This window comes from Numida meleagris, chromosome 2, assembly GCF_002078875.1.
Source record: "Numida meleagris isolate 19003 breed g44 Domestic line chromosome 2, NumMel1.0, whole genome shotgun sequence".
Lineage (NCBI taxonomy): Eukaryota > Metazoa > Chordata > Aves > Galliformes > Numididae > Numida > Numida meleagris.
In genome coordinates, this window is record NC_034410.1 from 19,127,001 (window position 1) to 19,234,651 (window position 107,651).

At 38.3% G+C, this 107,651-nt stretch overlaps 2 protein-coding genes and 1 non-coding gene across 5 annotated transcripts; 1 reads left to right on the plus strand and 2 right to left on the minus strand.

Annotated features, from left to right (window-relative positions):
• LOC110395140 (macrophage mannose receptor 1-like) lies at positions 2,226–35,542 on the minus strand. Its single transcript, XM_021389295.1, has 30 exons — positions 35,347–35,542; positions 33,285–33,683; positions 31,427–31,600; positions 29,714–29,878; positions 29,288–29,404; positions 28,243–28,392; positions 26,995–27,177; positions 26,650–26,804; positions 25,680–25,793; positions 24,710–24,825; positions 23,774–23,922; positions 23,184–23,383; positions 22,675–22,796; positions 21,851–21,938; positions 21,086–21,230; positions 20,572–20,607; positions 20,311–20,480; positions 19,402–19,469; positions 17,193–17,293; positions 16,722–16,864; positions 15,927–16,041; positions 15,675–15,823; positions 12,133–12,235; positions 11,403–11,635; positions 9,665–9,830; positions 9,382–9,534; positions 9,061–9,177; positions 8,649–8,816; positions 7,319–7,360; positions 2,226–6,915 (listed from the first exon to the last, which is right to left on the minus strand). Exons 1-30 carry the CDS (start codon positions 35,405–35,407, stop codon positions 6,671–6,673), a joined length of 4,347 nt encoding a protein of 1,448 aa, XP_021244970.1. The 5' UTR covers positions 35,408–35,542; the 3' UTR covers positions 2,226–6,670.
• TRNAM-CAU lies at positions 13,721–13,792 on the plus strand. The gene has a single exon. It is a non-coding gene; the product is annotated as a tRNA-Met (tRNA).
• On the minus strand, positions 39,266–92,950 carry LOC110395139 (macrophage mannose receptor 1-like). 3 transcript variants are annotated; one of them, XM_021389292.1, is made up of 30 exons: positions 92,711–92,950; positions 87,909–88,310; positions 87,106–87,279; positions 82,256–82,420; positions 80,100–80,213; positions 78,012–78,158; positions 73,503–73,685; positions 69,419–69,576; positions 67,128–67,241; positions 65,971–66,086; positions 64,455–64,603; positions 63,150–63,349; positions 62,501–62,625; positions 61,314–61,401; positions 60,256–60,400; positions 58,090–58,131; positions 57,806–57,969; positions 56,597–56,664; positions 55,891–55,991; positions 55,267–55,409; positions 54,431–54,545; positions 52,358–52,527; positions 50,490–50,592; positions 49,310–49,539; positions 48,173–48,338; positions 47,128–47,280; positions 45,018–45,134; positions 44,607–44,774; positions 40,780–40,833; positions 39,266–40,500 (listed from the first exon to the last, which is right to left on the minus strand). In XM_021389292.1, exons 1-30 carry the CDS (start codon positions 92,769–92,771, stop codon positions 40,259–40,261), a joined length of 4,377 nt encoding a protein of 1,458 aa, XP_021244967.1. In that variant the 5' UTR covers positions 92,772–92,950; the 3' UTR covers positions 39,266–40,258. The 3 variants fall into 3 exon arrangements, with proteins under 3 accessions (XP_021244967.1, XP_021244969.1, XP_021244968.1); XM_021389294.1 differs by having other exon boundaries at positions 88,196–88,310; positions 92,711–92,845; XM_021389293.1 differs by lacking the exon at positions 92,711–92,950 and having other exon boundaries at positions 87,909–88,092; positions 88,196–88,285.

Consider the following 107,651-nt stretch of genomic DNA (forward strand, 5'->3'; position numbering starts at 1 on the left):
TACTTACAAAAAGAGAAACAGATTTTCTTGAAAGATGTTTTAAGAGTTCTGAATTGAAAAAACTATGAGTCAAGCTGTGTTGGCACAAGCCCAGGAATTTTACAATATTATGGAATGTCTTTAACTGTGAGGGAAAAAAGTACTTTGCCTCTCCAGAGGTGCTAGACCTCTGCCCTCTTACACAGACCATTAGAAAATCCTTTTCTATGTTGACACTGGAGGCTATGCCACACTGCCCTAAGCTGTTCATCCTATGGGGTGTTCAACAGGTAGGTGTTACTAGAGAGGAAATTACCATTTTGAAATTGTCAGGAAAACACAGTGAAGAGGAATGCTGTCAGAAGCTGTCTTGGTATATGTTATGCTTCGGAACATTTACAAAGATTCTAAAGGGAGAAAAAATAAGTAAACCTGCTGAAGAAATATTAAATGGTTCACTCTTTTTTGCTGAAGTACTATATATTTTTCTCTGTTGGCTTTCTGAAGGCTTATTTATATAGCAAAATTGTATATCAGCACATTCTGAGTGTATTATCTAGTCTCTTGTTAAGTCTCTATGTGGAATTTTTTTCCTGTTCCATGCAAATCAGAGTAAATTGCCTCACATCTATTGCAAATTAAAAATCATGTATTTGAGGATTTTCTGTGGAGGAACTGGAGCACTGTAAAATTCACACCCAGCTTAGCTGTAGGCTCATTTCGCTAAGAAGATGGATCCAAAACACTGCTTCTGGCTCACGAAATCCCCGAGCTACAAATGTGGAGGTCAAGAGAGGCAAATAAGGAACAATCACTGAATATTTGCCAACACTTGGGCTCTTCATTAAGCACTTCATTTTGGAAACTATCGAGATGTTGGGCTAAGCAGACCCTTCAACCGGCCCTGCAAAGCATTTCTTATATTGTGATAAAGCCAAATTTACTGGCTTAATTTAAGTAGGCAACCTTATGTCGGTATCATATGTAGTCCTGATAATGCTGCCAGGGTTGGAGAAAACAGCTCACAGAAGACAGGTCATACCCACACTTTCAATCAATCCTTTCTGCCATTCTTTGCCACTTCAGGGCACTTTACAGATGCTGATTTGCAGCCATTTCAAGAAGCCCTTCAACAGAAGGCTGTTCATGAAACTTATGCAGTAAATCCAGCGTAAGTTCCAGGGTGATTCCCTGTCCCAGACTCCAGGTGCATGGAGCTCTGTGCTGCTCACACACATGCAGAACAGGCTCCTATTTGTATGGTCCTGTATACCACTAATGACTGCAGAACTGCACAGCAGGGGACAACTGGAAGTCATTTGGTTGAACACCTTGCTCAAAGCTATGTCCCCTCTCAGCGCTTCCTCATGACCTTTTCCAGCTGAGCTTCGAGTATACCCAGAGATGGAGATTCCAAAGCCAAGAATGGCATTCCTGTAGCCATTTTATCTACAATGACACACTAAGTGTGAGAGCACACACAAACTATTTTCAAAATTGACTTTGTATGGCACTTTCATTGCTTGTGGTAGCGACTGAAAGCAGCATATGAATAATTAGTGGGTCTGGGATTAAACATTAAGCTTTTGGAACAGAAATAATTCAAGTATTCAGTGTAATTTCAGTCAATTTATGAAAGTGTACGAGAAGCAATGGAAAATAAAGGAAGACAGTTCACAGAATATGCTTGTCTTTTGTGACTCTTTAGCTGAATACAAATAGCTTTCATACAAAAAAAGTCCTTTCTTTTTATCTTATTTCTGGCTTCCTCATTTATTTAAAATCCCTTCCCTATTTTGTCCACTACGCTACATTTTTTTATAATTAAATTTCACAACTTCAGTAATTATAATGCAGACAGCTTTTAGTGGCACAATCAATTCTGTTTTAGTATTAATCCCACTAAGAATGAACAACTTTAATGTTGTGTGATTTAAATGTAGCTGCTTTGGGAAATAATCAGCCAGAAGTAAGTCAGTCTTTTCTTTCCCAGACATTTGTTATTTTTGCAGTGTTTTTTTGCATATTTCTGTTTTCCCATTTCCTATTAAAAATTTGTTGTAAACAGATTTCACTCTGAATAGATCCTAAATGTTGCTTGTTTTTAAGTGCAACATTAAGTCACAGTACACATAAAAATGTGCCATTATCAGACACTTGTTTTCAGACAGGAAGCTAACAACCATCAACATCACATGTGGTAGCTCCAATCACCAGAAAAAAAGGCTGCTGTTCCCACTGCTAGGTAATAAAAAGCAATTTTATTGCAAGATGGGGTGCAGGAGATATCTTTGGAGGGATGGGAGATGTGCAGTCAATCCTCATTATTATTCCACGTGCCTGTTTGTGGCTGATTCTTCTCCCTTGTTCTCCCCACTGATCACCCGCTGGAATCATACACCCAGTATACCTTCTTTCCCCTTTGTCTTGCTTTCTGCACACCCAACAGGTAGATCCAAACTGGCTAGATCCAGCAGATGGATTTACTGACACCTTTTCCTCAAATCAAGCATGTAACAGAACACCAAAGGGTTATTTTCATTCTCTACTAGGTTGTCTACAAACAATTCTCTCTACTTTCCACAGTATCTGCAGAGAAATTGATTGCTTTTAAGCTTTATCTCAGTGTGTTCTTGGGTTGCAAACAGTTTTCTCTATACCTGTCTGTGGGAAATCTGTTCCTTTCCACCACCCCAGAGGCTTCTCCACAAGAGAAAGCTGGATATGTCAGATAAGGACACAACAGAGACAATAGAAACCTTAGCTTTTCCTGTGTCCCAATACAGTGACATCAGGACAACTTCATGTTTATGGAGCAGTTCAAACCTTTCCTACTGACCACAGAAAGTCTGGCTCTTGCCCACTGGAATCTGACCTGAAGGCATCAGTTCATTTCACAATTCCTTACTTATTCTAATTGAATTTATAGACCAAAGTTTCTTGTAGAGTCCATTTTCACTGATACAGGATCAATTTGGGGGGAAATGCAGATCATAACCAGTATTTCTCAGAATATGTTTGATTTATTTTTCAGCAAGCTGAAAACAGTTACTAATAGCAGATATCTAGTGACACAACATATTCACTCCTTCATTTAAAGAGTTCATTCACGAATGGTCCCTCACAGCTAAATTGTTGTAGCAATATTTGGCAGCCAATCCCAACCATATCCTCAGTTGCAGAGGCCATACTGGGGCTTCTCAGTATGTGTCTGGAACATCCTTTAGAGGATCACAGTCTTCCCTATCAGGTCCCACTCACTGCTGTCTTCGTTGTGGTCCAGGTTTTACAATCCACTGCTGGTTCTTCTACATTCACAGCATACTCTTGGTGTCATGAATTTACCAGTTCTTACAAATGCAACAGGACTATTAGTTTATAAAGCTTATCAACCCCTGTAAGTTTTCTCAGACTAATTTCTTATTAGATATATTTCCTGTTTTTGGATTATTGATTTCTGATAACCATTTATTGATCCAAACCTAGAGATTCTATAGAATGAATTTAGATAAACTCAGACAGAATAGCATTTTTTTTTTTACACGTGTTACAAGAATGAACTAATCTTTTTTTTATCTGTTTAGCATTGTCAGGATCTCACCTGAAATAACTTATCACTAGTGCAGTGTACTGCAGAAGTAACTACATACCATTCAAGAAGGTCTAAAAAGGAACATCAAAAGGACTGAAGATGGAGAAGACATTTCCAGTGAAGTTAGAAGGGAAAAATGAGTGTAAATATCAGAAAATATGGAGAGGAGGCATGAAAAGAGCTAACAAATATGTAAGAAGCTTATTCAGAAACTGCTAGGGCAGTACACTAAATGCATAGTCTTAAATTACAAGAAAATCATTAAACATTTATTAGGGTAAACTTTCAGGAATAAAGAAGAATGAGACGCACTGTTTCATGAGATGGTAGAGACAAATCACTAGTGGAGTTTAGGAGCATGTTAGACTGGGAAAATTAGATGCTTATTTCAGTAGAACTACAAGAATCTTGTCCCTGTTTTCTGTTACTTTAACTTTTATGACAAATTGTTCTGTTTAAGAAGACACATAAACTTGTACTTATAACCAGTCTTTTAATGATTATTTACTGAATCAAAGTAGAACAAAAACTTATTTACATATATTTCATGTACAATATTTTAATTTAAATGGGATTAAAGTCTGTCAGAAGATTAAAATATCAAAAAATAAGACAAATTAAATAAAGACCTTCTTGAGACTAAGCTTTGAGTCATTTGTTTACATTTGGCATAAGATGCATTGGAAAAGTTAAAAAAAAAACTATATGGGAATATTGTGAATATTTTTAGACTTTCTGAAAGCAGACAATACACTTGCATGAAATGCAGGCTTGGTCATGATGGAAGTCTGGAACAAAGCTCACAGAATTGAAGCAGACTTTGAGAGGGAGAATTTGAAATTACGAAAGCTTTCCTAATAACAAGCTTAAGACTTTGAAGAAATGGCCTAAAAATATACGAAATCTTCACTGGTATTGGTAATTTCAATGAGAAATTTTAAATAATTTTGTCATCTATGAATTCAGTATAATGCATCCCGCCTGTTCTCCTTTCACAGAAGCCTTTGAAATCCCTATTATGTTATTTAAATGAGAAAATATTTCTATTCACAATATATTCATACATCTTAACTGATCGTTCGATCCTTATATTAGTCATATGAAGAGGAAAATGTGTTAATTCAGGTAAGACTGAAATTTTACAAATGACCAGTAAAATAAGATTAAACAATACTTTTGTGAGGAAATACCCTGAAGTATTGTATCATTCCTGTATTACAAATATGTGCTGTAGAAATCCCAGTATGAGAATATGTAATAGCTGCATTCTGGAGGTTTCTGATCTGAATTTATACAGAGGTGACCCAAAGGAAAATCAAGTTCAGATGTGGTTATTGAAATGTCAAGGATCCCAGAATAGCTTTTGCATCTTCAAGAACAACCTCCTTAAAGCTCAAGAACGGCCTGTCCCAATGTGCAAGACACAAAGTAGGTAGGGCAGCAAGCAAGCCTGTCTTTATAGGGAATTTCTGACTGAGATGAAACTCAAGGCGTAGTGTATGGAAAGTGAAAAAGGCACAAGATACTCATCACATAAACTGGCACATGTTCTGGGTGCACCAAGACAGGATGAGGAAAGTGAAAGCTCAGCTGGGGTTGAGACTAACCAGGAAGATGAAGGGCAACACAACCGGTTTCTGTTGGTATTTCAGCAGCAAAAGGAAGACATGGCTCCACAGATGAAGGAGAAGGAGGCCTACAAAATATAGGACTGAGGTATTCAATGCCATCAATCACCCCTCACACTTGACAGGTCTTTATATAGCTAGCAGCAGATGTTAGGGGAGAAAAGTGCTCTGCATGGCACAGAAGGATTCAGTTAGGGACTAAGGATAGCCACATATACAGAAGTCCATGAGACCTGAGAGGATGTATCTGAGGATACTGAAGGAACTGGCTGTGGTCACTGGGAGTCTGCACTCTATCACCTCTGACAAGTTGCAGTGACTGGAAGAGGTCACCTTAGTCCTTAGGAGGGTTATGGAACAATTCTCTTGGAAGCAATTTCTAGAAACAAAATAGGCTAAGAAAAAGATGAATGGAAGCAGTCAGAACACATTTATGAAGGGTGAATTGTGCCTGGCCAAACCAATTACTTCATATGAAAAAGTAATTTGTTCACAGTCCCCAAAGAAGAGGAGAGAAATGAATATCATTTAGCTTGATTTTAGCTTGATTTTCAAAATCCTCTCCAATTTTATAGTGTATGTATTGCAAGGTTGGTGAAAAATTGCTTGGAGTAGGGGGCTGAAAGGGTAACAGTCAATGATTCAAAGTCCAGGTGGTTTGACTCCATGAATCAGTACATGCTGGAGCTGGATAGAGAAAAATTGAAGTCCAGACAAGGGCCACTGAGAAGAATAGGAGACTTGATGTATGGATATATGATAACAAGAAGAGTCTCAGAGCAAAGAGAATAGGTTAACAAGAGAACTGACTGTTGCATTCAACTAGCTAAATGGGTCTTTATAGAAAAGATGCAGCCAAACTCTTGTCAGAGGTGTGCAGCCTTTTGCCATACAAAAGTGGGAAGGCAAGAGACATGCAAATGTGATATAAAGAAAACAATATTTACCAAGAGTGTGGATAAGCACTGGAGCAGGCTGCCTGTCTGGGGCAGGGTGCTGGTCCTGCTTCCAGCATGAGTGCGTACCAAGTGATCTTGGAAGTGCCATCCAATCTATACAATTCTGCCAGGCTGTGCTGGAGATCAGAGGTGGCATACCCAGGATTCCCACAGATCTAGATGTACTTTTTTGAAAATGCTAAGGCACTTACTCTCATAGTTTCCTGTGATGAGTAGGGTTATCCCAGTATCTAAGGGTGATGCAGGACCCCGGCAGAGACTGGAACAGCCTGAGTGTTCCTTTACACAGCGTAGCTCCAGGGTTTTATGTACGTTCAATGGTCCTCCCAAGTACTACTGTTTCAGAACAGATTTAGAGTGTTGCAAGGCTGCTTGTTCCTGGTAGTACAAGCAAGAAGTATCTTGTGCAAACTGAACAAGAATTTCCCCAGGAGAAAATCAGTTTAACTTCAGACTTCTGTTATTCCAGTACTTCAGTTCCTTTCCAATGAGGCCCAAGTTTACCCTACTTACTAAACTGTTGCCTGTTCATTTTCTTCAATATTGGTCACAAGACATTTTGATTCATGAGTTCCAGGGTCAGGACCACCACAGTATATGGCATTGCCAAAACTGGCTGTAACAGTTGTCTGTTCCTGTCTCTTCTTGTAGAAAAAATAGACTATAAGGCCAGTTCCTGCTAGCAGAAGGAAGATTAATGTAACAATCATCACACCTAGACTATGTGAGGATGAAACAGCAGCTTCTCTTTTTGATGCTATGAAAAACAAAACAGAAGAATTACTACAGATGACCAGAGATTACTATTGCATACAACAATCATTTCCCTAAGTAAACCAGCTGGGTAAACTAGAAAAGTACTGAACAATCATACTCATATTTAAAACTGACACCAATTCTGGATGGATAGAGCAAAACTGGGCTCAATCTCTCAAACATTTATTTCAAAAGTAGCATCATATTGCACCACAGCTTATTCAGAAAACAACAAAAATATCAATAAGCCATCCAGTCTGAGATAAAAGTTCTCCTTTTAAACAGGTTTAAAATAAAATTAACAGTGATAGTTAAATGAGTACTTCAGTGAAACTCATTTACTTGTAAATAATGAATGTCTGTAATTTATTGAAATTTCTTTTTAATGTGATTATAAAACCTACCTTGATTGACAGATGAATCATGAGTTGGTTCAACTTCAATACCTTTAAATTTAAAAAAAATATATATAATACATGGTTTGTAAGTACTCATTCAAATACAAAATACATACTATATACATAATTGTTATTATGTGTTCCTATTAAATTTTGCTTAATGGAAATGAAAAACATATGAAAACACTGTCTCCAAAAATTCTTGATGAATTTATCAACTATTCTTGTTAAACATGTTTGTTATAAAAACTCCAAACTGTTGTCTCACTGTAAATTGCTTTGAACACTTTTATTGTTTGAGGAGGCAGATGTTAAAAGTTTTCACACTTCCACAGTACCCATCCTTCACTCTGAAGAATTCTGTTTTTTACACTTAAATAACTGAAAAGCACATTTTCGCTTAATAGTATTTAAGCTGCATTTTTAGGTAATTTATTTTTCCTCTCTCTCTTGCTTGGGATGCAGTAAATTCTCTGCAGGACTGGCTAGCTGGCCCTTCAGAACTCCTGTATGAGTCTATTGCCAATATGTGGAGATCCAAAAACAGAAGATCCTATTAGTTTCAAGTTGCATGAATTATATGTGTGAAGTGGATCTGTTTGCCAATGACAAACCTGGTCTTTTTCAAACCATCTCCCAGCTGATGTGAGAAAATTTGGCACACTCCATGTGTACACGTGCAGATTTACAACCTTCACACTTTATGAAGCATTGCTGTGCATGCCAGGGGGCCTCACCTCAGCCTGTGACATATTCAACCAAAAACCACAAGGCCACAAATAATCATTAAAAATAAAATGTATTGTTTTCTTTGGCAGTCTTGATAGGTCTCCTTATGCCTGGGTCAGCACAGAAATTATTTGGCCCCCACTGCCCTCCCTCAACTGGTACTTTCTGCTTGGCCATCCAGTTAAACTGAACACACTTCATTTCTACCAGTCCAACTGGCAGCTCTTGTTTTCCTTCTCCAGAAGTTCAGTGACTTTGCACAGCTGCCTCTCAGCTTAGCCATTTGTCTGTCTTCTCATCACTAACCTAGTCATCTATTCTTCATTTAATGCCTCTTGCACTCTAATATAACTTTCTCCACGCTCTCACCAACTGATATGCTCTTGGCACAGCAAACAGCAAAAAATCAATGCTCTTAAACTGAGAAGATAAAAAAGTGACTGAGATTCTTCTCCCACATTATTTTTCTTAACAAAGGTTACTACTGGCTTTGATGCACATGCATCGATATCTGTACACAAAGAGTATCCAGTGCATGTGCAATTAGGCCTGATGCAAGTTAACCACTACTTACAAAATAATTCAATAGATAAAATTCAGAACTCACTCTTTGGGATTTTACAAATGAAATTCTGGTCAACAGAGCAGTAATAGTTCCTCCAGGTTCCACTTGAGACATCCATGTCCACACAGTGTTCATCATACATCACTGTAGGCTCTCCTTTTTCCCAGTTGACAAATTCTACCACACTCCTGTCCGTCCAAATCCATTCCCCTAAAATTAAAAGTATTAAATAGTAAGTGGATTAAGTGGAGGAATATTTCTAGTCTACCAGGCCCAAGGACATTGCATATGGAATTTATTATTTGATTAAATAAATTATCATTACAGAAGATTCTGTTTTCACGCTTGACAGCCAGGAATGTTTAGATGGGAACATGTTTAATTTAAATGCTCACAAGCTGTACACAGACAAAGTTAATTCCATTACCCTTCAGGGCCATTATGAAATAATTACCCTCGATATTTTTGAACAATCCTATCCAAAATTTTCTGAAGTCACTTGCAAGTGGAGACAAGTAAAGTAAAAGGAAGTTCATTTCAGCTGGATCTTCTATGGAAACCAGAGAAGCACCTAAAATATCAAATAAATAATGCATACAATTTCAGCAATGTTTCTCACTATACATTTTTTCATTTCAGTAAACAATCATTATAAAAATGAGGGGAGGAGAGGGAAGGGAGAAGAGAGAAGGAGAGGAGACCTCCAACATCATGGGCTGACATAGTAAAATAGAAGGCATTACTTTCAGAGCAGCCCTTGTAAAAAGGCACTTACCCATTTGAATACACATCATGGAAGCATCAGGCCAGCTTACTTCAGAAGTGGTGTGAACATAGTAGCAATGCCCACGAAAGGGAATCCAAGATCTACCACGCTTTGGTTCAGGACACTTTCCAGGAAGCTGTGGTGGTTCAGTAGGAATTAACTCTGTTAAGGAGATGTACAGCTTTCAGTGTGTTTTTGAAAGCCAAGGAAAACATGTACTGCTGCTGGTGAAATAAAGACAGGATTTGAAATTCCAGCCTTTCTAAATGCATTTCTCCTATTCATAACCTACCATCAGATTGTTTACAGAGAGAGAAAAATGTTTCATTGCAAGATGTTGTCTTCCAAAAACCATCCAAATCTAAATAGGCACAGGCTGCATTCTTATTTGGTTCTCCACTTGCCCAGTTATGATATCTGCTCCTCCTTCTATCTGACCACATGTAAAGGCCACGAGTCTAAAAGCAAATGACAGTAAAGATCATGTCACATGCATGAATTAGATTAAATGAAAATTAAGACTGCACTTGAAGGTACATAAAAGTTAGGACAGGTCAGAATCACAATTTCTTTGCACATAATTACTTTTTCCTCTGTCATGGCTAAACTTCAGCCCTCAGCAGCAGATAGGACAGTAGTCCTACAAACATCCATTCACCACGCAACTTGCATTATTCAATTCACACTATATGATTTGTGCAGTAAATGGACAAAAGGTCTTGTGGTAGCAAACATGAGTATGTAACTGAAGATTTTATCGAAGGAGTCCAAATATACATAGAAATCAAACAAAATTGCAGAGAAATTATTGTTAGCATTCCTCTAACACAAGCTTTTCTATATTTTTAGAAAGCAAAAAAAAAAAAAAAAAAAAGAAAAGCAGAAGTTCCACTGGAACAAGAAATACTGTCTACATTTTTCATGGGACACATACACAGACCTCTGCCACCCATCACAAGGACCAGCTACTAAACATAACTATTTTTATCTCTACGACATTTACTTTTGTCAGTGGATTTCACCACTATTTGCAGACCATGACCAGCAGCAGCTGCAGTTATGGCTCTGTTAAGCCCATCCTGTGAAGCCTGATCCCTTCTTCCCGCTGTCTTTGGAGGCAGGCTCTCGTTCAGTTCTTTGTACCATTTTCTTTCCTGACCATTTTCCTTTGAACTCCTTGGCCAAGTTCCATCCCAGTCTTGTATCTAACCCTGGTTCCCCCATGCCTGCTCTCACCAAAATTCAGCTCCTGTTCCTCTCATGTCAGGAACTGTGCCCTATGTCCCACCAAGCTCCAGCTCTAACTCTCTGTTCTTGACTTCCTTACAACTCTGTTCCCACAAATATCCAGCTGCATCATCTTTTTTCATGTGCTTTCTATATGCCCTTAGCAAATGCTTCCCCTTTCAGCCCTTTGCACTCTTTACTGACTGAAGCTGTTGGCAGCTTTTGCCAGGGCACTGGCATCAGCTCTGAAAACCACCCTATAGTATCCACTGTCAGAGGCCTAATCCTCTCTTTACGCTGCACCTCATCATTTCCCCTGCTACTTGGACAAGAGTTAATGTTAGGCTTTAACTTGAAACAATAATGCTTAAAATAACCACGCATATAAAAAAACTACTTTTAAACCAACCTATTTCTGTGGAATGCTTCACAGAGTGTTCTCAGAAAGAGCTGTGCCCTCCCACACGCATGTCATAGCTCAGGAAGCAGAAGTTGCTAACCTCTTTTACCTCTGAAGCCACTAGCTACTGTGGCTACAGCCTTGGTGGCCTCTGAAATGTAGACTCTGGCAGTTCTTATTTACGCTGTGGCCAAAAATGTAGATGTTTAAAACTTCTCAAGTGGAGGGAAGTCAAGTGTCTTAGCAAGACTTTGATGCCTGCCAAGTATTCATGGATCTGATTGACAGCACTCTTGCGGGAGGCCACAGTAGTAGATTCTGCCAACCTCTGAGCAAGAAATACGGTTGATCTATGCTAATCTGGAGTACAGGTATGTTTGTCACAAGCATTTTATTGACTTACCACGTTGCTGTTAAGACCAATCCACACAGGCTCCCCATGCTTTAGTATTTGTAACCACAGGTAAGATTCAACATAAGGATCCAAAATGCTGGCAAGATCTGCATATTGGTCTCTGCAATTCTTCTGTGCTTCCTCCCAGTTCATTTTATAGTTAATGACTGCATAGCGGTCATCACCATAGTTGTTAAAGCCAAACATTGGAAACATGGCTTGGGAACTTTGCAATTTAGGGTCTGTAACAAACAAACAAGTAAATGAAAAGGTAAGTTGGAAGATTTATCTTGGCTAGACATATCACATTGAAAGAGGATCTAGCATATCAAAGCAGTCAATTTATTGAGAGAGACTGTAGTAACAAATCAAGATTCCCAGTTAGCGCTGCAGTGATGAAGCCATGTTCTCTGACAAACTTTTATTGTTAGAAATGACCTTTACGGTTCCCTGTCTCTCCATCCTGACTGCTAAAAATAGTAAAATACATGATGATCCATAGTTTATTATTATTATTATCAGCATTATTTTTAATTTACTGGTCCGGTCCTTAAAACAGGAAGGAATTTTTCTTCCAGGAAACAGTATGTGTGCTTGTTGAAATGGATCCTCAGGCAAGCGATACTGGCAAATTAATTTCAGTTAAAATGACACTGAATATGGGAAAATCACTTTTACCATGAGTTTGACATAACCATAATACATAAGCTATTCTAGAAGGTGCTTAAAGAAAACTCACCGGTATTTTTCTGGCATATGTAGCTTTTGCTTGTTTTACAGTCTTCATCTTTCCATTTCCCTGCTTGTTCAATAGGGTTCTTCTTCATATAGACACAATCATCCTATGAAGGAAATGAGATTAGTAAGAAAAAGATGTGGATAAATAGGAAGCATTCCTTTCTCTACTGGATATACATTTCCCTATCCAGGTACACATGTCTGAATAAAATTATGGCCATCTATATGAACTCATATAAGAAATGGTAAGAAGCAGTAATGTGGCAAAAAACATCTACAAATCAGCCGTATAAAAGTTTGTGAGTGATGGAGAAAGTTGCAAAGCATAGTGCAGAGGCAGGAAGAAGCATCTGGGACAGTCTACATGTACATAATCTCTGTGCTTACTTATGCATGTCTGTGTATGAAGTAGATGCCCACACACTAGGTCTGGCCCACAGGACATTTGAGCTCTGTTGTTTTCCTGTAGGTTACGTGGAAGTTCAGCAAAGTGAAGCTTGCCTAGAGAGCAAAAACGCTCTTCCTGCACAAAACAATCAAAGCTGTCACTACCACTCAGAAGCACAGTGGCAGTAACCAGAAACCACTGTAGGGTACCCTTCTTCAACCCTTTCCACCCTAGTTTCAGGTTCCATCTTTATGCAGTGGGAAGCAGCAGCTCTCCCTCCCTTGTGTCAGCATAATCTCACACTGTTGCTGACCCCTCAGAAGCAGTAGCCCAAGTCATGGCTACAAATGAAGGAGAGAACTTTGGGAACAACTTGTGCAGGGAGATGGACACAGCCTTCTACAGAAAGCACAGAAATCATATTCATGTGTGAGATGGGAAAGTCCTGAAGAACCTAAAACTCAGCTCTGGCCTGGCTGGCAGGAGCATTTGGACATTCCAGAAACATTTCCTGGTTTAGCCAGACTCAAAGTAATTCTGTCATGAAAAAAAGAGAGAAACTTGGTACAGCCTGCACAGGAGTACAAAAGCAGTGCTATCAACCAACATTTTTCATTGGCAATTTTAAAATTATTGAAAAACACTCCATTTTGTCTTGCAATTTAACACAAAATGCTATAGCAGAACTGAAAGTTTCAAATGTGTGCAGAACAGATCTTACAAAAGGAAGGTTTATTAGAAGGCATAGGTGGAAAAGAAAAATATGAGCAAGGAAGATCCATGTTCTTCTTTGGAGGACTACAGTCAATGCATTTATCTTACTAGGCACAGCACCAAGAAACGGAAGCATATACAATTTTCCAAATATTTTCATCATGTCTAAATAACACTCACTGTATCACTACATTACACAATTGCTGCTCTGCTTTGGTTTATTTGAACCTCCTGATCAGTTATGGGGAAAGGAGGGAAATTGCTCACTTATCTGAGCTTTGCACAATGCTTCCAAACATCTGTCTGTATTCATATGAAATCATGAAGAAACAAAGAAATTGAGAAAAAATGTCTGAAGGTAGACCTTCCCCATGACTACTTTGCTTTCAAAAGCAACAAGATAATTACAAAAGTTGTAGAAAAGAAACTTTACAGCAAAATACAGCTGAAGTACATTTTATTCATTCACCACAGCTAAAATAAGCGTAGCAGAGTGGCGCAGCGGAAGCGTGCTGGGCCCATAACCCAGAGGTCGATGGATCGAAACCATCCTCTGCTAGCAGCACTTTTGACATTTAAAAGCAGTGTAACTTCTTTTAAATTCAGACTCCAAGATGCATTCAGGGAGCAGAAGGGCACCAGGCAGCTCTCTCTCTCTGTCTCTGTCTTCTGGGAGCAGCATAATTGAAATATACATGGCAACCACTGGCCACAACAACTGGGCTGAGATGGAAACCCAGACTAGGGGGCCAGCGACTTTGGCAGACAGACCTCCTGAGGAGTGAACAAAGCTGCCCATATCCTCAGTTGAGGGGAACTCCAGAATATGGAAGTTCTCCTAGGATTTGAGGGCAGAGGAGGTGCAAGTGTAAAGTCAGGACCATGAGTTTCATTAAAAGTGATCTTTCATCTAGTCAAGGAATTATTGGATGAGATCCCCTGGGAAGTTGTCTTGAGGGGCAAAGGAATGGAACAGAGCTGGCACCTCTTTAAGGACACTTTTCTGAGAGCACAACAGTTCCTCAGTCTCTCAGCAAAAGAAATCAAGGAGAGGAGGCAGGAAACTGGCATGGCTGAACAAGGACCTGTTGATCAAATGGACAGCTAAGAAGGAAATGTACAGGCAGTGGAAGCAAGGACACATGGCCTGGGAAGAATGGATGCTGTGTGAACATGCAGAGATGGGATCAGGAAAAGCCAAGGCACAGAAGGAACTGAACTTGGCAAGGGATGTGAAAAAAAAAAAAACAAGAGAATATTTAGATACGTTGGCCAGAAGAGACAGGCAAAGGAGAGTGTGTCCTCTCTGATAAATGAGAAAGAAAAACTGGCAACAACAGAATGGAGAAGGCTGAGGTATTCAATGAGTTCTTTGCCTCAGGCTTCACTGACAGTTAGATTTCACATGTCTCTCATGTCCCTAAACCTCCAGGTGGGGGTTAGGGAAGGAAAATCCTTCACACTGTAAGGGCAGAGCAAGTTGGAGATCACCTCATGAAACTCAGTGTATGCAGGTCTAGGGCCCAGATGACATGCATCCCAGAGTCCTGAAGGAACTGACTGATATAGTTGACAAGCCATTCTCCATCCTATTTGAAAAGTCATGGCTGTCAGGTGAAGTCACATGTGACTGGAAAAATGGGGAACATCACTCCCATTTTTAAGATAGGTAGAAAGAAAGACCAGGGAAACTACACGTTGGTGAGCTTCACATCTGCACCTGGGAAGATCATGAAACAGATCCTCCTGGAAGATACATTAAGGCACATGCAAGATGAGGAGGTGGTCCAAGACAGCCAGACTGGCTTCATCAAGGGCAGATCATGCCTGATCAATCTGGCAGTCTTCTGTGATGGAGTGACAGTACCAGTGTACAAAGGAAGAGCAGCTGATGTTGTCTACCTGAACTTGCACAAGGCCTTCAACATGGTCCCACTCTACATCCATATTTCTAAATTGGAGAGACAGATTTGAAAGGTCAGTTATTCAGTGGATAAGGAATTGGTTGGATGGTCATAGCCAGACTGCTGTGGTCAAAAGCTCTATGTCCAGGTAGAGGCCAGTGATGATGAGTGGTGTCCCTCAGGGGTCTGTCTTCAACATTTTTATCAACTACCTGGACAGTGGGATTGAGTGCACTCTCAGCAAGTTTGCTGATTACATCACATTTAGATTAGATTTTAGGAGGAACTTCTTTACTCCGAGGGTGGTGAGGCACTGGATTGCCCAGAGAAATTGTGTATTCCCTATCCTTGGAGGCTTCCAAGGCCAGGATGGATGGGTCCCGGGCAGCTTGATCCAGAGGATGGCAGCCCTGCCCACAGCAGGGGTTGGAAATACATGATCTATAAGGTCCCTTTCAACCCAAGCTATTCTATTCTATGATTCTACAATTCTTTGATTCTGTGATAATGAATAGGTGATAACAATAAATTTTTTACCTTACTATAGTAACTTCGGGAACCTTTTGCCCAATTTGTGTAGTAAACTGGACTTCCATCTGTCCATAAGTATGTATGCTCATGATTTATGTCATTCAGTCCAATCCAGGCATCGGTTGCGGTATTTTTTAAGAGAGACATGAGGAAAGCTGAAGAAAAGATAAACATTGTACAAGGAAGGAAAATGTTATAATCTGTTTCTCCAGGATCAGTTGATCTCTCATCTAGTATCAAAAGATTTGTACTTCATACCTTGATTTTCCTTCTTTGAGATAGTAGCCAGGTTTCCTCCAAAATTAATACAATTGTTTCGTGCAGCATGCCATGTCAGTGTATAATTTTCATTAAGGCCAAATGCTTTGAAACACTGAAAAAAAAGAAATGTGCCAAAGCTGTAGTTGGATGGTGTTTTAGAGGTTCTACTGAAAGCATTTCTGTTTGTAAGAAGTGAAATAAGCTAGATATTTTAAACCAAAAGGAGATTTAACTGTCCTTTCTAGCTAGCCTTTAGGTCTTTCTGAAAGAGAAGATACATACTGGAAAACCTCCATATTTTAGCATCCATTTAGAAGAAGGAATATGTCAGTCTAAAAATTACAGTGGAAACTAAGTTCAAGCAACAGTTCCACAGCATTTCCGAGGCTTGACTTTGAGTAAGGAATGCCTAAGACCTCAGAAAACAATGCACACGAGTCAAAAAAGTGACCAGGCAGTAAGTGACAGCCAAATAAGCTCAGCAAAGTAAACGAGAATGTACAACTGTTCTGAAGTTGTTTCTCCCACAGAAACAAAGTTGCTCAACTATCATTGGCTATGCTAAATAATAGCAAAAACATAAAGTGAAGCTTTCTCCTTGTATGGCACATAATTTCCTTCATAACAGTTGTGGTCCCAATTCCTTTTTCAGGAATTTTATTTTTAGGTTCATTAAATATACATGGTCAGAATATATTTTGTGATAAACAAAAACAATGCTTCAACTTAAAAACTGAACAAAGGAAGTTTTCCATTCTTTTTGAAATGCAGTATACTGACTTCATACTGCACCTTATTATCAAAGAGGAGCCACTCTTCTGGACACCCACCCTTGGGTGGTGGTACAGTGGGAGCAATACTTGGACGAACAGTACTGTTAAGCCTTTCACAGATGAAAAACTCAACACTGCCACAGTTGAGATCATTCCATGTACCTTAAAGCAAATCAGAATAAAAGACAAAACTGAGACTGAAATAAAGAGTGACCTTTCCTTAAGCAAATCCATCGTAGGAAGTAGAACTGATTACCATATTACTCTCCTCACAGAAATAATGAGTAATTTTTATGTATGTTCTCCTTAGAAATATTCAGGTTTACATCAAAATTCAAATTCATCAAAATTGCCAAAGGGCCATTACAATTTAAATGTTTAATTAACCTCTCTAAAATCTAATGCAGATCTCTAAGACCAAAACTTGCACATTCAGCCCTGTCAAGCCTGTACCACACCATGAAGGACTGAATATTGTTACAGCACTCACCTGTTTGGGTGTACATGACCACACAGTTTTCATCATTATTTGCAAAGTTGGGTTCATTTGGAGCCCAGGCAACATAGTTTACAGTAGTTCCATCCACCCATCTGAAATAAGCGATTTGGGAGAATAATAATTCTTAGGGTAGTATTTCTTTGTAGGGGGCATACTAGAGCTTGGTATTTTGTTTTCTATATCCTAGTTTAGAAACATGTGCTGTTCTCTGGTAGAAGGAAAACTTTTCATTTCGAATCATTAAAAAATATCTTCTTGTCTAATGTGTATACTGTTGATCCAAACCAGGTCTCAGCTAGTCTTCTCAAAGTCACAGCTTTTCTCTGTCGCTGAGCATTAATAACTTAAAGAAAATGCACTGGTGTAACACTGGGCCTGGCCTTACCTGGAACACAGATGCAGAAACACGAGCCTAACTTAGTAATTTCCTGGGGCCAAAGCACTAACATAACATCTTGTAGGGTAAGAGAGATCCTTGAATCACATACTAGGAACCATTTTGTTAAACAAAAGAAATCTTTAATATATATTGCTATTGCTTTCAATTATGCAAGAAATACTTCCTAGTTTGGTGATTCACAAATTTATTCTCAAAAATACTCTAGAAAAGAATCCATAAATAATCCTCAGTGTGCTGGAGGGAGCACAGTCAAGTGACGACTGCCTTCAGACCACATCAGCTCCAGGGCAACTCAGTGTTTTTCCAGTTTGGGAGACTAAGCCACGGTATGCATGTTCCTGCCAGTAGACTACAAATAAGGAATGCAACAGGATGCCTATCTGCTTTCACTTGCAAATCTTCCTGAGTCAAACAGGAAAAAATAGCGCACAATAAACTGGGAGGAATGTCATAAAGACTTGAGCCAAAACGAGTCAGCAATGTACATGTACAGCCCAGAAAGCCAACTGTATCCTAGGCTGTACCAAAAGGAGCAGGTCAAAGGAGGTGATTGTCTTCAACTACTCTTCTCTTGTGAGGCCCCATCTTGAGCACTGCATCCAGACCTGGGGTCCCCAGAACAAGAAGGACAGAGATCTGTTGGAATGGGTCCAGGAAAGGGCCACGAGGATGCTCAGAGGGCTGGAGCAGCTCTCTTAGGAAGACAGGCAGAGGGAGCTGGTGTTGTTCAGCCTGGAGAAGAGAAGGCTCCAGGGAGACCTCATTGCAGCCTTTCAGTATTTAAAAGAGGCCTACAGAAAAGCTGGAGAGGGACTATCAGAGACTATAGTGAAAGGAAAAGGGTAGATTGCTTTAAACTAAAAGAGTTCAGATTTAGATTAGATATTAAGAAGAAATTCCTTACTGTGGAAGTGGTGGAACAGGAACAGTTTGGTCAGAGTAGCTGTTGATACTCCAACCCTGGAAACGTTCATGGTCAAGTCGGATAGGGCTTTCGGCAAACTGATCTATTGGAATTTGTCCCTTCCCATGGCAAGGGGTTGGAACTAGACAGTCTTTAAAATCCCTTCCAACTCAAACCATTCTATGTTTCTATTATTTTCTGAGTCATTCTATGATTCTATGATTTTACGATTCTATGATTCCTGATAAAGCGGCACCATCATCCAGAAAAAAAGAAGGATGAAATTAGAGGGGCAGCAAAGACAAACAATAAAGCTTTTTTCTAAGTTTTGGGTGGGAGGGGAAACAGAAGCTCGCGGAGATTAGATTGTCTCAGCTCCACAGAGATGAGCGTCTGTGGCTTGTGGACAAGAAAGACATCCTGAGAACAGATAAGAAAGGTTGAAATGAGACAGAGACTCATCTGACCAAGCTTGAAATCCCTGGAGAAGGCACTAGAAAAAGGCAGAAGGTGAAAGCAGAGGAAGATTTTGATCATTTGAATATTTAAAAATGTCTTCAAGTACCATCTGGAACATCTCTAGAGACCTCAATGTTATCTTCTCTCAAATTTAAGAAGGAGAGCAAGCACGTGTTAACTCAGACTACACTGACTGTGAGCAAATGTGGCCTCACAAAACAAAAACAGGGCCTAAGCTAGAAGATGGAGAAGTAGATGATGAAAATACCATAGGAGAATTGCTACCCTGAGAACGAGAATCATATTTTAAAATTTTATGTCAAAATATGGCTTTAGACAAATTCTGTCAGTCATTAAGCCTCAGTAACATCTTAGACACAGCCTTGCTAAATATTCACACTTCACATGAGTCTTAAAGACTTAATGTTTTCACTTACCTGAACGTCTTGTCTAGGCTCACAGTTAAGCCAATAAAAAAGTTATTTCCACGATCTTTATAAAAAGTCTAAAACACACACACACACAAAAAAAAGTTTCAATGAGATGTAAGAAAGTAGATTTTAAATAAAACAAACAAGAACTCAAAAACACTTAAGTTACATTTGTACAGTTAGACAGCAAGCAATGTGCAGGGAGTTGATGGGATTATATGTCTGAACTGCAAAATGCAAAATTATCATCCAATTTCCAGCCTTTAAATAAAAATAAAAGCATAATGAAAAAAAAAAAAGAAGCAAAATGCTGTGTTAAGAAGATTAAAAACAAAATATTGAAATATGTCTTAAGAGGGCTATGAAATAAAACCATATTTTTAGAGTTTTAGGAAAGCACAGTGCAAATTTGCCAAAAGGCTACAAGGAAATGATGGAGTTTAGTGTTTAATCATGTGGAAGAAAGGGAGGAATCATACTTGTTTTTAATAGTATAGAAACTATTTACAGAAGGCTATAATCACCAAGTTATTCACTTCCTCAAACTTTTTCTTCAAGATTTGAAATCTATTTTGACAAAAAGAGGATTTTTTTTTCTTTTTTTTTAAATTCCATGAAGAGAATGAGGTGGAAAACAAAGTTCCTGCTCAGTAACTAAATTTCAACTAAACAGAGCAGAGTTTTTGAAAGTTGCACTCTGGCAATGGTCTTGAAAAGAAACTAAAGACTTTTCTAAGCATAGCAATTATTTATCAAAATAATTATTATTTTAAAGTTTCTATATAGTTAAACTCATGAAAGTTGGCACTGATTTTTTATGATGCAGATCACGTTCTAATATTTCAGAAGCCAGCTGAAGAAGAGGCCTCAGTGGAGGACAAAACTTCATTTTTTGAAGTAAAGTGAGTTTCTTACATATTTCCAAAGAAATGTTCTTTCACTTTCATTCTCAATGATGGCAAGATCACCACCTTTCTTCTTGCAGTAGTCCCTCGCTTTTTCCATAGGCATTGCTTCCTTGCTGAAGTAATATTCTTTATGATTATATATTATCCAGTCATCTTCACTAAGAATATATCCATCATCTGCAATATGAAACATTAAGTAGAGTGTTCATAATAGACATTAACACCCTTGTATAAAAATTTCTTCCTGTACTGAAAGTACAAGACTTACCAAAAGTGGATTTGGGCTCTGGTTTCAGCAGTGCTCCTGCAAAGTAAATCAATATCTGAGTGTATTAAATATATCAGAAATTTCTCAATTAAATATATTTATTGCATTGTTTTTAATTGTTTACCATTGCATTTTAATTTCCAGCAATAGAATGAAACCTAGAGGTTACTCATATGTTTATTTTTGTCACAGAATTTCTAAGAGTATCTGAAAAAAGGTGTTAACGCTCAGCAAAACTACTACATTAGAATCAAGCTCACATAAACTATGGATGATTTAGGCTACTTGATTTCATTTCCTCAGAATGCTGCATGTACATGCTAAACTCACACATGTATCTCATGAATGAATTCATAGTTTTCAACTGTTTTTTTTTAAATTGAAATTCACTTAGTGTTTCATTGTGCTTGGTGGAACAGCTGGCTCTAATACATGCAATGTGATCTGACCTAGAGAGGATGTCCTAAACTGTTTCTAAACAGTTTTTAAGAAAAAAAAAGTCTTCAACTTTTACCTTTTTTTATTTGGCAAATGTAGTCTTGCATATGTTCACAAAACATATCATTCCATTTCATATCATTATAGCCATAAAAAACTCCACATTTCTCATTTCCATCATAATTGTTTGGTTCTCCATTTGCCCACTTTTGAAAATTTACCTACAGAGAAAACACAGCTTTTTTAGGGTTTTCTGTTGAAGCCAAGCATCTTTTTAACTTGTTAAAGAAGAAAAATCTTCATTTGATTTCATGGTCCACATTATGTTTTTGTGCCAAACTCTGCAAGAAGGACATGACCACAAGACCACTGTATAGCACAATGATTCCTCTGTGTATATATAGGCCAACCCTAGTAAACCAAAAAACTGTTGTCCTCCTCTATATATGAAGAGATGAAGCTGTACTGTCAAGCTCTAGAAAGTAGAATCTGAGAGCTTTCCTCAGATTCCTTCCTCCTGCCTGGATGTTTCAAAAAAGCTTAGCTTGACCAAACACACACAATTATTTCTCACAGTAAGTGACAAATTGGAATATAGAGATTGGTACAACCAGAATGGCTTAAACCAAGATAGAAAATAAGAGTACTCCATTGTCTTTGGTATTATTTCATTGCTATAAATTCATACTATTATGTATGATTGTGAACTATCAGAAGATAAAAACTAATTCCTAGATCAGAAAGGGGAAATTGACTTAAAGTCACTTGTGGTTTGTACATGCTTGACAAGACACATATGTAGTATTAGAAAAGGAGTTGGAACAAGAAATTGTTTACTCACTGGTGAACCATCACACCATGTAAATCCTCCATCAGAGTCCAAGGCATTTAAACCCATCCAGTAAGATAAGTGACGATAGTCTGTATTTCTGAATGATTACGTGCAAATATAGACAATAAGAGTGTGAAATAGAGATGGAGAATATGTGTCATATCAAAGTTTTGGCACTTGAATTATCACTTGAGGAATTCATGTAAAGTAATCATTCCATTTTCATGTGGGGAAAAACACCCTCACACTGCATGTGACAGGAATCAGGGAAACAGATGCACAGGAAGGATCACAGATATCACATTACCAAAATTACTGAGTTAAATGAAAATTTTAAGGTCTTGGTCCCACAAAGAAACTTAGGCATTCAAACCCAGACCATCCAGTACTCATTTGCTTGAGTTAAACATTTATATAAACACATTAATAGGTCAGTCTTTCTTAGTCTCCAATTTTCCCCCTTAACTAAAGAAGGAAAATTACATTTCACAGCACAAAATATTCCTTCAATCAAGATTATTTCATTACATCAGGTTTCTCTTTTTAAACTAAACTCAGTTGAAACCAATTTTGATGACCCTTCTTTCGTTTTTATATGTGTTCAGGCTACTCTCAACATAGATGAGTCTACTCAAACACCTGCCAACAAGCACTTTTGCTCATTTCTTTCTACCTGTTTACCCCTGTTTCTACCTGTTTACACTTTGCAGAGATACACGTTGTCTTTCCAAAGTAGAATCCAATGACTGGAAATTCCTCATGTCCTGCAAAATGATCATTTTTAAAAATGCTTTCTTTCCTAAATTTAAACAATGAATTTTGCAAATACTTACAAACTAGATATTAGTTTTTGCTCTTCTTCACTGTGGACACATGCCAGATCTCCTCCAATAGCTCTGCAAAAATCTCTTGCACCAAACCATGTTTGCATTTTCTCCCTTCCTCTCTGAAAAATCTGTGAAAAGTGGGCAGTTAAATACAGGCTCAGATATTACAGTAATTTAGAAACAGCATTCTGAGCCTCCGTTTTCCTTCTGTTCTCTGGCCTCTAGTTTAATCACTTGCCATTTTATTGTGCCACCTTGCTTGTGTTGTCGCCTAGCAAACTTGATTATTGCAGCTTTGCTTTTGCCATTGTCTCAGAATTCTGGTAGCTCCAAACTTCAATTCCACCACCACGCAGCACTTCCCAGCACCTCAGGATGCTCCACCCAGGGTATGGCTGGAGATGTGTAACCGCAAATTACCCGTCAGGTAAGCACGATAAAATCCACCCTCCGTGTATAGATGAAGCACATTCTTACTTGAAATGAGAAGTGTTTGTTTTCAGTTAAACACCTACTTTGAAGCAGAAGCTGCTCTGAGGAACCGACTGCCATCCCTCTGGGCAGGATGGGAGTGGAGGAGTTGTCAGAGGGGGTGGTGGGGTTGCTCCCTCCACAATCTGCTTGCAGAGAAACAGGTTTTTTTCTTCACAGTTGAGAATATCCCATAATCCAGCTGAAGTTCCTGTTCTCATGGCCACGCAGCCTGGCTCTCTTCCTTCATGAAAGAGAAAATTTTAAAATCTTACTGATATGTACCTGCATCTTCTCAAAACATATGCCCTCTACTAAAAGCTACCTGGCCCTACTGTGTTTGGACACTGAAAGCTCACACATAATTAAAATAAATCATAAAACATTCCCTTTATATTATACTATGGATCACCAAAATATCAAAACCAGCAAGGAACAAAAAATGAATGACGGCAGCGGCCACGTGCAATCCTAGGTGGCCTTTTAGAAGGAGCTACTACAACTTCAGGACAAACAGAATTTGCATGGTTGTTTCTGCACATTTATGGCAAAATTGTTTAAAAAACATCCTGTAGTTTCTAAACCCTGACTTCTTGGCTCCCCAGAGCAGAAACTCTGCACCCCTGGTGCCTACCTGGCATTCCCATGTTCCAGTGCGTGAAGATGACCGGGTCCCCACCAGCCCACCTGAATGTCCCCTGCTCCTCTGTGTCCGAGAGGCCAATCCAGAAGTATTTTACAGGCTTGAATCCAATTACAGAAGTCAAAAAAGCCTGTTCATATCTGTGAAGAATAAGTACTGAAGTGATATATCAAGCTTTGTTGTAATTTGCCCATTTCTTCAAATAGTTCATTGCAGCAAGTCTGGTAAAGTTAAGATGATTTGTTAATATGTGGAAAAAAAAAAATAAGCATAGATTGGAACAAGGATCATGGTTTTAGTTTTATAGATCTTATTATAATACAAATGGTTTACTTTACAATTTGGTAATATAAATCATGCTTATAATTTAAAGTGATTCTATTCTCCCTTTGTGCTACACAATGAGCAACATAAGCCAATACTTGGGTTAATGTATTCATATTATTCATTCTGTATAAATCAGTGATACAGTGCTTTACTGTGCTTTAATATAAGGCTTAGATATTTAAATCCTTTTAGTCTAGGAAAAAAATAATTGTTCTAAAAAAAGAACATTTCCAGATCTTCCTGTTACGAAGAAAAGGCCAAAAACTCAAATCCAGAAGAAATAAATAGTTCCATATTTATCTGCTTAGTTCATTTCAATAAGTTTAAAAACAGTCTGGTAATTTGGAGTTGTTGGGGGGCTGACTCAAATCTTTATTCCCAGGCTCAATGAGAGTGTGGGTGGGTAGCAGCCATGGTTTGAATGTTAATATTAATGACATAGCACTGCCTGTTATATTTTGTTAGACTTACTTAGTTCTAACATGTACCTTCCACCAAAGGAGTGGCATCATGTTAGACATTATTAATAATTGCAGAGTGGGAAGAGATGAACTTTTGGCTTGGTTGCACAACTGAAAGGAAGAGATTACATTTCCATACCTGTCTCTCACAGTAGCCAGGTGAGCTTTATTTTCTTCACAGATAAGTTTTGCTTCTGAAAATGTTGCTGGTAGCTGCCCAATGGAGTAGCAGTAAAAGCCGTACTTCATCCAGCCCTGCCAGCACAAACAACAGATACACAAGGGGAACTGTCAGATTGCCCAGCACAGAGCTCTTCTAAAAGCCACATTAACACCACATTCCACACCAAAATCAACCTCAGAAGCCATGAAATGAAATGTAGAGGATAATCAAACATAGTTTTGCAGCCACAACCCTGCCTCTTGCCCCTTGATAGGTGCCTTGGTCAGTAACGGGCCATGTCTGTGACTTGGAGCTAGAAAGCAAGCTCACGGTCACAGCTCAACAAATCCTGTAACGCCAGCTCTGCTTTTGTTATGTATGTATGATATTACGCTCATACACTGAGATGACACTAGCAATGAAGTGCTGGAGAAATTAAAAATAAAATATGGAAAACATATTATTTTTCTTTCCCCATAGTATAAAGCTATATCATTTTAAATAGAGCGTAAAACATATAATTTTTTAAGTGCAGCTGTTCCAAGATGCTGTGCTGCAATCAAGACGCAAAACAGCAGGCTCAAATATTCCTGTATGCCTGCCTCCTGTGATGGGTGGATTGAACCCAGATGGCTCCGTGCAACCTGTGGGATCCAGCCCAAAAGCAACGAGGTGCTCTGCAGGGGGAGGCTGCTGGGGGCAAAGGGAGCAGCTCTGCACCAGGAGGGAGCAGACTGAAGTGCGTAAGTGAGAAAAAGAGAAGTCATTTTGAGTTTTATATAAATACAGAAGAAACATCCCTATTAGGCTTAGAAGTATCAGCACAGACAAAATAGGAGGCTTTCTAGGAGTCCACAAATTGCAATAATTGACTTCTATGCCACTTACCATCACAGAAGTGAAAGTGAGATGCAGTGACCTTTCACTGCTTTTGTTTCACACTTACTTTCTGGCAGCCTGGGTAAGTAACTTCAGCTTCCCCTGATTCTTCTGCCAAGGGTTTTCTTTTACAGATGTAACCGAGTTTTGTTTCGCAAGAACTGTCAGCCCAGAATCCATCCTGATCAAGGCAAGAAGAAACCACAAAGAAAACTGAAATCTAGAGAAAATCCAGTTTCTATAGGAATATTTACTATTCTCAGGGAGAGCACTTCTCTCTTGATATGGTGTAAGTTGTTTCAGCGTTTCCATGCCTGCATGCTTTCTCCAAACCTCCCAGATAGGGAACACAGGGTCACAGTTCCTCAGAGGTGTGAGTATTAGGGATGCATATATTAAAGTTCCAGTGGCTGATGAGAAAAGTAAGGAAACATTCTCTTCCACTCTATTCTCACCACTGTAGTATTATTCATACTCATACATACAATAGCATGTTCATACACTCAGATGACATTAGCAAGGAAGTGTTAGAGAAAATAAAAATAAGGTATGAAAAACATACTGTCTCCTTAGTACAATGATATGTCATTTTAAACGTGGCATAAAACAGAACAGATTTTTTTTGTACCTAATTCTTTGTGCTTCCAGTAATAATGAATAATAAATGTATATATTGATGTTTTATAGGAAATATAAGAAATTCCCTATTCCAATAACTACATTTTGCAGCTATGATTGGCCATGTTGAAGGCAGGTGATGGGTCACTTCAGATAATTTCAAATGGGAGATTTGTTGCAACTGTTATAAAGCAGATTTACTCTCAGCAGAGTGTATCGCTTTTGATGCTCCACCGTATGTCTTTCTAAATCTGGTCTCTAGCCTCTCTCCACGCTAAGACATTCTGAATCAAACCAAGTTCCTAAAACCCTTTAAAACCCTTTTCCTCTTTTTTTTTTTTTTTAACCCAGTATTTTCACAGAAATTTTTCCCTTTGGGAGGTACAAAGGGCAAAAGAAAGTGAGGGAGGTATTTTTACCTCTCCATTCATAACAATGCAGTCTGCCTTATTAGGTGTGTGGGTTGGCTGTCTTTGATGCCACTTGGTGTATGTCACAGGCGTCCCATCACTCCACTCAAAATACATCTGAAACCTGAAGTCATTTAGACCAATCCACAGCTCATCATCTGGCTCTGGAAACACAAAGTTAATCACAGGCATTGTCTTAAAATTGAGCTATTGTGTCTCACATCCACATTTACTGAACAAGAACTTTCAAAAAGTCAACAAATCAACAGGTAAGATCATGGTTACTATGATTACATGAGTAAGAGCAAGAGTATAATTCCAGACAAAAAAAAAATATCTTGTGGGAATACTCACTGTAACCAAGTTGAGACACTATAAAACTGTACTCCTCAACATTATGAATACTTGTCAGGTCTCCATCTTCTTTTCTACAAGATGATTGGGCTTGTTTCCATATTTTGGGTGTTCTGTAAATTCTATAGCAATGTCCTGCATAGGCTACCCATTCCGTGGGGCACTTAACAGGCTTCATGTCACCTAAAAAAAGTATTTCAAACAATTAGCAAGCAGTTCTGCTGAGTGCTTTCTGCTAATCAAAAAGACAATGGACCTGTACTGGGATCTCCTTGAGATACTGGAGTACACACTGGTAGAGAAGACAAACAAGGCTGGGAGGATCATAAAGAATGCAAAACAGATATTTCCATCCAAAGAATATTGTGCTGGAAGCTATCCAAAAGCTCTTTTAGAGGATGAAATAAATACTCATTAATTTGGCGTGCAAACTTAAAAGGGCAATACTCTATGTCAATCCCCATCCATGAGGCTCTGGGTACAGCCACTTTTCCTCTTTTCCTACACAGGAACTCTGTCTTCGTGAATTTTGAACATTTTCTGTGTTTTTTTCTGGGAACATCAGGTGCTTGGCAGTCACTTGGAGCTCCTGCACAGCCCATATTACACAGAGGAAGGCTCAGACACATTCATGTTATACCAGAAATGCCAGCTGCACAAAAATGCAGTGCAGTTCCTTCAGAGCCTATTTCTTGGTGTGAATTTAGTGTCGTCAACCACTTTCCACTTCTTTAAAGGTTCACATGGTCTGCACATATCCAGCACACTGCAGATGTGTGCAAGAGGTGTGCCCACCAATCGCCTGGGGTCAGCCACATTGCACAGTCTTTATCACAATCCCCAGACGCAGCTTTGACGTGGACAAGCTTGCGTTCCCCTCATCAACATCCAAGCATGGGTCTGGAGGTAAGCATGGGTCAGAAACAATTCCCAGTAGGCTATCTGGATGCAGCCATAGCATTTCGGAGGTGCCATTCAATCCCCAACCTAGTGAACAATGTTATATACTACCATATATGTTGCTGGGGGACTTACAGCAGTGCTAGTGGCACGCTGGGAATTCCCAAGTGCTAACCATTTTCTTCCCATAGAAAAGACTACTTTGCCTCCAGTGAAAAGGGAACTCAAGTGGGAAAAGGTAACAGCCCCAAGTTCTAGTATTTTCCTTTCAGAACAGAGCAGAAAAGGCCAGAGAGAGTGGAGGGAACATGAGCTCTGGCTCTCACCTTTTTGCAGGACACACCATACCTGAGGGAACAGCGGAAGAGTCATTCACAATGGAGGAGTTTCTCTTTTGGCAGATATATCCCAGCTTTTGATCACAGGCCACGTTTTCCCATTTGCCATTCCTGCCTTGGAAGGTTCCACACATTTTTATAAGTTCCACAGAGGGATTTCCTTTAGAAAAGAGGCACAATACACAAAGAATCACTCTGTTAATACCAAACATTTTCATCTCACAGCAGGAGGGAATGCACAGCCACAATGGCCTTGGCATGTGATTCTTCAGAGCAAGAATTCCCAGGAGAAGTGATGAGGGAACACCAGTGAGCCCGTTGGGAGGGCCCATGTTCCAAATACGAGAATTTCCCCTCTCCCGTGTACAATTCAAGGAGAAAATTAGGGTGTTTGAAATACTGCAGCATACAGAAAAACAATTCATAAAAATAGAGCTACAGCAAAATTCCCTGTAGGTTGGTACTATTGCAAAACACTCAACATCCTTTGCTGTTAAAAAATGGATGTGAAATTTATACTGAATTCTGCGCAAGTGCTCACCCTTTGGATTTCCCTGTCATCAGAATTGTTATTATGAAATTACGTACCATGGCAACATGCACTGTGGTGAATTATATCTTAAGAAATATAGTGGAAACTTATTAAAAGTCCATACGCTATACATATAAGAAGCACAGTTGAAACCATATATTTATACAGTGTTTCTCTTTAGTTTTTTTCTCTTTCAAAATTCTCTATATACAATTTTGATGAGGTTTTTATTTGGTTTGAGAAATATGTGCGATAAGAAAACTGTAGATGGAAATTTAATGAGGTGCAAATGCTTGTTTTTAATGATTTTCTCAGATGAGCTATCTGCTTTTTCTGGAAAATTCAGAATTAATGATGAGCCATCTCTGGTGTGATCTCTATTATTGTAATACCCTACCTTTACCATAATCACTTGTAACCTGTGAAAATTCTGTGAAACAAAAGAAATCAGGTAACAGGAATCTGGGGAAGAGGAGAGCATTTTGCCCAAATACTGATCATCATGTCTGAAAAATGCACTCACCTGGAGCCCAGTTCAGATATCTGAGAGGACTGCCCTCAGTCCATTCCCAGCTGCTGTCAAGTCGTCTGACAAGACCAGTCCAGAGCTTGGCATTGAAACCCAGATCATTAGTCAGACCTACATGTGGAGAAAAAAAAAAAAAAAAAAAAAGAGATAATTAAATGCATCTGGTAAGTTGTTAAAGAAAACTTGAAATACATTTTTAAAACCTAGAAAATTAAAAAAATTAGTCGTAACAGAAATCTTTTCTATATAGGTTAGTTTTTTTCACAATATTTTAATAAGTTTTGTTTGTCAGAAAGTGACAGGATTTTTTAAGAACGCCACTAGGACTTATTTTCAAACTGTGAATATAAGTATCCATGTTAAAGCTTGTTTTAACTGCATTCATTTACTTGTTTGTATGTAATTTTTTTATTGCCTTACCTAATAAAAACATTTCTTCACGAAGGTTTGTGACACTTAATAATTCTGCATTCTGCTGCTGGCAGCTTCTTCTTGCTTGATGCCAAGTCAAATGCGAGTTTGAGTTTATCTGATAGTGTGTTTCTGTCAAAGGATTTGTTTTCCAAAGGTCTTTGTGGAGGATGCCTATAAAATATGAAAAACACAACTTGACAAGATAATCATACTTGCTAATGTAAAAAGTAAAGTACTCAGTGAAGACTAAAACAGTGTAGCTGTATGGTTTGGTAGGTTTTGCTCCACGTATACACTTTGTGCTTTCAATATTAATAACATATAACATAAAGAGTTCTTACAAATGTCACTTTTCTACATTCACTTTCTTCTTTTCCACTAATACCTCATCTATTGGATGCTGGAAGCCTTTGTGTGGCAGGCAAACTATGACTTAGTTGCCATAACGGAAACATGGTGGGATCGCTCCCATGACTGAGTGCTGCGATGGATGGCTACAAGCTTAAAAAAAAACCATAAAACCATGACAAAGCTCTTCAGAAAGGATAGCAACAAGTGCCGGGTCCTGCACTTCAGCCGCAACAACCCCAGGCAACACTACAGGCTTGGGGCAGAGTGGCTGGAAGACTGTGTAGAGGAAACGGACCTGGGGGTGTTGGTTGATGCTCAGCTGAGCATTAGCCAGCAGTGTGCCCAGGTGGCCAAGAAGGCCAATGGCATCCTGGCTTGTATCAGAAATAGTGTTGCCAGTAGGAGTAGGGAAGTCATCCTCCCTCTGTATTCAGCCCTGGTGAGGCCCCACCTCAAGTACTGTGTCCAGTTCTAGGCCCCTCACTGCAAAAAAGACATTGAGGCCCTGGAGCGTGTTCAGAGAAGGGCAACAAAGCTGGTGAGGGGTCTGGAGCACAGGCCTTATAAGGAACAGCTGAGGGAGCTGGGATTGTTCAGTCTGGAGAAGAGGAGGCTCAGTGGGGGACCTTATCGCTCTCCGTAACTACCTGAAGGGAGGTTGTAGTGAGCTGGGGGTCAGCCTCTTCTCTCTTGTAACTAGTGACAGGACAAGGGGGAATGGCTTCAAGTTGCACCAGGGGAGATTTAGGCTGGACATTAGGAAGTACTACTTTTGTGAAAGAGTGGTCAGGCGCTGGAATGGACTGCCCAGGGAGGTGGTTGAGTTACCATCCCTGGAGGTGTTCAAGAAACGTTTAGATGTTGTGTTGAGAGAAATGGTTTAGTGGGGTTATTGGTGGTAGGTGGATGGTTGGACTAGGTGATCTTGTAGGTCTTTTCCAACCTAGCTAATTCTATGATTCTATTTCTCTCACAGTTCAGTTCACATTAACCTCCTTTTCCTCCATGCAGAAAATCTTGAACTCTCAATCCTTTTTTTTTTTTTTTTTTTACTTTGAAACCCCTCTTAATCTATACATTACATGCCTCAAAATGCCTCAAAAGCCCTTCTTTCTGCCTTTTTCCATCAGTCCCGCACTCCACTCTCACAATATATTCCATATATACCAGTCTCCTCATCTCAGCTGGAGAAACTGAGTGAAGAGCAGGCACCCCATTTTTAGTTGCACAGCTTACCAATGAATTAGGTTACCCAGAATCCAGTTTGCTCTCCACCAGCACGACTTCCACATCCTGAGGAGATTTTGACTGTGAGAGGGGGTGAAATTTTTCTTAATACCTTTCCTGAAATATTTATAAATAAATTACCTTTTGATGGACAAATTCCAAAAAGTTGGTCTTTATCAAAATCTGAAGTAGTTGCACACCAGCGAGTGCTTGCATCATCAGTCTGAGGGATGCACTCAGCAAACCATTTACCATTGAACTTAAAAGGGAACACACAAGGTGCACCGAAAGTATTTCCTCCCAGCGTATACATATCTATGGAGAGAAATATAGATCAACAGCAGTCACTTGGTATCTGATGCTGACCACAGGGTTTGTTCACAGGCATCTCTCAATGGATGCAGTTGAGCTGCGCAAGAGTTGATGTGGAGAAAGCAGATACTGCTTCATTGCTACAAAGTCTTCCAAGGCTGTTGTGCCTACTGATAGATAATGGCTAAGGCAAGACATCCCAAATTAGCACTCTTAAACAGTCATAATTTGGACCTCAGAAAAAAAATCTGTCAAATTTATTTCTTTCCATGTCTGGACTATTGTTTCATGATCCAGCTTCTCCCATTGCACACATTTCTGTCCTCAGATGATGTTTAGGATCTTTTTTTCTTTTCTCTTTATGGTTGAAAAAGCTTAGAAAGGAACTGTCAGAACATTTTTCTTAGTCCACGAGAGGATGATATATCTTAAATTTGTAAGTGACTCTGCTAGAAAGTAACCCTCCCATCTCTACACAGTCTAGTTTGTCTGTATGTGAACAAAATTATGATAAAATTCATTCCAAATAGAACTGTTATAGAGCAGGGAAAAATTTTCTTCTCTTGCTATTTGACCTCTCACCCTACCAGTGTTACAGTAGAAAGGACACTGAACACTTGAGCCTGAATGCTAGGTCGATGTAACCCAAGCAGGATAATAAAGCAGGAAAAGGAGATCCAGCTCTCCAGTGTTGAACTCTCCAGCACTACTTCCTGAGTGCTAGGTGTTACTGCATTCTAAAACATTAAAGTTCTGCCTTTATTTTTGCCTTCTTATGCTTTTTCTTCTTTCTGGGCCTGGGAAACACCAGGTAAACACTTTTAGGAGTGGATCAAAACAATGTTAACTAGAAATTAACTTATAAAAACAGCACCTCTTCAATCCAAGTCACAACAACTTTTAAATATAACAGAATTCACCATTTCTCCCACAAATGGATCAGGTTGATTTTGAAACAGCCACAGATTCCACCCACACCATCACTCCCCACTGTTGCTGTACAAAGAGAATTCCCATTCTTCTTTTTTATTTCATCACAGACCATTTCTTCTTTCATTTGACAGAGTCACACTTTTTGAGATGTGCAGAAAAGTACACAGTCATGACAGAGTAGGTCCAGAGGAGGGCCACAAATATGCTCAGAGGGCTGGAGCACCTCCCCCGAGAGGGAAGGTTGAGGGAGCTGTTCAGTCTGGAGAAGAGAAGGCTCTGGGGGGACTCTCCAGTACTTAAATGGGGCTTATAAAAAAGATGGAGAGAGAGACTTTTTACATGGTCTGATAGTGATAAGATGTAGGAAAAAAATTTAAACTAAAAGAGGGGAGATACAGATTAGATATTAGGAGGAAATTCTTTACTCAGAGGGTGGTAAGACAGTGGATCAGGTTGCCCAGAGAAGTTGTGGATTCCTGGAGGTGCTGGGTGGGGCTTTGGGAAACCTGGTATAATGGGTTGCAACCCTGCCCATGGCAGGGAGTTGGAACTGAATGGTCTTTAATAGCCCTTCCAACCTAAGCTCTTCCATGATTCTATGATATTTGCATTGTGTTGCTAAGCTGTTTGTAGTGAGCTGTATTACTGATGTCACTATAACAAGAACTGCTGTGTGACAAGCAGGCAGTTGAATCCTTTCAAATAAGGGCAGCTAATGTACCTAGAAATATGGAAATTAATTTTCAATACTCACCCTCATAGGGCCTGGAGCATATGCTGCCTGCAGTTCCATGGATTCTCCACCGGCTCCCTTTGCCCGATCCTTTGGACAACCTGATTTTCTTCCCCTTCCCTTTGCCATAGTTGAGAAACAAATCCTTGCCTTGGATTGAAAATGCCTCATCCTTACATGCCCACCTCTGAAGCTCGCTTGTCCTGTTGCAGGTTTCCAGTGTGATGGCAGCCTCGTCGTCCTTGGTGAGCACTCCCAGGCACAGCTTCATCCCCATGCTCAGCAGCTGCGTGGCCGAGATCCACCTGAACTTCTGCATCTCGTTGTTCTCATTGCACATGGCAGTTATGACTGAGCTGCTGTTCTGAGCTTGGGCACAGAGCTTGCTATCTTCATTATAAATTAAAAATATTCCACTATCTATAAAGCAAAATCAGAATGCGATTTTTTGAATAGAGTTGCCATAGGAGATAAGTCAGTTTCTTGCTATACGAAACTGTTACAACAAAAGCTGGATATTCAGAATCGATAGAGAAAGAAATCCAGCAAGTTTCATCATCAGTATGAAGGACGTTCCTCACAATGTTCTTAAGATACATGCAATACCGAACAGAATTCTCTTCTTCTTCACATTCCTCTTTAAAGGACACTATTCTCAAAATGCCATTCAAAAGTGACCTCTATTAGATTTCATGAGTTCTTCAAATTTTCTCCACCACACAGCATATTAAACAGGTTTTAATTTTGCAAGTAACAGGCTTTTTGCGTTAGAGGCATGAAAAAAGGTTTTCATACTCAGTGTTAAACATTCTTACCTTTGGCCCAGAATGACATTTTGTTTTGCAGCTCAACAAACAAGTGCAGCACTTAACATTTTTAGTTAATAATATTTGGAAATTTTGGCAACCGTACAAAAAGTCATTTCTTCACAGAGTCAGAGTTCAGCTTGTGCTTTTGTCAGGAGGGAAACCACAAATTGCAACATCCTCACTTCAGTTCTGAGCACAGGATAACTGTCCTCAGTACCATTAATAGCTACACTTGTAAACAGAAATGTGAAGCATTGCACGACAGGGCTTGGTTTCTGAAGACCAACTGCAAAAAAAGGGGCAGAATTTCAGCCTGCTCCAAACCTGGAATATTTTTGCTGCTGGCCTTGTATCCCTCAGCTCCCCTCAAGTGACAGCAACATGACCCACCTCGCTCTGCTGTGCCATTGAGCTTTAATGCCACCCCAGCTTTCTTACCAGGAGAGAAACAGATGAGGCTCATAACCCCACATCCCAGGACAACAGGGAGCAGTCAAACAGCTGTGGTGACATTCGTGTAAAAAGCTGAAGATCTGAAGAAGCAAATGTCATTCTCCCTGGCACAGTTCTGCTGCTGCAGTGGTGCTTCATGCTAGCCAGCTAAGCCTTGCCCAAAAACTTTCAGAGAAGAAATTTACACATGGTGGATTAGACCAGGATCACCGTCTCATCCCTGCTGCTCTTCTTGCTATAGTACTACACTCCCACCAGTTCTCCACCTGGGAGCTTCCCGGGGAAAGCACTGCACATACAGGATTGGGATATTCCTCTCAGCATGAGAAGTATCTGAAATCTATCAGGCAGCAGCTCTTAAGGTCCTTCCTAATGCTACCAGCTAGGAAATAAGATTCCAGTAAACAACAGTCTATGTGCAATAGCTGCATGAGCTGCCTAAGAAACTCAGCACAGACATCAGCCCATGGTTCCATGCGTGCTGAGAGGACACTGCCTTGTGCACCTGAGCTGATTTGCCTTCCAGTGGAGTACTTTCAGGTCAGCTATGCCCACACTCAGCTGGCTGCTTTTCAGGAATCAGCGCTGCCTCACCCACACCTGTTGGCACATTTCTTTTACTCATATGCCTCCTTGAAAACTGAGTTAAGGAAACAATGCCTATATAAACATCAACGGAAGTAAGAGTTGAAAGAAACTATTCCAAATTACATTCTGTGCTGCAAATAGATCTAAACTCATTCTCCATGAGGAAGGATGTCAGTAAAGCAGGAGAAAGATCACTTGCAAACCTCTGTACTCAGCAGAGGACAAAGACTTACCAGACACTTGAAGAGATGTGCTAAAGGAAAAGAGAAAAATCACAAGAAGGTAAACAGCCATTGCCAGATGTTTCACTTCTTTCTCCCCTCTAACTCCTACTGAAGAACAAATTGTGTCTTGCAAGAAAACCCTTCTGCATTGACCCAGATTAACAAATCCTTTTTGGTTTTCAGACTCAACAGATACAGGGAAGTACGTATGTTCTGGTCTGCAAATAAGGAACCAAATCACGTCACATGCGTAATTTTGAAATAATACCTCAATGAATAAGCTTTACTTTCTAAGCTATTTTTGGTAATGAATACAAGAGTTTTCTCTTCCGTGGATATGTTATTTCTAGGAGGTCACGTTTTAGTGAAGATTTTTGGAAATATGCCTTACAACTCAGGATCATTATTTTTAGGATGAAGTTGACAGAATTAGAGAAAAAAAAAAAACAAAATTTTCCATTTCAGCTTTTCCATAGAGGAGAGAAAAGCTGCGGAAGAAGAATCTGTGTTCTTCAGGAGGCACCTATCCCTTCTTTTGCTCTGTTCTTGACATGTACAGGAGCAATGTACCCAACCTGCCAACAACAAGTGATGAAATTCTGAAAAGAAACAACACAATTAAGGGAAAAATATAATCTGCCACTGGAAAATGATGAATTTTCAATTATCGCTGAAGAGGAAAACTAAACTGATAAGGAATACTGTCACATTTTTCATCCATCTGGTCTATGAAAGTTCCCACATCCTAAAGTACACTCTGTTCAGACATTCCGACAAAAATCTGCTAGCTACTTTGAGAAAAACCCTCTCCTCTATGGTATGTAAAATAATTAGAAATACATAGAGGCTGAGGAAGAGAAAAGGCACTCATTCCTGTGGTAGGCTTATAACACTTCTAAAATTCTTAAATTCTTGAATATGGCCTTTGAAAAATCTCCATCCCTGTATCTTCAGGAGAGGCAGGTTTGGAATAAGTTCCCTGATATTCTATTTACAGAAAGTACCCTTCAAGGTCCTTCAGTGCTATGGAAGCTAGAATAAGGCTTTTCCTGAAAAATTGCTGCTACTGTAGGCAGTGGAAGCCCTGGATACCTACATGAAGATCTGAGACCGTTTCTGTTGTTCTGACTCAAATGCAAATAAATAACACACTGGGCCTAAAAAAAGTCCACAAGGAATTAGAGCAGATCAAGAATTACAATGATAAGAGAAAATAATGGGACCAGGGGGCAAGAAAAAGGGACCAAGAAATAGGAAAGAACAGGAGAATGAAGGATTGTTATCAATTATCTGCTGAGGGAAACTGAAAAAAAACATAGTAAGGTCAGTTTCACCACAATGGTTGTATGAGAAGACCCTGTCACAGCCCAAAAAGACAGAAAGATCAGAAGACAGCAGAGAGGTACTCCACTCAGAAAAGCAGCGCTGAGTTTTGTGTTGAGTCAGCATTGTTCCTTTGGCAATCTCTGCTCCCAGGCAGGAAGTTACACTGTGCAGATTCACCATCTTCTCTCTGAAGTCAGAACTCTTCTGCAGAAAAGAGGAAACAGAAACAAAGCACAAGAAATGTAGCAGGATGCAAAGAGGCAAGGCAAACTTTTACACGCTATCAACAATTACCATCAAGTCATTCTTCAGTTGCTGCAGCAGAAATGAATGGGTGATTCCATGCAGGTTCTACAAGATGGTTCCCTAAAGAAGTTAAACAATTCATTTTTGAAAAGCTCCACTATAAATATCTGAAAAAGAAATGGTGATCATTTATCCTGTTTGATGTAAGATCCCAGAATCCCCATAAAGAAAGCGTAATCACAAAACTTCTAATTGAGAAAAAGGGTTTTTTTAATGCCAGAACCAAAACTCTCAGTATAAACGTTCCATACTAACAAACAAACATACAGAGGGAACAACCTTTCCATTTCTGTAGATAGGTTCAGAATGTATTGAAAGAGCAATAAAAAGCACCTGGCATTTTCATGCTATATTTTCAAGATAAATCATCATCTTTATTTTTCATTCATCTACCTAAGCCATCAAGATGAAATGTAAGAAAGCTTGGCAGAATCAGAGGGTTATGGATATGAATTGTTAAGGATCAGCTAAAAAGTCTCTTAAGCTTTTCTATCCAGCCTTTCTCTTTCATCTTTTTGATCAAGATTTTTGTTTGTTTCTTTCTTTAGCAAGACTATTTCAGAAACCAAGACTTAAGTAGGAGCATCTACTCAGGACACAAAATAAGAGATCACAAAAGCAGCAAGGGTCCTTCTTAGAAAATACTAATTCCGTAAGGAATAACAGCCTGTAGCAGAGAATGACTGAAAGAAATGGTGGTATGACAATCAACAAGAAGATACACTGATTTTACTCATACAAATGGAGCAACACAAATAGTTTCCCCAGCCCGATCTTGGAAACTTTTCTAAGTATTCAGTCACTTGTCAGGAACGTGAAAGCTTAGCAGCAGGAAAGGAGGATGTGTTGCCAGATCACCAAACGATGATCGGTTAAACCACTGCAGTCCAGCTCAGTCCTGGGAAGATGGAAATAACAAGAGAGAGTGGAAACAGAAATGCAGTTTGAGAACCACTTTCCTCAATCTTTCTTGAAGCTTTATATGACCAAAGGAATGATGATTTTAAAAACCTTGAGCTATGTATTCAGTCTAATGGGAACTATGTGGAAACAACAACGAAAAAAAATCAGGAAATTGAAATTAAATTATTACAAGTCCATAGCTTTCCATTTAACCTTATGTTACATTTAATCTTTTATTAATTAGGTATTGTTTAAAGTGATCAAGTGTGTTATTTTCTCTGCTTTCCATACAAAAATTGTCATTATTCTATACATCGTGTATAGTGTATCAGTGCTCACCTTAAGCTAACTAAATGGAACTTTAATGATATTCTGTGCTATAAATGTCACTGCTTTCATGTTTGCCCTTTCTCATAGGAGATTTGCTTCAATCCCATTTTATTGCAATTAGAGGGACAGTAAAGCATGCAGCTTAAATTTCACATTCCTCTGAAAATCTCACGTCTTTGAGTAGAATAAAAACAGCATTTCACAGTAGCACCTACACCTAATGCTAGCTATTAAGTGGCTTTCAGTTCAGAATGGGTAAATGAATTTGGAACAAGCCAGGCTCCAGGAGCTGGGTTCTCTCCCTGTCAGTCTTTAGCTGTAGAGATGTACCTACAAAGCATAATAAGAGTATGAGGAAATGAGACCTCTCCTCAATATCTGTTTTCTTTTCAATAATACATTTGCACGTATACACATGACAAAATGTTGTTTGGAGGAATCATTTGGTGTGATCTGATTGTGGGGGCCCTCAGAACTGGACTTGACTTCTTTTGGATAGAGATTGCACTGATCTCTTTTTGCACAACAGCTGGTGCAACGAGGCTGGGATTGGAATCTTGGCGTTTCACTGCCCCTTTCACATACCTTTCTTTCTGTTTCAACAATACTGTTGAAATAACATCATCTTTAACATCATTAATCAAAGTTGGTCAGGAAGTTTCTGGCTTGTAAATCACACCAGGTGGAATGAAGAACTATTAGAAGTAATAATCCTCTAAATGACATGCTTTAACAAATGTGCATTAAAAAAAGGAAATAGCAGAAGAAATAACCGCTATTATTATTAGAAAAGAAGAAGAGCAGAAAGAGAAAAGGGACTCCAGAGCAGACTTCCCCATCTTCCCTGCACGAATATATAATTCCAGATCTTTACTAGATCACTCAGCTGGCTTTTTTTGCTTTGTTTTAAGCATATAATCCATAGATATATACAGGAAAATACGGTTATTATTTGATCACAGTTTAAAATGGAACGTGTCCAGGATTGTGTCTTCTCTTATTTAAGTTTATCCTATTACAGTCTTACATAGGTAAGACTATACAATACAGAACTATTTAAAAATCAGAGCTAGTTACTCTTTATTTCACAGAACAAATCTGAAACCACAAAATCAAATATCTTACACCTTTATATTTGAGTGAGGAATCACACATGATTTGTGTTTTATAAGATTTGGAAAAATTAGAAATATAAACCCCACATTTGGAAATCTAAGAATTCTGTGAATGGTAACTGATCTCAGCATTTTTGAAAGGCAGCAAAGTCAGCACTAATGGATACACTGGTAAGGCTAAATTGTTCCTGACTTCCAATAAACACCTTACAAATCCACACCATGTATTGAGAGCATATAGAAAACCAACATGTGATTACCAATACTCAGTGCTCCTACAAACCTTTAGAACACGTACTGGTAATGTTCCTCCTCTCCTCAGTAATTTTGCTGTTAACTTCATTGCTTCTCCCAGACAAGTCCACATGTAGCCAGCAAGAACTCCAGCCAACCATGCCTTTTCCATTTCAAAGGCCTGCCTCCCATTTTTACCTGACCAAATCTTAGAAGAGATAAGCTACGAGAACTAAACACTTGGTTCTCCACATTGTGTGAAATCACAGGAACTGGAATTTTGCCATGAAAGGATTTTTTTAGTCTCTTGGTTCAAAGAGGATGCCTAAACACAGGTTTGTTACCTAGCAGCTACCGCTGTAGTTATAATGCTGGGAGTACTTGAAAGCTGGCAGAATTAGAGACATTTGTTTAATAGCTTGGAGATTCTGTGCATCACTACATGGTCTGAAATGAATTTAGTGCAGAAAATAATTAGCATTATCTTTTTTCCTAAGATCATGAGATCTGAAATCTTACACAAGATGGTTATGAAATAAAGACGATGCTGTATGTAATGTTAGGCATACACTGAAACTGACTAATACGGTATTTGCACTGAGAAAATAGCTTTGGTTTAACTGTAGTTGCATAATTTTATTAAAACAAGGCACATTTTATTTTATTACATTACACTTTACATTACATATTACATTAATTTTATTATTCTATAGTGTTGCATGTTCATTCCGTTCTATGTTGGTCACAAGATCCTTTGTGTCTCCAGTTCCATCACTATTAAAATACAAATTGTTCTCAAAGCTGTCATTTGTTGACAAGCGACTCTTTCTTCTTTTGTAGAAGAGATATCCTGCAAGGCTGCTTCCAACAAGGATGATGATGACAACAATAACTACGACTCCTGTTTTACCGTGGCTTAGAGTAGGAGCCTCCTCATCCTTTGTCATTGCTGAAAACAAATACAAACAATAAGTTGATTTTCAAAGGCTAACTGCACTTCATATCACAAATTATTATTTTAAATTTCTGTTTGGACACTCAATGCAGTATATCATATTCTACTAGGAAATAACGTGCTCCTAAGAAACACACAGCTATTCAGAAAACGTAGAAAATCTTACAGAAAATGTAGGATACGTAATATAGAATATGATTTTTATTTTATTTTTATGATCTTCCACTGGATAAGTTTTTGTCTACCTGAAAGAAAATAAGCAAATATCCTTACCTTTTGTAGGCATTTCAGCTGGTGGCATTTCAGCTGATGGCAGCATTTCAGTTGCTGATATTTCAAAACATTGAAAAAGAATTATGTTATTATCACATTTTTCTTTATATTAAAATTATGTTATTTGAAAAATCATAGTGAAAATCATATTCAGAAAAGTTTATGGTAATACAGATCTCACACAAAGCTCTATACATACATTAAAAGTCAAAGCACAATGGTCTATTGTGCTACAGTCTCTCATGTATGTATTTACATAAACTAGCAGAATAAACATACCAAATAGGAGAACATCAATTAACTCTATGGGGGCAGATCCCCCACCAGTGTAAAACCACAAGAAGGACTACACAGATTCTTCAGGACAGACATGCTCAAACATGATCCTGAATATAATTATAAATCCTTGCAGTACTCATCATTCTACGTATATATAGCAAATATATTTGTTTTGCTAAGAGATGGCTTGCCTCCACAGAAAATTAAGTCTATTCCTGAACTCCGAAGTGTCTTAGCACTTATCAAGTCCAAACTAAAATGTCTGTGGACCATTTAAAATTAAATATTTTGGCCATGAAATCTGGCTTGATGGGGAAAAAATGGACTATTATAAAAGATTAAAATTCCCATTTTCTCGTATGGACATAAAATCAATGCATAAATCTTGAATCAGTGCATCACATTTCATTCTGATGAAGATGAATCCTGGAAGTGAAATTGTATTACTAGACCCTTCACTTTATTAATAATCCAACAATCTTTGCTTCTAAAGATTTTCCGAAACTCTGCTAATCTGTCAACCCAGCACTACCTATATTACTCTATATCTAGCTCTTTACATTAAAATTAGAAATGATTTGTTGGATGCTTCCGAGACTTTCTATCAAGGAAAAGTATCCACTAATGCTGTTGATAATAACATGCAGCTTGTTACTTGCCTGCACTATGCAAGCATGCAAATCCACGTGAAAACAGGGAAACTGTAAGCTTTCTGCATTCACACAGTTTTTAGTACCTGTTTAATGCTTTCCATGTTTGCTACATTGCATGTTGTGTCCAGTTCTGGGCTCTCCAGAACAAGAGATATATAGAGCTATCTGAGAGAGTCCAGCGAAGGGCAAATAAAATAAGAGACTGGAACATCTCTCCTATGAGGAAGGGCCAAGACAGCTTGTACTATTTAGTGCAGAGAAGAGAAAGCTCAGGTGGAATCCTATCAGTATTTTTTAAATGTCTAAAGGGAGAGCATAAGGATGATGGAATCAGGCTGATGATCTACAGAATTGCCTTCCAAGCTCAACCATTCTGTGAGTATGTGACAATCATGCAACCTTCCATCTGAAATCACAGAGTGAAAAACAGTGTTAGCAGGGAAAAGGAGTAAATAGTTTACCTTAGAGAAATTCTGAAAATAGTCCTTTGGCTGCACTGCTTTATTTGAATGGAAAAAATGTGGAATATAATGACCTAGACACGTTCCATCTTGTTCTTCACCAAAAACCATTAGCCGACCAACTGTGGTATAGCACTGATTGTGCATATTATGCACATCATGGTTGTTTATTGTTATGAAATTACTGCATGTTAGACCCACTAGCATGTTAAACAAGCACTGTATTTACAGATATGAATCTGCTGTTTCTGAAAATGGTATCCTGGGGTGCATTAAAAAGAGTGTGGCCAGCAGGTCAAGGGAAGTAATCCTCCCCCTTTACACTGTCATGGTGAGGCCATACCTGGATCACTGTGCCCAGCTCTAGGCTCCCCAGTTCAAGAAAGTCAGGAAGCTTCTAGAAAGAGCACACTGAAGAGGTTCAAAGATTATTAGGGTCCTGGAGCATCTCCATTATGAGGAAAGGCTGAGAGACCTGGGACTGCTCAGCCTGGAGAAGACTATGAGGGTATCTTATCAATACTTGTAAATCTAAAGGACAAACATCACATGGATGGGGCCAGGCTCTTTTCAGTGACAGGACAAGGGGCAATGGGTACAAACTGGAAGACAGGAAGTTCCATGCAAACATGAGGAAAAAACTTCTTTACTTGAGGGAGACAGAGCACTGGAGCAGGCTGCCCAGAGAGGCTGTGGAGTCACCTTCTCTGGAGATATTCAACACCTGACTGGATGCTTTTCAGTGTAACCTACTGTAGGTACCTGCTTTATCAGGGGGTTGGACTAGATTACATCCAGAAGCCCCTCCCAACCCCTACGATTCTGTGATTCTCTGAAAAGTTAGAGTGAAATGCCATGAACATAATATTCCTAGCCATTACTTTGAAGTCCAATCCACTAGCACCTATAGAACTGTTGAACTGTTGTTTAAACTTACCTACTTATTTACAAAGTAAAGTAAGACTACTTATGTAACAGATCAGCTCCAGAATTTCAAATTGCTAGGGTAAAAATTATTTCAGTAAGTGGAACAGCAAATAGCATCTATTTTACAGGAAAATTTCAGTCACAGTTTTGCATTAGCAGTCTTTTCAGAAAGCAGAAAACACAGTTTCATTTGCTGTGCCTAAAGTAAAATGATGCTTCTAACACTCCATTTAGCACTACCACAGTTTTGCAAAATTCTGCTGACCTAAGCTGTGTTTCTACAGCAGTGTAAGACTCAGTTTAGTCCTGCCCCTGCAACTACATAGTCCTTGCATTGACATCGGCATTTTGCTGACTCCATAACATTCCAGCTCAGGAAGCTAGACTGGCTGAAGCTAATCGTAACTGTCTTTCACCTGTTTCAACTCCCAGAATTGGTTTAGTATCAAAACAGGTGAATAACAATGTCAGTAAAAAGAGGAGAGCTGAATGGTTGAAAAGAAAGAAGTGACCATTAATTGCAACATTTGTTATCTCTGCCTGTTTTAGTTAAAGAATGAAAATTGTCTTTTCATTTTCCAGTCACAATGTAAAAACACAGGTTGTAAACTCTGAATGGCTGGCTAAACCCAACAGTTCTGCAGTATTTCTGGTGAAAGATACAATCACCATTACAAGCATCTGAGTAAGTCATGAAAATACAGCATGAAAGCAAATTCTTAGAAAGGACAGCAGAATTTCTCTCATTTCCAGTATTTTAGAGGAAGTGAACAGCTCAGCCCCTAAGTGCATTTTGTTCTCCTCAGTAAACATTAGTAAGAGATTGCTGATATTGTAATACAAGCTGGAAGAGATGATTGGTATGAGTTTTAGGAAAACGTATGCCCTGAAAGTGCCAAATTTGCACATTGTGTTATTTCAGGAACCTTATAGTTTATTTCATACAAACTATGCTATTTGCCTTACTTTTCATTTATTTACCTTCTTAAAATAGCACAACATAGAGACAAAAGGTCTAAAACTGATTGTTAATTCACAATTCAAAAATAATCAATTAACAGAAGCACTGCTTTACACTGGGAAACAACACACATATGAGCCTGCCAGAAGGAAATAAGCAAAGGGTATCCCCCCTGTGCTAAAAAGAGGGGATTTCTTGAGGAATATGTTTTCAGATAAACTGATTTGTGTGTGCAAACATTGACAACGTGATAACTGAACAACTGTCAACACAGGACAGACAGACTTGTAAAGTGTACACACTAGGAACAGTTGAGATAAGAACAGAATCTTTTCAAAACAGTTCAAAGGGATCTGAATGCTAATCAGCCCTTTTACTTTCTGACAAGAGTTATTCTTTCTTTTGGTATGCAAATGTGGTTCTCTTGGCATTTATAAAAACACAAAATGCTCAGTTAAAATGCACTGCGTGTAAAAGTTCATCTACTAATACTAGCACACAATAAGAATACTCCATATATTAAAAAAATATAAATGTAGCACTTACTTTTTAGCTTTTTACAAACATAGCCTTTGTAGGATGTGCAATAGATATTATTCCAGTATCCGGAGTTTGCATACATTTCAACGCAGTGCTCATTTTGTTGAGGGGAAGGTTCTCCTGTATTCCAGTTGACAAAATTCACTGCAGTGTTGTCTAGCCACAGCCATTCTCCTAAATGGGAAGATACTGAACATGTTAAAAAACAAGACAGTATTCATTTCCTGCTCTGCATTTATTGCCTTCCTGAGAAATCTACTGTTTACTGCTTGATTACTAGCTTTCCCTATTATCTTTTCTAATTTCCCTTGAAGTGTGTTAGAGAAGTATACCATGATTTTTTTTAACATTCCTATCAAACAGTTTATGGCAATTATTCATCAAAAAAAAAAAAAAAGGCAAAATTAAAGAAATTACCATCCACATTTCTGTACATTCCAGTCCAAAAAGTTGATGTTTTCCCTTCAAGTGGTTCAATTATATATGTCAGAAAGCTGGCTTCGGCTGAGTCTTCAACTGATACCAAAGAGGCACCTGCAAGACCCAAAGAGAACAGAAATCTCAGTTTCACAATGCAATGCACTCTCATTGTCCTGTGAAATGCCCATCTTATTTTTACCACTGATTATCTGTGCCAAGTTCCAAGTAGATTTTGAAATTCAGGACAAAAACTAACTTTTGATAATATCATATGAAGAACTCATGCATTTTTGTTGATGCATTTCTTGTCATTTCCAAGGCACTGCACTAGCACTATTTTCTCACCACTGGGAAACAGTAACAAAACTAAACAGCAGCTCAAGTTAAAATACAAGCCAATATGTTAAACAGTAAGAATTTCTACTGATGTTTTAATATTAAAAAGTCTCTAAATAAAAATCACAGGATTAAAGTAAAAAGTAGCTGTATCTTCAGTCTGTGCACAATTTAACTTCACATATTAATGACTAAATATTTTCCAAGCCTCTATATAGATCATATATAGCACTCTTGCTGGCTTTCTGAAATTCAATCATTGGTGAAACTCTTCAACTAGGTCTTGTTTATTTTTCCTATATTCTCACTGCAGTAATTGGAGAAAGAAAGATCATCCTGGTCATCAGTTGCCCAGTTAGTATGGTAGGTATCCTGTTAGTCATTCACATACAACACTAGGCATTCTGCCATAATGATTCAATCTGTTTGATGCTGTAGCAAAGTCAAGCCATCACAGCACGGAGTTTGCAGTGTGCCAGCAGAGAGAATGAACTATGTAACTTTGCAGGGAACGTCATTAAACACTGAATAAAGACCATATTCAGCTCTCTTTTGTGTGAGGCTACAATCCAGTTAATACTGCAACAGCTGCTTTGATTGGGCTACTGAATATTTGAAGGTTTTTCCTCAGGTAAGGAAAGTAGAGTTATATAATAAATAAAGAGTTATATAATAAATATAAATAAATAAATTTGGATCACTGTTGAGCTAGTGAAAAATTCTACAGTGTTTCTGAATTCTATTATGCATGAGATATAATTGGAAAATGCCCAACTGCAAACAAAAAACAGTGCAAGTAGGGACAGCAAAATATAGGAGAACGTGGAACGTTCCTCTTTTTTCACTGCAGTCTTCATGTTTTTCTACTTGTTCCTCTTTTGCTGAATGATTCAGATATTTTGCTACTGTTACATTTGTCATGAAAAACTCATCTACACATCCTCAACACAGAGAGACAATAGCAGAGGGGGTACCCTAGCAGTACCCTTCCTTGGCTACTCTAGACCCATCAAAGGAGCCATCAGCCCACCAAAAGTCATTCTTCCCAAGCCCAGAGGAGCAAGGGGAAGAACCCAAATTATGGACTCAGAGAAAGGCACATCCTGTACAGTTCAGTCCCAGGGCCACTACAGGACAGCCTCAGCCCGTGTCGAGGCATGAAAGTCTTCAAGACAAATAAATGGCAAGTTGAATATGAGTCAACAGCATGCCCTGACAGCCAAAAGGGCCAACCATATCCTGGAGCGCATCATGCAGAAAATAGCAAGCTAGTCAAGGAAGTGACTGTCCCACTCTGCTCTGCAGTGGTGCAGCCTTACCTCGGACACTGCATGCAGGCTTGGGCTGCATAAGAACCCACTATAAGAAGGAAATTAAACTATCAGCATTCAAAACAGGAATAATTCAGGTGCAAATCAGATCAGATATGCAAATGATAAAAAAAATTCCATTAAACCAAGATTTAGTGATTGCTATGTATTGATGAGATTGACTACCTCCTAGCAGGGCCAAAGGACAAAGTTTCCTCTTTACTGGTCCCCACTCCAGGCCACATAGCTCTTCTAATGCCTGGTACTCATAAAAAGCAGCATCTACCAATGGTAGAGAGCTATTCTCCATCTCCTCCAAAATCAGGGCAATAATTGGATTTTAACTGTCCTGTGAGCCAATACTTAGACCATCCTTGAAATCACAAAATGTCTATCACATATTCAGCTTTCCACAGAGAGAAAAAAGTCAGAAAGACATGCTCTTTAATTGACGAACTCACCCAGTCGAAGACATTCTAAAGATGCCTGAGCCCAGTTCCTTGTTGATGAAGATTCTATATAGTAACAATGACTTCGGAAAGGGATCCAAGAATGGTGTCCTTCTGATTCAGGGCACTTTCCCGGAAGCTGAGGGGGCTCAGTAGGAGCTTGAACTGAAGAAGGAAGGAGGAATGAAACAATGTACAAACACATTGTCTTATACATTCTTTTATCATGAACAGATTATTTTACAGAACATTAGAAAACTTATTCAGGTATTTAGCAAAATGTAAACTTGGCAGTCTGTACTCCTTGTTGCAACACAATGGCAAAAGGCCCTTAATCTACGAACAGAAAGTACTGCAACTGCCGTCTCAAGTAATCTCATTTAAATAATAGTTTGATAAATCTAATTTTTCAAAGAAGCCAAAAGCGCACTGTTACACTTTAACACATTCTTATCTCTACTCTTCAATCACAGCCATAACTAAATTAGGAGCCATACGAACTTGGGCATATGGGTTGTGACCTAATGCCATGGAATCTAGAAAGCATTATCAGTAACAGAAGTTTTAGGTAAAAAAACAGAAGAAAAGGTTTGAAGGAGTGTCCGTAAACACCTCAGCAGTTTCAGTGTAATTTGTTGTTCAGTTATAAAGGGAAAACCTGGAAAGCTCCTATGAGCAAACACTCCACGTAACTCCTTATGGTTTGGTCACTCAGCCATTCCCCTTTAACACCATACCGGTGTGACCACTACCTTTTCATTCATTTCCTTTTGATTCTTGAAGCTTTTTCATTTTTTAACATGATGATACCAGAATAAAATAGAAATATATATATAATTATTAATGTAAAACAATGGCTATTCATAATCACACTAGCTTTGTTAGTAAGTGTTGGCCCTCATTTTAAGGCAGATCCATTAATTTCAATTAAATTCAAATAATTTCATTTGTTTAGTTCTTGAAATAAAGCACAGCATCTTAATACATATCAGCATACTATCTAGCACAATGAACTCTGACGAGACAATTGATACAACAGTTAGATTCCAGTTCTTACCATCAGGCTTTTTGCAAACAGAGAAGTAACTTTCATTGCAGGATCCTGTCTTCCAGGCTCCAGAAGTGTCTAGATAAACGCAGCCTATTTTCTGCTTTGGCTCCCCTTCAGCCCATTTAGTATACTTCATTCTCCAGTTATCAATCCACTCATAACGTCCATTAGTCTGAAAAGAAAACTCCAGGAATTTAATTTTAATCATTAAGCATTTCTTTGTTAGTCCAATGTCTGTTATGAAGATGCTTGTGCAAGAAGTTTTCATTTAGGGCAAAAAAAAAAAAATGATTTTCAGCAAAAAGAAGTGCAGAGTAAATGACACAGAATGAATTTGGAACTCAACAAAACTGTTAACTTGGGTGTACTAATAATCTCACTTCAAACAGTTTTTAGGAGTAAAGTCAGAAGAGTAATTCCCTCCTCTGGGCTACAAGTAATATAGAATATTTTAACTTAAAGTACATTTAAAAAACAATTAATCTCCCACCTAAGCTTGTAAACTAAATTAATCCATTGTTTTTATTAGGTATGAGGAATGTTTTATTATTTAAGAAGTGGATTACGCTGAGTCATTTTTATTTCTTTTGTGAGTTCAGCCAAACGGAGGGAATGCAGGACAAGTGTATGTGCCAAGCACAAAAGAAGGTGTATTTTAATACTAGAACTACCTACATATCAAGGAACTGGGAGAGGGCAGACAAATAAAATAAGATAAACCAATTATTTAATAATTTGGCTAACTATCCTCAAAATGTTGAGACAGTCATTGTAACAAAACCGATGTTACTTTAAAATAAATGATTTTCACTGTACATCTTAAAATATGTGGATTTTATCTCAGAATAAACATTATACACTCTCTACAAAGAGATAATCCAAAATGTTAGCCTGGATAGTATTGTTTGGGAGTGCATAGAGTTTAATGTTGCAGGAAAAGAGGGAAAAGTATGTACACTGTATACAATTTATTAAGTGTAATGGAAGAGTAGAGATCCCTACCTGTCAATCTGACACTATAAAAAGTACTTAGGACCAAGATACAAATTACTAAGTTAAAAATATAAGGAGATAATAAGAGTGGATTTTCTGATTTTTCCATAAGAAAAACAGCAGCATGTTCAATCAGTTTCATGTTCTTACCACATTACTGTTAAGACCAATCCATATGGGCACCCCATACTTTAATATCTTTAGCCAGAGAAATGAATGACTGTAGGGGTCTAAGATGCTGGAAAGGTCAAACTGATCACGTTTGCAGTTTTTTCGCGCATCTTCCCATTGCATTTTGGTACGGATGAACAAATAACTACTGTTACCATAACGGATAATGCTTGATGGGTCTGTAGTTGTAGAGGGAAGCAACTCAGCATCTGTATAATAAAGGAAGAAAAAAAGGTTCATGTACTAGTTCAACTGGTGATTATGATTTGACTGGAATTGCAAATAAGATAAAGCAACGTGTCTCCTTTCAGATTTTAAACTCCCTCAACAGCATGGGTTGAATGTGCTATTTTTTAGGCCAGATTCTGTAGTAAAAATCAATTACAGATCTGTCAAAAGGAAAGGAGCTGCTTAGAGCAACCTATGACAAAGAGTAAAGGAACATTCTGTATAACCCTGCCGAATAGTATAATTTAAATGAATTGAGAATAGAGCAGGTCATAACTTGTCTTCAAGAGATGTTTTTGCCAGAGAAAATGTAAACTACAAAACAGACCAGCTCTTACAAATCAATCTGATATTTTAATCCAGGTTTTCACTGGTTTTAGTTTCCTTTTTGGAGGTAAATCAGCTCAAGTTCATTGTGGATGAGTTACATTTGAACTCTAGACAGTTCATGCAGCTTGTACAATTCAGTATTGCCCAGAATACATTCTAAAAGCCAACATGTTCAGAAAATGACAGACAAAAGTCATGGAACAATTATCATTCTCATATATTTCTAATATATAAGTTTCTTAAAATGCATTGTTGAAAGCTGTAATACTACACACAGCAAAATTAGAACTGCTCCTGCTCAAAAGCAGACGTTGATCAGCAAGTATCACCCTTACAGTGAAATTTCATACTCAACACAAATACGCAGATATAAATTCCTGCTCAGGAAGTTACACAGCAGTTACTGGGAAGGGTCAGCTGGGAGTAGTTTCTACTGGACCTTTGGTCTGACAAGTATGATGCTTATGTTCCTGCCTGAAAAGCAGTTTGCTGATGTATCTTTATTAAGAGTGAAATCATGTTGAAATCCAGCACTTAACACCCCAGAAAGAGCCTGAATAGTCTTGAGCTTTGATTATACTTTAAAAGAAAACACAAATACCTGCTTTAATTTGGCATATATATCCTCTGTTGTTATCACAACTCTCATCAGCCCACTTCCCTGCTTCCTTAACAGGATTATTTCTCATGACAACACAATCAGCCTTGAGGCAAGAAGATACAAAATCAGTTACAAATAACTAGAAAATGTGAGTAAGAAACTTATATCTCATTTACGTCTTTATAAAGAAATAACATTCTAATTTTATTCTCATATCTTTTAAAGTTTTTAATGATGTGGAGTTTCTCTTCCTCTTGCACTGCACAAGTTTCTTAATGTTGCTCTATCTTGAGCAACCTTGCGGTGAATGAGCAGACAAGAAATTCCTGGATCCTCCCATCTCCAGGCATACAGCATGAAAAAACGGAAAGCCGTAGATAATTTAAAGAGAAATCAAATCAGCTACTGTAGAAAAGATTAACTTTGCTCAAGAGAGAAAACAGGACCTTCACCGGGCAGTGTAACATTTCTGAAATATCAGTCCCTTAAAATTCCTTATTGCAAGCTATAATACTAGACACAGTAAAATCAGAACAGCTGCTACTCAAAGGCAGCCATTGATCTGTAGGTACCACCTTTACAGTGAAATTTCAAATTCTACTACATGGATGCAATATCTAGAAACTTTGTTAGCATATATTAAAGAGTGACTAATGCACTGTTTTCTTAGTTATTTTTGCTGTCCAGAAAAAGCTGTACAGAGAAAAACTTCAATAGTAAGTGAAATGCATTAAGATTTAAATATTTCCAAGTGAACAGTTGCAAAGTACTTTGTATAAACTATGATATGTTCTTTCTTTTTGCTGAGGTCAAGTAAAAATAAATTTGGAATTTATAAAATAGAGACTTTAAAAGTTTTCAGAGATGACTTCATAGAAGTCCTAATACTTCCCATTAGAAGAGAAAAAAAGATGTATTGCTCCTTCCAAAAGGAACACAGTATACATACTTTCTATTTTGAGCTTCGTATTCTCAAAGATTTTCCCCAATGAGGATAAGAAGCTCAGAGGTGATACTTTCAAAAACAGGAAAAGAACACTGTGCATAAAACTAAGATTTCCACTGTGAAAATTTCATTCAAGAGAAATACAGCTAATATTGTAATCAAGAACTGTCGAAATCACATAAGATTAGCGAGAGGCACCCTAAGACCTATGAAATCAGTTTGTATGACAGCAAAATAGGGGAAGTTATTTTTTTTTTTCCATGAAACTTGAATGCTTATTTTTTCACAGATATATGTCCTTCCTGCAAATGTGACTGACCAAATTTGCTTGTATGTGCAACAGGGAGAGTTTTTCTGTAAATAAACCTTACAAGCTACACGCCAACTGAGAAACCCCCTATGTTCAGGCACAGCTATGGTCAGAGGACTAGGAAGATGTGTTTATTCAGCACACTTCTGGGACAATGTCACAAGGTGGGAATTTCACTGTCTTTTTAACAAAGCCTGAGAAAAGGCAGGGCAAATACAGGTGCTCTGCAGCCTTCAAGGACATACAGAAATGAAATCTGAAAGCAATCTTCGTATAAGCACTGTATAGTACCTGCCAACAGCAAACACAACAACTTCCCAATGGCTCAAAGTTCTTCACTTTATTAGGATCTGTATGTGACACGTGTAAGGTTTGTAAGTAATCATTTTACCAATGCAATATGTAACACCATGAATAACACCTAAAATAATAGTTTAAAAATGGCAGGTTTCTGGGAAAAAAAGAAAAACAACTAGGGTGAGGTCAGCGCTGCTATTAAATTCTATAGGTATGAAACTAGTAAATTGAGCAGTAAAGTTTCAAATCCCTGCAAATGTCTAAATGTGTAATCTAAAAGCAAGTATCAGCGGTCAGTTTGTGACTGCTATTTACCTGGCCATCGTATGAGTATGATCCCATGTGTCCCGATGGGAAACCTTTGGCCCAGTTTGTGAAGTAAACTCCTGTTCCATCTGTCCAGAGGAACTTCAGTTCATGATTTATATCATTTAATCCAATCCAGGTGTCAGTAAGAAAATCTTTCATATGGAAGGTGAGGAAAGCTAGAGTTGAAAAAAATAATAATACAAAAATAGAAAAAGAAATATTTTTAACTAAGGGTGATTGAACCTAGGTGTCAGGCCTCACTGACATTAATGGCATCTGGTGATATTAAGTATTTTATTGAAATAAAGAACAGTTTATTACCGGCAACACAAATAGATAAGATGAGAAGGAGGTGAATTTTGAGTTTAACAGAGAATCAACATGTGTATCTGTTGCTTTGTGCAACCAGCTACGCATCCAACCTTGTACTGGGATGAATTCCAGAAGCATGACAGGAATAGTTTTATAAGGTCTCAAAACATTTTTGAATCCCAATACTACAACAGATTGAGAAATATAAAGCTGTGTGGATTACACACATTTTTGATAATGCCACCAGAGTGGTTATGTTACCGTGGCATCATACAGGCAACACAACTGAGCACTTGTGCAGCTGCATCTAACAGAAGAACCTGTTCCTCTATCACTGAAATACATGTGTATTAGCCTGCACTCTCACAACAAGGTGCAGAATGCACAAGAGAGATGCTTCAAAATGAGTCTCAGAAGAGCTCTTTATCATCACCAGAGCAATTACCACATCTTTGCAAAGTCCAAGAAGGTGCTTGTGTATCTTAGCTAGTGTGGATGGCTTAAAAACAGAGCAGGCTAGGTCAGCTGGCATTCATCAGCTCACTAGACCACAGTATACCAAACACTTCTCTAAAATAAAATTGCTAAAACAAAATTATCGCGCCTTTTGCCAATTGCAAGCCAAGGTTATGAGCTCACTCTTCTCCAAAAATAGATAAATTTCTGTCTACTCTATTAAACGTTCAACTTCTTTCAGTCTTTTAAAATGAACGCAACTTACTTAACATTTCCCAGAGTAAGACCTATAAATTTCTATGCCAAATGTTAGCATTGCTGCTCTGCAAGAAACTGTAACAAGAACTCAAGTCTTTATACCTACACTATCAGCAGTAACAATAGTTTTATGCTTATAGCTTTATTGGTCATTTCACTCTTACCTAGAATTCAAGGCCTGCACATGAGTCATCTGAGAAACTGTAGGCTATGTTGGATAAGGATTTAATCATGCTTGATAAGTTTGTGAAAGTTTAACTCTTCATCTCTTCGTATGTGGAAAAAAATAAGTAGTGATAAGTTAAAGTTAGCAATCTAACATGTTAGCTAATTAACTAGCTAAACTAGTTAATTGCTCAGAGTACATTGACTTGTTTTACAAAGTATGATTTTTCAGCATGATCTTTTGAGTTCACAAACAGTATGCATTATGCAGTATCTGGTTCTCAATGTAGTCTAAAACAATATTTCTAAAGGAGATGTTATTAACATCTATCAAAATCTCTCCTAACTTAAATGTGTGTCATTTTTATTCAAGCATGGGACACCTGCCCATTTTCCCAGTCACCGATGTGATTCTTGTAATCATTAAAATAAGCTTCTCTAGTGAAAAGAACGATGCAACTATGTAGTGAGTTATGGCTACGTGTATGAGCAGTCCAGCCTCTGCCCCAAACTGCCCAGAGACAGCAAGTTCTAATCCCAAAGGTGTTCTGCTTGAGTTACTATGGAAAGCCATGCAGAGAGTTAACGCCAAGTAGTGAAACTATATCACTTGAAACGAAACTTGCTGGGTCCAGCTGGCATCATGTGCAGGCAGAAAAAGCATTACTTTAGTTGCCAAGATAATATACTTGCATATCTAAGCCAGCGTTAGAATTTGGTAGATTCGGGTGCAGATTTCACTGTAAATTTTTAAGTATTGTATGTTGTGGAACCAAAATCAGATGTAGAGACATCATTCCAATGTTTTCCATATTTACACAAATACAACAACCATCTGTAAAAATTAAATGTCATCTCATCTAGTTGCTACAGAACTATTTACAGTACCTTGCACTTGTTCATTAGGGATAGCGGCCAGGTTTCCTCCTAAATTCATGCAAGCTGTTCGTGCAGCATGCCAAGTGACACGTTCATCTTCTGTAGATCCAAATATTTTGTAACACTAAAACATGAACAAATTCTCCATTTATTACCTTTACTCCAACATCTCTTACAGACTGAACATCACTGTTTCAAGCAAAGCAGGAAGGAGAAAAGGTGGCAAAATAACATTTAAATGAGACAAAACACATTCTGCTCAAAATGAGCTTTTGATTCTGGTCCATACTCTAGGTAAAATGTAAAGTTTCAAGAAAACATTCTCCTAAACAAGACATATACTAGATTTGATTTGAAAGTGGAAGAAAATAATCAAAACCTGACTTTTTTAAACAGTCAACTAATATTGGTAAACTCTACAAGACTTATATTAGTCCACCAGGTTTTTTTTGTTTGGTTTTTTTTTTGACTCTACAAAACATTTCAGTTTTAAAGTCAAGAAAGGCCAAATATATTAATTACTGAAAGAGCATTATAATTTGGTTCAAGTACAAACCAAAGCGTCAATACTTCAGGAAATATGTCTAAATTCTTTAGGAAATGACTAACAAAAGGTTTGAAGAGAAGACTAGAGAATGACTTCCATAAACTGCAACTAAATATGTTTATATTTGACACTTCTAATGAAGTGTCAAAAAGCAAAACAGTAGATGGGTAAACAAAGAAAAACATGTAGACAACGTCTGAAAAAAAAAATAACAATATGTTACTCCAATAAGAAACAACATTTGCTTTTATTTAATGCTTTGCCAAACATCCAACATGCTCTGTATTTGATATAGTACCTTATTCTGAAAGGAAAGCCAAGTTGGATTACATCCTCTTGGAGTTGAAAATGTTGTTGGAGGAACTGTGGAATTAATGGAACTGTTGTGCCTTTCACATATGTAGGGATTTGGATAACCACAATTTATATCATTCCAAAATCCTAAATGTAAGATAAAAGGGGAATTGGATGATGTCATGTCCAGAATTAAATCAAAACAATTTTCACTCATTCTTAAACAAGGTTGAAACATCAAATCCTGAGTCCCTTAGTTTATTATCGTTCTATATCAGAATCTAGGATAAATATGGCACATAATACATGCTGACATTAGTGCTGAAAGCAGCACAGAAACAGGTAGTAGAGTTTTATAGTGACACATTAGGCCACTTTTAATTAAAAAATATAAAACAGCTGTATAACAATCATAACCACAAACTTCTATCTCAGCTTCCCCATATTATATTTAAGATAAACATCGGAACTGAGAAATGTTAAGTCCTGACAATAATACTATGGTCCTCTACAACAACATAAAACAGAAAAAGAAAAAAAAAATAGAATGGGTGCCTCTCAGAAGAAAAAAAATCTGGGACACAAGCACAAAAACAATGAAATTCAGGAACAAACATACAGAACTCACCTAAATTTTTATACATGACTACACAGTTTTCATCATTATTTGCAAAGTTAGGTTCATGTGGTGCCCACGCCAAATAATTCACTGGAGTGCCATCCATCCAGCTTAAGAAAAATAAACCAACAAAACACTTCTTTAATATAAGCAGGATTGATTCCACATTTAAAAAGTAGTTCTGCAATATCTTTAGTACAGCAGTTCGTAGTGTGCAAGATTTTTTTACTAGTTTGTCTCCCTACTAATCTTGTTGAAATTATTCTCCATGGATAAACATAGTATATGTGCTTACCTTCGATTTACACAATAATCAGACACTTATACAGCTAGTAGGAAATACCCAAAATAACCATTCAGGTCAACATGAAAGCTGGACATCATTTCAAAATGGGATAGCACAGATGCTCACCATTTTGCCCAAATCATACATTAATTTTACCTATCACACAGATAAGAGATTTTAGTCATAACACAAGCAAAATGCTTGATCATTCCCCTATGCAGAGGAAAAACTGTGATAAATTTAGGACAGAATACACTTTTAGAACGTTCAGAATCAAAAATACCAAGCATGAAATATTAATCCCAGGAAATTTTGAGTAAAACTTAGAAATATTCTCATGGGCTTTGACGGGATACAATTTCATTCAAGCACTTCAGAATTTTTTTCTCCACTCAATAAATGCAACCATGATGGTTCACATTCACCTACCTTGTTCTTTGATCAACACTCAGTTGCAAACCAATGAAATATGCATCCTCTTTGCCATTCTTCAAGATCTAGAATATAACAATTAATATTGTATATACTTCCCCTTCTATCACAGAAATTTGTTAATAATGAGTAATACACTATTCATTCACAGGGAATATTATTTGCTATATTGTCTAGCTACAACAGCAAAGTTAAAAACAGCTCACAGCTGACAGTCATCAGTCAAACTTCACCACTGACCAAAAAGTTCGGTTACTATATTATCACTTTTTACAGACTTTCTTGAAACTCAGTGAAATCGTCAACTCTTGAATAGTCTCTATAGCTGACATCATCTACAAATACCTTGAAAGACACAAACCCTCCTACAAGTTGGATGTCAATTAATATAGGCTCTTGTGTCAACTCACTGACATCCTTCAGCAACGTCAGGAAAAGCTTTAAGTAGATCGAATCTGACTTGTAGATTACTGACTTAAAGAAGTTGGCCTGAAGACAGTAATCAGGCAACTAACCTTCAGTCACTAAGGAAACATCATCTAAAAGTTCTCTGCTCATAGTCCACCACTCAAGTACTTCACCCCTAATTATGTTCCATACAAGGAAGCAGAAGGATGAATTTGACCAAAAAGAGGCTGTTAGGTAGACTACATCTCAGATACACTGACAAATTCAAAAGCCAATGTTCTGAGAGTTGCGTGTAAGCCAATACCTATTTTGATTTGCTACTTAGAATGTTTCATCCATTATCTTTCAGTTAACTCACTTGCCCTACAGAATTGTAGCTCAAGAGTATAATGCTTCTTGCTAAAATGAAGCCAAAAATTAATTAAGCATTAAGATTTACCTTAACACATTAGCAGCTGCAGACAGACAGATATAATGGAATGAATGATCTTTGCGGGTCCCTTCCAACCTGGGATATCCTATGATTCTATAATTCTATGATAATGTGGTCTAATTGCCACATGGAATAATTTAAAAGCAAATTCGGATTTATTTAATGCTTACTGTACTTATTTCTATCCAAAGAGGCCCTATCTCTGATAGGAAGCAATCTAAAAAATAAAAACAACTTGGATTTATCATACATTCTCATCTGGCTTAACACTACTGCAGTTTCACTGACTTCACTGTTATAAAACTTGTAAGGAGAACAACAGGTTGAATAGAATTTGTGCACATTAATGTATTAATTTTTCTTACATATCGCCAGAGGAACTTTCTTTCAGTTTCACTCTCAATGACAGCAAGGTCTCCAAAGTTCTTTTTGCAAAACTCTCGACCTTTTTCCATTGGAACACTCTCCGTGCTGAAATAATAATGTCTGTCTTCATGTATAATCCATCCATCCTCTGTAGTCATATACTCTGTAAGACAAATAGTAAGCTAACTATACTGTTACAAAAGGTACAAGATATTTTCATTAGTAGAATTTTAAAAATATGCTTAAACACACATACACAAATAGTAAAAGCAAGAACACTTACTGGGTACAGGAGATTCTGTTGGTTCAGGCTTTAAACTTGCACCTGAAAGAAAAATAAACATTTATTTTGACAGTAAACTTTCCACTGTAAGAGGAAATGTTTACCATGATTGATAGGCATGTCTCTTAACACTGAATTTTATGTTAGCAATGGATTTAATACTAAAAACTAGGAGTAACTAAATGACCTAAATCACTTATTTTTGGTCAATTTTAAAAAAAAAAGTCTTGATCCCCGAGGCTCTAAAAATATAAGCTATTCCTAATGTGCAAGGCATTTTATAATACCCTGTTATTTGTGTAAACTAAGTAATTGTTTTTAGTATTCCCTGGATGCTGAAAAACTTACATCTCAGGGCATTCTCACTATTAAGACATTCCTGTTTCTCCCTCCTTTTCCCACTTAATTAATACGTGAATTGTGGCTTAAACCAGAGATAGCAAGAATCATAGAATGGCTTGGGTTAGAAGAGATCTTAAAGATCATTTAGTTTCAACCCTCCTGTTGTGGGCAGGGTTGCCCTGAGCCAGATAAGGCTGCTCAGAGCCCCATCCAATCTGACCCTGAATGCCTCCATGGATGGGGAACGCAGTTTCTCTGGGCAGCCTGTCCCAGTGCCTCATCACTATCTGAGTAAAGAATTTCTTCCTAATATCTAATCTAAATCTCCCCTCTTTCAGTTTAAAACCATTCATCCTTGTCCTATCACTGTCAGACTGCGTAAAAGGTCAGTCTCCCTCCTGTTTATAAGCTCCTTTTAAATACTGGAAGGCTGCAATGAGATCTCCCTGGAGCCTTCTCTTCTCCAGGCTGAACAAGCCCAATTTCCTCAACCTTTCTTCACAAGAGAGTTGCTCCAGCCCTCTGATCATTTTCTTGACTCTCCTCTTGTCCTCCTCCAACAGTTCTATGTCCTTCCTGTGCTGGGGGCCCCAGGCCTGGATGCAATACTCCAGATGGGGCCTCACAAGAGCAGATCTGCGGGGGACAATCACTTCCTTCGCCCTGCTGTCACCTCTCTTTTGATGTAGTTCGGGATACAGTTGGCCTTCCAGGCTGCAAGTGTACACTGCTGGCTCATCAACCAGGACTTTATCTCAGAAGAAAGAGCTTCCACTGAGATCTTAAAAATTTCAATAGAGACAATTTCACTGGAAAATATATACTCCCAAGAAATTAACTAGTCTGTTCTAAAAATATTTCAGGCTACAGTATATCCTTATTTGTTTTGGTTATGGCATGACAGAGATAGATTCATATATGACATCATTAGCATCTCAGAAAAAACAATTTCTAAAACAGGACATCTCTCTATAGGTTTATCAGTTTTGTTTGTGCTACAAATAATCTCATTGATATTGACATTTAATAAAAAATTCTCCACCCAAGTAATCCTTTTACCAGCACGAAGCAGATTTAGCAGCTTATTGTGAATAATCTGATGATTACAAAGGAGGCATCTTTATTTTTCTCATTGCCCTCCCAACATATGATTGTGGCAAAAAGCTTAACTAAGTGCTTTCCAAAATACTCATATTTACACGTGCTGTTTGTGCAACTCATAATTTCCCTAAATAATTTTATCTTGATGTTTTCAGATAACAAAAACATCCAAACTTAGATTAGAATAGGACTTTGTGATAAAATACTAAATGAACATAAAACCTAGTCAACACAGAACAAATTATCCCCAAACCAGGCTCCATCTTGCAACTATAGATTAAATTAGCTTACCAAATAGTACCTATGCCAAATAAAGGAGAGAGTTTTCACATATAAAACTTCAAATATTGGAAACTATTTTCTTGCGACTTGAAGCTCAACTCAGAAAAAAAAATCCAAAGTAGCATTTACTGGAGAAAGAATGAAGTGAGAAGTGAATGTGAATATTCAAAGTAACATCTAGTTTTGAGGAATCACGTTTCTTTTTCCGAAACCATAGAGAAAGATCAGTGAGAAGTCCTAGCAGGGCACCACTGTCTCTGTATCTCTGAATGCATCAAAGACAGGTAAATCCTTATTCCACTTTCACATTTCACCTTTGCCAGAGAACTGTTATGGTAAACAGGTTTGTAGTTTTTTTGTTTTTAAAGAGTAAGGGAAAAGAAAAAAAACAACTGAGATTCTTTTCTTATTATCACAATACACAGAAGGAAGCAATAGTACCTTTTCTTATCTGGCAGATCCATCCATATAGATAATCACAGTGCCTGTCATTCCAAAGCATGCTTGAATCACCACTGATCTCTGCACAGAGTTCAATTCCTTGATAATTATTGGGTTCTCCAAAGCCCCAGTTCTCATACCTCACCTATGATAGAAAAGGTTTTGTGAGGATTCTGTAATACAGCATGATACTAATGGAGAAAAGGAAGAGACAGTATCAAAACACAGGCTGTTTTGATCTTAGACCTGTTTCTACCGTCAGTACAAAAGCTGAGGTAAGAGGAAACCAGCTTCTCCCTGCAAATACTGACACTTCAGATTTGTTTTCAGACTGCAGTTGGACCACAGTTTAGGTAACTGTTGTTTCTTATCACACTTGGAAGAATATTGATTTTTTATTAAGGACATAAATTCTGTGAAATTATGATGGTGAATGCCACATGTTGATACCAAAATAAGCAAATATCCTATTTGAGTAAAATAGAACATTACTGAGAAAACAACAAAAATGTTGGCATTTTTCTCATAAAAATATTACTGCTGCTCTAATTTTCCTGTTTAAATTCTAATTTCAGTTTTCTGTATGGTAAACTTCTATCAGTATATTTTGATCAACTTCACATTAAATACACCCACATCTGCAGAACCACTTTTGCTTCTACAGTTTAATATCTTAGCCTATAGTACAGACAAGTCACAACTGCCTTCACTTCCAGTGAACATAGGCCATTTCAGATCAAGATCTAATTAGGAAGGAACAGAAATACTAATGACAGATTATTTTATTTTAAAACAAACAAACTACCATAAGAACATTATTTTTTAACCTCCATGAATTCTATTTTCTCATTGATTTAATGCACATTTTCTTATCAAAAATCATTATGATTTAGCCATGAAATTCAGCCATGAAATTGCTATTCATAAGATTTCTTAAAGTGAACATGACAGAGTAGAGCATTACAATTAAAAACAAAATGGTACACAGACATTTATACCATACACTTAAGAAACTCAAGGAATGGAAAATAACAGCTGTGAAGAATTAAACCACTGACCGGAGATCCATCACTCCAGACAAAGCCATCATCAGGATTCAGGTAATACAAGCCCATCCAGAAATGCTGGTGGTAAAAACCATTGTTTCTAAACAAAACAAAACAAAGGAAGAAGAAAAATAATAAATCTTGGATTTATAAGGAGCTTAAGCATAAAAACAAAACTAAAAGGGCATTACAGTATTTTTTTTATAATTTATTATTCACAGTAGTTGATAAGCTTTCGTACAAATAATCCTTTAAGCTGTTAGAAACAATAAAAAGAGAGGACAACTATTAAAATACAACTATTCCTAGCTTTCAGCACTACATATTAACTCAGTCAGCTTGAAATACTGCCTTATACAGAATGCACCCAGATCCAATCCAACTCCTGAAAATCTAATAAGGAGTCTTATTACTTTTCTGTAACAGTCCTGTACAGACTGGTACCTTACTCTATGCTCTCTTTAAAGGGACCTATAGTTTCCAAACACAAAATTACTTGCTGCAGCTGAATCACATTAGAAAATAGCACCTTAAATTAATTGTCGTATGCAAGCAGATATGCCTTACTGATTTATCAATATTTATTGAACCAATACATATTAATGCAGCATCTGAAACTTCTTCCTTACTTGAAGGGCTGCTGCATTTTGCATGGCTGCCAGGCTTTAGTCCTGCTTTCTAGTTAGACAGGTATGTACATGTTCAATGAACTCCATCTATTCAAGTCATATTGCAAGTGTTATCTTTTTAGCAGTATTTGATCACATTCAGAAATCTCTCTCTTTTTACAGTTCAGGGACCTATTAACTTTATTTACATTCCCTGTGCAGGAAAAAATGAACCTGAGGTCGTCTCTGTATTCTGATTAGTTCTTAAAGTGATGAACCAAAACATTAACCAGATTTATACCATGACTGTTTTCCTGTTTGTACATTTGCTTATGTTAAACAACCTGTCATCTGTAGTAATTTCAAAATATCCACAAATCCACAGTAATTTTTTTTTTTTTTAAATCTGATCATTAACCTTGTCTCAACTAGGTATCTTGCCAATCTCACTATAGCATTAGCCTCTAGGGAGACTGAAAATGAATCCAGATTGGCTTATACTGAAGTAAAAACATACACCTAAAATGAAATATTTCAGGAAGATCAAAAGGGTAATTAAAGTGAACGGATGACCACACTACAGATACTCACGCAATAGAACGCCATATCACATACTGCTCTTCTTTACCATTAATGGAGGCCAGATCTCCTCCAATAGTTCGACAAAATTCTTGAGATTCAAGCCACGTTTTCCTTTGCTCTCCTTTTGAAAAAGGCTAAAGACAGCATATTTTACCATCAGGTATAATAGACCATATAGATGGACCAATAGACCATTATCAAGAAATTCAAAACCAATTCACTTAAAATTAACTTGTTCTATAGGGATTACAGAAAATTACAATGTAAGGTCAAGTAGTGTTCATCTGTTTGAAAAACAGGTTTCATATGAGCATCCATGAGGCAAACTGGCAGACTGCATTGCTGACAGCAATATCTGCTGCAAATTGACAGGAGAAAGACAATATAAGACAGTATTTCAATAGAACGAGGATGGGAAATTAAGCTCAAAAAGATCAGATCTCAAGATCAGACTTTAAAAGAGTAATAATATTTCAATAAAAGGGGATATTTCAATAATATCCAATAAAAACAAATATTCAATAAAAGGGGACAAGTCCTGAACATATAACCCATGAATAAGCTGATAAAATAATAAGACTATTGTACACCAGTTTTTACCGCGTGTAGTTGTACCAAAGAGAAACTACCTTAATTTGGAACTAAGCAAAATACTTACTTTGAAACAAAAGCTAATACGACTGTTTGAGTCCCAGCCTTTCGGACAACTGGGAACAGGAGTTGTTGTAGGAACAGGTGGAGGTGTCACTCCCTCTGCCCACATTTTGCATAGGAATTTTGCCTTCTCCTCACATTTTATTACATCCCATAATCCACCTGCTGTTCCAGTTCTCATGGCAACACAGCCCGGCTTTCTTCCTGGTTGAAAACAGAAATACATAAAAGCAACATTTCAGAGGTCACTGAGAACTTTAGAAAACTTCATATTCTATGCTTTTAGAAATTAAATCTTTGCTTGTTCAGAGTCAAAAATGTTTCTAACTCATGGAAAAAAAAGGCAAAAAAATTGTGTGTCAGCCATATCTTAGGTACTGAATTACGTGTCACATCAAATCACATCAACCTCCAGTGGCTGACTCTAGCATCATCATGACTTGCAATTCGACTAATTCTTCCCTAAAACTGAAGACATGATAAGAGCTGTTTTCTCAAATTTGTCTGATTTGACTATGATTTGATAAAATGAGCTTGCTCTGTATAGGCCTGCTGCTGTCTTCTTAGTCTACACAGCCTTACCACTCCATCTGGGACATTTAAATTAGAATGTAAGATACTGCATTTAAAGAGGCTCAGTCAATTTCCAAAAAGCCTGATATAACACACCAGAATCTTGAAGGCTGGAGACCGCCTTCTTTCTGATGTGGCCGTGTCAGACATGAAAAGGTTTCCCACCCCCACTGTTGTATTATAACAGAAATATATATATCATATATATCAAGGTTTCCATTCACAAAACTTAGAAAACTTAGAAAATAAGGAAATCACAATTCATCTAGAAAAGATATTAAGTGAAAAAAGAATAAACACAAAAACCTTCCTCTTGTCCTTTCCTACAATCTTGTTTTCTCTAAGACCAGAGATGTTTTATGTATGCTGTGATTTCCCACAACTCAAAACATGCACTGAGCAAATGTACTATGAGACATGGCTGAACAGGCAGGACATTCAAGCAAGGCACAGTACACCTGAAGAGAATTATCTTCCAAAGTAGTACATGCAGAATGACAGTAAATCAGAAACTTGATAGCACTTTAAAGTTTCTTTCACACTCAGGTTAAAAACCTCAGTTAAACACCATGCAGGAAGTAAGCACCAGCACTGCATGCTTGAGAGAGCAGCCAGATATATTTGAGAGCAATTGGTCATTATACCATCAGACAGGGGCTAAGAACTGAGATAAAAAAATACAAGAGGTGAGCAATGTATTTTGGGCACTCATTAGACAGTATAGAGTCATAGCTACCAGGCATTTCAGAATTCCAGTGTGTGAATAAGACATAATCGCCATTAGCCCACTTGAAAGTTCCCTTTTCTTCTACATCTGAAAGTCCAATCCAAAAGTATCTTTCTGCTTTCAGCCCAACCAGGCTAGTCAGATAGGCTTGTTCATATCTGTTCAAAAGAATACAACTGTTAAATTAATACCACTGAATTAATTTTAAAAACCTGTAAATAGTTTATTTTCTCAGAACTACCTTTGTACCTTCTTGAAAGAGTGACTTGAAGGGATTTACTTGAACAAACCAAATAACAAAACATTACATAATATTTAGTTTGTAAGCTTGAATAACAAGGTATTCTGTCTACTTTTCTGATGTCCAATATAGAAAGTGGTATAATGGTGAACTGATATGAAACTGGAGAGGATATGGGAAGGAAGAAACATGACAGGACTTAACTGTAATACCACTGTATTTTAAAGATGTTTTGTTACCCTTGCCTTTTAATGACTTCTTGTTACAGGCAAATCCAAAACCACAAAAGGCCTCAGCACTACTAGAGAAATACACTAAAGTAAAGACCAAAAAGTACAATGATAATAAACTGTTAAACTAAGGAAAACTGCAAATTAGATCTAATGATCGTGCATGAAAATTTATGTTTGGGAAACAAACCTACTCAGAGGTAAAGCCTGTCATAGTTCATTACTGTGTTTAAAATAAAGAGCTTTTGCAAAATCAGAGCTAATATAAAAAAATAAGTCTCTCATAACAAGGTATAGTCACGAAGACCATATTATTTAACTATTTTTTTTAATCACAGATGCAGTTCTACCTACATTTAGAGGGTTACTATCCATGAAACAGTTTTCACACTAGAACATATCTATTCAAATTGTGATGAAAGAAACAAGAGGAAGTGCAAAGCATGGAGTCAACTGCAGGCACACCAACATTTATTTCTTAACTCTATCTTTCATTTTTGCAATATGCTACATTCAATAATGCATATCGGCTGCTCAGAAGCTTAGCACACACTGAACCCTCATGGAATTGTGATAAGTTTTTAAGTATCAAGCACTTCTACACTCATTTGGATTCTTATTTAAACTTTGAGTAAGTAGTTTAATTCAGAAAAGTGACACTGATCTCTTCTTCCTCATTTCAGCTACCTTTCAAGAGGAATTCACTTTCATCTCTTCATTAGATAACTAAATATGGATTTTGTACTCTTATTCTTACACTCAAGTAAACCTATCCTCAAACCAATGAGGTTACAATTAAAGAAAAACAAAACTATTTTTTTCCTCGGCATAAGCTTCAATAAAAAAATTTATTTCATATCCATTCACTATTTTTATTATGAACTGAATTCATGGATTTGAATATGTATACAAAAACTTTTAGCAGTTTTGTATCTTTATATAGCTGTCCTCTCAAGCAAGATTTTCATCCAGATCAAAATCTTTATTTTGACATTCAGATGATGTTAGATGTTAAATTCTCATGCAGCCCCTGATGCAAGCGGTTTTCACATACCTGTCTTGAACAGTTGCTAAATATGCTTGATGTCTCTCGCAGGTTTGATTTGCTTGGGAAAATGTTACAAATGTACTCCCAATGAAGTAACAATAAAAACCATGTCTTTTCCAGCCCTGTCAAAATAAGCATTAAGTGATCAAATATGTTACAACCTTCATAAAGTTCTTATAAAAATGTATTAGAAAGTATATATAAAATATAAAGAAAGAAAAAAGGAGTCACGACACTGTCAGCTAACCATTAGAAAAAGGAATAACTGAACCGGAAAGGGCAGACTGGAAACAGGCAAGAAGAAAGCTTCTTTTTTTTCTTTTAAAGTCCTGCTTTATAATGATATTTTAATCAGTGATTTCCACTTATAAAAAGATACAAGAGGCTTTTATTGTGTGCTTTCAATACTCTACCTGGAACATAGGTGTGAAATCATGAGCATGCTCACGGAAAGCAAATTTGAGCTTGTCTTTTTAGATTGGTAATGACACCTGAAACAAGTTTATAGATTATTAACTAACACTAACACTCTCTTCTAATGTTTTGTCATCCAAATGTCATTGTCTCGGGAATATGCTCACAGAGGAATAGTTTGCTGTAACCCAGCCACAATTTACACAAATTTTCTCTTGATATTCTTCAATTTCTCACCAACAAGACTATGTAATAGGGAATAAATTCAGCGTCAGTTCACAGAGAGCACAATGGATTCCATTTGTTTCAAAGTAGGGAGCATGGCCAAAAATCTAAGCAAATAGCATGAAGACAAACACATTCTTATTGCCATGAACAATAATGAAGAAAATTGCAGACAGAGCTGAAGAGCAACTGCTGGTAAAGGTGAATTTTTTATGAAGGTCTGAATGTCAATCAAGGAAAAATAGCCTACTCAAGAGCTACACATTTGAGTTTTGTACACTTTTAAGTTCTAGAAAAAGAAAGGAAGCATCAAGAGTAAAAGAGCCAGAGTCTGGATTTATTCATCTGTATCACCTGTCCTATCTGCCGTAAAAATGAGAAGGCCAACTGTTCTAATGAGGACAACACAAAAACCATTTCTCCTTTCTTTTTCCTCTCTCCTTCCAGAACCACCCAGGAGCCATTTTCTCTTCTTAATCCTTCCTAGCAGCCTATTCAGCTCCAGCAACTTTTTCTTCACTTACTCTCTGGCAGCCCGTGTCAATAGTTTCCTCTTCTGTAGGTGCTTCTGACATGGGTTTCCTTTTACAGATGTAGCCAATTTTCTTTTCGCAAGAATGGTCTGCCCAAAATCCATCCTGAACATAAGAACAGAACATCATAGTCAGGTGGGATTTAGGTTTCAAAGATGTGCTCTATGTTTTTAGGTATTCAAGGATTTTTTTTTTTATTTTTATTTTTTAGCTTTTAAGGAAGCAAAACCTACACATAACTTCAGTACAGAATTTCAACCTCAGTCCGACTTCTCCTGCTGAGATTGATTCACCAGTGACGTACACCTTCCTTAATTACAAACTCTGCTGAAAAGTGGATCCTTTGAGGTGACAGCAATACACAATCTTTACAAAGACTACTAATTTAATAATCATGCAGGAGGAAAGGGAATCATAGAATGGTTCAGGTTGGAAAGGACCTTCAAGATTATTTCTTCTGATCCCCCTGGCAAGGGTAGGGACATATTTCACCAGACCAGGCTGCTCAGGGCCCCATCTAATCCGGCCTTGAACACTTCCAGGGATGGGGTATCCACAGCTTCTCTGGCCAGCCTGTTCCAGGGCCTCACCACCCACGTTATAAAAAATTTATTCCTAATAAATGCTAACTTAAATCTAGTCTCTTAGTTTAAAACCATTATACTTTGTCCTACTCACTACAAAGTCAAGATTCTGCAGCCTTAAACATGTATTTTTGGTTGGCTCTTGGTTATAGTATTATGCATGCCAGCTTGCCATCAGAAACTTCTGAGCAATGATCGTGGGTTCTCTGGCTGCGCTGAATGTCGCCACTTTTATCACGGCACATACATCATAACCAGTGAGTTCAAATATTAATGCTTTGTGACCCTGGTCATCAAATTTTATTTTAATACCCAACCAGATGTTAGATCCCATTTGTAATCTTACTTATCTTCTACCAAGGTATCTGCATGTACAAAATATAAATCACATGCCACAGTATATATATGTAACTATATATGAAACTATTTTTCCCACCTCACAACTGCACTGTTTGCAGGTTCCAGTGCTGCACACTGGCATCCTGATGTCTAAGCATTCAGCTTCCTTCCCATGCCTAACCTTATAATTCCATAATATAGATAAAGCATTTACTACTACATCCTCGTCTAACGCTGTTAGAGGGGCTGCCCAAGAAGCACATGAAAACACAAAACCTTTGCGCCTCTAAGAATCTGTTTGCTCAGTTATGTGCACCATGGTCTGGTTGCCATGGAAAAAATATACATTTAAGCACTTCTCACCAGAACTTGACCACTACTGCAATGGAGAAAAACTTTAAAAAGATTACAATCTCATCCATGCTTCTAATCACTGCAAATTTTTTCACTAAAATACATATCAAACCCTACAATTCCAGACACATCTGACTGCATGTGAAGTTTCTACAGCCTGCTGAACTCTTAATGCAGCAGAAAGGGGTAAATGTTCTTTTTCCTCCTAATAAAGTAGGTAAATCCTCAAGGAGGTAGTAAACCCTGTATTTTTAATTATCACAAAGAGGAAAGATGTTATCTGCAACATCACATACTGACTGACTTATACCAGATGAACCACAGAAATGCGGCACTGGGGGACATGGGTTAGTGCGCATGGTGGGGATGGGTCAATGGTTGGACTTGATGATCTTAGAGTTCTTTTCCAACCTTACTGATCCTATGATTTAGATTATTATCTCAGACCTGAGAGTACACCTAGATTATGAATGATTGTTGTAATCTAAAAGGAAGCCTTTTCAAAACAGCCTTGTAATTGTAGGTATACGATCACTGAGTAAAGGCTTACACTAATGCCATTGCTGAACACTTTCCTCACAGCCTTTCATTTGCAGAGCAGATACAAACATAACATGTAACAGACCTAGACCCCAGACCCAGGATTTATAACTTTGTCTAGAATAAGAAAACAAAGGTTTATCTTCTTTTCTTCTTTCTATCATCAATAAAAATTGCTAGTACAATTTCTTAAGATAGCTATATATCTCATAAAGATTCAAAGCAGAAAAAAATTCAAACATATCTAAATCAAAATGTAGATTCCTGAAGAAAAGCATTTACATGTTCACGTGCTTTGCAGTGCAATTAGAAGTTTCTTCAAAAGTCCATCCACATGCACATACTGAAATCTCCGGACCATGTAGGGACATTTGCCTTGAAGGAAAGCCACCACTTGCTTGCTTCTCAAGGAAGCAGAAAAAAAAAAAAAAAGATAATTAAGTCAATAATCAAACATGACTTTACCTTTCCCTTCATAACAACGCAGTCCTCCTGCCTATTGTTTGCATGAGTGGGTTCTCCACGAAGCCACTTGGCATAGGTGACTGGTGTCCCATCACTCCACTCAAAATACATCTGAACCTTGAGGTCATTCAACCCAATCCAAAGCTCATCATCCGGCTCTAAAACATGATAGATAACAGTCCTTTTATATGATGTTATTTATATGATCTTATTCTCAGGAAGGCTAAAAGGCAGTCACAGGAAATTAAGGCTCCCTGTTTCATATAGGGGGCACATTATTCTCCACATATCCATTCCAGTCTTCAGGAAAAGCCTCTAGTACAATAGCAGCGTTTAGCTTCATACAAAACCACAGACTTATTCTCTGTATTGAACTATGCTGTAACATAGGTTGGTTTGCTCTTCTTTTCCAGCTTAAAACTCTTCCATAAAATCAGTAACAAGATACAACTAAACACCTAAATAAAATTCTAACTCTTCCTTCACCTTTAGTACAGCAAAGAAAGTAGAAGTGCCATCTCTTCTAATGCTCACACACCCATAGTGTCTCTTAGAGCTGACAGTCAGCAAGCACGCTTGCAAGTGGTCCCATCATCCGTTCCTATATTTCATTTCATTTTACAGCAATATGCAATCCCTGTAGCTGTTTCACTTTTTCTCAGTCCACAGTAGAGTAAATTTTCATTTGGAAGGAAAGTGCAGGATTAATCAGGCATCTCACTTCACAGCTGCTGTTTCTTAGAGGTTTATTTGTCTATGCTTTCAATTCTTCACTCTACCATATTGCTATTATAACATTCATTATCTAGTTTTCTTCTGCAAAAAAACTTCTGAAAAAAAAATCCTATGGAAGATTAAAATTTTGGCATTTATAATGATTAAACTTAATCATCAAAGGGCATTCCGTTGTAGTATTGGTTTTGTGACTTTGTTAACTGCAACTGACGTTTATTATGAGAGTCATAAAAGATATTTAATTCCATCATTAGTGGTGGCATGATAGGACTGTATTTTGAACATTTGGAATTAACAACACTCAGATGTCTTTCCTGCTCACAGTTTGTTCTCACAGTTTTCCGTTCTTGCACAATTTTCCTCTTAACATCCTCTACCCATACTGACCACAGTTGACTTGACAATGGAATTGTCCACGGAAATTAAGAATGGGATTTTGTGTCCACCGAAAAGCTGCTCAAGTGTTCTCCAAATGAAAACTGGAACTGTTTCTCTTCTGTTGCTAGTCAGGGAAGAAACAGAAGTCTGCAAAACACTGTTAAAATCATCTCCCCTAAGGCAATCCTTTTTGATTAACACATTTCAGATCTTAATAGACACCTCAGCAACTTAAAACTCTCCTGTGACACTGCTGCCATCTGCTAGCTACCAGAAGATAGAGGCATCCTATTCTGACAAATCAAGCTCCTAGAAAAATCACCTTCCCAGCTTGCCACTTGAATAGTCACCTCTCTATCCTTCCTTTTTCCCCTCCATTTCCTTTCCCATCTTTATTATATCTGAGTATAATCAGCCCTCATAGCTCATCCATACTGTCCTTACCAACTTTTCCCATTTGCCACCCAGCGCCAGAAGCCTCCTCCAAGGCAAGAGCTTCTAAGTATGGTGGGCTCATACCATGGTAATACAACCAATAAACAGCACTCCACAACACAAAGATTATGTCTATGTCATAAAATAAGCTGCGTGTCATGGTTTTGTGAAAACCATGACACTGTGCTAATCAGAAATGGCCAAGAATTAGTGGGGCCCTTTCCCATATAACATTTTCTCCTCTCTGTAGAAGAAATGCTGGCATAGGGTTCCATGACCTCTACCTCAACACCATTTTTTTTTTCCTACAACCACTTTATGAATTAGCTCTTTCCCCCTCTCTCAAACATGCACTGAGCCATGTTTGCGCAACATCAATTCTGCACTTCCATGTAAATATGCACAACGCATTTCTTTTTTATTCTTCACCTTTCTCTCTAAAGTTCTCCCTTGTAGATAAATGCCAAAACTGAAAAAGTTTTGCTACTGCAACCATAGATTTCTCATTGTACCCCTTATTGCTTAGTTTTATCATGAAACTGTCAATTGTCTGGTGCAAAGATGGGCTTTTATTCTGTTTCTACCGCACTTATTGCGGCAGAGTTCTGATCCAGGCAAGATTTTTGAGGCACTACAGTACATAGTGCTCTCATCACAGGGGTGAGCAATGGCAATCTGATACTGAGAGACAAATGCCTTAAAAGGCTTCTTCAGCAGTTTCAATTTTCCTCCTCTGAAAAGATTACTTTCTAAATAGTCTGTTGCAGTACATGTGCCATCTGTGAGAAGTCTGGTTTCCTTCAGAACTATATGCCTTTCAGAAATATTCACTTTTTAAAAACACAGTGCAATGCAATCAGTCCAGAAAAGGCCTTTGGAGAAGGTATTAACCTCTGAAATAACCTGCTTCCAAGGAATGAGGTGAAAACACATCTAATTTCCTTGAGAGCCTAATTTCTTTCAAATGTCCTAATGCTTCATCAAGAGGTCTCACCTTTCCTAATCAACCCTTTTCAAAGAAAAAACGTTTTCCATTGTTCAGAAAACAATATATCACTCCTTCACTGCCCTACTCTGTGCTCTACTCTGGCTCATGCTGCCTCACCTTGAGCGCTGTGTGCAGTTTGGAGTGCCAAAATATAAGAGGCTCATAAAATTATTAGAGACCGTCCAAAGGATTGGGAAGATGGGGAAGGGTCTACGAGGATAAGGTGTATAAGGAGTAGCAGACCTTTTGTTTGCTCAGCCCAGAGCAGAGGAGGCTCAGGGAAGGCCCTGTGGCGGCCTGCAGTGCCTCACAGGGAGGCGGAGGGGCAGCACTCAGCTCTACTCTCCGGTGAAAGCTACAGAACTGTGGCACAGAGCTGCATCAGGAGAGAGTCAGGTTGGGAATGAGAAAAAGGTTCTCCACCAGAAGGTGGTCGGGTCTTGGAACGGGATCCAGAGTTCAAGAACTATTTGGACAACGATCTCAGACATACAGCTTTATTTTTAGGAATTTCTATGTGGAGTTGGACTTGATAATACTTGTGAGTTCCTTCCAACTTGAGATATCCTATGATTATATGATCATAAGAACAAACACAAGTTGCTCTGAAGTAGAACAGGATATAAAACTGGAGCACATTAGCTATTATGAGATTGCTACTCCTGCTGTTATGCAGCAGCTCAAGACAGCTTACTGCTCTTTCAGTGAAAATAAGCTACCTCACACTTACAGGGTACTAAAAGAACACACAGGATTAGTTACTGCAACGAAGCAAACATAGGTGTGAACATGTCTCACCCATCAAAGAGTAGTATCTGACACTAAATGTAAAATAATTTACATGTAAAGCAACAGCAACTACAAAATGGCCTCAGCATCAGCACAGTTTCATCTCATCTAAGGAGCATCCCACCTAAGGTCATCTGTAGACAAACTTGCCTTGCAAGAACTCGAGTATGCAAACACTTTTGAGTGTGTGAACCCCATTTCAGATAGGGTGCCTCTGAATACACATACTGGGACAGACAGCTTCCCTTTTCAGAAGAAATGGAACTGGTGCTACTTGAAAAACATGGACATGGCAGTAATAGAATCTGTATCTTCCCCCCAAGTTGTCTGACCAACAAATATTGTTTCCTCTCAGCTATCTTTGCAGAGCAAAAGCAAAAAAAAAGTAAAAAAATTTCCAGCTTCTGAAAACATTACAAATGGCCTTAACCTGTATTAAGAAGAGGTAAAAGCAGACCCTGAGAAAAGACTTAGTGTTTGATGCAATTCACAACACTGATCACAGCTTTTTCATGATAGCGTAGTCAGTGTAGTTTTAATTCTCCTACTGGCCTTTTTTTCCAACTTTTGAAGTTTAAAATTTAACTTCCTCTGCATCCTGTGATCAGGATATTGTTTGTTTGTTGTTTTTTTTTGTTTGTTTGTTTTGTTTTTTGTTTTTTTTTTTAAACAGCCTCCTTGTTTTCTTTTAAGCTTCCTATTTTCTTGGCATAAATGATATGTTATGGCAAAAAAAAAATAATAAAAATAAATACTCACGGTACCCAAGCTGAGAAATAACAAAGCTGTGCTCTCCAACACTATGGATGCTAGCCAGATCCCCATCCATTTTTCTGCAAGATGTTAAGGCATCTTTCCATATTTTGGGGTCCCTGTGAATTATGTAACAGTGACCAGCATATGAAATCCATTGATCAGGACATTTAATAGGCACATCAGTCTCTGAAAAGAAAAATGAAGAATTTCAGAATTCCATTCTTAACAAAAGATTTAAAATTACATAAGGAAAGACTTAAAATAATTGTTTATTTTCATCCTCAAGAATAGCAGGCTTGAAAAACATGTAAAGGGATCATCATGACAAGTATGATTAAAAGTTAAAAAAAAAATTCTGGGAATTTTAAGAGCAGTACAGTTGCAAACAAGTGCTTGCAAGTTGTGAAAAGATAGAAAGGAATTAACTGCAAATTACACTTCTGACCTTTATATGTAGACATGCATATTAAAATGTAAAATCTAAAGAGTTGTACTCTTATTTTTCTGCATTTCATGTCAGCATTTCTTTTCATTCTCAGTGATGCATAGGTACAGGATAAGATACAGGGCTTACAGAACTTATATATGAAGGTAATTTTTTTCCCCACCAGACTTCAAGTACTTTACCAATTAGCTGCATTTTCAAGAATAACAAAGAAAAATCAAGGGATTCTACAGGATCATGCAAGAACCCAATTTCAAATACTGCTTTTAGGAATACTTTTTAAAAGCTCAATTGAGAAAATTATTCTGTCACATTAAATTATTTGTGCTTAAAGATTGTTTTTAGGAGTTTAGCAGAACAGAGTACTGCCAACAACCACATTGCTGTTCAGCAAACAATTCAGCCTTGAGAGAAGAGCCATCCAATTGTATGATAAACAGCATTTGTAATAAGCGGACAGGTTTAGCAAACACCAATATAGAGAGCAGAACAGGGACAGCAGGCTTGCAGAGCTTCTGTTGGAAAAATAAACTTATGGATGTCAGAGAACAACAAGCAATGTGTTTCTGTATGACAGTGGTGTATATTCCACGGAAACATTTAACTAGGCATCCGAAGTCATAATCAGTCAGGCCAAGTTTGCAAATGTGTTTCCTGTTTCAGCTAAAAGATGCTGACAATTAGTAGGTAATTAGCATCAGAACACAGAACACACTAGTGTCAGAGCACAGTTATAAACATAATTTTCTGCCTGCAGTCCCACCTCAAAAAAGTGCCAACATGTTTTCAGAAAGTAAAACGGAACTCTGCCATCCCAGGGATGAGAAGCCCTGTGTATGGTCTGAGTCCTGTCAATCCTGCCACAGAAGGAAAACATAGGGATAGAGATGCTGGAAAGACAACCTGATGGTATGTGGTGGTGTTCAGAGAAATGAAACAGAGGTGACAGATGCTGTTGTAGAGATTAGAATAATGCTTTAGGCAGATACCCTATTTGTACGGGATCTGGGGTCAGCTCTGAGCATGTGCATTTTACAGTGCTTTGCTACAGCAAGCAGTCAGAGAGCAGCTCTGAAAGAAGTCTAGACTTATATGCATCTTTAACATACTCACTCAATGCACCCTTCTGCAAAAAGTAAACAGAACAGAACTGACGCTATCAGTACAGACTCAGCTACAAAGACAATCACACAGGTATTTCTTCCGCTGGGGCTCCGTGAGAATCTCCCTTTCAGACTGAAGGAAACTGTATGAATATTACTCTCAATGCTAAATCAGCTCTTTTGGTAGTAAATCCAGTAACACTAGGGAATTTGTTGCAAGCAGAAAAACTGGAGAAGTAGTTGACAGCCTAATTTCTTTGGAGGAAATTTTATTGAATGACATAGCTGGGCATTTCTCAGTAGGAGAAAGCCTCAAGGTCTTCATTTCCAGCAGTCAGTGGAAGTTAACTCTGTGCTTCCCTCCCTCTTCTTCTAATGAAAACACAATAATACAAAGCCCTACGATCTACTTTTAATCCTAAGGAAAATAGGTACTAAACCCTGAGCTTCATCTGACTTCAGCAAAATAAGCAAGACATATTAAAGAAAGTAATACGTAACAATGGTAATCATGTTAACGTATACAAAAAAATGTTATCCCAAATATCAAGTTGATGAATACTGTGGAACAGATCAACATACAAAAACGAAGCATAGACTTATTTTTTTCCCCATAAAAAGACCAAATAATTCTGCAAACTATAAGCTTGGCTTCCTGAACTCTGAAGATCTGCCAGTAATCAACTTAGATGTCTACAAGGCTGAAAGCACTACCAGAATGATTCTCATGATTAGGGCATTAACATTTCTCTCACACACATTCATTCCTTGTAGTTGATAAGAGAGAGCTTACACAGCATTTGTAACAGTTAAATTAGGTGTATTTAGTTCTCTAATCAGATATTGGGGCTTATGAAATATTTGGAAACTTAATACTTTATGTTGTCGAATTAGGATGAAGACTATTTTGGCAGTCACCTCGTAGAAGTAAACAGCCAGCCAGCCTTTCCTTAGAAAATGAAGTTAAAAAAAATAAGCATGTTTTTCAAGTGAAATTAATGGATTCTTATTGATACTCTTTGCCATGTTACAGAAGAACCGCTTTGAAGCCCTAAATTCTAAATGACTTAAATGTATATAATAATGTGGCCCCCTGCTGGAAAAAAAAAAAATTCTGCAAAGAAAGCTCACACAGCTGTTGGGTCCCTGAAAATGTTCTAATGCTACAAAAATAAAGAATCTGTAAAGATTTTTCTCTACTTTGTTACAGATACATGATTACATTCTGTTATTAAGTGTTCTTCTCTCCCACAGTCTGCACACACTGCTCTTTTGGACTTAACTGCAACTTCCAGGGTTAAAATATTAAAGGATCGCCTCTGCATTTAGTAGAGAGTGCACAACTAAATTGCATGCATGAATTTGCAATTAATTTGTATTTTGACTCTGGAGCCCTAGTCAGGAAAACATCATCTGCCATGAGTTCTACTTTACATCATTAAAAAATGAGGGCACTTAACACCTTGCATGATTGCATGCTTCTTTCTTTTATGACTTCCTCCCTTAGGACATATTGGAAAATATTTTATGATGTGAAGCACTGCCAATCTCTGTTTAATCTGTCACCACATTTACTCAGCAATTTCTGTACAATTGAAAACTTTTGTCTCATTTCTGTTCTTCCTGGAAATTACTGATGCTCCTGAGTACGGGAGTGGTGAGGCAGGAAATCAAAACCCTGACTGCATAAGAAAGAAATAGCCATTAGCTCTGAATTAAGACTGAATCTAAATCTAAATAAGATAGTAGCCAGTACTGAATCAGTGGTACATTTACAAGCCTCAGTGTTTAAAGATGTGTTTATGAAACTGAAAAGCTGAGTAACAGACCACTGAACAATCGACTTCAACCTAAATAAATTTTTGGCTATCAGATGTATAGAAATGCTAACAATTATTCACGCTGTAATTCAGAAAAGTGTTAAAATATATATACTAGTGTCCTTTCCAACTCAGGCAATAAGTACAATTAATTTCAAAACTGAAGTATTACTTAATTAACATTGATTTCAATACTTGGTTAATAATACACTAGCTCACTCATGTTTTTTTCCTCTTAATTATAAAGAGAAACAAGGTTAGGCAGAAGACACTATTTCAAGTTTTTTTGATATCATATAGCTGGCTATATGTTAGCAACTGCAGAAACAACATTAAAAAACATATTTTTCAAGTCAAAATTTTTGGCAACTCATCATTTGACATCCGGTCTTCCAATAATGTATATTAATAAATGAACTGGAAATACGGTACTGGTATGGATTTCTGCTTCTAAAACCTGGGCAAAATAATGTCCGTGGATTTGGGAGATACCTGTATGATCTAGAAAGAGAAAGAAACTTGGAAATGAGAGATAACAGAAGAAAAGAGTGTTGAAACGAAGAAGTTACAGAGTAAATTATAGCTCAAAGAGATACAATAAGGAAACAAGTCTAAATAAAGCTATGGGACTTATCCCTGATTTGTCTTTTCTGTATACCTTAAGCAAGTGCTCAAATTATATATCTTCTAAAATAGTGTCTGTATATATATATGTGTGTGTGTGTATATATACATACATATACATTATATATACACATATATACATATACGTGCACACATATATATAATTTACATATATATACTTACGTATATTAATTTGCACTGTTAAACTTACTCCATTTCATAAGCAGCAAAAATGACAGCAAGAGAGACAGAGCAGTTTCAATGAGAACATGGAGTTTTAGATAATTACACAATTTTTTAAGCATTATATTATTTACCTTTTTATTCTACATACAAAATGTGACAGTTCGTTTGCTTTTGGGAAGAGAACTCAGCTATACTACACAGGAAGTAAGGAGACCAGAATAAAGAGGAAGCACACAATGTTCACTTTTACAAGGAATCTCGGTCAAGTCACTTTTTGCACAGACATCATCTTTTCTCAATTTATGATTTGTTAGGGGATTGTTACCAAGCCTACCTGTAGGAACAATGAAAGATTCTAAAGTAGCATTTCCTCGTTTACAAATATAGCCAAGTTTCTGGTAGCATTCCCAATTCTCCCACTTGGCAACTTTGCCAGGATTTAATGCAGCACAGATTTTTCCAGGTTCTGGAGAAGGATGTCCTTTAGTAAATAAATAAATAGAGAATTTTTTTTTTTAAATGACAAGCCACTCAACAACAATAACTAAGTGTAAGCATCTCATGGCTACACTTCCAATTACTTTCAGATTTTAATTTGTTCCATGCTTTAATTATAAGAGACATTAGTATATAGGCAATTGTGATTCTCAGCAGGCCTTTAACTTGAATGATGCAGTCCTTTCCCTTAGCAGATATTTTGCTCACAGTAACCACAAATTGAGATATTTATCCAGTTCACAATTTTAAGTCTTTTCACAGGTTCAAACTCTTGATGTGGGGTATTACATTGCATGTATTTCTTTTTTTCCCCCCCTTTCTCAATTCTAGAGCACAATTTTTTTACCTGTTCAGTAAGCTAGTCAAATTCTGCATTTAGTAGAAATAGTAAGCAATTATTTTGCTGATCTGAACTTGTTGTCCACTTGTCTAAATAATAGAACAAGAGCAGAATATTTGGCTCTCCTTAGTTGAAGACTGGCATTAACAAAAGCATTAGAAAGGAAGTAGAACTAGTAGAACACAAATTTCTATAGTAAAATGGATGAACTTTTCAAGATCTGGTCTAATATGATTAACTTTAACACTATTTTTGTTTCATATCTGAACTTTACTGTGTAACAAGTGTCAGAGATGCTCAGTGATAAACAAGGCAAAACAAGAATTTGTAGTGTGCAAGATTGCTCATTGAAAATTTTCTCTCTCTTCTTTAGATTACAGCTCTCCCCATGGGAGAAAAACTTATTCTTATTTCAAGAACAAAAATATAAATGATCTTAATGGACAAAAAAGTTCCACTGTAGGCAGTTAGCTCTCCCGAATGCCTAATCCACATGATTTTAGATGCTGATAACTTAGCTCCCTTGTTGAACCTAAAATGATCGAACGTTTCTGTTACCTGTTTAGGACTAGTGAGATGGAAGTACATAGAGCTTCCACAAACTCTTAAAATTTACTGGTGGAAATAACAGTTAGGTCTTGAACACCCATGGAAATGGGGATGAGATAGAGTTACGCTGACCAAAGTGAAACCATGAAGGAGAAAGCACAAATGTAAAATTAGTTATATAGCTACCAGCAGAGTTAGAAACAAATGGAGCCCATTTTGGTTACTCCAGAGCTCATATAATTCTTTACAGGATAACTGAGAGCTGTCTGCAGTTTTAACAACCATGAACAGCTTCCCTTGCTGCTTTGGCTCTAACTCAAAACCAGGTTTTCTCCACTCTTCGCTACACGCAGCTCCTCACCTGTGCTTTTGGCAGACAGACCTGTAAACATCCTCTCAGGAACTTGCACTTCAGCCCATCTGTTTGCCTTGTGTGCACTCCCCATTGGAGAGCTATTTATACAGTGGTTCAATTCACTTTTCAAAGCTTACAAAGAAGTTTTATCCACCTGAAATTTAGTTTGGGGCTTATCTTCACAAGAGAAGTCATGTCACAAGGGAAGGGATGTCACTGAGTGACATGATGGAGTAACTTATACAGTTACTGCAAATTAAATACGTGTGACACACTCAATGAAAATGAAGAGTATTCACACTGCATAACTTCAGACATCCACTTAAATCAGTTTCCAAAGACTTCCTGAACAGTCAGTGTAAGGAAACAGGGGTCCTGACAAAAGTCACCTTAACACAGACACTGAATAATAAGCCAGAAAAGCACCTCTACACTGCTGTCTACAGATGGCATAGGAGGGTATGTTTTTAATACTGGCACTGGAGTTCAGCACTGCAGCTGCAAGTGTGAAGCAGCTGTTTTTGCTTCTGAGTAGACTAGCCTAACATATTCAGTTCTATATGTACTACCACCAAGGTTGGTCAATCCAAAATGAAAATAAAAATCCAATCATTACGCAAATAACCAAAACAAACTGGAAAAGAAAGGAATTAAATCTCTTAGAAAAAACATAACCTTACCTGGAACCCAATTTAAGTATCTGAATGGAGCACCACCAACCCATTGCCATCCGCTGTCAAAATTCAGGCTGTTAAGGCCAAACCAAAGAGCAGAAGTCAGCTTGCCAGTCAAACCTAGGTAACACAAAGAAAGAAAGATATCGGCAGTGCACAGCAAGAGCAAACATTCTCTTGAAATTTGAAAGCTTCAGTTCCTCTGGTTCCCCTTTTTCCCAGTATAAGATTTAAAAATTTTAACTACAGACTTCAGGTGGCTATGCTAAACAGCACATACAGTTTCACATTGCTCACATTACTTTGACTTTTCGGAGTTTTCACAATTTTAAGAGTGGGGAATTGTGTTAAAATAAAAAAAATAATACATGTATGCTCTTTGTAAGCTGATTGTCATGAATATGAAGCAAAACACTTTTTCTCCAGAATTACAAAATATAAAACTGATAATTGCATAGAAGCTAAGTGAATAAATAATCAGCTTTCTAAAATCAAATATGAATTCTTTCTTGTCATGTAAATATTTTCTTTTCCAACAAAATTAACAAATGTGAGCTTCAAATTTACAAAATATTTTAAACTAGTATTGTAAGCTGTTAGTGTTTTATCATGCCACATTTCAATACGATCATTCCAAAAGTCATCTTTTTAACAGCACATGTGGTGCATTTTCAGACTCATATGAATTCAATTCTTTAGCCATGATAAGTCAGGATTCCACAACATGTTCCAACATACTGTTCTAATTTGAAAAGCACTTAGAAATAATATCATGCCCATGCATGGTCCTACTGAGTTCTGTGTTAATTTTTATAGTAATTATGACTCAATTGCTTCTCTCTGCTTTATGTATAAGACTTGCAAGCTTAGCTGGATGAGTGCTGATTGCTTTTGAATTAATATATTTCTGCATAGCTTACCGAAAATTATCACACAACTTACATTAAGCATTTCTGCCTTGACTGAGGGCTTCACGCCAGTATTCAAATTTACTCTATGTATTGACTTGTCTTTGACACTATGGTTATGGGTAGCACTTGAAGCACGGCCAAGGCAGGGGTCATTAAGTACTGAAAAGGACTGGAATGTAATGCCAGAGTCTGATTTGACATCAGCTAATTAATGTGTTCCAGTACTACTTCTTTACAAACAAGTTGTGGTTTAAGAGAATCAAGATCTGAGCTTGATAGGAAAACCTCATTCTACCGGAATAGCTGCAGAATGAAAAACTGACTTTGGCAACAATATATTATAGTTTGCAATTAAAACACGTCTACTAAAAATTCACTCCTACATTTCAACGCTCTCTTGAGCATTAATTTTAAGATTAACACTTAATCTCACACTCCGTAAAGAAGACTCATGTTTTAGCCAAATCCTTTAAATGGAAACAAACGTTTTCACAGAACAGACTATATATAGTATTAAAAATAGATTTATCAAATAATCGGTCATCCTCTGAACTTAAAAAGAACAAAATTCAGCTTACGGCACAGAGAAGTTTATCAAAATGTTTTCTAATCTATCTAGTAGTTTTAATAGTGGACTACCTCCTGTGTGCACACAGGCTTAGAAGACAGTGAAAGCAAGACTCTGTCTCATTGTAGAATGCAAATGTATTCAAGCACGAATTCAAGACTGAATTTTCACAGAAGGGAAGTTTGGAAATGACTTCAGGGAAAAAAAGATGAAGGAATCTGAATTTAAGCTATTTCTAAGTCCTCTTGTTTATTATTTCCTTTTTCTTTCTTTTCATATTTTAGCCCATAAAGGTGATATGGCAGCTTTAATGAAACTTGCCAAAAATGCTTACTAGCACACACAGCAAATACAGATAAAAAGAATGCAATATTGGTATTTGTGTCTTTGCTTTGAACACTACTTTGAATTTACATGCATTCCAAAATTCTTTCTTTATTGCTTGAATTACTTAATTGCTGTGGTTTTTATGTCACTGTGATTTTCCGGTAATATTAATTCTTGAGAAAATAATCATTATCTTTTCAAGTTTCCATCTGAATTATTCAAGATAACAATTTAAATCTACAATTAACAGAACTGAAAAAAATACCAACTTTCAAGACAGAACATGCTATGTAAGTGCCACAGTTAAAACAACTCATTCAAAAAAAAAAAAAAACTGATGGATGACATTACTCTACCTGCTAGGTATGTTTGCTCATGCAACTCTGTGATACTTAATAACTCTGCCTTCTGTTGTTGACAGCTTTTTCTTGCCTGATGCCACGTTAGCGCTGACTCTGAGTTTATCTGATACTGGACATTTGTTAGAGGATCAGTATTCCACAACGAATCAATACTATTAACTGTCAAGAGAAAAAGAAATGCTGTAACTGATCACAAAGACTGAGACAGATAAAATATAGAATAAATCACAGATCAAAAATCCACTCAGAAGGGTGGTGACACACTAGAACAGGTTGCCCAAGGGATTATGGATGCCCCATCCCTGGACGCACCCAAGGCCAGGCTGGATGTGGCTCCGGGCAGCCTGGTCTAGTGGTTGGCAACCCTGCACTCAGCAGGGGGGTTGAAACTCAATGATCTTTGAGGTCCTTTTCAACCCAGGCCATTCTACGATTCTTTGAAAAAAGCACAAAGCTACACGCTGCAGTAGAGAACAGGCATGGAAGGAGTCCTCTAATGTGTTAGTAAATCCAGGCCTGAGCTAAACAGTGACAGTGGTGTTGGACAACACACACACATCACGAAACAATATCACCATTTTCTCCAGTACAACAAAGCTGCTGTGTAAGATTGAAGATCAGTAGCCACAGTTGCTCTAAAATAACTGATTTGTCACCATGGAGAAAAACACTACAATCTCACAGATTCATGCTAGCTTAAGTCCATAAAGCAGATGATTTTTCTGAGCTAAGAAATCCTCATTTATTTTTAGTTTTGGGTACTATGTGAAGTAGCTTTGGATTGCCTTACTAAAATAAAGGTAATCAGACCTATGCATTGGACGGAAAAATGGAAGCTACAGGAGGCCCCAGCAGCAAGCCAAATATCACTCCATAGAGAGAAAAAAGTTGCATGACAAAAGCAGAATATTGAAGAGGTCACTGTATGTCTGTCAGCAATGGGAAAAGTACTGAAATTCCTGAAGCCTGTATCAGTTCCTTAAGTTGCAAGCTGTGAAAAATTTGAGAGAAAGAGGTCTTTTCCTTTTCCGAATTCAGAGAGCTCACAAAATCTGCGTGTGTAAATAAGAGGAAAACAGTACAATAAACAAAACTCAGGACAAAGGGTGGTACACGTTAGATGTCAGCAGGTCAGTAACCAGTTCCACTTTTTCCTGTATTAAATCTGATAGCTTATAGACAATATAAAGTACTTCTTTCTGTATTAGCCTTAGACAACAAAATAAATTCATAGTATACTCTAATATGGACTTTTGAATAAATATGGAAACTTTCATTCCATTATCATTATCCAGAAAGAAACTTCTATCCAAAGTATTTTATGAGTATCAGAAGCCAAAATTTCTTCACTATGCTATGTTCCACAAAACCATGTGCACATGGGCATGTCTGGGATAAAACAGAGACTGTAATATTAAAATCTATAATTCAGTAACGAAGATTGTCTCTGGCCTGACAGAAAGGGTTTTTACAGATATTGTGCAATTAATAGAAAGGAAGAGAAAAACAAGCATTCATTCGACCTTCAACCTTCCTCTCTTTGTCTCTAATTTATAGTTGCATATGAGGCTGTTTTGAAGAACTTTGGTCTTTCATAAAACTAAAGCTCATTTCTTAATCTTTGAACTCCTAGTTTTTTAAATATTTGAGTTCTAGGCAACTACACCTTAAGAGAGCAGGGTTTGGGAAAATCTATATGGCATTGTTTAAAGCTTAATATCCCCAGAGAAACCAGAAGAGGATTCACTTTTCTGGAATGATATATTTTAGCATCAAAACTTAATTCATGTTGAACCACACCTGTTCTTAGTGCATAATTGGAAAAAAGTAAACTTTATCTCTACACAGAATAATTCAGCACCTATTCAGCACCTCACTGAAATTAGTGAGAACTGTTTCCACTAAGTCTACTATCGGAGTCCCAGAAGTATGAAATAGTAAGGCACAAGATTTCATTCTTGTCTTCGAGAAATTTCAGTCCTTAAAACAAAGTTAAGCAGACCAAAAACGCACTGGATTCCAGTCATAGCTCTTAACAAACAAGCTAAAACTTACAGGAAAGAAAAAAAAAAGTGTCCTATCAGTGGAAATATTTATTTCAATTGCAATTTTAAGAAGTGTTAACTTTTAACTACCCTATGGAGTACTTCTACTAAACTTGGAAAGACTGGTGGTAATGGACTTGAGAAATTTTAATTTCAAAATTGCAAGCTGAAATCTGGCCTTTGACTAGCAATAACAATAAAATGTTCTTGTTTGCTTAATTATCCATCCAGAACAAGTTGGAATCTCAGTCCAATATTCTCTGAAACTACATGAATAGAATTGTAGCAAATGAAAATTGAATATAATTCTTATTAGACATCCTAAAATACAGCTGTAATCTCTTCCTCTCTGACCATACATCAGGAAGAAATATAACTAATAATTTATATCATTATATAATACCATATATAGAGGTATAAAACTAAGTGCTGTCAACAGTAAAAAAGAAAATCTAAAGTATACTAAATTTCTTTCACATGCTTATCTTCATGTAGATATATTTTTTTCTAAAGTGCTTCTCTCTTTCTTTTTCCTAGACAAATTTGCGAGGTCCAAAATCAGGTTATGAGTTCCAGGTAAATCAGAAAAAAAAAAAAAAACAAGACAAATGACTCCTTGTAACTTAGTTGACCAATTCACAGCGCATTTTGAACTAGACACAAAACCACAATGGAAAATCCTTCAAGACATCTCAAAACACCAACATGAGAAAAAGCCTGCCATAAATAAAATAAAGTCAGTATTTTTGAACAGATGCACAAATGTAAATTTGCCCAATGATTAATATACAAGGCTGAAACTATTTAAATATTTCCTTTTTCCCTGCACTCTTTGTTTCCTTCCTAGTTAGCTGCAAGTTGTATGCAATACTTACAAGCCTTTCTACATTTTTCAGAGAAATTCTATCCCTTTCAATTGCCAAGAAAGGGGTCCCAATGGACTTTTGCCCACTGAATACAGCTGTGTGTACATCCCATGACTCATTCTCCTGATGATAGTATCTTGTGCAACCTTTCTCAACACCTACTTTAACATTGCAATGGAACATATAGCTGAAAAAGATATAGTGTATCCTGTAAAGAATCAGTATTTCCTAGGATACTAAAAATTGTCTGAAGTAGCAGCAACAATTCTTAGTTTCTTCTGTTGAGATTTAAGTTTCATTGTCACAGCATCAGCATCTTTTTTGAAGCACCACTTGAAGAGCTCACACTCACAATTTTGTTACCTCTACTGATCAGATTTCCACGTTTCTTTTGGGTATAATTATTGCTTGTAAGTACAATCTTAGCCCTCCTCATACTGGAGAACACTTGAGTTGGTTTTGTTTACGATAAAAAAGTGACGGATTCAATCTTAATTTCAGTGTTTGTCGGGGCTCTAGAACAAAGAGTTGTAATGGTCCATATCACCTACTTTCATATCAGTACCTTTGCTCCCCCCAGATAGTTTAAAAACAACACCGCTTACATTTTATTAAATAATCTTTAACATACAAAGACTTTAATGTTATATGTTTAAAAGGTGCTCTTGAAGTTTAATAACTTATCATTCTGTAACACAGTGCAGTTCTCTGCTGTAGGGCTGACTAAATCTTTTCTACTCCAGCCTGTCTCTCGTTAAAGTGAATGACCTAAATGTGAATATTTTACAGTCAGTACTGAAGAATCAGGAAGGAAACATGCAGGCAATCAGCATAAAGCAACTTTTTCCAAAAACAACCTGAATGGATTTCCTTGAATTATGCCAAAGAACTAAACAATTTTTTAATGACACCTCCTACTTGCTTTACTCAAAGAATGCTAGACAGGTAACAAACGCTGGTCTTGCATGTGCTCTATTCATGGAATTGATACCACCAATGTTTTTAATATCTTGAAAATAATACTGGCAGAGGAAAAAGCATGCAATTTTTATTTCTCTCAGATAATGAATGCAACGTTAATGGAAATCATACTTCATACAATAATACTTCATCATCAAACCAGTTAAGATCAACCCATTCTGTTTTCTTCACATCAAAGGAAAGAGGAAAGACATATTTTTCTCTTTTGTTCTTAAATGAAATCAGTTTGAGCTTTACAACAAAACACAGTAATAAAGAAGGGAAGGAAAAATGCGTCCTCTCCCATCATGACAGAAGAAGCAGCAGTTTGAAGACAAACTGCTTAGTACATATTTTACAGGAGTCCAGAGAAAATTTATTTAAATTAAACATAATTCAAATACAATTTCAAATTTACTTAAAGGAATATCAACATTTCTACATAAAGTTCTGTATTACATAATACTACAGCTTAAACTCTAGTTACACATGAACCAGGGAATTAATAGTATAAACGCTTCTCACAGTAAGCAATGTAGTACATACATTAAGGAAATACCACGTAAGCTCTTTTATATTCAAAAAGCCATTCATTTCTGTGAAGCAGTCTTAATTTTCAATTAAGTTATATTCCAGCTTCCAATTCTGCAGCACAAACTTCTACGCAGCCTATAGTACATACTAATGTAACATCTTTACATCAAATTAACTTTCTGTTCAAGTAAATGGTGTAATTACACGTTCCAGTATACAATTCACACACTTTCACCTGGATTTAGTCAAGCTGTTTTTTTTTTTTTATGCTGAGACCTATTTTCACATATGTAAGTAGTTCCTATAGGATAGCTAGCTGTGTAGAGACAGAAAAATACAGGTTTTGAACTACATTTTGTAGAACGCGTGAAAAGGACAGTAATATTTCCAGGCAACTGAATAAAAGACCAAAGTGGAATCTTCAATATGCGAAACTTACGTTTCAGTGGGCAAAATCCATATCTCTTGTCAACATCATAGTCTGAAGTGGTTCCACACCAGAACCAGCCATCTGCTCTGCCAGCATCTGTGCAGTCAGCGTACCACTTATCATCAAACTTAAAAGGGAATACACAAGGTGCTCCCTCAGCATTTCCTCTCACTGTGTAGGTATCTAAGGAGACACAATAGTTTAAAAATGTGTAAGTGGTAATTTGCATGGGATATATATCAATTTTCAAATTTAACTATTTAAAATATCTAATTTATTTGTCTAACGCTTCAGCACCAACTCTCAGAGGAGCTTCAAACATCTAGAAATGCACCAAAAATATACTTGATCTGAAGATACCAAGAGTTAACTGAATCCTTACAGAAGATAATCACTTTTTCTCCCTGGGGGTGGGGTGGCAGAGTAAAGGTGAACATAATCAACAGAATAGACATTCACTCTATGTCTTTCTGTACGATGTAAATAGCCAAAGATGTTATTAACTGTTGTGTAATAGTTAAATACATGTTCTAAACAACCAAAGGCTTTCCTCTCCTTCCAAATTTATCACTGTCCATTGCCTTGCATGGTTAATTATCTAATTATTAATTATCAAAACTTTGACAAAAAAAACAAAATGAACCCCTCAGAAAACATAAAACACACTCAAGTGTTATAGATTTCACCAAAATCCACACTCACTGATCACCAAGACGACTAAGGTAATTCTCCCACACATCTCCTATATTGTAATTAGATACACATAGCAATCAGTTCAAAATACATTACAAAATTAATTTATAGAACTTTACCTTCATAGCCTCGAGAACACAGATCGTCTGTAGTTCCGTAGACTTTCCACCTACTCCATAAACCAGATCCCTTGTAAAGCATAATATTCCTTTCCTGTCTGTTTCCATAGTTGAAAAACAAATCTTCCCCTTGGATTGCAAAGAGAGTCTCATTTCTGCATTCCCATTGCTGAAGTTCGCTAGCCTTGTCACAAGGATACAGAGTGATCGGAACCCAGTCTTTCTTCGAAGGTACTCCCAAGCACAATTTGAATGCTATGCTCATAAGCTGGTGATCTGAGACCCACCTGAATTTTTGTGACTCATTTTCCTGAACACAAGGAGCAGTAGTCACTGAATTAGAACTCAGAGCCAATACACAGCGCTTGTGATCTTCATTATATATTAAAAAGGTGCTGGTATCTGTAAGACAAAAGGCAATGGAATCACTTGACTTGAAACAATCTTACCTACCATCTAAACGAAATCTGAGCCTGGATGCTACTCTTGGAGTTGAAATCTCATCATCTGTTCAGCAAAAGAGGGTTGGATACTCCTGTGGCCTACAGCTGTTAAAGTGACTGTAAAATACCATAGTTTAGATTTTGGGACATTTAAACTATTTTGCATTAATGAAAGAATCTATACTAAAAACAGCAAGGTAGTAGAGACACAGATCTGGTGTCTCCTGCAGCTTTAAAGCACGGGTTAAACTGAGGAGAAAAGGCCCATTCATTGTTTTATTCCGAATTGCGCCCACGGAGTTAGTGAAAGCAGGGAGCACACACACCATGCGCTGCAGATCCTGATGCTGAGTGCTCTGGCAGCACTGGCTCCTTGATCCTGACTCCCAATGTGAGGACTACAGCATAAGTTCTTCAGGCTCTATTTCTCCATGGTGGAGAGGTCTGCTCATAAGCTCTGCTAAAAATCCCTGAAATCTTAATGAAGGGGAAAGATTTTTTTTTTTGTCTATATACACAAGCTAATTGCAGGGTTACAACAGCATAATCATTTTTCTCTCAGCAGCATTAATTGGTGATTTCCTTCTCCTTTCTTCATTTTTCTAGTAAGAATGAAATACAGACATCAATGGGATTTGCCTTCATCAGGTATGCCCCTTAATGACTAATGAAAACTTATGAGGCTGTTTATAGCTCCCAAAGTTATTTCTCCTTCTTAGTACAATATATTTAACAGAATGCATTAATCCGTTTTGTTTCAAACTTGCAATCACCAGAAAAGTTCCTAGCTTTTCTTATATTAGCCTGGATCTACTATATAGTAAAACATTTGCAAGCTGGTCTCACCCAGAGATCAAAAATTTTTCCTTCTCCTTCAGTTCTCTTGAGATACATTTTAGGATGATAAATTCATAGTTCACTAACGTTGTATCTCATAATTTAACAGGTTGATCAAGATCTAAAAACTGAATTTTAACTGGGCTATGAGTAAGGGAAGAGAAATACTAATTTATGTTACTCCGAGGATTTAAGCTAATTGAAATATTATTTATTTTAGTGTTAGATTACCAAAGTAAGCAAGTTCTACGATGCAAAAATACTTAAGGGGAAAACAGATTAACCACAAAACATTTTCCCTTTTCTACTGATGTTCCAATGTGGAAATGATCATAAATTGCTACAGAAGAAGCAGCTGGGAACAAATAGCCTCTATCTCAGAGAAAGAGCTGACCAAAACTGATCTCATCCATGGTTCAGTTTCCTTCTCCTGTCCTTTGGCTTCCAGCTCACAGGGAAGCAGTATAAAACTGATGAGCACTGAAGACAGAAATTGTTCCCTTTTGCCAATCAGTTTTAATCATAGACAATACAAGGAAATATATAATTATCGCTGCTGGTGATAGCTTTTTTTGTTCTGCTTTTCCACTAGCATTTCGCACAATACATGCAATGCTTGCAACTCTCCTTTTCCTGAAACCTTCCTTAAAGTCTCCGGTTAAAAGAAAACGTCAGACTTTTTCACAAGCATGGAAAACACTGCTTGATCTTTTAAACTGCTAAAATTGTACTTCTGGCCTAATGCAACATTACATATTCTATGCAACTTACAGTGTTAAAGAGAGGGTGCTAGACACATGAAAAATAGTATTCCAAAGTCAAAAGCCTAGACTGCTGTAGCCAAGCCCGAAGGATTATGGAGTTTTGTTTTCAGAAACAATGTTAGAAAGCTGAATAAAGAGGTCCGGCTAGTGAAAGAAAAAATCTTTGGTCCTCTGCTTTTTTAACTGTACCTTTACAAGGTGTTAGTGTGTAAACACAATGCAGCAGCTTATACAAGTAGGCACTGAAAATAAATTGGCATCCAAACAGAGGGAAGAACGAGGCAGAAGGATACAGGAGCAACTGTGACTAAGACTGCAGAATTTCTTTTTCCTCATAGTCGCTCCTGTCACATCTATGACCATACAGATGATTTGTATCACAGTCCTGGGCTGCTTCAGTTTACAGCTTTACTTCTGTGTCTATTTGAACACCAAAACAGATTCCCATACAACACTTTCTGTGTGAGTTATTAGGGAGTCCAGAAGAATACTAAACAAGTCAGGTATCTGTGCAACACTCATTACGCCCTGCCAACACTTCACTCTAACCACTGGGTACTACTACTTTTTAACAGATTGAGTTGCATTTGTAAAATGGGCTGAGCAAAATTATTCAGTCATGTAACTGATAACCAGCAACTAATTCAGAGTCGCAAAGTGACATTCTATCTAGGGAAGGTTGCTTTTCCTAGATAAGCAGGACATTTAGAATCCAAAAGCAGAATCTCAACATTAGCAAGATGTGAAGAGGTACACCATACCCCAGTAGGGTTGATAGTGTTAGGTACCATAGCAAGATCAAAATGATAATTACAAACTTAGTCAGCAGCCAATTTCTGTAAATAATATCTTGACTAAAAAAGGGACCAAGCCTACTGAGCATACAAACTTCTGGCTGGATAGCACCTCTCAGTGGAACCCAACAACCACCAAAGATGCTTTGAAAGAACCCCATAATTACATAGCACATGCATAGTATTAGGTTTTAATAGTTATAGCAATTCTCAGAATAGGCAGGTACTTCACAGAAAATGTATGAATATTCATATGCTCAATATATACAATGTGTGTGGTTTAGCTCCTGCATGTACATGCTAGGAGGAGAGATTCTCCCATGCGCTCAATGCTGCAATAAATTAATTTCAGCTTTCTAACATGTCATTTGGGTTGGCAAGTTTTATTCCCAGATTTCAGTGACATAACCATGTGTTTCATCACTATTCTGTAGCAACATTTGCTTTAGAACTCCCATAACGGGGGGGCGGGGGGGCATTCTTCACTACAGATAAGCTATAGGAAGTACACGGGAAGGTTCTCCACAGCATCACTCCAAGTAACACAGCCTTGATACTTTGAATTATAACAATTTTTTAGAGAGTAATCCGTAATGAAGATTTCAAAAATTACTTCTGGAAGGAGGTCCTTTAGAATGCAGAGGAACTTGCAATGCATAGGAATCAAGCCCTAGAACTGTACTGGGTCTAGCCGCATTGGAGCACAGCGTTTCCCCATAGCAGCCCATACAGCATTGTGCTTTGCACTTGTAGCTAGAATTATGCCGATATTGCACCAGTGTTTAGGCAGCTGAGTAGTGGTTGCACAGTATCAAGGCTGTGTCAACAGCCTGAGCCTCCAAAAGTCAGTCGGCTGGGGGTGGGCACTAGGATGGGAGGGGGCATAGCCAGGACAGTGAACTTGAACTGACCAAAGAAATATTCCATATCAGATGAGATCATGCTCAGCAATAGAAGCTTCAGGGGAAGGAAGAGAAGGAGGATGCCCCAGGAGCCCACACCCAGTCCCCCTGAGGACTGGGGCAAGAGAGCAGTTGCGCAGTATTTAGGTATCTGTCAGTGTTAAACCACAACAATAACCCATCCAGAGGCATCTAGCATCTTTTCCCTCAGCTGCCGCAAACAGTCCCTGATAGATTTTTTTCCCACTGGTTTTTATTCTTCTTCTTCCTTCACACCAATGATTTGCCCATTTCCAGTCCTGGAAAGATTGTGCCAAGTATCTTTCCCACAGTAGAGATTACATTTTAAGAGTTCCAGTATGCAAAGATAGCTTTGGACTTTGTAGCATTCGCAAACTATCATAGGTTATAGAAGCGGAGATCAGAGAAGCACTAACAGCATCAAAGGCCAAAACAGAGTGCCCCAACAGCGCACCAAAAACCAGAGGAGGGGAGGGGGAAAGCAAGGAGGCAGCCAGCAGGTACGGTGACTTCTTGTAGTGGACAGGCTGCAATGGCTGTAGCTAACTACACAAAGCAAGAAAAGTTAAAAGCCGGTGTTACAAAACTATGCTCCAGTAAACCTCAACCTTGACTATGGAGGATGGCAAGGAATGGCAGATGCAAAACTTTCCCCAGATGATAGCAGTCCACTGGAAATCAGAGTAATTCTCAAGTGCAAGCTCCAGCTTTCAACCAAAGACCCCTATGCCAATACACTGGCTACCCTAACACCCCCAGGACAACCCAGGTTGGGGCACCTTACGATGCCAAAACCCAAAGGGCTGCCACATGGGGCAGCTCCGCCCATGGATCAGCTCAGCTGGAGCGGGGGGCTGCGGGACGGCCGCAGGGCAGCGGTGAGGAGTAACATGGCGGCGGGCCGCTCCCCGACCCCGGGTCGCCCCTCCACCTGCGCGGCAGCTTCCCCCCTCCCCACACACACACCGCCGCAGGTCATGCGGGGCTCGGAGACCCCGTTCTCTTCCCGGCGTGCCGCGCACAGTCCCTGCGGGCACTTACCCAGCAGTAGAAAAGCGCCGGGAAGAAAGGCGAGGAGCAGCAGGAGCGGGGCGGGAGCCATCGCCGCTGTCAGGAGAGGACCCGCCGGGCAGCTCCGCCGCACTTGTGAAGGGCCGGTGGATCAGGGGAAAGCTCTGGGCTCGAAATGATAAGGAAATATCCTGTCACATGGGGTGCTTTAAAATAACAGGAATTCGCTGTTCAAACTTTGCTTTCCTAAGCTGATTTTCCTCAGCGGAGGGAAGAGCCGCCTTCCAGGCACACGCAGGTGATAACGTGGTGATAGCTGAGAGGCGGGCCGGGCTGTTTTCCGCTGTTGTTCTTTTTTTATCCCCTTTGCGACCCTGTCAGCGTCGCACGTGGGTCGGCGCTCGCTTTTCCAAGAAAACGAGCCCTGCGGGGAGAGCGGGGAAGGGCGGCGGGCTCCGACCTGCCCGCGCGGGACAGCGCTCCGCCCGCACCGCCACAGCGCGCCCGGCCGCGGCGTGGGAACACCCGCTTCTTGGAAACGAGGATTTCGGCCGTGCCCCCTCGCTCCTCCCCCGCAGGAGCAGGTGGCAGGTCCCGGTGGGAAGGAGAGGAGCAGAGCAAGCATCGCTTCCCCAGACAAGTGTACCGGCTTCCCATTAAAACGTGCCGTGCGTGTGATTGCTGGAGTTTTGCTCATCGGCTGCTGAGGCTTCCATCTGTAAACGCTGGCTTTCGCAGCGCCCTTTGAAAACAAGTCCTGATTACTGTTACTATTTTTCCCCTCTGCACGAATACCCACGTTTGAACATTAAATGGGAGGGATCAGAAACAGGTTTCTTGCCTGGTTAAGGTCACTGGGAATCGTGCAAATCTTAAAAAACCGGGGGAGGGGGTGGCACTCACTAGCTGGCTTTCCCCAGGCTGAAGAAGCATCTTCGTGGAATTTAAGTCACCGTTCTGAAAAGGTGCCTTTAAAGCATAGCCTGCCTGGAGGTTTTGCAGCCCCAGGAGACCTCACCAAACACCTCATGTTTTGTGGGGAGCAGCACAGCATTGCTTACAGACTGATATCGGTACATGGGCTGAAGGGTTGCAGGTGGGTGGAAAGCATGAATCTTACTGCTGTTTCATATACAGAGGCTTTTGTAACATTTACCGAGCATGGTAATACCGCATACTCAGCCCGGTGGATTTCAGGAGCACTGAGCCTATTCATGTATGTCATGCGTGCTCTGCAGTCATTCTTGTACTGTCAGGCACTTGGAAGCTTCTGGTATGTACAGGAAAATGTCAAAAGCCTCCTTAGAGGTTCCAAGTGGAAAAATAGAGTAAGAACCCATGTGAACTTTTTATGGAAGGGGACAGGTCAGAATGAGCAGGTACTTTTACAATGTCATTACAGGAGAAGAAACAACAGAGATGAAATCCACGCTCATCTGAACTCCATGGCAAGGCTCCCAGTAACACAGGTAGGGACACCAGCCAGCCAATTCAGCCGTGCTGAGCCCTCCTATGGACAACACATGGGAGTACAGAGGATGCTTTTCACAATTGCTTGTGACATCTGTGGATGCACATGAAGGTCAGGCAGAGTGTGACCCAAGAACAGGAGGTGGGAAGCAGAGTTCTGTGTCATTATGTCAGTGGATTCTCACCTGGGAAACTTCATCCTACAACTGATACAATCTCTCTTGCTGCAGTAGATGGCATGTGCTTATTATTCTCTAACTGCTTGCAATGATCTTTACGCTGAACAAATTAACAGACCCAAATGCTTCCACCGAGGAGATACAGCTAACTCAAATAATCGGAGAACAACTTGAAAATGAAGAGTCGCCCCATATTCTAACATTACCACCTTAGAAACATTCAGGCATTCAAAGTAAGTTTGAAAAAAAAAATATTTTCCTAAGTCACCTTAATATTTGTTTACATGCTTGTTTTAATAACAGCAATAACTGGAACCCCAGGAAAGCATCTAGTGCCAGAAGGAACAAGTCACAAGATGGAAAGCAGTGTTGCTCTCCTAACAGAATAACGTTATTCGTTAGACCATAACCCACAGTTTGGGGAATCCTTGGTATTCTGTTGGTCAAAGATAAACAGCGAAGGGACACAATATGCAAAGTTCAGTCTCAATATAAAGTTTTTAGATTTATTTTTTTTTCAGAAGGGCTACACATAACTTAAGTGCAAACACGTGTCACACAAATAGGCAGAAAAATGGTAGTAAGTAGCTATACATACCTGACAATCAGCAGCCATGCCAGGAATGAGCTACACATGGAAGTCAACAGAAGAGAGCACATTGGGCCATTCTTGGAGATTCCCAGAACTAAACTGGACAAACTGCTTAACAACATGGTCAAATTTTCAAATTAGTCCTGCTTCAGGGAGGGAGTCATACTAGATGACTGCCTGAGATCCCTTCCAACCAAAATGAGACATTAGAAGAGCTCCTACTAAGTCTGGAATTCCACTCATTCTTGGGATCTTTGCCTCAGCAAATTAATTCCTTTCCTGATTATTCAAAACACCATTTTTCTCATTACCCCTTACACACACTGGAAGTACTGCCACTTCAAAGTCACTTTAAAAGTGGTATATGCATATAGAAACACACACACACACACAATTGTATACATACACCTCACTGATCTGGATGAGTTTATTCACTCAGCCTCCATGTCTCATCTGCAGCATACTGCTCAACAATTAAGTCTGGCTCTGGCTTGCTCCTTAGGAATCACTGCACAACTGCATTAATCGTATACTCTGATCTGATATAGTCCAAAGAGAGGAATTGGTCTCTTTGGGGAGAAAAGGATTCAGCAAACTCTCAGCCTGTAGAGATTTGTAGGCAAATAGTCACCAAAAGTTCAATTTGCTGTATAACTAATGACAGGATAGTACTTAAACATGCCCTAGATAAACATATGTTTTCATCTTTCTCTGTGGGTAGCAAGCCAGCTGCCATTTACATTTGGAACAGAAAGGCCTAAATTTCTCTGAAACAGGTCTGACCCTCTCCAGTTCCGGCACAGCCAGTACTTGCAACTGGTGACTGTTCCTGGCAAAATACCCTGAAAATGTGAAGTCACAGTGGCTCTTGATTTTTGATAGTCAACAGGAAGATGGAAAGTTCTGTCTAAATGAAATCACACCCAGACCTGAAATATAGTAACCCTCTTTTGTTTTTGTTGAAGCAAAACAAATGGATTATTATCCATTCTTTCACATATGCATCCAAGTTTTTTTGTTGTTTGTTTCATGTGTGTATCTGCATCTCTTAGATGGCATTCAGTAGTTTTCTGCACATTTCTAACATCTGCATTGCCATTTGTACTCAAGTTATACTTAAGAACAAAAGGCATATCATTACTGTTCTCACAATACCTATCCAATATTAACAAGTTATATAAATAAGATATTGGGCAGTGGAAAAAAAAACAGGAATTGGCAAAATTAATATTTAATTTTTATGCAAATAATATTCCTCTGAAATGTCATTCCAAAACTGATTGACATTTATAATTTCTGAAACCAAAACAGAATAAAATGTTCTAGGAGTTGAAGAATCAAGGCTTTAATACCTGTCACCAGAGAGCCTTTACCTAGTAAAAGCCCCTTGAGAATACCACTAATACCGTATATAATATTCACTTTAAATACAACTAATGCAAACTTGTATCTGTGTCTGAAATACATACATATCAAAGTTTTGAATTCCAGCATTCTGCTTTTAATGCCAAGTAAGAACAAAGGAATGTCATTTTTCCCTGCGTACATAAACATACATGGCTACTGGGAATGTATTTATACTCTCATGATTTCTAACATGTCAAGTTTGGTTTACACATCACACGTACTATGGAAGTGAGGAATGCCCACACCCTTACATATCTGGTTCCTTACAGCTACAAATAAGTGTTGTCTTCATATTTAAAAGCCACAGTAAGTGAAGCCAAAATTTTTCAGATGTTTAGGGCAAATAAAGAAATTCCAGATGGTTTTTTGCTTTCTGTCGTCGCAGAGGAATCTCAAGAGGCAAAGTAAGTGAGACCCATGGCTGTAAAACATCCAGTACATCTAAACAGATGACTTTTATCGATTCTAATTTGATTTTCCAGGGTAGTCTGTTATGTCAGAAATACAGCTAGACATTGGATTGCGAGGAGGGGACAGCTTTGTCCAAAATACAGGTAAGAGGCCCTTAGTTGTAAGGTGATCACATCTTCAAATCAACCTATTAGGAGACTGGTGAACACAGCCAAGACAAACTCACTTTGAAAGTAACTCTCCTTAAGCAAGACATCACTTCAGTGTATACATGTTTTGTGTTGTTTTTTTTTTTAAATCTCAAAACCAGAAGCTTCATAAGATACAAATGTTTCATAAAAACATTGCGAAGTAAGACAATCTGTTTAGAATCAAGAAGGAACAGAGCCATGAATTGGGCCATATTCTATCCACTTATCTCATTTAAACAGAATCCAAGCATACCAAAGATTTTTCTGATGGAAGTTTTCTCCCAAGTGCACTGAGAGGCCTTTCAGCATTAAGACATTGATGTTCAGAGATTCTGCAGTACAACCTGCTGATGACTTCTCTCCAGCTTATTTCTTTCCAGTGTTTTTTCTTGAATGCTTGATATCAGCATTTACTTGTGAGAAAGCTGTAAAGGTTTTCTCTCTCAATACGTGCTTTATGCTCTTATTCTGTGAATAGTGAAGTAGTTTATATGCCTCCTAATGAGGCTTTGTAATATTAGAATGGGCTACCTCTACTTGAAGGCTATAGACACTGCAGTTGGCCTTTGGTCATCCTAGATTACTTAACATTCTCACAATATGTAATCATTTTGGAGAGTTAGCTTTCTGGAAGCTTGTACTGTTGTAAAGAGTTAAAGTTAGATACAGTCTAAAAAATTGTTTATGAAGATCATTTGAAGATCTTCACTATTCTTTGCTTTTACTAAACAAAGAAATGCATAGGAGTCAGATAATTTAGCTGTATTTAAACCTGAATCTTTCAAAGATCAAGAGTAATTAAAAGTTAAGAGGAAAATCAGAAAAAAAATTAACAGAAAAATTGAATTTTCTAAAAGAGCTTTTTTTGACAGACAAACTGAAAATAACCATCACACTGAGGAAAAATGAGAGCGTTGTTGTGCGTGAACTAAATGAACTGAGACACAAAGCCATGGATGCTAACAGTCACCAGGGACTGATTCCACTTGCAGCCAAGGCTGAGTCAGGCATCTTCCCTCCAAATAGGAGCTAGTAGAAAGAAGGGTAGTACAGACTTTCTGGTGTAATTAAAGAGTACTTTTTTTCTACTGTCTTTCACTTTGCAAGACTTAAGCTCATCCTGTTCACTTCTGCAAGCACACAGAAGTGAGAGAGCTAACAGGAACAATGACCAAAACAGCGCGTAAACAGGATCCAGTTCAGCACTCGTTTTACAATACCATTGTCTCTACAAACAATTTTGGTCATTGATGAAGAAAAAAACAGTAAAGCACTGCTAAGAAAATAAATTCACTATTCTGTAATTACTTCAAATGACAGAAAGAAATCTTTAAATATGCACAGGTGTTCAGCCCACCTACACAACTCCTAAGACAGCAGCACAACCATCTTAAATTCCCTTTGCTGTCAGTGGAGAGAAAAAGTTTGCCAGAGAGCAGCTTGGATCTTGTAACCCTCCATGATCACCTCAGACATCCAGCCTCAGCTGGTGCGAGCAGAGAAGTAGAATAAGTACTAACTCCACTATGGTTTAGTGGGGTTATTGGTGGTAGGTGTATGGTTGGACTGGATGATCTTGTAGGTCTTTTCCAACCTAGCTAATTCTATGATTCTATGATTCTAAAGCTGAGTAACCATTTTGTTCTTCCTCACCACACCACCTTAGGACTCCATTTGTGAAGACTTATATGCTTCTTTATCTTCATAACAATTATACAGATGTTTTCTTAACCTTTGGTTATTACCTTTCTCTGTCTTTCAGTTATCCACAATAAAGCAAAAGAGACTAATTTCATTTGTCTATCTGCCTCCAAGCTATTTCAGCTATTGGTTATATAGAAAGAAAAGATCTCACTGGGAGATGCAGTACCTTAGCTCACTCCCAAAACAAAACTGACCTCGAACACAAAATCCCTGCTACAAATCCCCTCCAGTCAGGAAGCAGAAAGGGAACACCGCTGCAGTAAGCACTCTGCTCTTCACATTGTACATGTACATTGTACTTCACACAATGTTTTCTCTCTCCTTTTTTTTTAATAATAAAGCATTCTTAAATGATAATTGGGGAAATTTTGTTTTAATTACAGAGCCTTGCATGACAAAGAACTGTATGGAAACTAGCACTGTGGGAGCCACAGCACTGTCCTCTGCACAGGAGAGAATTATAAAGCTATAGACTGCCATTTCTAATTTATCTAAGCGCCAAAAGTCTTTCAGTAAAACTACTTTTTAATTGAGTACAGATTTTTAATCCCTTCTTAACTTTGCAAGTATACCAGTGATCTCTGCAAGTTTTCTTTGTGCACAATAATACACACAGTTGAAGAGTCAAAGTTCAGTAAAATTTGGAACTCAGTAGGAGCTGAGCAGAACACAGCTTGAAGTTAATATAATGCCATAACATATTGATAATAGTTTCTGCCTTTGTATAGTACACTTCAGTCTAGTTATTTACCATGGATGAAAAGAAGCACAGCAGAGATGCGGTAGTTCACAGATGGAACAAAGACCTTTATAAACAATGAGGAGATTTTTCTTACCAGGAAATACACTTTACAGAAATGAAAGGCAAAAGTTGAGATATGGCAGAGAAAACTAAAAGAATAAATAGAGCTGCTTTGTCAGTCATTTCTGTTTGTCACATCACAGTATAAACACAAGAAAACACAGTTTAATTCAAAGAAAATAGCCTTCATATCCATCATCAGTATTAACTCAAAATATTAACCAATGCTATTAACCATAAACTTGAACTATCAGAGGTCTTTCAGGAACTATCATCCTCTAGGACAGAAGTAAATCTATAGGAGGCTGTATTTAAGAATAAACTTCTCTGAACAGGTTATGAGATCCATAGGTAACTGTCAGGTGGAGCACCTAGGCTGCTTTTTTTTTTTTTTTTTTTGCAGAGAAGAACGTTATCTGGGGGGTTCTATGTTTCCTTGCTTTATCTTTGCGTCAGATAATCTAACACAGAACAAAACCATGAGCCAGCACTGATTTGATCTTGTAAGTATTAAAAGGATGCCTGACAAGTCTTTAAGTTCTGCAAATTGTTGGGTAGTAGTTGAGCAACATTGCAGTATTCCTTTTTTAGAAATAAGAATGTCAGAAATCAACGTGCCAGTAAGTATTGGCATCATGAATATTAATTCATAATGGTTACAGCAAGAAGTACTGCATATGTGGCAGAGGAGTTTTATTTGAAAAAGGGAATCAGATTTCAGTTCAGTTTCCCAGAGAAATGTGAAATTAAACAGTAAGAAGGAATGACCAAATTTGAGAATGCTTTTATTTGGCATTTCTCCATCAATAAATAAGATAGTTTTGACCAGTCCAGAAATGTTTACAAATTCAGACACTCTTCAGCAAGTTTGTCTGAGAAATGCTTGTCACAGTGGCTTCACAGGATACAATGACTCATCAGCCACGGCAGGGTGCATCAGATCTGGACAAGTGTACAGCGATGGATGCCTCCCACCATGGATTTCACATCACCTGCACAGTACATGTCCTGTCATGGCAGCATCACCAGTCCTGACAAACATACAGTTCCCCCTAAGGCCAGTCTGAAGTGCCTAATTCAGTGACTGTTTCACTTTATTCCCACCCTTGCTTCCTCACCATTAAAATAATAAAGCTGCTACACTTCTTGACTTACTAGGGAAGCAAATGCAGCAATGCACATATTGAGTAGTAAATACACTAAAATTTATGAGCTAAGAAGTGGCTGAGACACTCGCAATGCTATCCTACTTTCCAGCATGTGATGTGAAAGCCAAGTAACAATTTTGGTCCAAGGAGGTGCACGATGACCTGTGAGATGGGTAGAGGGAAGGAGGCTACACCACCTGGCATGTGAAAGTTCTGACAAGAGGAGCAGACCTGCTGGGTTAGAAGGGCTGGAATGATACCGAATGCTGCTGTAGGATACAGGTACTGGAACAGGGAGCTGGGAGTTATCTAGAAGATACCTTGGGGACTGATCCTCACCTTGATATCAGGAGGCTGCTGGGGTTACAGTGATGGGCCTTCTCCCTTTTTCCTGCACCTACCCATCTGCAGCTGAACTTCAGTGCAGTGCCACCCCAAGATTTAAAGACCTTTCCACCTTCTCTTGAGGCACCACCTCCCATGCTAAGCCTTACTGGGAGAAAGATAAAGAGAAGACAAGAATTAAAGATATTCTCCTCTTATGAGGTTTGTTAAGATAGGAGGGGTGAGTCCAAGTCACCATAAGTCACCAGTTCTGGGAAATTCAGCAGTCTTGACTTGAGTTTTGAGAAGTTTGGCAAGAGCTCCAAAGTTAATCAGAAATGTAGCAACACATTAAGTACCTGACCAAAACTACAAAGCCCTGACGATTCTGCCCTCTGAAAATTGTTCAGTGAACAAGGAATGAAGTTTTTCAGTTGTTGACTCAGAAGCATCCTAACATTTGTCATCACTTCATCTCTTCACTGAGAAGCATTTCCAGCTAAAACGTTCTGCCAAAAAAAAAGCAGAGAGGCTGAATCACCTTTTTCTTTACTGATGGGGGGTGGAGAGGGTATTACGAGAAAACAGAAAAATCTCATGCTGCACAGTCAAGCTGTACAGGTTGCATCCTTAAGGAAAACAGCCCATTTCATTGTTACTTGTCCAACTGGTTTCTCATTAAAAGAACTTATATATATATAAGCATTAAATATTGAGATTTAAATGAAGTGTCTTGTACCACCATTTAACAGACTAAACAGGCATTTCCCTGGGAATACTTACGAATATTGACTTTGTAAAATTTAAAGGGAAGCAGTCCAGATTCCTGGGAGCTATGCCAAGAGATTTCAAATCCAGGAGAACAGCACTCTTGTGATGTGAAAACAGGACTAGAATCCACACCTCCTGGAATTTAACCTAAACTAACCTAAACTACTGATTTTCTGCAGGTTCTTTGTTTGCAACAAAGGCACCATACGCATTTCACCAGTTTAAGGCATACTGATGCTATGCACCGAGTAGAATCACAGAACGGCTTGGGCTGCAAGGGACCTTAAATCCTGTCCAGCTCCAACTCCTTGCCATGGGCTGGGCTTCCACCTACCAGATCAGGCTGCCCAGGTCCCTATCCAACCTGGTCTTGGATGCCTCCAGAGAGGGGGCACCCACATTTTCTCTAGGCAGCCTGTAAATTTGTACTAGATTGACCAAGATTCATAGGAACATGGCCATTTTTAGTGGTGCTCAGCTCTCATCCACATGGAAGGTGACAGCACTGAAAGGCTAAAGAGCGTTCTATACTATCCCTTTCTCGCCTGCAAAATAGTCCTGTACCCAAAAGTAATGGACTTGTTTCCAGGAGAGACTTCCCCTCCTATGTTCATACAGATCCAGGTTGTTTGCGAGTGACTTGTATACCAACTTTTGTAGGTATTTTCATAGATGGACAAGGCATTTCTTTTGTAAGTCAAATTAAAAAAGAAAAAACCACAAGGGAAAGAACATCCAGTCAAAGGTAAAAGGTGCCTAGGGGAAAGGGATAATAGCCCAAACAGGAAGGGGTTGGGAGGCTGGAATTATTTATTTGCCTTTCCTGGTGCCTTGGCTGGAAGCGAGAGATGGCCCACAGTCACAGATGGGTTATTTTCATCCTTCATTTCAATGGGAGGCATCAAAACAACTCAGAAAATGTGGAACCTGGCAGCTAGTTTAATCCTAAATGTGAAGTCTCAACACTGATTCTGTCAATTAAAACAGAAAAAAAAAACAAATGGAAACAATTACTACAATGGGTTAAGACTAATTTTATGTTAGTTGAGAGTTTATCTTTTCCTGGGTACTTCTTTTTTGTCAAGACCAGAGCATCTTCTATATTTTGCCATTTCACAGCAGGTGTTCAAGCCCAGAGGTTTTAAAAGGAATTTAGAATTTCAATTTTTCTCTATCATTTCAAGTAGAATCGTAGAATTAGCCAGGTTGGAAAAGACCTACAAGATCACCTAGTCCAACCATCCACCTACCACCAGTAACCCCACTAAACCATGTCTCTCAACACAACATCTAAATGTTTCTTGAACACCTCCAGGGATGGTGACTCCACCACCTCCCTGGGCAGCCCATTCCAGCGCCTGATCACTCTTTCACAAAAGTAGTACTTCCTAATGTCCAGCCTAGATCTCCCCTGGCACAACTTAAGGCCATTCCCCCTCATCCTGTCACTAGTTACAAGAGAGAAGAGGCTGACCCCCAGCTCACTACAACCTCCCTTCAGGTAGTTATAGAGAGTGATAACATCTCCCCTGAGCCTCCTCTTCTCCAGACTGAACAATCCCAGCTCCCTCAGCCGCTCCTCATAAGGCCTGTGCTCCAGACCCCTCACCAGCTTCGTCGCCCTCCTCTGAACATGCTCCAGGGCCTCAATGTCTTCCTTGCAGTGAGGGGCCTAAAACTGGACACAGTACTCGAGGTGGGGCCTCACCAGGGCTGAGAACAGAGGGAGGATGACTTCCCTACTCCTACTGGCAACACTATTTCTGATACAAGCCAGGATGCCATTGGCCTTCTTGGCCACCTGGGCACACTGCTGGCTCATGCTCAGCCGACCATCGACCAACACCCCCAGGTCCGTTTCCTCTACACAGTCTTCCAGCCACTCTGCCCCAAGCCTGTAGCGCTGCCTGGGGTTGTTGTGGCCAAAGTGCAGGACCCGGCACTCGGTCTTGTTGAACCTCATCCCATTGGCTTCAGCTCAGAGATCCAGCCTGTCCAGATCTCTCTGTAGGGCCTTGCTACCCCCAGGCAGATCAACACTTCCTGCCAGCTTGGTGTCATCCGCAAACTTACTGAGGGTGCTCTCAATACCCTCATCCATGTCATCAGTAAGGATATTGAAGAGGACAGGCCCCAGCACCAACCCCTAGGGAACACCACTCGTGACCAGTCGCCAGCTGGATTTAACTCCATTCACCACCACTCTCTGGGCCCGGCCCTCCAGCCAGCTCCTTACCCAGCAAAAAGTGTACCTGTCAAAGTAGTGTCAGAGTGTGCAGATAAAATGCCCTGGTTTGCCATCGACCAATCCTTGTCTGTGCCAACAGGCATATAAACTCAACTCAGATTACCTCCACTAGCACTCCTGGAATCAGATAGCTGCAATTCCCAGCTCAGCATAAGAAACCCTCACAGCCTGTTTCTGACTGTACAGCGGGCACGGAGCTGCTTGTTCCTTCAGCCAGCCCAGCATGGGATGGCTCAGGCAGTGGCTGCATGCCAGAAGGATGGGGAGCTCTGACACCATAGCTTCGTGCTTGCACTGTATTTCATACCAACACGGTCATCTTATCTAGTACTTCTGTAGAGCAATGGTCTAAAGTCACGAACAACTGCAGATATCTGTATTTTCAGAGAACAGCTTCCTTCTGCAGTATCAAAACATGTCGTTTGCTTTTTCTCCCTAAAATAAAAACACTCACTTCAGCTCAGTGCTGCGCAGAGGATTTATATGGGCCATTCTTTTTTGGAGTCCTGGCAGCTCTTCCTGCCTGTTATCTATGACCAGAAGTGAGCTGATGTATCCGAGTTTTTACAGGAAACCAAATCAGCAAATGTCACAGAGGCAGCAAAGCAGGATATAGTAAACCGTGTTTCACATACACATTCCATGCTTCCTTTACTCAGCTCATACAGCTGAGAGCAAAGTGGAAAACAGCAAATGCAGCTATAGGGAAAAGAAAGCTAAAGTGTTTCATAAATCATAAGGGCTGATTTTTTTTCCTAACAAACCAGTGAAAACAAAAGCAATTGAAGACCAACACTGAAGTGCTCAGGATATCGCGTGCCATAGGAGTCAGAACATCAGCCAAAAAGTTTTGCCTATAAAAACAAGCAGAAACAGAGGAGCTAACTGCTCCCAGGAGAGGTGCCTCACTACTGCACCTAAGGTTTCTGTAAGACCCAGGACATGACAGAAGACATCACAACTCTGACTTTGCTCAGAGCCCTGCCTGTCTCCATCTGTCTTCTAGCAGCTTTGGATAAGAGCTGGATTTTCACACAGCTTTAAAGTACCATTTGCTTTATAGACAGTTTCAAGTTGGTGTGGATGAATCCCCTATATATAAATCACGTGTGTCCTTTCAGAAACAACACCTCATTATTACAGGTTGATTTGTTTGCACAAACTCTTCTTCTCTCTTTGTACCTCCTGACTGAACTCCCATCTCAAGTCGTGATTTGCTTCTTCCTTTCATTCTCTTCCCTGTTCTTCAGGACCAGAGACCCTACCCCATGTCAGACATCATTCCAGCAAAGCGAGCGCTTTACAGATCTGGCAGTGAACTACTGAAAAAAGAGAAGATTAAATCCTTTCATCGAGGCCTGCTCCTTGCCACTCCAATTCCAATGTATGATGTTACCAAGAAAACTGATTACTCTATTCTTTAACACCAATAATTTTTCCAAGGGACACCTTAAAAATGCATGCTTCTGATAGAAACAGATACGCTAAAGAAACCTTGATGTTTTGGTAAACTCATTGCACAAGTTGGGCTTACAAATTCTATGAAAGCATACACAGTGCCTCCGCTGTTCTGTCAGATCCTGGGGCTTAAACGGGAACCATGAAAGAGTTTTCTTTGTTGTCTTTTTTTGTTTGTTTTTCTAAAGAAAGATGCTTAAGCCCACAGAACATATCACAGTGGAGCACGCAGCAGGGCTGCTGGCAAGAACCAGTCTGGTGGGGAGTGAGGAGTTAACATTTCTTCATACGGCTTTGGAAACATTAAAGAATATAACAACATGTCAGGGGTTAGCACTGTTTTCCTGACTGCTGCCTGTTCGCAGGACTGCACTGCACCAGGAGCAGCTCAGCTACTAGTTGGGATACAGCAGATTAACCCTGCAGCCTTCCCAGCACCTCTGTCAGCCCAGAGCTCTCCCCCACCCATGCTTGATGCAATCGCACCGCTGCACACAGTGCACGCATCAGGGTCTGCACCCTTAGGAACACAGCCAGGGAAAAGACTGGGAGTTCCCTCAATATAAATTCTATTTCAGAAAGTCATGAAAATTACCCCCAAGGAGTAATGGAAAAACCACGAGGAGAGACACTATATAACACACACAGCATGATAAAAATACCAGAACGTACTCGTTCAAGCTTCACTGGAAACCTTTACAAGGTCTATTACAAATTCCACTTCTGAAGAGGGCTAATTAGGCAGACTGATATTTCCTTCACAGTATTGTCCTCAGCAGCATTCTAAGTACAACTGCTTCCAAAGAGAAGTATTGGCTTGTAAATGCTTAAGTCCTGCTGTACCTGATGGTACAATTAAAATAATAAAATAGCCTCCTCCTGAATGAAATATGAGAAAGAATGAAGAACTGATTATGAGACTTCAGTGGGTATCTTCAGAACTGTTTCATAACAAAATAGGAGGACTGCTCCAAAAGCAATGCCTCCTGCTTTTTTATGTTGGCACACAGCATCAGAGGCAGATGTTGGTGGTAAGGCAGTAGAGGCTGAACCTTCCCTCCAGTATTCCATTACATTTTGCTGCTGTGTGACAGATGGCAGCAGAGGGGCAGTCTGACAGAATTGTGCCTAACATGGAAGTGTGCACAAAGCAAGAGTGCGGAACTTAATTTCTCCATGCAGAAAAAATGGCACCCACTGGCATTCACCAGTGGTTGCTGAATGTTTATAGAGACCCAACAATGGATATGAACACAGTGAGGCGGTGGATAGTGTGTTTCAGCAGTAGTGACAGCAACATGAAAGTCAAGCCATGATCCAGACAGCCATACACAGCTGTCACACCATAAAATGAAGATCAGCTCACTAACACAAAATGGTAAATGTTGGTGACTATGTTGAAAAACAGCATTCTGTAGTTGAAAATTTGTTCCATCAATTAGTTCTATTGTGCTCTTTGTAGCTGTTGTAGTTTCCATGGAAATGAACAAGAGGCATTACTTTTGGAGCGACCTATTTTCCTCACAGTTTAGTTTCAAAAATGATGGTGGGACATGCCAGATAATAGCCCCAGCAGCATTTATTTGCTCACTTATTCCTGGAAAAGCTTACAGTCTTTATCTACTGATACTATAAAAATTGCAGCCAATAAATAATGCTTTAAAAGTTATCACTTCCATTTTTAAGTGCTTAATATGTCTTCACAGACGAAAGAGGACTATCTACTTCAAAAAAAACAACTTAAAGACTGCACAGAACACCCACAGTATTATAAAGAGACAATCTGCAGAATGGAAGTATCCAAATATAGCCATATGCATAGATAAAATGAGATTTATTTATGATGTACATTATGATTAGTGTTTGTGGGCATGCTTACCATAAGAATCAAGTATGAGAAAACACATGAAGGAAAGGGATAATCATTAGGAGACACACGTATACAAGGAACTGCATTTCTATGTATATATAGACACATAAATAGTTCACACTGAGTATTTACACAGCTCTCCTGTATGCACACATCCAGAAGAGCTGGGATTGGACTCTTTCTGATGCTGAACCACAGGGTCCCACTGAACGCTGTTCAGCTCAGTACCATTTACAGATTTGCAATTGCTTGCTACCTACTATCTATACTTAATAAATAAATGTAACACTATAACCCGATGGAAAGCACAGCAATAACAGCAGGGTAGCAAAGTCCCAGGCTGCAACAAGTGAGGATAAACCCAAACACAACAGCCATGAACACAGAAACAAAGGA

Excerpts from the sequence above, each read along its gene's own strand:
- LOC110395140 (XM_021389295.1), bottom strand. The coding sequence starts at position 35,407 with ATGGCTGTTTACCTTCTTGTGATTTTTCTCTTTTCCTTTAGCACATCT. Across the intron at positions 25,794-26,649 it reads GCATTGTTATGAATGGAGAG|GATGGATTCTGGGCTGACAG; the intron begins GTAAAAATACCT and ends TGCCTTGATCAG. Across the intron at positions 8,817-9,060 it reads ATTGTTCAAAAATATCGAGG|GGGAATGGATTTGGACGGAC; the intron begins GTAATTATTTCA and ends TTTTAATTTTAG.
- LOC110395139 (XM_021389292.1), bottom strand. The coding sequence starts at position 92,771 with ATGGCTCCCGCCCCGCTCCTGCTGCTCCTCGCCTTTCTTCCCGGCGCT. Across the intron at positions 64,604-65,970 it reads TTAGCAACTGTTCAAGACAG|ATATGAACAAGCCTATCTGA; the intron begins GTATGTGAAAAC and ends TCTTTTGAACAG. Across the intron at positions 40,834-44,606 it reads TGTTTGTAAAAAGCTAAAAA|CAACTGAAATGCTGCCATCA; the intron begins GTAAGTGCTACA and ends TTGAAATATCAG.